This window comes from Tiliqua scincoides, chromosome 14 (genome assembly GCF_035046505.1).
Source record: "Tiliqua scincoides isolate rTilSci1 chromosome 14, rTilSci1.hap2, whole genome shotgun sequence".
NCBI classification, from domain to species: Eukaryota; Metazoa; Chordata; class Lepidosauria; order Squamata; family Scincidae; genus Tiliqua; species Tiliqua scincoides.
In genome coordinates, this window is record NC_089834.1 from 13,877,040 (window position 1) to 13,995,457 (window position 118,418).

Genomic DNA, 118,418 nt, shown 5'->3' on the forward strand with positions numbered 1-118,418 from the left:
TTTTTTGGGGGGGGGATTCTCTGTTGATAGGGGTCTGGATGCCACCCCCCATACCGTCCACCCCACTCTCAGTGCTTTGTTAGGGGTCTGTTTCACCCCCTCCCTCACATCCATACCCTTTTTGAGCATCTGGTGCTTTTTTTGAGGGGGGGGTTGTATGTTGATGGGGGGGTCCGGATACCAGCCCCCTCACCCCCACCGCCCACCCCACTCCCAGTTTTAAAGGTGGGGTGTTGGAGAGAATAGGCTACCGTGCTTGGATGTGGGGATGGGTGGGGGGGCTCCTTTCTAGACCACTATTGTCTGCTCAGGCAGAGGCTTTTGGCCTCCCCCCCCCCCATTTCCCCACCTATGAACGGCTCTCTTTGTACTTTGTCAAGGAGGAATTATAATTGGGGTGGGAGATTGTGCTGTGTAAGGCCCTTTGTTGGAGATCAGAGGGATTTGGGGGGATCTGTGCACCCCATTTTTCTAGCTGGGGTGTATATATAGTGGGCACTGTTTAGGGGAAGGTGGTCCTTATTTTGCCGCTGGGAAGTTGCATGATTTGTGAGTGCAATATGACAATTTGCTGCTGGGGGGGGGTGTCCTCATCTGCTTTCCTCTTGCACTGTATTTGCTTTGTCAGGATGGGATGAGAAGGACCCAGAACTCTATGTTCCAGGTGACTGTTAAGGCCATCACTGCCTTCAATGGCAGGATTCATTTCCGGGGTGGGGGCCTTCTCACATTTGCTAAGCTTGGCCTGAGAGCACTTTTTTCAGCGGTCATACAAGCATCTTATATCTCAAATAACTTTGGGGATCTCAGATTTTTATATGACCTGGCATGAAATGTTTTAACATGTTTGTGGGGTATCATTCTTTTATCTCTTCTTCAGCCGCATGGGGAGGTGGAGGCTGGAATCTGTGGTTGTCAAGATGATTGGAGGATGAAAGGTGTGGGGAGGGTTGAGCCTCTGATCAGTCAGGGGTGTATGTCTAGCTAGGGTCAGACTGTCTAGTTCTCCAGATCTCATTTGGAATGGCTGTGTTGTGCTCCCACCCTGGGCTAGGGTCACTACTACTGTTTTCTTATGAACAGGGACCGAAGGAATCTGGGGGGGGGGGCTCATGACTGTTAATTTTCCCCTCTCAATCTGCCTCCCTGGGGGGCAGAAGGCGTGTTCTTGAGTTCTTCAGGCATTTGGTAGTGGATTTGGGTATCCTTTCTGTCTTTGCGATATTGCAAGGAACATAAAGGGGTCACCGTGGGGTGGAAGGCAAGTTGGAAAATCCGTCGGCATGTTAATTGAGTTGCACAGACTGCGCCAAGTCATCTGATCTTCTATTGCCTGGGGTGACAGCAGCAGGTTTCACTGGTAACCGGGCACTGATCTTGTGTGCAAGAGAGAGGCGGGCACCCAGTGACTGAGGCCATCCACAAGGCAGCATAAAAAAATGTTTTATCCAGACGGCTGCTGTTACCAACAAAAGTGCTTCTTCATAGGTCGCCTTCCGACACAAAAGCACTTGTGAGCTAAGAGGGAGGCAGCGCCATTTGAACTGGGTGGAGAGACACAGTGATCAACTGGTGTGCAATCTGCTGCATGACATCAGTGGTGAGGTGGGAACACCATTGGTCAAAGTGAACAGAATAAATCGCTACTTCCTGCCACGAGTGTTTTACGAGATTATGAATGTCCTTGCAGAGCTGCTGAGGATCTCTGAGACTTTACAAGGGACAGGCTCTGAATGGTACAGATCTTGACTGCAAGGCGTGGGAAGTCTGAACCGCTAAGGTAGGCTTGTGCATCGGAGGCTTCATTTGTTTGTTGTGAGTGGCTGGCTCAAATTTTCAGTTTTGCGATTCTTTCTCACTGCTTGGGGTGGGAGGTGTGCGTGCAATGGATGGATGGCTGCAGCGGTGGGTGGGCAGCAGAATGAAGAAACCTGTTTGTATCTAGTGCTAGATGGCTTGAAAAATTCTGTAGCTCAGACACATCTCGTGATCAAATCTCATAGCTAAAAATTGGGTGAACAGCGTGTACCTTCTCATTCTCGTGCATGGTTGTGCCTTTGTAAGATAATATCTTTCAGACAGGTGAAGGGTGGTACACATTTTTCAGTCATAAATACCTGAAGTTTTATATTTATACCTTCATAAATAAATGAAGTTTAAGTGCAGGTTGTACTGTGTTTGCGAGTTTCCATACAGATTTAGAATCTTGATGACTTTGGAAAGTATTATATACATCTTGTGAACTAAAATCTTCGCAAACAGTACTTCTAACCTAAATATTTAGTGAATGTTAGAGGCAAAGTAGAGTTAGAGTAGAGAATGTTAGAGGCAAAGTAGAGTATACAGTGTAAAAATGAAGGAAAAAATGTTGTATTCTTCACCTTCCATCTTGTGAATGTATACAAAGGTGGGGTGAGCTACAAAACTAGGAATGTGAGCTTGTGAGAGAACTTGCTTGTGATACCATGAAATTTTTATACTTGTTCCAACTTGAAAAGGAATTGCAGGTTGCATAAACAGAAAGTCATTGATTAGTATCTCTTTGATGTTCCCCTTAATAACATGGTTTCTTAATCTTTGCAATCTGTAAGTATTTAACTTCAGACAGGCTGTGAGAATGTGGCCAGAGATATAGACTGTTGTTGTGGCTTTGGTGGAAAAGTGAATAAGGGGACTTGGAGGCTTTTGTTTCTTCAAAATGACATACTTCTCCTACTGCAATGCATGAAGGGCTTTCCTCTAGAGTGCCTTGGAAAATAATGGCAAAATTGATGCTGTTTTCCAAAACACTATTGAATGTGTAAGAGCTTTCCATTTTAAAAACAAAGAAGATCACTCTGGACTCTAGTGAAGGCGGCCAGATCAGTTACTGAAAACTGAGGTGTGGAAATAAGTGCTGCAGAATAAGAGACATCTGCAAATCATAACCAGCTCTCCTGACCAGATGGTGCTTTTGTTTGCCTGTGCCTGGGTTCAAGGGTTATCTTGCTTATAAATAGCTCATCCAGTTATGTTTGTCCCTTTAGCCCATTTGGATAAGTGATAAATGAACTGGGGAGAAGAAGGAATAGGTTGTATAGTTGGTTTAACTTTCCTAAATTGCCAATTTAGGTTTTTGGAGTTGAAATCCATCCAGATTGAAAGGTTACATGGTTAACTTGCCCTGATGTACAGTTAACCAAAAGTATGCTAGACGCTGCATCTTGCATATTGCAAGTTTAATCGTAGCAATTTCAGATGAGGGAGGCTGGCTAGGGTTCTGTCTACTTTGGGCCCAATCCTATCCAGCTTTCCAGCGCAGGTGCAGCCACAATGCAGCCCCTAGGTAAGAGAACAAATGTTCCCATACCTTGAGGAGGTCTCTGTGAGTGCCTCCCCACCACAGGATGCAGCTATGGCACAGCTGCACTGGCACTGGAAAATTGGATAGGATTGGGCCCTTTGTCCTGTATGTCTTGGAACAGGGAACAATCGTGCTGTAGATTATTGCATAGTTCATTTTAAGTCCTTGATCCTGTCAGTGCCATTTTGCAAACAAGTAGCATGTATGGTTTTCAATCTTGTGTCAGACTTGTGTGAATGTAGTTCCAAATACCTTGAGCAGAAAGTTGGGTCTTTTGTGCACAGAGTTATAGTCCCCACCTCTTTGTCCCCAGGCTTTGAATTTCTCAATAAGTGGTAAAGCTGGTCTTGTATTCTCTGATGATGCCATTATGTTACATGACGGAAGGGTGGGAATCACTGTTCTATTTACATGATTCAAAGCCTTCTCTTTTTATTGCAGTCCTTCCACTAAACCAGACCAATGCCACAAAGAAAAATGGAGACATGATTGCTCTTAGGGGGTCAGAGTCATGAAGGAAACGGACTTTGGTTGCCTACCCATTCTCTGCTGGAATCACTGTGGCCTGCTGATGTGAATTAAACATAAATGAGAGTGTGTGCTCACAATGTATTACAGCATCACTAATCTATGTTACATGAACATGAGTGTGCATTCTTGCTTAAGAACAAAGCAGTGCCTTGTTGGATCACACCTAGTCCTTCCAGCAACCATTAGGTGGCCCACCAAAAACTGATCAGTTGCCCATGATCTACCTTCTGCCTAACCTGCCCTGAGTATTCTTGGAGAAGATTCCTACCCCTCCTGATGCATCTTGCCTAAAAGACTGGGATAAATACTGCATCTTTTTGTTAAGTTTAAGAGGCAAACCCTTCACTCTTTGAGAATTGAAGGGGGGAGGTATGATTGATGAAAGCCACCTTTGTAATACCTTTGGCATTTTTGTGAGGAGTATTTGCTGAGTCCTTGAGAATGATATTGAATGAATATGCTTCTAGACGCCTCAGCTGGAGAAGGGTTGGGTGTTGGATTTTTTTGTAGTTAAATGGTGTTTATAGCACATTTGCGATGATCTCAGCTCTCCTGAAGCATATTTTCAGCTACTGGGGGCGTGAACTGTGAACCACTGCTCCTCTTAACTTTCATGCAGGCAGCCTTGGAGCCTGGCTGGTTCTTCCTGCAAGCTGCACACAGGTTTCAGTTCAAAGGGCTTGGTTGTGCAGCAGAAGGAAATCAGAAAGACAACAGAACACTGGTCCACTGTGTTTTCCCCTCTTCTATTGCTTCACCCTTATTAGCAGTTTCAAGTTCTAATTAACTTGGTTGCTCCTTTTGCATTTTGAGCAGTTCCTGACATGTTCCAAACGCTTCCATTAAATTGCACAGGAATATTAAATTAGAAATAGAAATTACAGATGCAAAGGAGAGCTTGAAGATTGCCCAACTATTAGAGAATTCTGCCTTTTAATCTTCTGAAAGGAGGATTCATTCTGCCCTATAGGAAATTCTCTTGGAAACCTTGAAATCTGGATCTAGGGAGTCAGCAGGTGCCATTTTTTGTCATGTGCAGGATGTTTTGTGGGGACAGGAGCGAAAAATTAAAAATTCACCCTAAATAGTTGCACTTTGCTGTTTTGTTTTCTAATATGTTCTTAAAACTAACTAGGAGCAGCTTTTAGGCTTATCTGGAGATTAGTCTGCAGGGTTACCCTACTGCCCTGCAAGGGGAAATGCATTCTTTCTCTGCAGTCTGGTGGAAGGTTGAAAAAGAGTACTGTACTGTACCTTTCAGTTGGCCAGTCTCATTGGTCTGAAAGGCTCCACCAGAATAAAACATTTCTCCTGAAATTAGCTGCCCTCCTGCTCAGATGTTTTGTTTTCTCTTGCATCATTCTGAAGTCTGGGGAGTTTGATCTCATTTATCTCCATTCCATTCTTATGTGTGCAAACTTGGAGTGTTCTGAGGACTTGATTCTTTCAGCATTAACTATTTTGTTTTTCAAGTGCTTATTAGAGAATCAGGCATGCAATGAAGACCAGGCAGGCCACCCAAAAGCATGGGCTTGGTTATTGTCCTCAGCAAAGACTTGTGTCTCTTTAGCTGACAGTAGCTCTTGGATAAATACCAGTATTATTATTATTATTATTATCTTGTTGTAGTAATTTAAAACTGCGCCCAGAATTACAGTACAGGTGCTACAGGCCGTGAATGAACTTCTTGAAGGAACTCAGAACTTCTTCTAGTTCTGAGAATGAACTACAGGCTGAGAAGGAACTTCTGGTGGGAGGCAGAAAGTTTGGCTGTTGAGTGTTCTGGGAACAGTTATGGCTTCTGGAAGGGGGTTCCTGATTACAATTAGGCCTGGTCTGTACACACAGCCAAATGAAACGATAGAATGGATTTCTCCACTTCAGGCTCCAGGTGAGAGAGACCACTTTTAAATGTCTCAAAGTGCAGAAACATTTTGGAAGAAGCAAACTAGCATGTCGTGATCCAGCTATCTCCCTTGCAATGCTAGTTTTCTGTTTACAGGAAAAGATTTGAGAAATATTAAAAAAGTAGTACCCCTTCCACTTGCAATGTGAAGTGGTATATAATCCACTCTACCCATTCATTCTGCTGCATGTATAGTAAAAACAGCCTGTGTGTATGGGTTCTGCAAGCCTAGTGGCTAGAGTTTTGGACTTGCTTGTAAGAAAGTCTGGATCTTCAAATAGTATCTCAGTTAATAAGATCATTAGATGGTCTTGGGCAAGTTTCTACCTCACAAGATTGCTCTGAGATTAAAATACCCTTCTGAGGTCTTTGGAGGAAGGCAGGATCACAGGTATAACAAAGAAATGGGTCATAGCAACTGCAGACATTGGGAAAGTATATATCGCCTTGACAGACAGTGAGTATACCTTGGTGAATTGAACTGAAGTGGTAACAACACACACTTTTCTTTTGGCAAGTCTTCAACTTCTAAAAATATCTGTTCTTTACCTCATCTGTTAATTAAAGGTGGGAATGTTCTCAATTTGTCAGTTACTGATTTGAAATTGAGTAATTTCTGAGCTATTTCAAAACAGGAATCATACAGACCCATCCTCAACCATCTACAGCAGTTCAAAGCTGCTACTTTGGTGTGCTGTTATTTGGTTGTTAGAACCCACAGACTGAAGCATGTGATGAAACAAAGGAGGTGATACTTGACACAGTGCGTAATTAGTCTGTGGAATTCAGTACCACAAGATATGGCAATGGCCTCTAGCTTGGATGGCTTTGAAAGGGATTGGATGTGTTCATGGAGGGCTGAGGTCTATCAGTGGCTACTAGTCATGATGACTGTATGCTATCTCTGTTGATATGCCTCTGAAAACCAGTTGCAGGGACGCCATGGTGGGAGAGAAGTATGCCTTTTGCACGAGTTCTCCATAGAGGAGATCCTTTGGGATCCGGCCATCATCCATTCTCACGATATGACCGAGCCAACGCAGGCGCCTCTGTTTCAGCAGTGCATACATGCTAGGGATTCCAGCACGTTCCAGGACTGTGTTGTTTGGAACTTTGTCCTGCCAGGTGATGCCGAGAATGCGTCGGAGGCAGCGCATGTGGAAAGCATTCAGTTTCCTCTCCTGTTGTGAGCAAAGAGTCCATGACTCGCTGCAGTACAGAAGTGTATTCAGGACGCAAGCTCTGTAAACCTGGATCTTGGTATGTTCCGTCTCCTCTATGGAGAACTCGTGCAAGGAAAGCGTCCTACAGGTAGACCACAGCTGAGATACAAAGACATCTGCAAGAGGGATCTGAAGGCCTTAGGAGTGGACCTCAGCAGGTGGGAAACCCTGGCCTCTGAGAGGCCCGCTTGGAGGCCGGCTGTGCAGCATGGCCTTTCCCAGTTTGATGAGACACTTGGCCAACAGACAGAGGCAAAGAGGCAAAGAAGGAAGGCCCGTAGCCAGGGAGACAGACCAGGGACAGACTGCACTTGCTCCCGGTGTGGAAGGGATGGTCACTCCCGAATCGGCCTTTTCAGCCACACTAGACACTGTTCCAGAACCACCTTTCAGAGCGCGATACCAGAGTCTTTCGAGACTGAAGTTTGCCAACAAGAACAAGGGGCTTCCAAAGGCAACTGATAGGCTATTGTGGGAAATGGGATGCTGGACTAGATGGCCCCCTTTGGCCTGATCCCAGCAGGCTTTTCTTGTGCTGTATCTTATGCAATACTTGATAGTATTTACATGAGAGATTTTGTTTCTTGTCAATTTAAAGCATGGATCAACTTGACTGGTATTTTTGTATTCTGTCTGCTAATGTGAATGAACCAATGTCTGTTCTGTGACAGTGCTGTCATCGTCCACTTGTCTCTTTTTAAGATCCTCCCGGGGAAGAAAAGTTCTTTAAATATGAGCTATAACTTGCAAATTTGTTCTTTAAGAGCAAGGTTAGATTGTCTTTTTAGAAGTTGGTGAATAAGGTTAAATAACTCAGGTATTTGGGGTGTTTCCGGCGCACATGTGATATATATACACTTTCGTTTTGCTGTTTAAAGCAAGTGCAGTAGTCAGACAGCCTGAAGGGACAACTGTTTTCGTCCTCTTGTTGCTGGGGATGCAGCTGGAATAAATTTACATGCTGCTATGATTAGACAAGGGACTAAAATGGTAACTGTCATCAGATCTGTGACGTTTGTTTTTGTCTTATTCTTTGGATACTTTTTCTGGAATGCCACAACCCTATACCATCTCCAAAGTTTGTAGACCTATAGCTTATTTAAAAACAGACGATGACCAAGAAGTGCTGTGTCTCTGCAGTAAAACTTATCTGTCTCCCTCACCTTCCCCTGCAAAGTAAATATTCGCCTGGACTTCACAAGGTGAAATACTTGGAGTATTGTCCCTGTGGCAAAAAAGGGATGGCCATTGAATGAATGTCTGCATAAATTCAAGTTTGAAAAATTAAGTTGGAATTATCTTTCGTATAAGTGGTGCTTGTCTTTTGAAAACAATTCAGTGTATCCAATCTGTGACCTGTGTCCATAGTAATGTGTCTAAGCTCTAAGATCAACATTAAAGACCTTACTCTCTTGTCCACCTTAACTGAAATTTGCTTGGCATGTACTGAAGACGGGGCCTTTTTAGTACTGGCACCACAGTTCTGGAACTCTCTTCCCAGGGAGATACAGCAGGTTATTTTTACATCTTGCTATGTTTAAATGGCAGTTGCCTGCTTCCCTTTTTTCTGGAAGACCTTCTAATATGTCTGCATTTTTATCTGGTCTCTCAAACTATGTTAACTTACAATGTAGTCCTGCCCAGAATGGTATTGCCAGGATTAATATGGTCGTGAACACTTCTCTTCCCCTAAAAGCAGCTTCCTCTGTTCTGGATTAGACACTCACTAAGTAGCGTCTCCATCTGAACCAAAAAGAATTTGCTCCTGTGGCTCTTTTTTTGTTGCCAAACATATAATGCTGACAGTGTAAACCACTGAAAAGGGGAAAATCTCACCCAAACATGAGCAATGGGTTGAGAAACTTCTGGCCTATGCTAAGAGGGATTGTGTGGACAAATAAGAGAGAATATGGAAAGAATTTTTGGACTTCAGTGCAAATTAGTGGAATTCCACTAGTGCCGCTTAAGTACAGTACAAGCTTTGTGACTTATGAGACACTATTAATTATTATAGGTCACTTCAACCTGTTTATTTACCAATGTGTATATTTATTTGTTGTAAATATACAAGTATATTTACAAATATACAAGTAAAGAAAATATACTTATGCTGGTGCTTAAGTGGATATATTAGGAAACACAACAGGGCAGAAGAGGGAGTTCTGTGTTTGTAAAATGTACGAAATACGAATAGCACAAACAGTAACTTAGTTCATTGCTATACGCTTGCTTGACAAGGAAAGGTAGGATAGAAATCATTAAGTAAGCAAACTTTGGATGCAGTTGTTCTTGTCCAAGAAGGCCTAGGATGAGTCACTGTATGGTGGGTGATTCCGTCCTCCCAATCTTTAGCAGACAGAAGTTGTGCCGCTAGCTGAATTTTATTCTGTGGTTTTGTGTGCTCAGAATTTCCTTTCCAGTGCGCAGTTCTCAGTGCAGGAGAACATGTTTGGGTAGATAAAAGGAGGGCTGTTCTGTGCCATCCAGGCCCCATGTATTATTAGTGCCTTATGTTCTATGTAAAGTCTAAACTTGTGGCTTATGTAACAAGCTGCAGGCTCAGCAAGAGACGAGGAGACTTTCCTATAACAGCAAATGCCATACAATAAATGGAAACCCTAATTTACTAGTGAACATGCTCATTAATTGTGGTAATGTAATCCTATTGTGTCGGGGGGGGGGGGGAGGCGGCCTGATGTTGTAGCCTGTTGCTCTGTCAGCTGTTGAGTTTTAAAAACGATGAAGTCGGGTTTTCTCTCCTGGCTCATTTTTATCTTATGCTCAGTGTAAACAAAAATATTTTTGCTTCGTGTGCAGGTTCATTCCCCCACATGTTTAAAAAGATCTCAGTAGCAGAGTTAGGAAAGAACCGGCTCTGCCTGAGAGCTTGGGGAGCTCCTGCACTTAGAGTGGACAGACCAGTAATCTGAGTAATGGCAGCTGCATGTATTCCTATGTTGAGACTAGCACGAGACTTTAAGAAACATGGGTGTTGCCAAGCTCCCTGTACCAGTTTCATTCCTGGAGCTATTAATGTGTAATCTGTGCCCCCACTTCGTATATTCAGAAATGAAAGGAGCAGGAGAAAAAGCACTTCCTTAATAGTATAGTGGTAAGTATCCCTGCCTGTCCTGTGAGAGACCAAGGACTGGCTTCCTGAAAGGGAGGCTGAAATATCAAGGAGGGTCCAGAAGCACGTGCCTCTTAAATGCAGGTGTTCCCAGTTCAGTCTCTGACTAAAAGCATTGGGTACCAGGGCTTGAGAGAAACCCTGGTCTGAACAGCAGCTGCAAGTCAGAGGAGGTAGATGGACCAGGGAATAAAGGCAACTTCTGTGCTGTTGGCTGGTAGACCTCATGAGGTCATCCTTTTATTCCCCCCCCCCCCGAAAACTGCTGTAATTTTAAAACAGAGTTTTGAATGCCATGAGTATCAGCAGCAATAGCTTTTCGCATTGTGCCTACTTGTTGGGTGAAGTTGTGCTGGGTTACTTTTTTTAAACATTTTGAATAGGTGTGCTGAGTTGTGCTAGTTATGGTTTTCGTATGTCCCCTGCTTAAAACTGTAATAAATAAGATGGTGGGTGGGAGGCAGTGGTGTCACTAGGGGGTGAGGACCACGCCAGGGGGGTGACACCCGTACTGCCAAAAATTATAAAAATCTTGGTGTTTTTGAATAATACCATCATGTTCTATATCATTTGATGTGCAATTTAATGCAGAATGCATTGAAACAAACCACGTTGAAATATATGTATTCTGTCAAAAGTTTGGCTATAACAACTAGAAAAATTATTTGGCTATAATAACTAGAAAAGGAAATCGTAAGTGCCGTATGTAAGAAAAAGTGGATTTCTTTAACTTAAAACTGACCAATAAGACTGATTGTTCCGAGAGCCAATGAGGTGGTGTTATGACACAGCAGAGATCCAATAAGGTGTTAGTATGAGTCAGCTCTCATTTCCATGTATCAGAGCTAATATTAGAAGTCTTATTAAGTTGTGTGTCATCAAGTTGGCCACTGGGGTTGGTTATTGAATTTTTGGGTGACTGTTATAGATCTGAATAAATGAAGTTAATGGGGTTACATGAGCCCTAGTGATGCCACTGCATCTAGTTTGTGTGATATTGTAATTTATTGTGTATGGTCTGGTACAGGAGGAGGTCCATCATGGGTGTGGTGCAATGAGCTCTCACACCAAGTGATGTAAACCCAAGTGGTGGGAGGGGCAGACTTTCAAAGGGAACAGTTTTCCTTTCACAGTCTAGGGCAGGGGTGCCCAAACCCCGGCCCTGGGGCCACTTGTGGCCCTCCAGGACCCTCAATGCGGCCCTCAGGGAGCCCCCAGTCTCCAGTGAGCCTCTGGCCCTCTGGAGATTTGTTGGAGCCTGGACTGGCCTGACGCAACTGCTCTCAGCATGAGGCCGACTGTTTGACCTCTCGCATGAGCTTTGGGATGAGGGCTCCCTCCACTGCTTGCTGTTTCACGTCTGTGATGCAGTAGAGGCAGCAAAGGAAAGGCTGGCCTTGCTTTGTGCAAGGCCTTTTATAGGTCTTGTGCTATTGCAAGCCCTTCATTCGTTCATATAAGTTCATCTTTAATATATTCATTTATGTAAACTTAGGTAAATTTATTCAAATTTTAAATGTAAATTAATTCTTTTTTCCCCCTGGCCCCCAACACAGTGTCAGAGAGATGATGTGGCCCTCCTGCCAAAAACTTTGGACACCCCTAGTCTAGGGGGAAGCTCCAAGTTCCTGCTTGGTGACAAAGTTTATTCTGTACTGAACAGAGAGGCAGAAGTTGCAAGGGAGGGAAGTGGGCTGCTGTTACATCCTTATAAAGTACCACAAGATCAGACTGGGGAAGCTACTTGGACCCAAAAGGGAAATGCTGAAACGTTAAGTCGCCTTCATAAACTTTCTTAAACTTTCTCTAAAGAGCAAAGTCTGTCAAAACGGGGCATGTGGGTGGCTCTTCTGGAGGATCAGAACTGAGCTTCACTTTTGAAGAGTCCTGTCTAGTCAATGGTTTGCTGAATGTTTCTGCCTTGATGGTATAGTTTGAATGGAGCTGCGGTGAAAGCTTTAGGATATGAGGGGAGTGAGTCTGTGGCATTGCTGGAGGCCTCTGGTGCAGAAGAAAACAAATGACACAGCAGATATATAACCCCTGACTGCAGAGAACAGGATTAAAATATGAATGAGCTCCCTGAGCCAAGAAATACAATAGTGGAGCTTCTTGTCTGCTGGAGGGTTGTCAAACTCTCAGCAGACGGGTTGCACAGGCCACTGGTACAGAAGCGAATGTAACCATATACGGGTCATGAGAAGAGAAATTGGGCCACTTTGGACAAGAAAGGAGGCAACGGCCGAGCAGGTTGGTGAGGCCATGCTATTTGGTTGCAGTGCTCCAAAGCCTGGGTCCATCTAGTGCTTATCCTGTGTTTTCTGACCCACAGAGTGTAACTTTACCCTCTAAGTGAAAACTGCTCCTGTCAATCGCTCAATGTCATTCTGCTTTGCTGTAACTGGTGGGAAAGTAGAGTGGTCAACAAAGAGAGGCATACTTGGATTTTTCTTTTCTTAAAAAGGAGCAAAATAGATCTATTCCCTGCAACTCAAGAGTAATGCGTAGCCTTGAATAACCTTTTCCCATTTGTCACTTTCATCTGCATTGCATGAGATAAAGCCAGGAGCTCCATTCTGCTAGTGTACCCCACTTGAATTCTTCCTTTTCTCCATCCCAGTGAGGCAGGGTGTTCTTGCCCCATTTTAGAGCTGGGGAACAAAGGCCAGCTAGTAAATCCTCGCCTGCCTCGTTATTTTGTCATAGACCTTTCCATGTTCATCATAGTTTCCTAGAGTCCACAGTGGCTTTAGTCATTTTCGCAGATCAGATCAGCCATGGCTTTTCTCAGTGCCAATTGGAGTCTTGAAGGGGGAGGGCCAGAAAGATCAGATCTGTCCAGTGGGGTGTGTGTGTGTGTGTGTGTGTGTGTGTGTGTGTGTGTGTGAGAGAGAGAGAGAGAGATTTCTCTTCTTTTGTGCAGCAAAAAGGTGGGGTACAAAGAGTTGGAGTAGTTTGTGCTTCCATAATAGGGTGACTTTGCTGCCCCCTTTGTCCCTTTGTGTTCATCTGTCATTTCCCTGCCAATGACCTTTGCTCTTCTGTGTCAAGCATGCTGGCATCTGGAGGTCTCTGACTCCTTTAAACAATCCCAGTTATCCACTGCTGGGCCTTATGCCTGGAACATTTATAAATTGCCACTTTCCCTTTTAATCGCTCCCTAAAATCCAGCTCTCCTGTCCAACCTTGTTCCCTGCTGACCCCACACATCGGCTGGGGTAACTGCTTTTGTGCCTGTCCTTTCCCTGTGACCCTTTCCCCCCCACCCCGTCATCTTCTTTTTCCTCCCCTGCTGCTGAAACCTTGATTGCAATCTCTTCAGAACAGGGACCTGATTTGTTGCTAGTGTATAGGTAACCAGAACATGGGGTGTAGCAACTCCTTTTCTTCTGAGAAAGGCAGTGACAAAGCAAGTGTTGTTAGCCTGTGTTTTCAGATCAGCAGGAGCTGGGGAAACTCTCTCCTCCCTTCCTTCCACCTCCAGCTTGTCTTGCAGTGGCATTCCAAATGGCATTCTTCTTGCAGACATTCTTGAATGCCTGGCTGTGAGGTCAGAGCCAGTGAAGTCATAAAGCAGAAGGGGAGGAGGAAGGGAGAGAGCCCCCGCCCTTGTAGACTTACTGTGTGTTCCAGTACAGCTAATTAAGGAGCACAAGCTGAGAGAATTTCAGGCTACACCACTTGAAGCTTTCCCAAGCCACTCAAGGATCTGATCCCCTGGAAGCTGCTCTTGATATTAGTGTTGCGATTAACCATTGTTGGAAAGACAGAGACTGTATCTCCAGTTTGGGTAGGTAACTTTGAGAGATGCCAGATAATCCACATATGAATAGACATTTTGTCATGTTCAGATCTATGCATCCAGGCCAATTTTTGCTTCCACAAAACATTGGCTGTATTCAGGCGTCGCACAAACTTGTGCTTTGTGCTAACCATAGCTTAGAAAGTTACGCTGTGGTTTTAACCAGGCAAGCCATTGTTTACAGCTGCTTCTCTGCATTTGTTTCCCATGTGCTCAGGATTCAGCTTGTTAAGGTCACTCTTGTCTTTGCAGTGCAGCAACCTCTTGAGAGAGAGCAACAACCTTAAGTTTGTGTTATTAATGGCCTATTGTCAACCCCAGAGATGAGTTTTTTTGCCCTTTCCAGGCATGATTTGGAAAAGAGGTGCTTGGAAATTGGGGGATGAAATGGGATCTGTATGCTGTATACAGCATACATACAGATACATACTGTACATGTATCTGAATACCCAACCCAAAGTAGTGTTGGGTTTCCTGTAAGAGCTAATAGAATGTGGATGTGAACCTCTTGGGATATCTTTGAAGTGTGTGAGTATGCAGGAGGTAGCCATGATGGTCTGGAGCGAGTAAAATTACTGTATCTTAAGACCACATGACAGAGTCACTCCTGAGAACAGCTAGGGAGTGAAGCATACTCCCCTCATGTGATCAAGGACAGAAGTTTGGTGCTGAAATTAGAAGATCTTCTGGACACCTGCAAAGAATGACAGGATGATGGGTGGTGGGGAATAGCATGATTCAGCAGATTTTGGATTGGTCTGAACCAGTGTAGGATTTTAGGGTAAAAGTAAGCAAGATAAGCCCAGTGCTGTATGTCTTTTGACCCAAGAGCTACCTTTTAACCCAAAGCATATTTGTACTTTTCTGATACATCTGGGTTGACCCTTCAGTCCTCTTTTAACCTGTTAAATCTGTTTCTTTGTTTTTGGCGAATGGTTTAAATGGATTCCCTGCAATTATTAAAAACTTAGGAGGTGTTGCATAATCTGAGCTACCCGACAAGTTATGGAGTTGGCACTCCCTTTGAGAAGGCAGCACAGTGTAGTGAGCTGCTTCAGCTCTTGAGCTAGTTGCTGAATAAGCTGAAGTGTTTAGATGAAGGAAGGGTGGGTAAAGAGAAAGGGAAATCCTTTACACCCAGCCTTCATGGGAGGAAATTCCTTCAGAATTTAAGGCGACAAGGGCAGTGTGTTTTGGTGCGTGTGTCTTAATGTGTCTTGTCGCTGTAAACAAACCAACTTGTTGCTGAATCTCTACAGCAGCAGATTTCCTATGGCCATGATTGTGGAGTGCACTTGTCAGTGTTCAAGAGCTAAAAATAGAAGGCTTGAGGAGCCAGATTCTGTTCAAGCTACCTGCGTCAAACTGTTTTCCATCCCCAGTTTGGTGCAGAATGATCTTGTTGGTTTTGGTCCCCAGGACCGAGACGTCCAGTTCTAGAGTTCAGGGAAGCTGAGGAGCAAGCATTGATTTGTAGTAAGTAGTCTTCACCCCAGCATGGCGTCTCGTACAGTGGTGTCGCTGGAGTCTCGTGCATTTTTAAAAATTGTGAGCCCTTTGGGGACAGGGAATCGTTTATTGATTTATTTTGATAGGTAAACCATTTTGTGAACTACTGTTTGTTGCAAGGCCAGGTATATACATATTCTTATTAATAATAATAATAATAATGTTGTCTTATCTCTGAGAAGGGGCTGTGTTTCCTTTTAAAAAGTATTTTGCAGGCTGTGTAAGGGCTGAATTCTGCGTTCAGCAGAAAACAGTAGTGGCATCCTGCTTGGATGCTGTTGTTTCAGACTCCAAGTAGAGGGCCGCATTTTTGTTTTTTTGAATACTCTCCCATGATTTTGTGTTTGAAAAAACAGCTCTCTGAACATAGAAAACGAACAGATCTGAGAGTGGAAATTGTGTTGTGCTGAACTGGGTTTAAGTGAAATAGTGGGGAAAGAGAGAAGTGAAGCAAGGAAGGAGTAAGTGGCCAGTTTGGGTAGTGATCCCGGAGCATTTTGCTGTGAGTGTCCTTATTTTGGATGGCTGAGTAAACTAGTCCTTGCATCATTCAGTCATCTCTGTTTTGGAGCATGTCAACTTTTGTCTGCTTGTGATTCGCTCTGATCGTACTGATGCGGGTTAATCTGTAAGTGGGTTGTGGTGGTGAACACACAGAAAATGTGGGACAGTGCTTGGAGCTTCATGCTCAGCCTCAGGATCTTCTTTCTTTGGACTCTATACTGCACTGATGTGAGCATTCAGGGTGTTAGCATGTCCCCAAACCTAAACTAGGTTTCCAAAAGCTGTGAGGAAAGGCAATGCACACAGCTGAAATTCTCCACTCTATATGTTAGTTTGTGTGTGGAGCTAGCCTTTGCAATGTTGACGGGCAGAAGATGGACCTTTGGCTCAAGCAAGCCAGGTTGCTGCCATGTTCTTAGAATTAACTTGCTGGTAAGGACAAATGGCATCTGTTTCATTTATAATAAAGACTGACCTCAGTTTAAAATAATGTTGAAAGCAGGCTGAAGTGCAAGGCAGCTGAAGTTTGGAGAAGAAGCCAACAGAGAAATGCTCACTCCTGCAAGGGATTTTGAGAGAGATCCTGAGCCTCCAAACATACGTTTCCTTCTTAGTCCATGTCGTTTCCTCAGTGACCATATTCTACCATCTGCATCTGTTGCCAGATCTAGTGCCGCTTACGTTCTTCGGTTGACCTCAAGTACTGGAGCTCTGGTTTGTTTTTACTACTAACTCCAGAGACATGTGGCTGCCTTGTCCTTCTGGTTGGTCTGGGGATATGTTTTTTAAATGCTTTCTAATTGATAATTGTTGCTCTTTGTTGATTTGCTAACAGGCAGACTTCTAGGGCTGTGCCACGGTCAATTTCCTCCCCCATAACCACTTCTTGTGTTTAATCTGCTGGAATAATCGTCTGAACGGCTTCAGGGGGTGTTTCAGCTCAAGGGATTTACACCAGTGGCATTAGGCTAAATGAATTGTGGCTTTTAAGTGTCTGTGAAATACCAGGGAATAGATCGGTCGAGGAGGAGAAGAGCTTCCCTGTAGTCCCACATGGGAAGAGAGAGCGCAGAGAGGCTATCCATAAAGCTTGGCACATTTTGAATGTTTTTTTTCATCTGTGGCCCATTTTGAACCATGGCCAGCGCCTCCTTTGTTGCAATGTTTCTGTCCCCTCACTTGCCCTCAATGTGCAACCTGCTTTATCAATGATCTCACATGCCTCTTTATTTCTGTCTGCAAATCTGCACCAGTTAAACTCAGACTGCCTCTAGGGTGGGTGGGCGGGTATTCCCACGGTGCCCACGTGCACAAGGAGGAAGATGGCTGGGTCTCGTCCCCTTTTAAAGGTCCACCGTAGCTGCCAGACCCAGCCCCCTTTCGCCTCCCCCTTGGGGAGGGACTGGACTCTCGTGTCCTGGCCAGGCAAAACAAACTCCGACCACCTCTTTAATTGATCGGGATTCTGTCTGCAAATCTGCACCAGGCCTCAATGGGCAATGAAAGGTGGGTTTTAAGGAGGGACAAAGGAGTAGAATGAGAGAGAGAGAGAGCGCGCGAGTGCATATGTTCACAACCTGTAACAGTTTGAGGACAGAGTTCCAGGCATAGGGCACAGCAAGAGGATAAGTGGAGTCATTTAAGTGTAAGTCACTGGGGCAGTGGGGTTGAAGGAGCAAGGGTCATGAGCATCATGGGAAATGGTGGGGGGAGAGAAGCCACAGGTGGGGCATCTTTTATCCGGAATTCTGAAATCCAGAGTATTCTGAAAATCACAACTTTTTTGGGTACTGACATGATGCCACAAGTGGAAAATGTCACACCTGACACCATGGGGTTGGTTGCGCAAAATGCACAAAACTATTAAAAACATTTGTATAAAATTACTTTCAGGCTATGTGTATATGAAACATAACTAAATTTCATGTTTAGACTTGGACCCCATCCCCAAGATCTCTCATTAGGTATGTGCAAGTATTCTGAAATACAGAAAAATCTGATATTCAAAATCGTTTTGGTCCCAAGCACTTTAAATAAGGGATGACCGACCTGTGCTGAACATTTATATAGCGCTAGGTGCAACAGCTTTGCACAGCATGAGGAAGGAGGCTGCTGAATTTTGTTTTCCCTGGAAGATATAAACAAAAGTGAGTGTACATCAAGCATAAAACAGCAGTGTCACCATGGAACAAAAGGAGGGGAAGAAGCACCCTGAACTCCCTTCTCTGCTCCTGCCCTTCTGTAACACTTCAGAGATCAGCTTCTGCTCACATCAGGGTGTTGCTAGCAGTCATATCTGAATTGCTGCCTGTTTCTCAGCTGTGCCAGTGCCAGGACCCTCTGTAAACAACAGGCCCAGAATGTTCTGTGTTCTGTAACTTGTGTGTGAGGTTCTGAGAGAGCCCCTGAGCCAGCAGATTAAAAACTTCTCCCCGGAGGAGTTGTTGTTGGTGTCTGAATTCTCCTCCCCCAACCCTCAGTAACCGCAGAGGTGCAAATGCTTCACAACGACCTCTTGGCTTAACTTTGTGCAATATCTTTCTTAACTTTGTTTTGCAAATATCCAAAAGTGCATTAGAAAGCACTGATCTGCAATAAAGAATAACCCATTTCTTTCTTGTTGCAATTAAAGCCAGAAAGTCCTGATCACCAAGTGAGGAGTAGTTGATTAAAATTGCTTCATGAGAAAGAATCCTGCGGTATAGCTCTTTCCGAAAAGCCTATAAAGGGCCTCTAAATCAACGCTGTTCTCTTTTCCTAGCAACCAAGGAGGAGGGACTCTTTCTAGTTCCAAAGCAAAGGAGCTGGGGCACTGTATGGGGGACTGTATAATGGGCTAAAGAGTCTCGTGATCTTCCTCAAGGAATTCCAGTTAAGCAGAGGTGGGCGTTTGTTCGTTAGCTGTCAAGGGATAATGCTTTGCTGAGCCATCTTCAGGTTTGGTGTGTGTGCGTTTTTGTTTTTGATCAGTTCTTAAAAGCTTTGATTCTCATGGCGTTGTGCTGATTTTGTGTTGCTTTTCCATTTGTGATGTTTTTGCCTCCCTTGCCAGACTACTCTGTGTTTGGCTCTGGAATGTCACAACACTTTGCAAATTGTCTGAATACTTGAAATAGCTGAACCTGTTTCTGTGACGATGTTGGTAAATGCCATAAAGGGCTTTGTCTTTCCGTTCTTGAAAATAACCTTTAAGTGACATCCCAGTATGGAAACAGCTGCCTGTTTTTAACACTGCAAACACTCTAGGCAGTGTTTCAAGAAGTCAGGATTATTATTATTTTATTAGGAGAGAGGCTTCCAGTATGTGGGAATTACCAGTTTCACCCTTGGAGTGTTCCTTTGTGGTTGCGCAGGGTGAAGAATTTGTATCAAGAAGTTTCTACGTGAGCCCTTTGGAAGCGATGAGCATGTTTATCTTTCTCTTTGTTAATATATTTGTGTGTGCAGGTTTAACCCAAAGGCAGACTGCGTAGAAGCCCCTACTGCATCCATGTTTGGGAAAAGATAGCTACTGCAGACAGAGGGGGTCAGCACCAACAGCGGAAGAAAAGATGAGCATGTTGAAACCGAGTGGGCTTAAGGCTCCCACCAAGATCAGCAAGCCTGGAGGTGTGCTAGCAAAATCAGCTGCTGCTGTTGCTGCTGGTAAGGAAGTCAAATGTTTTGCAACCAAAGCCCCTGCGTGCACTTCCAGAGCTGTGTGTCATCTCCAGTGTGGACTTAATTTTTGACAGATATGTTGGCGGTGGGGTGGAGTAAAGCGCACTTAAATAAGTCTTCATCAGTCAATCGCATTTGCTCTAATTGATTAAATTCTGCATGACTGTGCAGGTGACTGAAAGGAGCGTTTTGACCAAAGAAGCATACTGTTGGCTTTAACAGTGCGGCTGTGTGTGTTGAAGTAGGGGCCAGCTTGGAAGAAGCGTTCCTATCTGGGGAGAATGCTTCTTGCAAGATGATGCCTTCCCACCTGTGGTTTTAGAAGTATATGAAAAACCATCACAGCATGTAGCATGATTTGTTTCCTTCATTTTGGTGGTGGGGGGGGGGAGGATTAAAAATGTAAGCATTGGCTGTTTTCTTGGATGTACACATTACTGCAGAATAAACATAGCTTTCTCTCCGGTGTTTGGTTTTAGCTGCGGCAGAAAAGGCAGCGGTGAGTGAGAAGGCACCCCCTGCGCCCACCTCAGAAGCACAGGATGAGTTTGTGGATGACTTCAGAATTGGGGAGCGCGTTTGGGTCAATGGGAATAAGCCGGGCTTTATACAGTTCCTGGGAGAGACCCAGTTTGCTCCGGGACAATGGGCAGGGATTGTTTTGGACGAGTCCATTGGTAAGAATGATGGTTCTGTGGCCGGAGTGAGGTACTTCCAGTGTGAACCCCTCAGGGGAATCTTCACGAGACCCTCCAAGCTAACGAGAAAAGTGGTGACCGAAGATGAGGCCAACGGTACGCAGGCATCTCATGCTTCTCGGGCAACTTCGCCAACCTCCGTGTCGGCTGCCAGCCTTGTGTCTTCACCCTCTGCAGCAGCCCGCCCGACCCCCACAGGTATTCCCCACAAGACTTCTCCTCCTACTGCGAAGGAGCACCCTGTTTCTCAAATCAGCAATCTTTCCAAAACGGCCAGCGAATCCATTTCGAACCTTTCTGAAGCCGGCTCAGTAAAGAAAGGAGAAAGAGAACTCAAAATGGGGGACAGAGTTTTGGTAAGTTCTTATTTTTTCTGATCCACAAATTATGCCTGTAAAGTACTAGATTCAACAGGCCTTGTTTCAGGAGAATTTGCTACACCTTAGCTTGTAAAAGTATAAAATACCTATCCTTGGAGGACAGGGGAAGGGGTCTCTCTTATCAAGACCACTATAATCTTCATTCCAACCTGTTTGTCAGATATCTGTCGCTATGTAAACTACTTTGAAAAATGATATCTATGTGAAAATATTAATATATCCATAAATTAGAAAAAGATCGACTCAGACCTGCAACTCCTGCAGAGGTGCAACAGCTGGCCTCCCCGGAGGCAGATAATTTTGCTACATTTTGTCACCGAAGAGCTGAAGTGGTCTAGTCACACCTGATGCAGAGGTGTCAAAGTTGCCTAGTTGCCAGCAGAGGCTGACTGAAAGGATTGTGCAGCATTTTAAATAAAAATATACGAATTTGAAACATTTAAAGCTGTTTAAAAATACAGGGTTGAACAATATGGATAAAAATACAAAAACGGCGACAGCATAGAAAACAGTGGCATTATGCAGAGTCGTGGCTTCCTCCTCTGTGGCGGGGCTGTGGGCTTTCAGGGGTATCGGAGTGGCTTTGCAGCAGCACATGGTTGGCAGACTGCTGTCGTCATCCCAGTCTGGCACCTTCCGCTCCAGATATGGCTTTTCTCTTTTGGCCACTTCTCTTTGTGCAGTTTAAAAAGTCAGGCTATGAATTATTCAGGATTTGAGAGTTCTTTAATCCTGAACCCGCACAAGCTGAGATGGGAGGACCAGAAGTCTACAAAAGGGGCCAAGTAGTTCAAACCCTCGGCAAGGCCGGGCAGTTTGTCCACAGGGTCAACCTCTTTGGATCATCCTCTCCCTTGTTTCATATCCAGGCCTACTGAAAACACTGTTATTGCTCAGGCATGCAAGGACTCATTGAGGCTGATAGGCCTTAGCAGTTGCCAGGGAGGACCAGTCCATCGCCTGCTGTTACGTGCCCAAATATTCTTCTTCCGAAGGGCAGCATGGATGCCGCCATACATGTCCGACTGAAAGAGAGGCACTCGTTATCTTATGCCTGCTGACAGCAGGAGCGTTACAGGAACGTTATTTTCTCTTTTTTCAGTATTTACTGTTACTTATTTGGACACGTTAAGTGAGTCTGTTTGCCCACTTGTCACAGCTGTCCAGGCCTGGCCGTTTTCCTCCTCTTGGGCATAGCTTAACCTCAGAGAACTCTTGACATGACAAACTCCTTGTTTGACTGGGCTGTGAACAGCAGGAACCAGGCTGGAAAGCACTGCAGGGCTTGTCATTTGCAAGTCGCTTTTGTAAACATTTTCATAATGACATTGCCCTGCCAAAGACTCTAAGGAAGCCGTTCTGTCCATGCGTTATTGAAAATATGGCCCTTTTCACTTACAAAGGTGCTTAATTTTGAAATGTGGGTGGATTTGAAATGCAAATTTCTGCAGGTTGGCCCCCAGTACCCAGCTCATTTGAACTGGGCTTAGACCCTTCCAGAGTTCAGGCCTGGCTCGACATGTACAGAACTTGTTTTGAGCTCCCCCCCCCACCCCGCCCCAAGTCCTTGCTACCTCTGCTTCTCCCAAGATAGCGGTAATCGTTTAGTATTTAGAAGGCCCCAAATAAAGGATCGGTAGCAGGTTGTTGGAGATCCCTCTGTCTGAGCCCCTGGGGAGCAGGTTGTGGGAGATCCCCTCCCCTGGGGAGCTGCTGACAGTCACAGTGGACAGCACTGGGCTAGAACTTGTTACAGGATATCTTTGTATATTTACCTTCTTCCCTTAAGGTAAACCTTGGGGGCCCAGTTTTTAGGTCTGCTACTCTCTGAAATGTAGTTGGTGCAACATTCCACAATCGTTGACTGGCTTAGTTCACCAAGTCACAATTGTGGGAGTTTGCTTAATGGAAACTCCTCCCCTCCCCCCATGCTTCCCTTTCCTGTCTGGAGCAGAAGAGGAGACTGTGGGGCAGGCTTGGCTGCACTTGGCAGAGGGGTCCAGGGTGCCTTTGCGGAGAACAGCCAAAGTTCACTCGCCACCTTGTCAGAGGGTGCCATTTCACTCGACATGGCAAGAGTGATGACCAAGTTTATGGAAACCTGGATTGGCAGGTACCAAATACAGAGCCACAAAAAGTTTGGTGGCAACTTACTTTACAGCATCAGGCATCCCCGGGGAGATCTGGTTCCCTCTTTGCCTGCCTTCAGGTGGAGGTTCAAGACATCTTTGTTCCAGAAAGTTTTCCATTCTATGGCTTGCTGCTGTGCTAAATTTTTTGAAACGTTATGTATTTCTATTCTCGTAAGCTGCTTTAAAAGCAGGGTATAAAAGATTTTAAATAAAGGACTTTCCTCCCCACACCAGCACCTGGTGCCTTGAACATGGAGGAAGGAGCCCTGCCGGGGGGGGGGGGGATGATCTGCTTCAGCTTCCATTAAGAGAGGGCAGTGATGACAGATGTGAGCCTAAGCGTTCGTGACTCCCTTTCAGAGTCAGTACTTGTCAAAAGAGGAGGGATGCAGCTGCCTCAGTTGGGTGGATGTAGCTCTCCTCGCGGTCGTCTTGACTACAGAAGCATGGCTCACCTGAGAGGACCTTCGTAGGTCACATTGTATGATAGGAGTAATCTTGAACTATCCAGGTGCACAAGGGGAGCCAAGTTGTTTCACTGACATTGTGCTTGTCGACTTTTAAAAAAAGGTTGGTAGAGGTGGCCATGTCCCTCAAGGCTTTGCATGTAAACAGTCCTGTGAATATTGTAGGAGACAGCATTGCTGCAGGGCAAGTGAAGTTGCAGGCAAGTGGCATTCTCCAAGAAGATAAGGAGTGCAGGAAAGCCAGTGATATATCTGCTGCTCCATCTGGCAGCCATGTGAAACCTCTGCCCTTGAAGTGAATGGGCTTCTGATACTTGATGGATGCATTTCCAAGTGAGGGGGGACATCTAAACCTCTTTGCCTTTCCTGCCATTGTGTCTAAAGAACTTCAGAAGCATCCCTTTTGTCTCTCCCCCCCCCCCCCAATCTTATTTGGATAGACTTGAAGTTTTTGAAATATCTAGGAAGTAATAGTTAGCTGACAACCTTCAGTCTCGAAAGACTATGGTATCGCGCTCTGAAAGGTGGTTCTGGAACAGCGTCTAGTGTGGCTGAAAAGGCCGATTCGGGAGTGACAATCCCTTCCACACCGGGAGCAAGTGCAGTCTGTCCCTGGCCTGTCTCCCTGGCTATGGGCCTTCCTTCTTTGCCTCTTAGCCTCAGACTGTTGGCCAAGTGTCTCTTCAAACTGGGAAAGGCCATGCTGCACAGCCTGCCTCCAAGCGGGACGCTCACAGGCCAGGGTTTCCCACCTGTTGAGGTCCACTCCTAAGGCCTTCAGATCCCTCTTGCAGATGTCCTTGTATCGCAGCTGTGGTCTACCTGTAGGGCGCTTTCCTTGCACGAGTTCTCCATAGAGGAGATCCTTTGGGATCCGGCCATCATCCATTCTCACGACATGACCGAGCCAACGCAGGCGTCTCTGTTTCAGTAGTGCATACATGCTAGGGATTCCAGCACGTTCCAGGACTGTGTTGTTTGGAACTTTGTCCTGCCAGGTGATGCCGAGAATACGTCGGAGGCAGCGCATGTGGAAAGCATTCAGTTTCCTCTCCTGTTGTGAGTGAAGAGTCCATGACTCGCTGCAGTACAGAAGTGTACTCAGGACGCAAACTCTGTAGACCTGGATCTTGGTATGTTCCGTCAGCTATCTAGGAAGTAAAGAAACTGATTTGTGGGTTTGTTTTGTTTGTTTTCAATTGTTGGTGGGACAGAGTAAGAGTTGAAAAAATGAAGCATGGCTCAGTGGATGGCATTGAGGAAGTAAGAGCATAATGCTTCAAAACTGTAGTTTGCTGAAGAACCAGAGGGGGTGGTAAATGGATTGTTTCTTAAGACCAGTTCAGAAGTGCTGGTTATCACTGTTGGTCCAGGATATTTAAAGTACTGCTTCCACCCATGTGATCCTGCTTCCATTTAGGTCTTCATCAAAGGGTCCTGTTTCCATTGGAAATGTGGCTGGTGGGTACATGGAACAGCCTTCTCAGCTGCTGTGCCTAGGTTATAGAACTTCTTGCCTCAGGACAGGGTTGGCCAGAAGAGTCATTGTGCAACTGCCAAGGCTCCAAGGCCACAGCCCTTGTGTGGCAGTGATGGAGTGACTTTCTTAGTGTCCACCAATGGAGAGGGCAATTTACCAAGGGCCTCCTGACACTTGGAGCCAGCCCAGCCTCAGGGGACTCAGTTATCTCCCTCCGTATTGATGTTTCAGCATCTCTGTTTTGTACCTTCTCAGTGATGCTGTTGCTTTGTTTTTGGGCTACAGACTGCAGTGGGACTTAGAAGTGGTACAGAAAGACAGAATATAAATGTTTTAGTAAATAAGGCCATGTTGTCAGTTCTGATTACTCCTGACCATAGTGGGTGCCAGCCCCATAGCCTTAGTGCCCCCATAGCCTTAGTGCAGAGCAGTTCCGTTCCACAACTGTATGTAGCTGGGAGGATAAAATTCCATATTTCTAAAACTTTGCAAAGGTGCTGCATCAGCCAAAGCTTGACCAAATCTCCAGTTTGCACAGGTGAGTTCTGAAGCTGCAACTTCAGTGTTCAGCCAGATGTTCACACAATCATCTGAGTTGGCATCCTTTAGTCCTTGGAAGACTATGGTATCGCGCTCTGAATGGTGGCTCTGGAACAGTGTCCTTTCCAGTACGCGAAGCCTGGGTAAAGTAGGTATGGAGGATAGGCTGTTACCCATGCAGCAAATCCCCCGTCTCCACGTCACTGAAATGGTCCAATGGAAAGGCAGAAGCCAATATGGAACGTGACTGTGTTCAGCCATGAACTGCCTCAGGGACTCCGGCTCCGGATTTTGCCTCGAGGTTGACTCCTGAAGCCTTTTCCGTAACTGGATGTAGCCACAAGGCATTGGAGGTTTGGGATCAGAGTTTTCCTTCTCTCAGATGAGCTGCCTTCCCAGGCTGACGAGCCCCATCTACCCGGTGGCTGTTTAGTCGCCTCTTACGACAAGTACAGCCAAACTGAGGGCCTATTCTTATCCCCAGCCCCCAGGGGTCATGCGCAATCATGCAAAGCAGATTTTCACACTTGTGTGAAGCTTTCAGGGGAGGCCACTCTGTGTTGGTTGTTGTCATCCAAGTATAGGTAGCTTAATCGAAATCCACACTAAATCTTAAAGCCAATTAGCTTCACAACCAAAAAGCCAGTGAAATATATATTAAAATATCTGAAAATAGTAACTAAGCACAAGTGATTCTTGTTGTTGTATCCATCTAAAGTCAGTCAGACACATACGTTTGTAGGTTAGTGATACAGAATTAAAATTTCACTGGCGAGGAAACAATGTAGGAAAGGATTTTTACTGGATGTTATAATAAATTGATGTGTTTTTTTCCCCTCTCTGTGGTCTTAACTCTGGCCACAGCCTGTCTCTGTGTATCCACACAGACAAAGAAATAAGGCTCTTGTATATGATGTGCCATGTCCCAGTTCCTTACAAACTATAGCAAGGTCTTGTATCTCTTTCCCCATAATTCTAGAGTATTTGGTGTAGGTGAATCTGTATCCCATCTGAAGCTGTATTCCAACCAGCTTCATATTGTCTACAGTGGCTGACAGGGTTTCAGGACTGGGAAGTAAAACCCTGCCTACTTGGAGGTGCCAGGGGTTAAACCAATCTTCCATATGCTGTCCATCGAGCTACATTCTCTCCCAAAAGGTGTTACTACCCCTCCCATGGGCAGAGTGAGAAGAAACTTTGAGAGGTCTAGAGGTCATCAGTTTTCTAGGATGCTTGTGAAAATTTTCTTTTCTTCCCAGCCCAGTGAACTCTATGGCAGGTTGTAGTAGCTGGTAGGACAGCCTTGCTATAGGGCAGGCTAGGCTCTGAAATGGGAACCGGCTGATGGACATGAGTGGGGATTTGAGCCCACCTCTCCCTGGTCCAACATTCCATCAAAGTGACAGTGTCACCTGGTGATATTGTTGGGACAGTCAAGTGGAGAATAAAGTATTTAACTGGAGCCATTTTTTAAAAATATGCTGATGCATTTCTGTGTATACAGAAGGTGATGATTTGGGCCACTGTCCCAGGAAGGAAGCTGGTGCTGCATCCCACATCTTCAGTCTTGTGTTCAGCAGAAGTGGGATTTTAAAGATGTCTGTTTACATGGTGGGGCTTGCTCATGCCATCTGCTCTCATCAGGAAGCTTTTTATGTGTCTGCCTGTAAAAAAAGAGAGAGAGAAATAAACATCTCCCTTCACTCCACATTGCGGGAAATGCATTCAGTTTTTGAATTTGACAAACGACATTTAATCACAGCGTTATCCATGCTTGTGATTAAAAACTCAACTGGGTACCAAAGTTGCATTCTCTTCCCACCCCTCCCGAGCTTGCAAAAGTCCCAGTGATTTGCAGATCAGCCTCTCTAGCTCATTACTATTTTATTCCATCTCCACTGAATTATATGGAGTGGTTGTGCCTGGCTAAAAAAAAAACTGGCAGATCTTCTCTTTGCTCTTCAATTTTTCAGCACTCTGCCTCAGTATGAGTGAAGGTCACTAGTGCAGCTATTTTGATCGCGTTGTAATATTGCCTTTGTTCTTGGTAAACAAAACCTTGTCTAGGTTGATGTTTTCAAAAGGGGATGGGAGACGACAACTTTGGGTTCTGATGGTTTTGGAAGCTAAGTTCTCCCATTGGCCACTGCTGTGTCCTAGTGTTCCCTGATTTCTCTTGGCTTAGCTGCCTTTAGCAGCTGCCCTTCCTGCTAGTGTTGTGGGGGAGCTGTGGAGCAGGCAAGGCTTATAGCTCAACAGCACAAAGGAACCTGAGCCTTACTGCCAGAGTTCCTCGCTTAAGACACTCGGCACCTTATATGCGGTTAATGGAAAGTGGTGTCAATGCTTTAAAAGTTAACGCTGACAAGCAAGGCTTACCTAAAGAGCTCTGAGGTGAGTAGAAGGGAATAACCTTGCTGATCCATCAAGTTTTGTATTCATGACGTCCTGAAGATGCATCTCATGTTGAAACAGGCTTTGCCTGAACATCCAGGCTGAGTAAACTGTGAGCCACTCCTGGGATTAGGAGTTGATTTAACCATTCTGATTTTAGCCACCCAATTGCAATTTTAAAATAAATACAGCATACAATCAGTCAGACCTGCAGCCCATTATATATGATATTCTAAAAAACATTTAGTGGAGACGGGTTCTTCTTTTGTGTAAGCACAGGCAAGTAATTTTAAGATTCTTTTATATACATTACCCAAGTCAAATTGTATATATATTTTTAGATTGTGAGCCCTTTGGGGACAGAGAGCCATTAGTCGTTTGTTTGATTTTCTCTGTAAACCGCTTTGTGAACTTTCCTTTGAAAAGCGGTATATAAATACTGTTAATAATAATAATATACAGGGTGACCCGACAGTAGGTGGAATAAATGTTATAATTTACTGTCCACCTACTTTTGGGTCACCCTGCATATAGTTCAGGATTTTGAACGCCTTCTCCCCCCCCCCTGCAGCTACTACATCTGCTGTGTGCAGGAGTGGACAGCTCACCATAGACATTCTTGCAGGCTTCCTCACTGGCTGCCGATGCCTCTCTGCCACTCTGTGTCCTACCTGCCCTCTTTTAAAGGGCAGGGTCCAGGCTGCTACATCCTCTCAGTACGCTACTTCCCCAGCTACCTCCCCTCCCAGTGGGGTTGAGCCTGAGCGAGCATTGCCAATGGGTCCCCATAACAGCAGGGGCATACTGTAGAATAATCCACGTAGGCAAGCACCTCTTGTCATTCTGTGAAGTACCTTCAGCAATACTTGTACCACTGGTTAAAAAACACGGATATAGTTTCTGCAGTCAACACAGAAAGCTCCTAACAGCTGCAGTTAAAATTTCACAGTTTTAAATTCTTGCATAACTTGTATTTATAAATAGGCCAGCCCGAAATTACTTTGGTGTTTGTCGTTCACTATTCAAGCTCCCTGTTGAGGTTAAAGGGTACATTTCTGATCAAATGGGCTTGTTGGCGGTTGCAGCAGGTAACTTCCTCTGCCAAAAGAATAAATTGCCCAAAATAGCTCAACTTATTGCCTGCAAACGACTTCCTGAAGTTACTATTTTGAATTTGGCATATGTGAGGACCAGTTCCTGCCAGCTTGTTGGAGGTATATTCACAGTCACTTCAGACATTTCAATGATGTCAATTTGGACATTGTACCAGAGCATGGTATATGCTGTAGTTTTAAACCCAAGACATGTGTTGAACTTCCAAATGGAGAGCCTTCACTTTAGATTTGCTTGGCTTCATTCATTTTCCATCTCCTCAGCAGTTTTGTTTCTATGCTGCGATGGCCTCTGGTGGCGAAACGCTAGCTGTAAATGTGGCTTCTTAGTTCAAACGTTATACCAGGCTTATAGTTAGCACAAACCATGCTTTGAAAACCCCCTTCAGACCATGGTTTCTGACTCTGGTTTGCCCACAGATCCCAAAACATAGTTTGTCAGTTTGGACAACGCATCAAAATATAGTTAAACTTTCTTTCTCATGGTTTGGTGTGATGTTTAAAATGAGGCAGTGATCTACTTCAGCCATGCTCTTCTTTTATGCTTGCTTTTTGTCTTGTCAAAGTCAGAAAGAGACAGCTCTGAGAAACCACTGGGGAACTGCTAGATGAAGACAAAATTTTCCTTATTCTTTTTAGAAGTTCATCTTGCCAGAAGGCAGAACTTTGACCAGCTCTTTCTTTCAGTAAGCATAGTTAGTAAGCACACCTAACTGTGGGTAAAGCTAGAAATTACAGAGTTGCTAACAAGGTTGCTTTTTAAAAAACTTTAAGAACTGAAGCTTTTTGGATAATGATGAGAATTGCCTGGAAGACTAATTGTTGTCCACACAGCCCTGTATCTTTATCTTTGAACCTAGTACACAATTTCATCAGCACATTTCTTTCACAGCTGCACTGTATGCATTGAATAAACATTAAAGCAAGTAATCATATATGGAAGAGGAAAAGTGGCTAAATTCTATACTGGAGAGCTGAAAAGCAAAACAACTTTGAGTATATAAAGTGAATTTGCATAGATCAATTGTGTCTTTTAAGGTATTGTATAATTTTTTTCTCATTCTGTTTTTCTCCTCAAAATCAGGTTGGTGGTACAAAAGCTGGTGTGGTCCGTTTCCTAGGAGAGACTGACTTTGCCAAGGGAGAGTGGTGCGGCGTTGAATTAGACGAACCACTGGGAAAAAATGATGGAGCGGTGGCTGGGACGAGGTTGGTGTATAATCCAGGTGATCCCTTTCACCCTTGTAGACAGGCTGCTACCCCTGGCTGCATACAGACTAAGACTGCAGATGGTCCAAAAGTAATCCTGTGGATACTTACATGGGAGTTAGTCACATTGATGTCAATTATATGCTTCTAAGTAAATGTGTGCTGGATTGGACTGCACAGAATTCGGAGCACAAAGAGTAGAAACTAATATCTGACCCAGTTTCTTAGCATGTAAGTAGTACTTGGAGCTATGCAATTACCAGGATTTTCATGAGGCTTCTTATCACCCTCCCATGATGCATCTGAACTGTCTGACATGATTCACATTATGACTCTAAATTTTTCCTTTGTTGTTGAAGACATGGAGAACCCCAAACTTTTAGCTGCTTTGATTTTTTTTTATCTGCCCCATCTCCAAAACATGCCTCATTCACACAGTTCAGAAGGCATGCTTGAGTATGTGCTTAAAATAGAACATCCTTGGGGTTATGGGAGGTGAAAGAGCAGTGCAAACCCTTTACTGCATGTCTTGGGAAATGCGAGTAGTGAATAGAGAGTGGCGTCTGTCTGCATGCTAAGTATTGCAGCATGCAGTTAGTAAAATGCACAGGAAGAGAGAATAATTTTTAAAAATCAGCCCACACAAGATGTGAGAGCTGTTCCATGTGGTCTTATACTGGTGTAATCCTGTTGACCAAGCTGATTAGCCTTGTGGAAGGGATCTCTGAATGGTTCCTGCTGCAAAATATTAGCACTGAAATATTAGCACTGAAACCCCTTCCTTGCTCATTAGGCTAGGACAGGGGTGCCCAAACCCCGGCCCGGGGGCCACTTGCGGCCCTCAAGGCCTCTCTATGTGGCCCTCAGGGAGCCCCTAGCCTCCAATGAGCCTCTGGCCCTCCAGAGATTTGTTGGAGCCCACGCTGGCCTGATGCAACTGCTCTCAGCATGAGGGCAACTGTTTGGCCTCTCGAGTGAGCTGTGGGATGAGGGCTCCCTCCGCTGCTTGTTGTTTCACGTCTGTGATGCAGTAGCAGCAGGAAAGGAAAGGCCAGCCTTGCTTTGCGCAAGGCCTTTTACAGGCCTTGAACTACTGCAAGACCTTCATTCATTCATATAAGTTCATCTTTAATATATTCATTTATGTAAATTTATTCAAATTTGAAATGTAAATTAATTTGGCCCCCGACACGTTGTCAGAGAGATGATGTGGCCCTCCTGCCAAAAACTTTGGACACCCCTGGGCTAGGATATCAGTAACTGTGGTACATGTGCTCATTTTTGTATATTCTCTTTCCCCCCTTCCTAAAGGTACTTTCAATGCCAACCCAAGTATGGACTGTTTGCCCCTGTTCATAAAGTTACCAAGATTGGCTTCCCCTCCACGACACCAGCAAAAGCCAAGACGACGGTCAGGAAAGTCATCCCAACTCCCTCGAGCTTGAAACGCAGCCCAAGTGCCTCCTCCCTCAGCTCACTGAGTTCTGTGGCATCATCCGTAAGCAGCAAGCCAAGCCGTACAGGACTAGTAAGCTTCTTTCCTTACTGCATGCTTTACATTCCTCCTCACACCTCCCGAGCAGAAATTGGCACAGCACAGATCTCGCCAAGAGCATAGGCTGTTTTTCTCATTGTCCAATGTCTTCCATTTTATTTTGCTCACTGAAAGCATGCATGAAAGAAACCTTAGCTAGCCCTGGAGAATAAGAGTTAGTTTTACTTTTAAGCTTTGTGTACTTACCATTTGTCAAACTAACAATTGCTGCTTAAATAAGAAAGGGTCAGATAAGGTGAAGGGCTTCTGTGTTATCTGCTTGGGGTCTACACCAGCATTTTCCCCAGGCTGCAGTTTGAATGAAACTGAAGTCGGTGGGACTTGCTTCTGAGTATTTGTGGCAAGGATTCAGTGATGTATTTCGGTCCTGGCCCACGTTAATTTCAACGTAAATTACTTTTTAAAAAATAGTTTGTATTTGCACCTACTTTAATAAAGTCAAAGGAGCAATCCAATGTCCTGAAAGGCAATATATAAATACCTGTTGTTGTTAATATTACTTGCTTGAGAATTAACTATTTTAAAAGTAGTATATTTAGTAGTAGTATATATTTGGTCTTAAGGCCTCTTTCTTTGGCTTCAAGTTAACCATGACTTTATCATAACCATATCATTTTGCAAGACCTAGACTGCAGAATTATAAAGCTGAGAACTCTTAGCAACTTCCTTTTTTGCTGCATGCGATCCCAGATTGGTGGATTTTTTCTGTATTTACTTTGACTGTGCCCTTGTCGAAGAATGCTTAGCAGCTTAACAACCTAGTCAGTTGTTGAGGCTCCCACCTTAGCTTGAAGCCAACCCTTTGTTTCCCTTTATTAAATGTGTGCAGAATTACAGCGGTTCCTGCACTGTATTTCATGAGGCTGGTAGTGATCTGTAGAGCTAAAGTGTATGTAGAGCTAAAGTGCTTTCTATGGTAGCCAAGCTCTTAAAATGCATGTGTCGTCCTTGAAGTTGACAGAAACCTCTTCGCGGTATGCAAGGAAGATTTCAGGCACCACTGCTCTGCAGGAGGCACTGAAGGAAAAACAGCAGCACATTGAGCAGCTCCTGGCTGAGAGGGACATGGAAAGAGCAGAGGTTGCCAAGGCCACCAGTCATGTGGGGGAAATAGAGCAGCAGCTAGCGTTGGCACAAGATGGACACGATCAGGTAGGCCGGGGGTGCTTTGTCTCCTGAGCAAGTGTTGGGATAAAAAAAGAAGCTGTTGCCAAAAACAACAACAACAATAACAACAAGGGGAACAGAACTGGACCATCCATGAAGTTGACTGAGGCGGTCAAGGGGCAGATTGGCAGGGACCTTGCCACCTCTCTGCTGCCTCCATCACTCCTTGGACTCAAAAAGGAAGCAGGGAGTGGAAGAGGAGGTATGGAGGAGAGTGATGGAATCAACCACTCCTCTCTTCTCTATGCTTCTTCTTCTTCTTCTACTCCTCTCTTTCTTTGTGAATTCAGGGAGTGGAGGGAGGCAAGTGCTCCTCATCAAGACGAATCCACCATTCTCCCCTCTGCCACACTTCCTCTTCCACTCTATTTCACTCTTCTTTTTTATAAAACCCAGGGAGTAGCAGGATGAGGAGGAGCAATAGGGGCAGTGGCTGGGCCACCCAGTCAAGGGGGCAGCCTCTGGCACCACAACAGTTTCAGGCATCAGGATGTCCTGGGCCAGCTCTGAAGGGGAAGTTTACCAGGTATCCCAAGGAGGCTCTGGTGTTAGCAGGGATTAAATGACTATTGATTTTTTTTTTTCACGTTCTAAGTGATTCTGTAACCCTTACTATCCAAATACTTCCTGCACTGGACCGAATAAATTCTTAGGATGAAGAATTATTCCAATGAAGAATTATTCTTAGGAATTCATTATTCCAGCCTTATAAAACTTGTTTTAAAATGTGCCACTGCAGGCAAATTCCAGTCCAGGGTGATTGTGATCCTGGTTCCTTTTGGAAAAAGGGAATCAAGCCACCATTTTGGAACCGTCTGCCACATACGTAGATTTTATCCAGAGTTCTGTATCGCCCGTTGTAAATAAATGAGCAACTAATTCAATTATACATCTTTGTTAATCAGCGCATACTGGAAATGGAAGCAAAGATGGACCATTTGCGGGCATTGGTTGAAGCTGCTGATAGAGAGAAAGTAGAACTCCTCAACCAGCTGGAAGAGGAGAGAAGGTAAACTGAGCTTGCACAAAAAACTCTTGGAAAGGTGTGTGTGGATCTTTTGGGACAAACTGTAATTCCCGACATTCACTGGGTGGTTTTGAACAATAATATGTAAGTGATGCTGAAGAAGAGCAAAGAAGAACTAGAAGTGCTTGGTACGAATCCTGGTGACGATGCTGCGGACAAACCTTGACTGCTAGCTTCCGTGCCGCGTCTGCCCTTTGATTCAGTGTGTGTTCTTGAGAAACCTCTCTTTGTTTTGTCCGTAGGACAAACTCACCACGGTTTGTGCTCTTTCAAGCTGTCATGGCTGTTCTCGAAGAATCTTGGGGATTTGGTGACGTTGAGATATTTAGCCCCTCCCCCCCAAAGTTCCAGGAATTCCATAGGTGGTGGGTGTGCCCTTGGTCTTGATTTCTGTTAAATGGGAATATTAGTGTGACCTGTTTTGCAGGGCTGTGAGGAGGAACCAGATGAACACGGGAAATAATGTTGCACACCTAAAACTGTTCCATAAACTTAGTAGTAATGTTTGCAAACTCTGTGAGCAGACTCTTTACTTTAGGACAGGGGTGCCCAAACCCCGGCCTGGGGGCCACTTGCGGTCCTTGGGGGCTCCCAATCCAACCTGCGGGGAGCCCCTAGTCTCCAATGAGCCTCTGGCCCTCTGGTTACTTGCTGGAGCCCGTGCTGGCCCGACGCAACTGCTCCCAGCCTGAGGACAGTTGTTCGACCTCTCACCTGAACCGTGGGGCTAGGGCTCCCTCCACTGCTTGCTGTTTCATGTCTGTGATGCAGCAGTGGCAGCAAAGGAAAGGCCGACCTTGCTTTGTGCAAGGCTTTTTATAGGCCTTGAGCTACTTTAAGACCTTCATTCGTTCATGTAAGTTCCATTTCTAATAAATTCATTTATGTAAATTTATTCAAATTTTAAATGTAAATTAATTCTCTTTTTCCCTGGCTCCCCACACAGTGTCAGAGAGATGATGTGGCCCTCCTGCCAAAATGTTTGGACACCCCTGCCTTAGGATGATGGGGTAGCAATAAAACATCAGTACTGCAAGGCATGGAAATTCCAGTTCAGGGACTGCTTTAACTTTGTCCCTGGTCGGCTGTGAGCTCACCTTGAGCAGGTTGCTAAGCAACCTAACAGTTTGGTTGTATTTGGCAAGTGTGTATTAGCTGAACTGGCATTTTACAGCTTTGGCCACCTAGGATTTCTCCCACTTCCCTTGTTAATTGCAATTGAACCGCCTGTAGCTTTTCATCCACAGAAAGATTGCAGACTCAACAGATTACAACTGAGAAATGCAGATTTAAAACTGACTCTCTCCCTCCCCACCTGCAGTACCTTGTTTTCTGTTCTGACAAGGGACTTTTTCACACATCATGCTTGCTGTACAATTCTGCTTAACTTCACACAGATGTTGTCATGTTTTGTCTGTCATCCTCAGGTGTGGTCCACAATGCAGCACATAGGATTGGCACTTGTAGGCAGGCAGGACTTCCTCTTTTTGGCTGTGGAAAAGGAGGAAGTGCTCTGTGCTGTTCTGTATGTTTGGATTTTGGGTTGGCAAATCCTATTGATTTTTCTGGAAAGATTAGGAGAATGCGTACCATAAGAAACAGCTGTCAAGATTGCAAAAAAAAAAAAAAATCACTCTCATTCCCCTTTTTAACGTTAAGACAAATAGCTTAGAACAATATTCAGGTGCTTCCTCCCCAAACCCATCACTCCACTTGAAGGAAAATAAAACCCAAAAGGGGAAAAAACAAGAGAGCAAGAAAGCAAAGCGAAGTGGGTAGTGTAATGCAGAGGGAGCGTCTTTTATCTTCCTCAGTGGCAACTGGTGCTGAACAATGGTAGTAGCTTTTATATCAGGTGGACCTTCCTATTTCACCTGACTCTTTGGATTATGGACTCTTTGTGCTAACGGCCTGATCTGGAACAACTGCAGTTCCTGTGATGGCAGCAGGGAATTGATGCCTCATCTGTAGAAATCCCAGTTTGATCCTGTGAGTTTTGACATCTCGTACCTTTCCTAAGTAATTGAAATTCTGTTGCTGTGGTGCTTGACCATCTTTGTCTCTGCTTTTTTACTCACAGAAAGGTTGAAGACCTCCAATTCCGTGTAGAAGAAGAATCCATTACCAAAGGAGACTTAGAGGTAAAATGCCCCCAGCTGTGTTAAAACTGGCTATTTGGTAGGATGTTGAAAGCCAAGCCTAGCCACTGCCAGTCTTAAGCAAATAAGATAGGATCTCTGTTATTGGTTGACAGCCTGGGAATTCGCCTAACAAGTGTTGATACCATTATCTTATTTTCCAGAATATGTTCTGAAGCTCTGTGACTTATAGGATTTGTAACTCTGTTTTCCCCCCTAATTTTTTGTCATGGCTTCTATATCTGAACAAGTAACTCAACGTCATTCTCGTGTTTTTAATTCCGCCCTTCTTGCTTTTTTATGCAATGCCTTCTCGATGCTTTTCCAAGTTATTCAGTGCAATTGCCGACTGTGAAACTTGCAGTGTTTGAAACAGAGGCGAGTAAACAATGCTAATTAACCTGGATAATTATTTATGCTAAATTCCTTTCTGCATTTCTCAGCCAAGAAGTAAATTCCAAGAGTGTATTCTCATTGAACTTGTTCAGTGCCACTGTTAAAGATGAGCAGGGCCATCTTCTTATTTCAGTACTAAGGCACATATCATTCCAAACTGTGTAGGTACATGTTGGTTTGAAGGGCAAGAGTAGAAGGAGACATTGAAGACACTGCCAGTTTTGTAAACTTAATTAATAATGTTGGCTATATTAAAGCTACTTCTAATGTGCTTTAAAAAAAAAAAAGGCAGCAGTCTGCTTAGATGCTTTCATCCTAGTGTCCTAGGCAATGCTAATTTCCAAGCTGACTGCAGAGCTGCAAACCATTTGGGGCTGAAAGTGCCAGCCTTGTGTTGAGTTGTCCATTTCACATTAACATCCTTTCGTTCTATTTTACGTTAATCTTTCATCCATTTTTATCCAGACTCTCCGTGGACCGCTCATTAACCTTCTCAGCCTGTGATCTTGTGTGTGCGCGTGTGTGTTCTTCTTTTTGTTTTTTCGTTTATCAATAACTAGGAGAAAAATGAACTTTATTTTTAAATTTCACAGATTGTATTGAAGGCTTCAAGCACATCCATTCAGTCTTTGAGAAAATCCCAGAAATTTAGCCTTATTGAATGTATGTTGGCTTCGTACCAAACAGGCTTCTCCGACTTTTCACATTGTGACTCACTTTGAGCATAGGAAGTAGCCTTTTGCTGAGTCAGCCTTGTCAGTTTTGTCTACGCTGGCTGGCATGGCGTCCCTCAGGACCTCAGAGGGGAGGGTTTCTTAGTCCTGCCTGGAGCTGCCAGAGTCTGAAATTGCAGCCTTCTGTGTTCCTAGCTTTTGCTCTACCACACAGCTATGACCTCTTCACTCTATTTAAAGTGACCTTTGTCACTGAGACATCACCCAGCCCAAACCCCATTGCACACTTACACGTCCGCTCTTTTCCACTTACATGAGCAACAGAGTGGTGTGGAAGTTGCTTCCTTGTAGTGTATGATCTCTTGCCACAGAAGAGTATTTGTGAATGCCATACGGGTGTGGCAGATCACGTGGGCCTTTCCCATCCTACACAGCAGCTTCCTAGAAGGAAAGACTCTGCCCACATGGTTGCAGCATTTGTACCTGCTCCCAGTGGTATAGGAACATACCATAGGAGCTGGTTTCTGTACTTCTAGGTATACGTGCACATGTGTGTGGCCACCCCCTGTTGCAAACTTAGGGGGTTTGGGGTGCTCAGAGTTCTTGGTTCTTGAACCCTAAAGCCCTCAAGGCCCCCCTATTTAGTAGTACTGCCACCACCCTGTATATGCCAGTGCCTCAGTCCAGGGACACTGAGACTCTCTAGGCTTAACTCTATCCCTTGCAGGCACTGAGCGCTTTCTCCAATTAAAGCTTCAGTCCTCAAGTTACTAGACCTCAATGAGTACTTGGTAGCTTGCTGAACGGCTAGGCAGGATTCTGAACCTTTGTCCCCAGCAGACAATGAAACAACTTAGTAAAAGAGATTTTAGTTTATTAAATACATCAGGTTACATAAGGCAGCAAATGCTAGAGGCATAAACAACTAGGAAACATATTAGCAATAAAATAATAAAGCTAGCTGACTTTCTCTATTAATCCCTATCTCTCACCTGGGTCAGCTTCTCTTGTAGATCTTTTAGCGCCAGGCTACCTGTGAGGCCAGATGCCCATGGTGGACAATTGGAGCTCATAGGCGTGCAGGATGTTGCACCCAAAAACTCTGCCCAAGAACAGCTGGACACACCCCTTGGGGCACTCATTATTATACTTCTTTTGCTAATAGTGCTGAGGTGACTTCATACTTATTTAGACTGTCCCATCAGAAACTTTTGAGGACAGAACCTTCTCGGAGTGGGTCTGGTTGCCAGCCCTCCTAGTTCTTACCCCTCCCAACTAGAGATCCACAGCTGCATTCCATTCCGCTTGATCAGGCGCCCCTCAGCCTACTGAGGTGCTAAACATTCCAATGGGTTGTAATTCTTGTCTGTCCTTTCTGGCCAGCAAAGGAGAGGCAACAATCTTTTTTGTTTGTTTACTCACATTCTTGCAGCTAGGAACTGCGAGCCACTTCTCCGTTACTGACTTAGTTTGGTTCAGGCTTCACTTCCCACCTAGGACTATCATGTACATATTCATGACACCCCCCTCTCCAAATTTCATGTAATTCTCATCAGATCTTGTCACTGGGAAAGTGGAAAAATAATCTCCCTCTGCAAGAAGCAACTGTGTAAATCCACCCCTAGTTTGAAGCACTAAATATTTTTGTCTCCTCTTGTTTTGTATCTTGTCCTTAGTATTGAGCACTTAGGCAATCTCTCTTTGTTTAATTTTTGCTGATAGCGAAAGAGGCAGATTTCTGAAGATCCTGAGAATGTAAGAGGACATCTGAAAATCCACCTTAACATGGGTTATTTGCCAATAGAACATCCACTGATGACCAACTTAAACCACTAATGACCTAATCTGCAGCTGGGGGCTAGCTTCCCTGTTTGTGTGCATGTAACTTTGATATCCATTGCAGTGCTTTAAAGTCAGTAATGTGTGTAGTAGGGTGGAAGGGGGGGGAACCCTGAAAATCGCCTACTCCCATACAGTCCGGCTCATCCTAGATCATCTGGCAGTGTCCTACTTAGAGTTCTACCTCTGTCCCAGGTAAAGGGGATGGCAACGAGAAACAACCTTCTTGTTGTGGCACAGCACCCCTGGAACTTGCTTCCAAAGGATCTGTGATCAGCCCCCCTCTACTCTGTGACCAGGGCAGTTCCAACAAGGCTTAAAAACATTTCTATTTCAGCTGACTTTTGCGGGAGGAGGGGAGGAGCTTAATACTCTGTTGTGTGTGTATTTTATATATTTAAGCATTTTATAATTCATATTTTTAAAGTAGTAGACTGCCTTGGGTTCCTTTTGGAGAGAAAGGCAGGATATAAAACAAACAATAAATAATATCCTTTTAGTTCAAGGAAGAAACTCTGTAATTGGGTACTATCTTTGTTAGTATTTTATCCCAGTCCTCAAGTTTTAATACATAGTTCTTGAAAAGTTTTTTTTATAGAAATATACTAATCTTGGGTCCATTTTTTAAAACAAGAAATTCCACCACTTTCAACTACTGCCAAAATTCTGCTGGCTACCCAAGAGCTCCCACTAGTGTTCAATGAATGACACTTCAGGAGGCTGAAATGGATCTCCCAAAGGGGTCTCCCTTTCACAAAATGTTAAGAGGAAGGTCCCAAGGGGGAGAGACTTGTAAAACAAGCCAGTCACCTACCTATCTCCTATCAGTCCATTTTCAGTGGGTTAGTGGGACATCTTTGTTCTTTAGATAAATCCTTTTGGAGGGGGGCAGTGAGGCAGCTGTTGGGAAGACTTTTCCTTTCACTTGTAAGGACACAGTCGCTCACTTCCTCCATGCACAAAGGTCGATTGAATTTTCAAGAAGATCCATGGAATGGCGCTGGCTGCCTCCTCCCACCTGCTCCAAAGCGAAATAGAATTCTGAAGCTCCTTTTCTGCTGTGCATTCTTTTGTGTTCCATTCGCACAGCTTATTCGGCAATCTGGGTTTCCGTTATTCTCCCAAATCAGGCTCACGGTGTATTCGACTGAAATCTGCATGCAATCTGTCCCCTTTTTTGTATTTTGTGCTCTCCTTGCTCGCCCGTATTTTTTCTGTGTTGGGTCCCCCTCTTACCTTTTTCCATAGCAGATGTCTTCCCCTGTGGAAGACCTTTTTTCCTTCTCAGAGATGGTTGTTAAGTGTTTTTTTAGTGCTTCTGGTTTTTGTTTGAGCGTTTCCTGCATTGAGTTTGCAGTACCCCAGCACGGAAGACTTGGAATGATCACCTGTCCTACTTAATACTGCTTATGCCCGTCAGCAGATGCTGATGCAGAAATAGGTTGCCAGCTGACCAAGAAATTGACCTGGCCTGCTCCTTTGCCTCTAGTGGCAACCCAACTACTGAAATGGGATGGAGCTTTCCATGGCTTGGGGGGGGGGGATAATATGTGTACCATTTAACTGAGAGCCCAAAGGACCAGTGGGCATGTTACAAATATTACTGAAAACTTTTATGCACAAGGTGAAGTAGGGGTAGGATTAAACTCATTTTGCATAACCTTCCTCAGGCCTTCTTAATTGCCGTAAGAAGGCAACGTCAAAATTCTTTCCTCTGAATTCCCCACATTATATGAAGCCTTTTTTTTTGGGAGGCAATTAACCCATTACTTCCCAGCCCACAGGTGTATACATTTGATCCCTGTTGCACATATGCAACGTTGGGCAGAAATGGCTTAAGCTATGAGAACCAGCTGCCTTGCTTCTACCAGTCTTTTTGGTTTCTTTTGCTGGCTGAATCAGGAAAACGGGAACCACTGAGGTTAAACAGTCAGGATGGTGGGGAGACAAGAAAGAGCTCCACACTTGAGAAGCAGCACTCGGAGCAAGTATCACGCTCTCACTTTCAGGACTTGTGTGCCTGTGAAATCTTTAGTCCAGGTTCTTTTTTTCATCGTGAATAAGCACACAAACTCTTCCTGAGATTGGCTTAACTGGCAATTTCGTTTCTGTGCTTTCGGTGACACAAAGCCTCTTTTAGATTTAACAGCAGAATCTAGTGACCATAACAAGAATGAGAATGTTGTTAAGTCTCTAGAGAAACATCAAGGCCTAGTGAACTGGTCCATAAGCAGGGATGGGGTGGACATTTTTTCTACTGCTGCAAACCTTTTTTTGTCAAAGCCACTAAGTAACTCCCAGTAAACCCTTAAAGACAGATATGGACAGAGAGCGTTTGCTCCAAGGAGGCGAAGGACAGAATAGGCCCTTGGAACATATTAACTTCTCTAATTTGTGCTGATAATTGTTACAGACTGATACATAACTTGGCTGCATGACTTGCCATTCTTGTTTTTGTCCACACCTTCCTTGTCTGTCTGTGTGCGCATCTCTCGTCTCTCATCACGTCAGCCATGCGTCACACTTCCAAGTCGGCCTCTCTCATCTGCAGCGTGTCTGTGATCATTTTGTCTCCCCCCTTCATGTTTTATTACCCGCTTGCATCTTTGCTACTCATCACTAGTAAAAGACAACTGGTGACACGGCCTGCATGTAGCTCCTCATTTTCCCTCCTCTTGTGCTGGCATGTGATGGTGGCACTGTTGTGCTCTCTTCCTTTCCCTTTTTACTAACAGACGCAGACCAAACTGGAGCATGCCCGCATTAAGGAACTTGAGCAGAGCCTCCTCTTTGAAAAGACCAAAGCTGACAAACTCCAGAGGGAGTTAGAAGACACTAGGGTAATGGACTTCGCTATTTAAATGGGCAAGACCTGTGGTTGTGTGTGTGTGGATTTTTCTTTTCCTTTTTGGTGATGGGGAGTGTTTCAGATGCTGGGAAAAGACTCCATAATCTTGTCTTTCAAAGCCTTTGCACAGTGATGCCAGCCCCAAGTCAATGTGCATTTCTTAAAACTAGCTTTCTTTCCGCAGTGAAATCCAGGTAAGATTCTTTCAAAGAAGAATAATCTTGAAAGTATTCAAAGAAACCCAGAACATCACACACCTATGGGATTCAGCAGGCCATTAAACTTTTGTTGTGTTTTTAAAAATTAGATCTTATTCTTGATTCAATGATAAAGGAATGTGCCTCCGAAAATCAGTTGCAGGGGACCATCGGCCAAGAATTGATCTGCCCACCTCCCACTTGTTGGCTACCCAGAGACAATTGCTAGACCACTGTGAACTAGATGGGATCCCATTGGCCTGATCCAGCATCCAAGCTTTTCTTATGTTCTTAGTATCTTGTAGAAGGCCACCTTAGTGTTCCTTTTCAGAGAGGTGGTGATCGGGGTGCTTCCAGAGGTCATCTGTTACTTGGATAGCTCTGTGCCATTTTTTTTATTGTTTGTGAGATTTTAAGACAACATAGCCTTCAATGAGCAAGCCGAAGTTGTACTGGATATATATATTTTTTTTCTCCTTGAGGCACAGATTTGCCCTCCCATCTAAGGCTGCAACTTGCCAGGCTCTGCTCCTGCTATACTCCCATCAGCTTTGCTCAGTTGTTGGCAACCTTCAGTCTCGAGAGACTATGGTATCGCGCTCTGAATGGTGGTTCTGGAACAGCGTCTAGTGTGGCTGAAAAGGCCGATTCGGGAGAGTGACAATCCCTTCCACACAGGGAGCAAGTGCAGTCTGTCCCTGGTCTGTCTCCCTGGCTATGGGCCTTCCCTCTTTGCCTCAGACTGTTGGTCAAGTGTCTCTTCAAACTGGGAAAGGCCATGCTGCACAGCCTGCCTCCAAGTGGGCCGCTCGGAGGCCAGGGTTTCTCACCTGTTGAGGTCCATCCCTAAGGCCTTCAGATCCCTCTTGCAGATGTCCTTGTATCGCAGCTGTGGTCTACCTGTAGGGCGCTTTCCTTGCACGAGTTCTCCATAGAAGAGATCCTTTGGGATCTGGCCATCATCCATTCTCACGACATGACCGAGTCAACGCAGGCGTCTCTGTTTCAGCAGTGCATACATGCTAAGGATTCCAGCTCGTTCCAGGGCTGTGTTGTTTGGAACTTTGTCCTGCCAGGTGATGCCGAGGATGCGTTGGAGGCAGCGCATGTGGAAAGCGTTCAGTTTCCTCTCCTTTTGTGAGCGAAGAGTCCATGACTCACTGCAGTACAGAAGTGTACTCAGGACGCAAGCTCTGTAGACCTGGATCTTGGTATGTTCCGTCAGCTTCTTGTTGGACCAGACTCTCTTTGTGAGTCTGGAAAACGTGGTAGCTGCTTTACCGATCTGAGCTTTACTGTGCTTTGCTCAGTAGCAGAACAGGAACATATGCAAATGCCTTATAGGAAATTATGCTGCTGGTCCATCTGGTTCAGTATTGTCTACACTGGCTGCCAACTCCTCTCCAAGGTTTCAGATATGAGTCTCTCCCACTCCTACCTGCAGATGCTGCCAGGGATTAAACCTGGTACCTTCTGCATGCAAAGCAGGTGCTCTGCCCCTGAGCAATGGCCCATCTTATGCTTAATGGCAGCAACCATTGTCCTTGGCTCCATTGAGACCTTGTCCTGCTATAGGTACATGCAGAAGAGCCATTAGCTCTACAACACCACAACTGAATCTAGCTGATTTCAGGTATCTAGTCCCCTTCCATGCAGATGCCTGATCTTGTCTCATCTCAGAAGCTAAGCAGGGTCAGGCCTGGTTAATACTTGGATGGGAGACCGCCTGGGAATACCGGGTGCTGTAGGCTTATACTATAGTCTTTCGAGACTGAAGGTTGCCAACCAAAAAAGGTTTGCAGAATTTTGCCTCCCCCACCCACCCACACTTCTCTTTTGTAACCTTCAGTAGACCTAGCACAACCTTTATTTTCATATCTTGCTTTGTGGTTACAACTAGAAGCCCTCCTCATTTTGAACCTGTGTCAATTAGATATCCTACTTGAGATCTAGACAGCGAGCCCTGGTTCTTGGCATCCAGGGACTCAGATTGACACCTGCTTTGAAATGTGCTTACAGATAATCCCGTCAGCTTCCTTCTGAGCAGTACCAGACTTGTTATGAAATGAACCTTTAGTGCTATTCTTTGGAAAAGGGTCAAGACCCGAGTATCGGCACGTGTTGCTCATTTGCACTCTCATGTAAAAGAAGCACTTTGCAAGAAAGAAGAGAATGTGTGAATGGATGAAGTGAGACATTTTGTTAGTTTACAGGGACTGGACAGAAGGAAATCTTGCCCATGTGCTACACCTAGGATTTTGAGGAGCTCATGTTTTCAGTCTGCATTTTAAATTTTGCTGCTTGCAGGGACAGCATCTGAACTCGTCTCTAACAGAGAATGCATTTTAGTTATCTTTTCATCTGGTTTACGGAAACAGAATGAAATATTGACTGTGATTCAAAGACATTCAGTAATTAAATTGAGAATGGAGTGAAATTCTTTGGAGATCTTGAAGCGAAGCAGCCAGATTCCACTGCTGAATTGGAACAAAGGATTCACACAATTGTCATCTTAATGTATTTTGCCTTGAACTGGTGCAGTTGATTATTTATTTTGAAAAAAAGGACTGATTAACATCTGTGGCACTCCTTTAGTAAATAGTTGCCAGTCAGTGGGCACAATGAGAGACTATTATCTTGAAAAGTCTTAGGTTCTGCTTGGCTAGAGATTTTCCTGCTGGTAGCAATTTTCATTTATTCAAACCCTTGCTGTTCACATATAAACATTTTTTTCCTGGACCCCACAACTGTACAGAGTGAAATGCCTGCATTCTACCTTGAGTTCACATACCAAATGCATGAAGTGCTACACAGGTACATGTGGGGTCAGGTCAAACCCTCTGGGTGCCTGAGGTGGAGCACCGCTTGACGCCTTCCTCCTTACCCAGTAGCACACCAGCCCATCTCATCATCCTTCTCCTTCTGGATTTGAAAGTAAGTGGGGATAGAACAGAGTTCTGGAGGAGAGGCAAGTGATGGGCTAAAGAGCCGGAGATGCTGTAGCCTGCTACTCTTCTCTCCTCCTTTTCTGCTTTGTTCCCCTTTTTCCAAATCCAAGGAGGAGAAATGGGGAGAACAGTAGAGGCAGATACACCTTCCCACTCACCAGTCTGCTGCCAGAGGCAAGTACTTGAGTCCTATAAGCAGGCCAACCCCAAGGGATAAGGGTTTCATAAGTCTTCTCTGAGAGGGCCACTTTACCTAAAAAAAAAAAGTGAACACATGCTCTGTTTTACACATACATCTGAAAAAGGAAATTCTTAAGTATGAAGTGTCCAAGGCCATCCTTCCAGTATAGTCAGAGAGGGCAGGTCTATACTTTGGGTCCAGTCAAAACAAACAATGTCCTATGCATTGAAAACTCCAAAGAAGACGTAATAGTGTGTGATGATTGTACCTGTTCAGCCCCTCAGTTCTAATCTCTTATAAGACAGAATTCAACATCTGTTTAAAATAAGAACCTTCCACTGTTTTGAGTCAGCATTCCCTCACCCTTCCACTACAAAAAAAAATTATAAAATTGATTGTTAGAGATGTTCTACTAAACTTCAATAACACCTGCAAGCTGCAGTTTGTAAGCTTATTACTTAATCTGTTTTATCATTAACTTCAGTCAGATAACTCACACTTCTGGTGGAGCTAAAACTTAATTTCAAATGCATGAGGGCTTTTGTTTTTGGTTTAAAGAGAGGCAGAGACTTTAATTAAATGAAGGCTTTTAAGTAGTTATGAGTGAAAGTTCAGTAGCTTTTAATTTAGCCTTTACAAGGTTCTACTGGCAGTATAATCAAGAGTAGAAATTTAGACTAGATACCAATTTCTAGTTGACCTTCCAGAATCTTCTGAGACTCTAGTAGGAAGTGAATTGCTACATTAAGATGGTATCCCTCTGTACTCTTTAGTGCAATCTCGTGTAATTTCTCTCTCTTTTAAAAATGTTGTTGATCCTAGGTGGCCACTGTTTCAGAAAAATCTCGAATCATGGAACTCGAAAGAGACCTAGCTCTGCGGGCAAAAGAAGTAAATGAGCTACGAACGAGACTAGAGGCCAGTAAGCCAGTCACCAACGTTGATACCTCTCTCTCACTTTTACAAGAGATCAGTGTCCTTCAAGAAAGGATGGATTTGCTAAGCAAGGAACATCAGGATGAGATGAAGTCTCTGAAAGAGAAGCTTGGGATCAGTGAAGAATCCTATCAGAAAGAAATCAAAACTTTGTTGGCATCCAATAAGAAAATCACTAGTGAGAACGAGTCCCTGAAAACGAAACTGGATGCCGCCAGCAAGGAGAATGTGGAGATGACAGAGCTGTGGAAATCCAAGCTAGAGTCTGCTACAGCTTCACATCAGCAAGCAGTGGAAGAACTGAAGACCTCACTCAGCAAAGGGCTTGGGGCTCAGGGGGCTGAATTTGCTGATCTGAAGACCCAGCTTGAAAAGCTGAGAGTGGACCATCAGAACGAAATGTCGAGCTTGAAACTCAAACAAGAAAGTGAGCGGTCGCATCAGCAAAAGGAGGTTGAGGCTCTGCAGGAGAAGCTTCTGGCCATCACGGAAGAGAGGGAGCGAGACTTGGAAGCCCTGAAGACCAAGCTGGAAAACGCGGAGGACCAGCATCTGGTGGAAATGGAGGACACCTTGAACAAGCTGCAGGAAGCAGAGATCAAGGTAAAGGAGCTCCAGGAAATCCAGGCCAAGTTCAATGAACAGTCCAAGGTTCTTGATAATTTCAAGGCAGAGGTAAAAACCGCTGAAGTGAAGCTCTTGGAAATTGATGCCCTTCAGAAAGCTGGTTCTGAAAGCAAACTAGAACTGGAGAAACTTAGCAAGGAGCTGGAGGCAGCTGAAAAAAAGATTCAGGATTTAGAGAATGAGAGCAGCCAGGTTTGTACCATCATCCATCCTTTTGTTTGTTTTACTCTTTTATTTTTGATTAACTTTAATACGTTTTCAGTTAATTTTCCCTACAGAATTGGTGTTATGGAATAGCCTTTTGCATCATCGGACGCGGTGTTGGGTGTATGTATGCAAAATGTACACATCACCATGTACGGAGCCTCTGAAGGGCAGTTTAAATGCGTTGACTGCGCTGGTAGAATATTTTATGTAAATCGTTGCACGTGCTGAAAGTTTCCAGGCTCTTAGTACAATCTTTAATCTACTTATTTGTACTGTAACGCTCCAGAGTTCCTTTCTCTGGAGTACAGAGTCTGTTGAATTGTTTCTTAGGTCCTGAGTGAGCTAATGAGTGGGCATTACAAGACAATACAAGATGAGAAACCTTTATTGGCATATTTAAAATACAAACAGTGTAAAACAAAAGATTGGCTGGAGTGGGCATTAAGCTCCCATGCTTCCCCTGTCATTCACCAAGCATGAACAGGTGCCCTGGGAAAACCCCAAATTTATCTGAACACAAGATGTCCTTGACCTTGTTAGAGACAGCCTGCTTTTTTTGTTTGGGAATAAAATTCCATGTAAATAATTTACATATTTCCTTTCTTCTGCAGTTGTAAGAGGGAGTGCTTTTTATCCCCCAAATCTCCTTCTATGGTGCTTGGATACTAGATTTTTTTTTTAGTTACTGTCAGACCCTGCAATTCTGTGCAGACCCTGATAGTTTGTAAATTCTGTTGAATTGCAGATTTTCCCCAAGTTGAACTTGCTTAGATCTTTTATCATTAAAAGGCTGTTCCTCATTGGTGCAATTTATCACTATTTCAGTTGCAGGAGTATATGCCCTCTTGTAGTTAATGTTTTCAGTATGATCAGAAGAGCTATCTGCTCAGCAATAAACTCAGAAATTTAATTCTATTGAGCTTAGTGGGACTTTTTCCTAGTAAGAGTGTTTTAGGATCAGAGCCTAAAACTAACTTTCAAATTTAAGCAACTATAAACGTCTGCCTAAAGCATCAGCATTGCTATAAATGATACTTCTGATCACAGTTCAGATTAAATAAGCATATAATTTTCCCTTCAGTTTATGTTCATGGCTTTTGTTTTGTGCATCTCATGTTTTAGTATATACATTTTTTTATTTGCCACTTCATCAAAGTCCTTTGTTTTGAGTTGTTCCTTCTGTAACTTTATTTTATGCCACTTGACCATCCTTGCTTAGGCTGCTAACCTTGTCAAGGAGCTGCAAGGGAAAGAGCAAAAGCTTCTTGATCTTGAGAATAACTTGGGTGCAGTAAATCAGCTTAAAGATGCTTTGGAAAAGGAACTTCTTGATTTGGTGAGTAGCAACTGGAAGTCATAACTCTACCCTCTGGAGTGTTACTTTTTGTTTTTGTTTTTTTGGAAAAAGAACTTTCAAAGACTTGTCCATGTAAAGATGACTTGATGCATGAGTTTCTCGCTTGGTTTTGTCAGTATAATTGAACCATTTCAGTGGTGAAGAAAGAAGGGATATAAATAAGCATTTGTTGCAGAAACTTTTGCTTGTGGGAGTGCTGGCACAGTGTGTGGTCTGGCCCTACATAACCACTGACCAAGGGAATTACTGTTGCATTAATCTGTACAGGATTGCTTTACTTGTGGTAGGATATTCTGTATGCCTGACAGCCATATCGGACAAATGTAACAACATTTAGGCAGACCAACATAGTTTGCCCAAACATCTAACAGAGCACAAAACAGGGAATATCTCTATTTCCCAAACTTACTCCCAAATACAACACAGGCTCCTCTCCAAAACAGAGGTTTTCTCCACTGATTTTATGATGTCTTAGCAGTGTGTGTATATGTATCAGATTTTCATGTGCGTGAAGAGGAGTTGGATGCTATCATGAATTTGAAAAGGGGCAGTTTATTATCCCAAAAAATTGTTAAACTGTGCCTTTTTAATTATTTGTTTTCTTCTAGAAAGGAAAATTTTCTAAAGCAGCTGATGAGGCAGAAAGCGCACAAAAATCTATGCAAGGTAAGCTTCCTTCAACTTTGGACAGTTATTCACAATGCACACCTTTATAAATCTTTGTGATACCAGATCATTAAAGATCCATCTGAAATGTTGTGGTTCTTGAAAGACAGAACCTTCTTCAATTGTAAAAATCCCTATTGGGATTTAGTATAGCCTGCCTATGTAAACCGCCTTGAATTAAAGTCTGAGGAGAAATCTGACGACCAAGAAAGGCATAAGAACATAAGAACAGCCCCACTGGATCAGGCCATAGGCCCATCTAGTCCAGCTTCCTGAACCTCACAGCAGCCCACCAAATGCCCCAGGGAGCACACCAGATAACAGGAGACCTCATCCTGGTGCCCTCCCTTGCATCTGGCCTTCTGACATAGCCCATTTCTAAAATCAGGAGGTTGCGCATACACATCATGGCTTGTAACCCGTAATGGATTTTTCCTCCAGAAACTTGTCCAATCCCCTTTTAAAGGCATCCAGGCCAGATGCCGTCACCACATCCTGTGGCAAGGAGTTCGGTATAGGCGGTATATAAACACCTGTATTATTATTATTGTTATTGTTGTTATTGTTGTTATTATAATAAATAGAATGAAAGTTCTTTTTAAAAAGTGGAGCCAACCTCTGACTATCATAGCAATTTTTTATTTCCTTAGAAACTGTTGAAAAACTAAACCAAAAAGAACAACAATTTGCACTCATGTTGTTGCAACTCGACGAGCTCAAATCTAACTTGACAGGTAAGTGGAAGACGATGTTTATATTGAAAGATCTCTCTTATGATGTTTCTACCACTACAAAATGGGGCAAGACTGTATTTGTGAATTCATCATGAAAGCATAAAGATTGCATGCAACTTCTGGACAGTTCGCTGTGCATCTTGGGTTTTGAAAGGGGCAGATAGACCACAAAGGCAACCCTCTTTGTTCTGTATAATCCCATCCAGCCTCTGACCTAGATTACAATGCCAGACCCTTCTTGTAAGGGAAGACCTGTTAATTTGCAACAGACATCCTGCTCACTGCTTCACCCTCTTGGCTGGATATACTGGGACTGAATTGGGGAGAGGTAGTCTTTGCTATTGTCACACAAAGCTAGAAAGCCCAGACAGGAGGCTGCCTTGGGAAAGCCTCCCTTCAAGTTAAAAGAGCACCCCAAGATCTAGGGGGGTTCCTTGGTTTTGGTGGAATGTTGACAGTCTGATACACAGGGCAGACTGCAGTAAAAGCGGTGGCAATATAACAGAAGGAAAGCAACAGTTTCCACCACCCTCCTGCACAATATCTTCACACAACCTCCTGGATGCTTCTGGCTCAGTACAAGGCAACACTTGATGTGTCAGCTCCTTCCACCCACCCTGAGGCAGACCTGTGCAAAATGCTCTCCCTTGTGAGGAGCCTCACCCATATTTTATCCTGCCCTCACTGACAGAGTGGGGCCTTCTCTGACATTTTGGTTTGCATCTCTGTGCCCTGGAACTGCATAGCACAAGAGGCACACTTGCTCTTCCTGTTTGGTTCTGTTAATGGACCTGCCTTGCATTTTCCTTTGTATCATCGCCCACAACTTCAAATTTGAATCCTCGTATGAATCTGTGGACTTCCAATGGGAAGAGTGTGCTCTTTCTGTTTCGCTCTTTGATGCTTATTTACTTTGAGGCTTATGGTTTAGCTGTTTTCAAGGCATGTGGTATCTTTCTTTGAATGTACTTGGCTGAACCTCTTCCTTTTCTCATTCAGCCATGGAGAAGAAATTGAAAGAGAGAGAAGAGAGAGAACAGCAACTGATTGAGGCTAAAGGCAAACTTGAAAATGATATAGATGAAATAATGAAATCCTCGGGAGACAGCTCTTCACAGCTTAAGAAGATGAATGATGAACTGCGGTTCAAAGAGAAGTAATTCCCTTCTCCTGCCCTTGTCCTTTGCCCTTTTCCAAGTAACGGAGTTAATTGCTGAAAACTCTTATTTCTCTTGGGTCTGTAAAAAGAGTCATTGCCATCAGTTCTTCAGTTGGACTTCTGGCACTTGTGATATATTCTTAAAATATCCCATCATGCAGTTAAATTCAGCCCAAGGAGTATGAAGTCCTTTGGCCACACTTGTTGGGGAGAGAGCTTGTATTGTATGTAATTTTGACGATGCTGATATAGACAGGGAAAAGACAAAGGGCAAATGAACTCAAGGGCAATCGTATGCGCTAAGGTTTTGCTTCACTTCAGGGTGAGACTGAGGAGTTGGACTTTAAGGAGGAAAACTGGTGTTTCTCCAAAGCGCAGATGTCCTGATGATTTGTGTTATCATTAATTTAGGCAGCTAGAGGAGATCCAGCTTCAGCTCACCAAAGCGAATGAGAGAGTGACTGAGCTGCAGGAAAGTGTTGACCAGACAGCACGTAAAGCTGACGAGGAGCAACAGGAGTTGCACACGAGGCATCAGGCTGAATTGCAAAAGCTGCAGGACAAGCTGGGTGACCTGGTAAGGTCAGAGGAAAGGCTGGCTGGTTGCTTGGGAAGCCGTCCTTCCAGAGGTGGACTTGCTAGCCGGCCAACAGCCTGCATCTTTGCTCTCCTGAATAGTGGGATGAGTAAAAGTGAGAATGGTACAGAGGGGTGCCGGAGGGGCAGGGCATCGCATTCCTTCTTCCGACTCAATTTACTTCATTTTCTCATGCAATCAGCAGTTGCAGAAAAGGTGCTTTTATGGTGTGCTCTTCGTGTAGCCATCCCAGCTTTCATTCTTGATTATCTTTCCTACAGCTGAGGTATTTACAGTGTGAAAGTATTGCTTACCTCCAACTCTGGAATCCTGTCCCTTAGAAATTGCCAGCTCAGTCTCTCTTGCCTCTTCCTCAGCCCACCCTACTCCCACTGTAACTGTACTGGTCTTCATAAACCACCCAGCTGCTGCAATGGTCCTGCTTACTTAAGTCCCTGATTTGGCACAGGGCTGCTCTTTCAGGTCTGTAATACAGGGAAAAAAATGAGGTGACGTGGAAGGAGCGTGCTTGTAGAATATAAGGGCTGGATGGGTAAGAAAAGAGCAGAGCGCTGTGCTCCAGCAGTGCTCACCCTGGCTCCCTGCGTTCTCACAGGAGGCAAGCATTGCAGCTAACCAAAATCAGTATACGGATCTCCAAGCAACGCACAAGAAAACAGTTTCCGAGATGGCCACTACGCACAAGACAGTCATCAGTGAGCTTGAACAGCAGCTGCAGGAGACAAAAGAGCTATTAACAAACACACAAGCAGCAAACAGAGACTTGGAAAAACAAGCTGAGGAACTCAAAAAGGAAGCCGAACATGCAAAGGTTTGTAACTCTCAGACGCGGGCAGCCCAAATAGAGGGACTCTTTCTTTGTGTAGATTCATCGCTCACCCCCAAATCTAAGGTGTTTACTTGATGAACATTTAAGTCAGGCTCTGTTGTCTGATGAGGGAAAGGCAAAAGTTTCTATGCCCTATGAAATTTTTTTAGGCTATGACTTCCCTCTCCCAAAGGAGTAAGCAGCCCTTCATTGGTGACAGCCATGTTAAGTGAGTTGGAACTTCCAGGAGTCTCATCTTAGACTGCCACTGGGTTCCAGGTTGCTTTATGCTCAAGTTGGATAACCTAAACCCAAAAGACTGCATGTGAAGACATGCAAGCGCATATGTGCTACTAGGGCAACATAAAGTGCCATTCTCCACTCTTTGATTTTGTAATAAAAGTTAAGATGCAAGAAAGGAATTTAATCCCTAGGGATGCTGAGATGTCCAGCCTTGTGACTTGCAAAATGCAAGAAGCACAAACATTTTCCAGGAACGGTTTTACATGCAGGCAGTCTTGCCTCCGTGCGCAAAGATGGGCAGTAATGTTTTGCAGGTGCTTCCCAGCCCTTTACGACTTCAGATTCTGCCATTCTGTAACTAGCTGACATTTTGCAGTTTTACTCCTTGTGGGTGCTTAAAAATCCCTTTTCTCCTCCAGCAGTGGCAAAGGCTTTAGAGGTGGTGGGTTTCCCTCCTTCAGTTGAGGGGTTTTTTTTTTCTTTTTGCATTTCCTTGACATAGTTCCTTGCATTCATCTCCTGCCCATTTCCAATATGCTTTTAAGCTTTATGTTTTGTTTACTCTGTAGCTGAATATTTGGTATATACATTGACACACGGGCCAAAGTTCAACAATTTGAATTTCTTGAGTGTAAGAGAATATAGATATAATGAAGGCAAAAAACTGGAAGCAAGTTGCCTGATGTCAGGGGGCAAATTTGCATTGTCACTGACACTGATAAGGATGAAATTTGTTTTCCTCCTCTGCTATTTCACTTTTGTGGGATGTCTCAATTGAAAATGCAAAATACCAGCTACAGTGTCCTCTTTACGCACCTGCTTAATACTTTGGAATGTGATTGTGTGCGAGAGCCCATAAGTCTCAAGAAAACCATAAGATTTATAAGCTTGATCTTCCTGGATCGTGCATTTAGCATCTAAACGACTTGGAAGCTCTTCAGCAGGTCTGTGTGTGTCAGTGTATATATGTTTTGTTTTTTAATAGTAACGCTGTTTGTCTTTAATCCACACCTCGCTCTCGTCTGCTTGACTTCATTTTCCCATTTTTGTTTCCCTTCCCTCCAACCTTTCTTTCTTTAGTCCTTAACCTCTATGTTAGCAACAGCCAAAAAAGAGAATGAACTAATGTCAGACGAGATGAGGGCTTTGATATCAGAGAAAGAGACCTTGGCGCAGGAGGGGAATGCTTTAAAATTAGAAAAAGGTTCCTTGTTATCAAAACTTGTAGAGTTGGAGTCCAAGATTGGGTTGTTAAAGCAAGACCAGGAAAAGCTTTGGACAGTGAATGAGGAGCTTAATCTTGAGAACAAAAAGATTGTCAAGGAGAAGCAAGAAACCGAGAATAAAAACCAAGAGGAAAAAGCCAAGAATGATGCACTGATTTCTGAGAACGCGAAGTTACTCTTGGAAATAGAGGCAGCCCAAGATGATCTTCTTAAGATAACGAGAGAGAACGATGCTCTACGCACTACAAAGGCGACTCTCCTCTGCCAGGTGGATGAGCTCCAGGTCCATAGTGATGCCTTAGTGCAGGAATGTCAGAAGCATGTCAACCAGCGTGAAGAACTGGAGGACTGTCAGAGGAAACTTTCAGAGGAAAATGCAGCCGTCCTCAAAGACAAAGACGATGTCATTCAGAAGCTGAAGAGTTCTTATGAAGACATGGCTAAAGACCAAAAGGAGCTTCTTCAGGAAATAACTTCTCTGGCTGCTGAGAGGGATTTGCTCCTGGGAAAACACTTGAATCTTGAAAACAAGTATGTGGTTTTGGAAACGGAAATGGATAACTTGGTGCAGGGTAGCCAAGATCTACAGCTGGACAAGGAAGGTCTCCTGAAGAGCCAAGAAGAACTGCAGATAAGCTTAGAGCAGGCTCTAGATGACAAACAGAAGTTCAGTGTGAAAGTAGAAGGCCTGCAAGCAGAACTGGAAGAGGTCAGTAAAGAACTTAAGGAAGTCACCAAAGACAAGGCAGAACTGCAGACCGCTCACGCCAGTCTTTCAAAGCTACTGGAAGAGATTAAGGCCAGTCGGGAGTTGACCGACTCAGAGTGTATTCAGCTACTGCAAGAGAAGGAAGCCTGGGCTTCATCTGAGAGGAGACTTTTGCGTGAGAAAGAAGAACTTGTGAATGAGAACAAGGCCATTTCGGAAAAGCTGGCAAAGGTCTCGGAAGATGCTTGTCTCGCCGAGAAGGCTTTGAATGAGAGGCTAAGCCAGCTGAGCGCAGAGAAGGAACTGACTTCTCAGAAGTCCTCAAAGCTTAAGAAGCAGAACGAGAGCCTTATGAAGGAAAAGGCCACTCTGGAGGCAAAGTGTGCAGAGCTCCATGCCGAAAAGCAGTCTGCTGCTAAAGCCCTGTGTGACCTGAAGAGGAAGCATGAGTTGGACATTTCTGCAAAGAGAGTGCTGAGCCAAGAGAAGACCAAGCTCCAGGTCATCGTTGAAACTCTGAAGCTTGAGCTTGACCAGAAAATGGAAGAAAACCAAGAGCTGACCAGCTGCAAATGTGAGCTATCCAAGATCTTGAAAGAAACCCAGAGTGCAAAAACAGTGTTGGAAAATGAGTATTCTGCCCTTCTTCACGCTAAGCAGCTCCTAGCAGCTTCGTTTAAGAGCAGTTCTTCTGAGAAGGAGACGCTGAGCAAAGAGAACATGCAGCTGCAAGAAGAATGTCAGAAGTTAAGCAAAGAGCTCAAGACTGTTGTCAATAACCTGACAACAGAACAGGAAAACAGGAGGCTGGAAAAGGAGTCTTTTGTGGTAGAGAACACTCAACTTCTTAATAACGTCAACCATTTTGAGAAGGAGAAGGAGCAGCTGAAATCTAAAAACAAAGAGCTGTTGGCTGAGAGAGAGAAATTGAAACAGGAGAAACTAATATCTGAGTCCAAACTAAAGGAGATAATGAAAGAAAAGGAGACCCTGAGCTCCGAAACGGACAAGCTTGCGTCCAATATCGAGAAACTGAAGAGTGAGTTTGCCGCGCTGACCAAGTCCAAAGCAGAGCTCCAGGAATTGCACAGCTGTGTCTCCAAGATCCTAGAAGACCTCCGTAGCAGCCACGACGTCTCTGAAATGGAGCGCGCTAAGCTTCTCCAGGACAACGAGATGCTGCTCTCAGAGCAGAAGCGTTTGATCATGATAAATGACGAGGTCTTGAAAGAGAAGGAGAAGTTCTCCGAAGACTATTGCAAACTATATGACGAGGTAACGCTCCTGGCGCAAGCCAATAATGAGCTGACAGCCAACCTCTTGGCCTCTCAGAACAAAACTATAGTGCTGCAGAAGGAAAAGGAGGAGATGGGCTTGAAACTGAAAGAAATCGAGACTCTTCAGGCACATGCGGTAACACAAAGAATTGAGGTATCGATACACTGATAAATCAGTCCAGTTCAGTTACTAACACCAAACCCTAACATCAGTTGTTTTGGTGCCCACACAATTTTGCATGAATCCTCACTTTGGCTCTGCCTGATCACCCTCCTTAATAATCTTGCTCTCAGCGTAGTCTTCGAACAATCTCTTAACTGCCATAATAATGTGGCAAGGAGGGGTGGAGGGAAGGAGGCTGCAAGTAATGTTAATGGTCTCACAGCTGTTGGGTGTTGCAAGAGAATTTTTTCCATTGTGAATAAAAAGGCAGGCTCCAAGATCTGCAGGAGCTAAAAGGACATCACTGTATATCGGCATCTAGTCTTAGGTGCGGCCTTATTTGACTTGTTTTTTTTAAACATACGTTGAATTGGAATCCAAAAGCAAGGGGTTAAATTTTCGAAGCCTTAAGCAACCCCAGTTAGGCCAAAAGGCAGCACTACAGTGACACAGCAAGGAATTTGCAATCTCTGCTACCTTTTTATTCACAGTAGGATTTGTGTTCACCGCCAACAGAGGACGGAATGGAATTCTGAGGTGTTCTTCCCCAGACTTTGTAAACCGTAAAGCTTTTATTCCAAGTACTATTTTAGATCAACTTACCTCATCCTGAAGCTTTGCTTTTGCTTCCCCCAAAGGAGGCAGCTTCACAGCACTAAAAGATTTCACCCTATCTTTGTTCCAGTCTCTTTCCAACCACAGTGTCCTCTACGCAATCCAGGTGCAGGGCACTGGCCCTCATTTCTGAGCATTTTTAAATCAGAGCACAGAAGTCCAGTTTGTTGGTGGTGAAAAATCTCTTGAACTGCTCCTTTTGAACAAAAGAGATAACTATTTTAATTCCAAAGGATGGTTTAATTAGGGCCACCTATCTCACCACGGAAAAGGAATGACACTAGCATGAGATATTGTAATTTCTGCATGGAAAAAGATTGTTGATTTAGTGGTACTTTATGAAGCTTCAAAATGCAGAAAAGCATCAGTTTTTCTTTGAAGCAGAATGCTTGCTTTCACACAAAGGCAATCAACTTGTGAATAACTGAATGCCATCCACATGCCACGTGTCCAAGAGGAATTGACTATGGAGTAGGTGGTTTGTGGATCTGCAGCCAGAGTCCAGCATGGTTTTCTTACTGGACTTCACATGACTGTTTTTATCTTTTAGGCAGCAAAAGCAGCAGAAGATGCTTTGCAGATAGTCGAGCAAGTGACCAAAGAGAAGGATGCCCTTCAGCAAGAGAAGATGGAAACTCTGGCCTCGCTGGAGGATTCCAGGCAAGCCAATCAGAAGTTGCAGAAGGAGGTAACCAAACTTAAATCTTAGCTGTATTGGAAAAGGAAGTTCCACCCAAACCTAGGCAGCCTGATTCTCAGTTTTGTACTGCACTGCCCCTTTTCTGTGGGTTTGATGGTTATAAATGGGCCAAATGTACATCTAGCAGGCATGTGATGGCAAATGACATATGGCCGGTGCTTCAATGCTGACCAGTTAGGAACATAGAAAGTTGCCTTCTGCTGAGTCAGGCTTGTGGCCTATCTTGTGGACAATACTCATCACTGACTGGCAGTAGCTCTCCAGAGTCTGAGGCAGGAATCTTTCTCTGGCCTAACTGGAGATAACAACGGTCAATCCTGACATCTTGTGCACCTTCCTCATCCCAGCCTTCTGTGGGGTCAGTTGTTGGTCCTGGTATGACCTACTCTTGAGTAGCAGCTGCTCTCTCAAGTCTCAGGCTAAAGTCTTTCCCACTCCTGCCTACTGGATATCCTTCTAATAGGAGATGCCAAAGATTGAACCTGGGACTTTTGGAGTGTGCTCTACAGAATGGGCATCTTTTTAAAGAAGGTTTAAACAACACAGTTGTCTGTCACAGCTTAAGCCCTCAGAATTTCTGGAGTTCCTAGAGAATTAAGGGACTTGATGTCAGTTAATGCCAGCGGTCAGTTTCTAGATAGCTGGAAATTAAAATCCTGTAATTCTGCCAGCGTGTCCAGAGATTATCCGTTGCATAATAAAATACATCCCTGAGTGCCTGTCAACAGAGGAGGCTTACAAGCTGGAGGCCGGCTCTTGCAGTTTAGAGGGAAACATGATAAATAAAGGCACTGCAGCCATTTTGGGTCCGAACCAGCAGACCCGTTGAAAGGATGGTATTCCCAGCACTGCAAACTCAGTATTCATCTATCTGCTTTCCACAGATCAAGGTACAGTAACATCTCAGCTGTTAGAAGGTTTTCTTTTTTTGTGAAAACTCCATCCATGTCTTTCCACTGAATACACTGCAGTGGGGTGAACTTGATTTTGTGAAAGGGGTAATAGAGGGAGGAAGCTTTCTGTGACTCTCTGACATTCATGTTTACTGCCACTTGGCCTTCGGTTAGTGTGTTTGTGATCTGGTGGATCTTGTAGTTTTATGATTTTGATATCTTTACGATCTTGATCTTCAGAAAGCACCAGAGGGTGATGCTGCCACTAAAATGTTTCCAAAGGCCAGGACAGCAGTCCTGTGCACAGTTATCTTGCCTCTGCCTTGAACTTGGTTTGTGGCCTTAGACAAGCCATTCCCTCTTGGCTTCAAACCTATCACCTGCAGCCTTACAAGGTTGTTGTGAGGATAACATCAAGATAATACAATGAAGGGCTTTGCACACTCAGAAAGGGTTATACCAACTACAATGATTTGGCTTTAATTTAAGCACCAACAGTTGTTGTTGAAGTGGGTACCACTCTTTTCCTCTAGGGCCACAGTTCTGGATCCCACTCAGGGACCTGTACAGCAGAGTATAAAAGAGACCAGAGATCCTGTCACAAATCTCCAGCGTCTCTCCTAGCCCAATCCTTTATAATCCCAGAGAATCTTAAGTTCAGGCTGTTGTTCTTTCCTTTTTCTCTTGCAAGTTGCAAATCCTTAAGCAAAACAACCTGAAGAACAAAGAGGAGCTCAACAAGTCCAAGGAGCTCCTGAACATGGAGAACAAGGAAATGGAGGAGATTAGGAAAGAACTGTAAGTATTTAATTCAGTTGCTCTGTGAGCCCTTCATGGACATGGGATTCTGTTTCTGTTTGTGAACGTGAATAAGATTGATTGACTGTGGTAACTTTTCGGTCTAGGGGAAGAACAAACAAACGAGAGTGTTTTGTATTGGAAGCAAACATTCTGCCTTCTGAAATGTATAAAGGGAATGCATTTATGGGCCACTGAAGGTTATTGGATTTTCTGTATGTGGTAGTCAGTGTAATCATGGCATTTCAACTGCAGTGTGTGTGTGTGTGTGTGTGTGTGTGTGGCTTTATTTTGAAGGCACATGTGGTTCTGCCATCTGAGGGCACCAGTATTTTTTAAATAGGCGATGCTCTCTACCCCCAGGGCAAGCATGCTATTTTAGTTTTGCTTATTGCAATGCCTCCTTTTGTCTGTCCCAAGTCTCCCATCAATCAGATTCATTGGGTGATCTTTGGTTCTTATATCGACAGGAAGGGAGTTCACTTCCAAAGCAAGCTCTTTGCTCTTTGGCAACGTCAAAGGAATGCCTTTTTTTCTTGGTTAGTGTTCTGTCCTGAAACAAGCAACAGTGCATCGCGCTCTGGGAAGAATAGAAATTGCCATGTGGGCCTTATTGCAAGAAGCTGAAGGAGGACCGATCACTTTACCTCTCATTTTCCCCCACATTATTGATGGTAGACAAAAAAAAAAAAATTGGAAGGAGCTGGCACTAAACCAACCTGGTGATTTTTTGGTTTCAAATTTGTAACTATGCTCTTGAACCTCACTCCTTGTCATTTCTGTTTGACTCCATTCCTCAGGCTTCCTCTCCGCAAAGTCAGTTCAGTCATGGGTATCTGCCCTGTGTCTTTTGCAGTGAAGACAGTTGCAGAGTATTTATTCAGCTTCTCTGGAATTCCCATAACCTCTTTATAATCTCCTCTTATTCCCTTTAACCTCCCTGGCAGATTTCCTGTGTCTGGCATCTTTGAAGTGATTTTGATTGTTTGCATTGCTCTTTTTAGCCACACAGTCCTCATATTCTTTCTATGCACCCTTTATTGTCAGCTTACACTTCTTTTGCTGGAGGCTGTGGTCCTTTTCAGTGAGGATGGCTTCCAGAGACTTTGTGTATATAAAACAGTAGAATATTGCTCAGTGCAGTGGAGAATTCCCACCTTTGAGATCACTACTTCCCAATGAAAATGTTTTTTTTCAGACTTCCTGTGCTACTTTTACACTGTAATTGGGGCACCCTCAGTTCTCAGGTGTGTGTGGATGTTTTGTTCAAGAGCAGCTTTTTCTGCAGGCATATTACTGCCATACAATTTTTTTTTTAATGAGCAGCGACAAGCATTCTTTCAAAAACAGATTGCTCATAAAAGGGGCATAAGAGTTTGCTACTGAGTAACACGTTAAATGGCTCTCCGGTATTGAGTGTCCAAGACTGTCAAGATGGGCTGAGGTTGGTCATAGGGGACTGCTGATCTGGTTCAAACTAATGCATTTCCCAGTATACTTACTCCCAGTAAGTATACTATAACTGTATTAGTATTACCCAGCACCCCCCAATAAAGACACAGGCAAGGGCATATGGTACAAAGGGCCACTTTATTAACTATTTAAATATACTTCAGATTGGAACAGGGCCTAACAAATAAGTCATGCGGGTTCTACATGGGGGAAACGGAGCTGCCCGTCTACTTCCCCCTATATTGATTTGGGCGACCACACCAGACTCTGGGCAGCGTCAGTACAAGCCTGCCGCCCCCTTCATTGTCACCCCGAAGGGGCAGGGTGGCAGGCTAGCTCAGGCCACCCGAGCGAACCCGCGGTGCGCCTTTACCACCAGGCCGAGGTTCATCCAGCCTGCGTCACCCAGCCGGGAATGCCAGCATGACCAAGCGTGGAGTCCACCCGGCCCTTGCCACCCTGCGGTGTACACCGATATGACCTTACCTACCCAAAACCCGCACGACACCTGCCTAAAGTGACCAAGAAGACCTATGGAAAACCCCCATTCCGCCCCTAACTCCACAGTCCGGGGTAGGCAAAAAACCACCAACCGATGTGCCAATTAGGCTGATGGCAAAAATTCCTACCCGGCCCCAGAAGGCGACCAGCTAGTCTCGGACTGCCAGAGGGTGGGCGGGTGGGTGACTGCTGCCTGGTCCCGACTGCGCGGGCTTCTCCGAGCAGCCTGCACGTGGCCCCAGACCAATTAGCCCCCAGCCAATCGGCTGCGAGGCTGACCCGTCCTGTGTCTCGTGAGGGGGCAGGGTAAACGCCGGTGGCGCGCTAATACACGTGCCACCAGAATTATATAACTACTTGAAACTTCATCTTACTATCCAGAAATCCAAGAATCATCCAAGGCTGCTTACTGAGGCTCAAAACTGCTCTTATTGTTGAGCTCATAACACACATTATCTCAAGGCTTTTTAGTGATGTAAGTAAGGATTGTTCACCAGGAAAACCATCTGATTTTGAGTGGGCTGGCTGAGGGCTTGTTATGAGTACCAGATGCCATCTGTCAGTTAGTTATAACTCTTGCGTAACTTACAGTGGGATGGATGGAAGTTTCCTTTAAGAACCTCAAAAGAGCCCTTATCAGTTCACTCCAAAGTCCCTCAAGCATCCTCTTTTCCACAGTGGCCCATAGCGGAAAGCCGGCTGTGCTTGAACGGAAGTTCCCATCTTGCACCCCCCCAGCAACTAGCACTCAGTGGTGACTGCTTCAGAACATGGAGGCTGAAAAAACCATTCCCTGAAAAAACCATCCCATCTGCTCAAGCCATGACAATAAAACAGTTGCTACTTTGTGGGTCATCTTATATAACTTAATCCTTCTTGGGTTCTTTGGTTCTGCATTTGCTCCTGAGTTAGTTTTGGGGGGGATTTTTAATCTTTAGAAACTGTTTGATAAGGCATCCTGAAAACTGGTTAGTTGTGCATTTGTACTCCGGTGCCTCTTCCCTCATCTCTCAACTTGTTCCATTCATGGGAGAAAAACCGAACGAAGCACAGCTATATTTAACCCTGTCTTCTTACAGCTCCTGATGTGTGTATTTGATGGATTTCTATTGGTTTGTCTCAAGGGGTGTAGGGTAGCAAAACCCAGAGTTATCCCACGCTGACGCCCACTGTTCTGCTTTCGAGGATTGACGCTATTTGAGGGAGGGGGTGAGTGTACATTTGGGTTGTGGGTTGCCACCTTATTAAAGATCTCATTAAGCACATTACTTGCTGCTTTTCTTTTTTTGCAAGCTGCAAAGCCGATTCTTTCCCACTGTTTTTTCCCCCTCTTGCCCTTCTTGTTCCTATGGTAACCATGCGCTCTGTGTCCTCGCAGAGAAGCGCTAAAGCTGGCAGAGGCTGAGAAGTCCCAGCAGCTTGCAGCCTTGCAAGAAGAGAACGTTAAACTTGGCAAGGAGCTCGGCAAAGGAGAAGTCACAAGTCATCAGAAGGTAGGTCATTTCGTTTGGGGTTTCCAGAGGTGGAGTCTGCTTCAGGGAGGTTTGCACAAAGAGAGAGAGAGAGAGAGAGAGATGTTGGAATGCATGTATATCATTGGAGGGATTTACCTTTCCAGGAGAACAGCAAGACAGCTGAGCCACCCGAGGGGTGAATTGGTTTTCTTGTGGTGTGAACTCTTGTCAGCAATTGTCACTGATGAAAGCTCATGGGCCCCATGCAAAACCAGTTCATCCCCAGTGCACCACAGTTGTCACTCTCCTCTTCGTTATCCGAGTATTTGAACATCACCTGCAGAAGATTGTGAGGCAGTGGGGAGGAGTTGCATAACCCGTAATGAATCCTTTGCAGGAGAAAATTTCATAGGGAGAAGTGCTAGTTAGTCTCAGTGTAAGGCTTGCGTGCGTGCGTGCGTGTGTGTGTGTGTGTGTGTATCTTCAGAGGATGGACATCCTTGCTCTCAGTGTTTTAATTTCCAGAATGATTGATTTACCTTGCAGCAGCACCTCTATAATGAGAATCGGCTGCAACTTGTTAAAAATGAGCACACGCTAATTTGTACAAGGGTTGTTGTTTGAATGTGAAGAGTGAGAGAGTGTGTATATTTCCTGGTACTGGAAAAGTGTGCATGAGCCTTTGGTGAATGAATTTTGCACTGAGATACATGTCAGTGCATCTCTTTGCAGTTGCAGTGATAAAGGTGGAGACTTTCTGGGTCTGCATGGCAATTAGAGCTTTTCTTGGCTTGCAAGGGTCTCTGCAGGATATTTCAGAATATACAGGCACAATTCAGCAGGGAATCTCTCCTGCCCAAGCTCCTCTTAAGTGAATGGGAGTTGCCCATGAACATTTGGTGCCATAGGGTCCCATTTTAAACACACAATGAGTAAGTCCCATTGGACATGCTTCTGAGTATACCTGTTTAGGTTTGGGCTATAATCTGGTAAAAAGCTCTAGCCACACCTCGAGTGTCTCACAGATAAGAATAAAAGGAAAATGGTACAGTCAGCCTGAGCGTCTGGCGGTGGGGTTGTTGGTGCAAGAGTGGATGGAGAAGGTGTGGAAGCCGTTTGCACTGCAGCTGGCAACACGGGGTCCACAACAGCAGGCTCAGGTGTCGGTTGTAAAGGAGGCTGTGCTCTTACTGTGGAGTACAGTGCTGGCTTTTGCACGGCAGGCCACTCGTCCCTTTGTCCTTCTACAACAGTTCCTTGCCATAAGCCTACGCTTGACCTCGGCAACATCAAAGGGTCTTCATCACTTTCTGCATCACTTTCATCCATCCAACTCTTGTTGAAATCTGAGAGCAGACCTGCTGGCAGCCAAATTTGGCATGTTGTGCCTCTGCCGATATCTCTGATCCTTGGCACTTCATGACTCATGTGCTTTGAACCTCTGTCTGTCTTCCTCCGTAAGTTGAGCTCGGCGCACCCCTGAGTATCCTCTCGGGGGCCTCTCATCCTCCATGGTCACAGGTGGTACACTCAGATCTGTAAGCCTCTTCTACTGGGCTTGGGGTTTGGGAATCCAGTATGTTGACTGGCATCGATTCCACAGATCCCTCCACCTCCTCAAAATCTAAAGGCAACTGATCTCCGAACATCATGTTGCTATCTTCTACCTTATGCTAGTTCTGCTTAATGTTGTTGAGGCAGAACAGCCCTTACTGCCAAAATAACGAACCACTGAAGTCTTTGTAGAGGTTTGCCTCTGCCTTAAGTGTAACCACAAAGTTCAGTCGAAATCCCAGCGCTAAGCCACCATGTCATACACTTAGGGGGATTTGGGGTGCTCAGAGTTCTTGGTTCTCGAACCCTAAAGCCCTCAAGGTCCCCCCCACCCAGTAGTACTGCCACCACCCTGTATGTGCCAGTGCCTCAGTCCAGGGACACTGAGACCCTCTAGGCTTAATTCTATCCCTTGCAGGCACTGAGCGCTTTCTTCAATTAAAGCTTCAATCCTCAGGTTACTAGACCTCAGTGAGCACTTGGTAGCTTGCTGAATGGCTAGGCAGGATTCTGAACCTTTGTCCCCAACAGACAACGAAACAGCTCAGTAAAAGATATTTTAGTTTATTAAGTACATCAGGTTACATAAGGTTACAGTAAGGCAGCAAATGCTAGCAAACATCTAGGAAACATATCAGCAATAAAATAATAAAGCTAGCTGGCTATCTCTATTAATCCCTATCTCTCAGGGATCAGCTTCTCTTGTAGATCTTTTAGCTCCAGGCTACCTGTGAGGCCAGGTGCCCATGGTGGACAATTGGAGCTCACAAGTGTGCAGGATGTTGCACCCAAAAACTCTGCCCAAGAAGAAGCGGACACACCCCTTGGGGCACACATTAGTATACTTCTTACGCTAATAGTACTGAGGTGACTTCATATTTAGGCTGTCCAATCAAACCCTAGAGCAGGGGTGTCAAACATAAGGCCCTGGAGCTGGATGTGTCCCAAGGAAGCTTTTTATCCGGCCCTCAGGCTCTCAGCTGCTGAGCAGTGCTGAGGTGTTACTGCTAAAAGGGCAGCCCCACAAAAATTGGGCTCTCCCATACCTTGAAATAGGATAAAGATTTGCATGTTTTCTCTTCTGTCATTTGTAGTTAATGAATTCCTAAGTGAGAAAAAGTGCTTATTTTTGGTTATGAATTGTTTAATGACATCACTTCCTGCCTAACGGCATAATTTCTGGTCCTCAGCAGGCATCATGAATGCCATTCGCCCTCGGTATGAAACGAGTTTGACACCCCTGCCCTAGAGAAACAGAACCTTCCTGAAGTTGGCCTGGTTGCTAACTCCTCCTAGTTCTTACCCCTCCCAACTGGAGATCCACGGCTACACTCCATCATGCTTGATCAGGCGCCTCTCTGTCTACTAAGGTGCTAAACATTCCAAGGGGTTGTAATTCTTGTTGTCTGTCCTTTCTGGCCAGCAAAGGAGAGACAACAATCCTTTTGTTTATTTACTCACCTGCTTGCAGCTTTATTTACCCACATTCTTGCAGCTAAGAACTGCTAGCAACTTCTCCGTTACTGAATTAGTTTGGTTCAGGCTTCACATGCTAACCTAGGCCTAACATACACTTAGTCGTGACACGTCATAAAACCTGTCCAACTCCTCCAGAACAATTTATATTCACACAACCTCATTTATTGTCCTCCTTGCTTGTTGTGCAAAGATAACAAAAGAATCCAAATTCTGCAGTCAGAACAATCCAAGGTATTTGCATATCCTTGCTTAGTATCTTTTTTATAATGCATGAGTCTGGGTTTAGAAATAGTTTGGCATTATTGTTTGTGCGACGAAGTGTCTGAGGGTTGAGCATGGAGTCCTCTCCAAGCTTTTCTGTACAAACATGAGGAGTAGGAATATGATTTTTCTCTTTAAAAAACGATATCCTCAGGACTACAGGTTTCACACTGTGTTGCAGCTTGTTGACAATCCTTGTAGAGCAACTTGCGGATAGCAGAATTCCCGAAGCTCTGCCTTGAGTATTGCTTGGGTGCAAAAGTTATACCAACTGCCATTGTGAAGTAGGGAAGAAACTGGGACAGTGACATGAGGCGCCCAAGAACTGCTTCAGCCTCTTACAGCTATTTTTATCTCTTTGGAGAGCCAGCCAGAGTCCCCAGACTAATTAACTTAACATAGCAGAGTTTATTGTATGTTCATGCTCCAGGCCTGGACTTGTTCCAAGAAAGCACTTTATGAATATGGTTTGTAGGACTGCTTGTTTCTTAATAGATGGAATGCTAAATTTGGTTTGTAAGAGGCTTATTATGGTTAGAGAAGGAAAGGCAACCAAATTATGAGTGTCGAAACATGACATGGTAGTCCTGGAGCTCAACATTTGTTGGTCTGTGGTGGCTTATTGGTCACCTCCGCCAGAGCAAGCCCCAGGCTTTGCCTTTCAAGAGAGTTTACAAAGCCCCCAAGTGGAAGGGCTTAGCATAGAAAGCAAGCATGGGTTTAGTTATTTACCAAACAATAAATCATCCTGTTTTTCTTAAATTTCCACCAAAGCAACTAACAACCAAACATAAAGCAACCACACCTAAGCAAGAGTAGAAGCAAAAAATTATGGTGACCATTCAGTTTACAGAAAAAGATTTCAGGCAGTGGAGCCAAAAAAAATAACTCCACAGGAGACTGATGGAGAAGCCCATTGAAATCAGGCAGGTCCAAAGGCTGTTTTTGAAGAGCCAGGAAAAGACTTTGCTCCTGGGAGGCTCAGCCATTCATAGATGGACCAGCATCTTGCAAGAGGTGAGGTTCAACATCACATCATAATCTACAGTTGGTCAGTCTTTGCCCCTGCCTGTACATTGCTATACATGTCTATTCAGGAGTAAGTCCCATTGAGTCACTCCCACATACATAAATAGGGTTGCAGCCCAAGTCCCCTTTAGTGGAGTGAAGCTGTGTGGCTGCTCCTTGCGCACCTTCTAATCATTTTTAAATTCCAAGGGGCATCGTGTCAACTGCGTGAGTCTCTGTTCTCAGTGGTACTAGTAGTTGCAGTATTTAGATATCGCTTTTGAGTGTGCAGAGTGATTTGAGCATATCATTAAGCAGCAGAGAAAGGGGTAGAAGCCATGTGAGGTTGAGGGAAGGAAGCAGAAGCGTGTACTACTATAATGTAATTGCTAAGCTGATCAAGTCCCACCTTTGCCAGAGCTCCCCAAGCAGCCTTAGGTGAACCAGTATTCCTCAGCCCCACTTGCAATATGGGGATAATTATACTGACCTACTTTACAAGGACAGATGACTGAGTAGGTCAGTATTATCCCCAGAGTGCAGAGGGGGGAGGATGGAACCTGAGAAAGCTCTCTTGCCCAAGGTCATTTGTGCAGGGCCCAACCTCTGCTGCCATTGCTGCGTCCTCTTTTTCTTACAGTGACCACCAACATCCCAACTCCTGCAAGTGTCACAAGGAAACCTGGCAGCTGGTACTGGGGTGTTGGCACAAGCAGAGCATCCCCTTCCAAGACAAGATGCCAAGGATTGTGATTAGCCGTACTTGTTTATTGACAAGGCAGTCATTTTCAGACTGGGTTCTAGACAAACCTGAGGTTTCCTCAGATCTTAGCAGAGGTTCCGCAATAATATAATCAGTACAGCAGTATTTTTTTTTAATAATGAAATAGAAACACATGTCATTTTTGTAAACAAAAAACCCCAAATCTGCAAAAAAAATAATGGGCTGGACAGGGGGGTGCGTGGGTAATGACTGTGGCTTTATCTGCTGATGCTATACCACCAATGTCATCTACCTAGTACACTTTTTATAATTATAATTAATAAAAATGAACCCTTGGAATAAAAACACATAACACTGCCTTCTGCACTTTCCCTCCTTGAGGAACAAAAAAAATGTGCAAAAAATAAAAACATTTAAGAACTCCTCTAATAATCAGAAACGGCAGACAAGACAATCTGTTTATTATTGACGATAGATCCATGCAAGGCACAGCTGAATAGAATAGGGTGTGGTCTGGGATTCACGGTTGGTTCTCACAGCGCAGTGAGGAGACCTCATTGGCATGGTCAACATTTGTGTAAGGAATCAAGGAGCAGGATTCTCCAGAGCTAGACACTTTGAAACCATCTGCATAAAGGTGTGCATTGGACAAGGACTTGCATAGATTCCTGTGGTCAGGAGAAAGTTAAGAAACGATCAGCAAAAAGCCCCCCAGAATGTCCTTATCTTTCAGTCTGCAAATTAGAGAAGTGTGATTGGGTTTTTAACATATGTTGTAGGTATTTTTGAGCAGTCACTATGGTAACAATATAAATTTCTGGCCAGGGTCTGTTAGCAAATCTGTATATGCATGACACGCTTTGCAAATTTAAGGACTCTATAGTTTCATGAATGATTTATGCTGACATCGAAAGGTTAAAGCGGTTTTTGCTTTGTGTGCTTGAGAAAAGGGGTAGCTATAGGTATTGCTATATAAATAATTAGCAGTTTTGTAATTAAAGAATTTCCAGTCAGATAATACACTTGGCTTGGGGAGATGTTTCTGGAATGCCAGATTTCAGATTGACACATTGCAGCTTTCAAGCAGTTTGAAATTAGCTGTTATGTATTGGAAGTCTTAGGAAACCAGTCACCGGTTTCCTTAAGGACTTGGAGTTGTTTTCCTTCCAATTCTCCTTTCTTGCCACTTCCTGGAGGTTTTAGTTTCTCTCACTTGCACTGCAAGCTTTGAAATTGAGTGAAAGAGCATGTATGGCTTTCCTTTGTGGGGGAGGCAGGCAAGCTCCTCTCTGAAGCTGGGGGTGTGCTTTGTGCTGCGACCAAAACAGCTGTTTGAGACTTCAAGCACATTCTCAGCACAGAACGATGTCTGTTCTGTATGAGACCTCTTGTGGATATTTTTAAGGAAGAAGTGATGAGCCATTGGAACCTCCTCAAGGCCAGAGCTCATTGAGCTGCATGGAGGGTAATAGCTAGAGAGAGTCCTCCAAGGCTGCCGTTGGCTGACAGCTGGGTCTATGGGTTTGGAAGGGATTAAGCACCATTGCCAGACAGAACATGTGAGGAGGACCACTTGTGAGTAAAGAATGTGTGCCTGCTAGGAATGGCTGCTATTCATAAACAAGGCTAAGGTGGAAACAGCCCCAGCATGTTTCGCCTTTCCACGGAGCCCCTACCAATTGGGAAAGGGCACCAAATGTTGAAGCACGACGGTAGTCATTTTGATCTTGAATGTGCTGAAAAAGTCACTTTGTTCTGTTTTTGTCTTTCAGCTGGACGAAGAGAGATCAGTCCTCAATAACCAGTTATTAGAGATGAAAAAGAGGTAAGGGAGAGAGAGAGAGAGTATGTGTGTGTATGTGTGTGTGTGTGTACAGACATTTAAAAAATGGGATGCAATAAAACCATGACAGAACTGTTTGATTCCTGCTTCCCTTTTGTAACCAAAATAACTCTGAACGGCTCCTTTCAGCTGTTTTGAAATGTCTTTGCATGTGAAATGCTAAATACATGGCAAACAGCTACATCCTTCTCATTACTAAAAGTTGCGTGAAAGCACTTGATCTTTCAGGAAGCATTTAACATCATGTAGCCTAGCACCTGCCATCCTGTTACTCAGTTAGATGTTTCCCCTCTGGTTCTCTGCATTTCAGCACCCAGACCAGAGCCATTTTTAGCGCTTTGTGGAATAGTGTGTTTCTTGCAGATGGGAAGGATAACACGAAGCCTTCCCGCTGAGCAGCCTCAATGTTCTCCATAGAGTGTTTTTTGCCAGACTTCTGCTAAGCCTGAGAACAAAGCAGCTTCCAAATTAACATTTTAACACCACCCAGGGACACAGTTCAGAAAGGGGGCACCCGGGAAGATGTCCAATTATGTTAGGTTATGCTGCTTCCCTCCTTCAGTCTACGCTGCCCAATTAATACTCTCACAATCCAGCACTTAACACTGTTACTGCTTAACATCATGATGGAAAAAAGCAAGCTTGCTTGCAGAGAAACATGAATGTGTTGCATTTCCATAGTGTGCTGGCAGGTTGGCTGCAGAAAATGTCTCTGCTATTTAGTGCTGCAATAGCACATCCAAGAGTTAAACTAACCAGGACCCCCTGATTCAGTAAAATAAAGCCTATTTCTGTACAGTGCAGTTTTATGAATTGCAGGAGGGTTTCTTTCTAACTTCTGTAATGTAAATTAGTTTGTGCCCTGCTTTTTAGACAGGATAACCTCCCAAGGCAACTTACAACTAAAATTCACATAGTTACAGTTGCGGCAAGAGATATTAGGGTTAGGGAGTATATGGGTAAATTGCAGCGGTTCCTGGTTCCTGGCACATAATCCAGGCCCCTTCAGAGGGAAAAGGAGGCCAAAGAAGCTTTAGAGGCACCAGGGAGGGAGGGAGGGCTGGCTGTTACCCCACAGAAACAGCCCATCCCTTGAACTGTGTAAGATGAGACATCTCAGGCAGGATAGGGGTGGCCAGAACTCCAGCTCTGAACTTTGCCCCCCCCCCAAACCTTTCCATCACAGGGATTACTCTTTTTTCCCCCTACCAAAAAAGTGTTCCTTTTGAAAGAGGGCAGTTGGTGTTGTTAGTCTGAACTATACAGAACTCTCCAGCTCAAGAGGGGCTGGAGTGTTACTTCAGCTCATTAAGACCCATTGTGGATTTGCTGACTGTCTGACTGTCTCTGAGCCTGCGCTGTTTTCTCAATACTCATTTCACTCCTCTCTCTTCCCTTTCCTACCCTTGCTTCCCTTGCTATATCTGTGTGTCTTTAATGGTAAGACTAAAGAAAGTCTATCCGCGTTACAATAAATAACTTCTTTTCTCCAATAAAGTTGTTGTACATATTTTGGCTGCCTTCTGTTCCCTCAGTGTCTTGCTTTTTTATGTTTTTGTTTTGTTTCGTAAAAAACTCAGCAGTATTAAATTTTTTTTACAACAACAACAGAATCCACTTCAGTGCAAATTTAGTTCTTCCTTTACTGTATTTTGCATTTCTCCTCCATGTTTCTAACATGTGGTTCTTGTTATCTTGCATTTTTAAAGCTTGCCCAGTATCACTTTAAGGTACTTGCTTCATTATTGGAATTTCCTGGTTTTTTGTGGCAAGGGAAGAATCTGGGGGGGGAGGTCACCCTAACAGGGGGATTATTGATTGCAATTCATGTGATTTGGATGGATTTTTCAGCCCTGGGCATAATCCACTAGGAATGTCTCCTGAACAGGAGCACAAATCTACTCAATTAAATGGAGCAAATTCCATTCCTTTGAACAGGACTTGCTCAGGAAGTGGCCCTTGTGAACTGAGCCCCTTGTGGCTTTAAACAGCACTTGGAATGTATTGTAAACAGAACTTGGATTTCCTATACAAAACTGCTTCTCTGATCTGGTCTGAAACTGTGTCTAAATGGACCTTCTGATCCATGAAATTACACTTTTCAAGTGACTGCACTCCTGTCTTGCAAGAAAGCTGATGAGTTTTCTTGGCATGACTGATCTTGCAAATTGTTGGGATACATAAACAAAAGTGTATGAAACTTTCCTGTCCTTCCCTCCCCAAAAGTTGCTTCTGACAGTTGGTGGACCCTCGGGAATGGATCAGTTCTCCCCTTTGCATTCCCCCATGCCATAGCTTGCACTGTTTCTGCCTTTTTCTCCTAAAAGAGATCCAAGGCAGAGAACAGAATTAAACGTCAAAGTCAGTACAGAATTAATGAAACCATAAAAGCTAGAGCAGGAAAAATCAAGAATACCAGCATTTCAGGTGATTTGATCCCAAGGCCCTCCTAAAAAGTCAGGATCTCAACATATGGCGGGAGCAATACAGTGACGGGGGAGAGCATTGCGCAGGAAGAGTGTCACAACCAAGAAGGTTCCGTCTCTTTCATGTCTACCCACTGAACTTCAGGTGTCAGGGGGGACATGGAGCAAGATGCCTGGTTGATCTGAGCAAGTGGTGTGGCAAGTGTAGATGTGTGAGAACTCCATCCTCAGCTATTGTGGTCTTGGGTTGTTCAGGGTATAATGGTAAGAATCGGACCTTTTGAACGAAATCTGGCAACATCTGGGATTGTTGTCTGGCAAAGTCTGGGGGTCCCGGTTTCATTGCCTGAGGCAGCAAATCTCCATGCATTTTATTTATTTAACTCAACAAGCAGCTGAGCTATTATACTCCCATAGTACTAACTAAAGGAAAATAATTTGCTGCCTTTTAACGGTGCCTAGCAGTCAGGCCTCTGAGGAGGGACTGTAGTTCAGTCAGGGGTAAGAGCCCCTGCTTTACGTGCTGAAAGTCCCAGGTTCAGTCCCCTGCAGCATCTCCAAGTCAGGCAGGGAAAAACGTCTGCTGTGAAATCCAGAAAAGTAGCTGCCAGTCGGTGCAGACCAGCATTTTTTTTAACATTTGTCCTCTGCTATACCATTTTGCGTGGTCTACCTATTGGAAGTACCACCGGAAGCAACTGGCAGTGATGTTATCGCCAGTTACTTCTGGGCTGGTAAGCCAGACATGACACGACTAACATCAGGAAGAGGCTCAGGGCAGACAGGAGAGCTTTTTAAAGTGAGAAGTGCACGCTGGAGGTCTTCCCACCAAAGTAGGAACTGAGCCTTCTGCTGCTGCTTGTCATATTGCGTTGCTGGTCTTGCTGTCAGGCGACAGGGGTCTGGGGACCCCTTGAGTACCACCAGACACCATCTCAAATACCACTGTTGAGAAACACCGATAAAACAGGTGAGAGGGACCAGTAATCTGACTCTGTATAAGGTACAGAGCTCTTCAGAAAAAGGTCCCCTGAAATGAGAATTTCTGGATTGTAGAAGACCTACGCATGATTTTAAGGGAGAGCTGACATGATGCACTGCAAACGTCCCAAGAGCTGCGTGTATTCCACACCTGTGGGGTTGTCACAGAAGAAGCACAACATTTTCTGTGTGATGTAAAAACTGGTGCTCTGAGCATCTCAGCTTTTTAAAAACAAAACAAAACAAAAAACACCACCACCAACATAGCAAGATCTTACCCAGGTGGACTCAGTTCTCACGCCCAGCACATTGATGCTTAATTTAATCATCTGAGGCTCAACCCTTAAAATCAAGGTGCTTTCACTCCTGCCAGTTTTAAATGCCATCTCCCTTTTCTGAAATGAAAACAAGCGAGACATTTGTAGTACTTAGGAAAGGCACCCTGAACAGCAGGTCCAGGTCTTCAGCATTTGCACTGTTTTTAAAATAAAAACCAAAATTTGACTCCACTGCTGTACTACATGCTGCTGTGTTTGCACACCCCCAGATTCTCTACTTGCTGCTTCCATTACAAGAACAAACATCTGCATAACTTCAGAAAGATTTCTGTGGCGTGTCACCACTGTCGCTTGTTCTGAAATTTTATTCCTGGGCTATTTTGCAAGGATTGTGCTGTATCTCATATGCTGGTTCTCGTGGTTCTCACTAACTGTAAAATATTGTGGACATTTTAACAATCTTCACTTTGGGGCCTGTTGACTGTCTCTTCCTTAATTTTTTATTGTGATGTGCACGGTCACCTCTACTAGCTTCTACTTTACTTTGGAAACAGACTACATCCCTGATCAAGGGCACAAGTCCACTGGGAATATTTCCTGTGCAGGCCTCATTGAAGCAAAGAGAAATTGCATTGTAGGATCCCATCCTTTTTATGGGGTTTTTAGAGGAGGAGCTCTCTGTGGATTTTGTTTGTCCCCCCCCCCCCTTAAAAACCTTTGGTAAGCCAAACATTTTGAAAGGCCAAGGCAGAATTTTTTTTTTTTTAATGCTTGTATCCCAACTGGTTGATGGAAGTCTGGTGGAAACTTGTTCAATTCCTCCCCATTTGCCTTTTCAGTGTCACCTTGAAAATTAGGCTGATTTCAGTATCTACATGTGGATTTTAGCATTTCCCATTTTCAGGACTCTAGGCCGAGTGAGCTAACCTTTATTGTTTTATTTTAATTTTAATCTAAACATCTTATATCAAAATGGATATTATGATTTTAACCTGCAGTTCCTCCGTGGATCTCAGGGCAACGTCCATACTCTCTTCCCACTAACTGTCCTCACAATAACCCTGTAAGGTCGGTTAATCTGGGGGCATATAACTGGCACAAGATTACTTTGTGAGTAGTGTGATTCACAAAAGATTTAAACTTAGGTCTCCCTGGTCCTAGTCTACACACACTGGCTCAGTGTAAGAACATGTTATCAAGAACATCTTGATAACACGTGTGTGTGACAGATGTCAAGTTAAACTGCTCTTCTACTCTGTAGTACCTGCATTATTGCTGGAAATGCAGTTCCTGTGATTCTTGTGGGGTGCGTGTGTGTGTGTTTAGTATCTTCTTATATGATGAATAATATAAGTTTTACTAATTTACAGTCTTAAGGCTTTCACTTTTTGTTTCAGCGTATTTTCCAGCCCCACACTAAATGGCTCTCTAAAATTATCTCAGTTGCTAAGGTCTGATAGAGAGAGAAAATGGGCTTCAGTGGAGATCCTAACATTACAGACATTAGTGAGGACCATCTAATATTTCCAGCTTCATCCATGCTTTGCATGACAAATGTGTAATTCAGCTTTGCATGTATGTTTCTTTGGTTGCTTGTTCATGGCTACTCGAAGAAGTAACAAAATTCGGAAGTTTAGGCTTGCTCTGTGCTACTCTTCCCCTTTCTCCCTTTTTTGATTCTTTGCCTCCTGATCCTAGTAACATTTTTTTAAAAATTCAAATGGATACGATGCTATGCAGATTCTGGCATGAATCTATGTAGGTAAAACTTTTCGCTTTTATTTCCACTCTTGTAAAATCCCCTATAATTTTAGTCAAACGTCTCGGTCAGCTAAGCTTGAACTGAAACTACTGCAAAAACTCTTTCTTATTAATATAGCCTTCTCTCAGAAAATCTGCTCTCCCCCACCTTCCCACCTTTTGGGGTTTTAAGCAAAGTTAATGGGATCATCTGCACCTAATTTCTGAAACTGTTTGACTCTCTCTTTTAGAGAATCCGACTTTAAAAAAGAAATTGACGAAGAGAGAGCTTCTTTACAGAAATCCATCAGTATTACTAGTGCCTTGATCACAGAAAGAGATGAAGAACTGCAAAAACTCAGAGATGAGGTACCATATTTTAGAAGTGTACAACTCACACCATCTGCTGATTTTATTTTATTTTTTTAAACTGGTTCACAATTACCCCCATTTTGCCTCTTTAATATTTATTTTACACAAGTAATCCTAGGGATGGCTCCCCAAGTGAGGTGGTTGCCTCAGGGCAGCAGGTGGTAATCTGCCCGCGTCCATCAATACACTTACCCCTGCTCCTCCCACTTCCTAGATTGGAAAAGAAAGGGGGACATAGCAGAAGAGGTTGTGTTGAGGAGAGTGGTGGGCTAGAGCGGTTCTCTAGCCCACTGCTGCCCTTCCCTCCACACATCCTCTTCTGCTCTGTCCTCTTCTTTCTTTTCTAATCCAGGGAGTGGGAGGTCTAGAGACTGGCACATCACCAGGTAAGGAGAGAAGCATTTGGCACACCATCGTAGGCATCAGGAGGTCTTGAGCCAGCCCTGATCCCACCCTTCCTCAGCTCCATATGGACAAAGGGAATCCATGAATCAGGTAGTTGCAGATCTGGTATTTATGGTGTGAGGATGTCCCATGCAAAACTAGTTGGATGTGCGGATACCAGATCTTGCCACAAGAGGGCACATTCAAATGAAAAGTTCATCAGTTACATTGACAGAGTTGCTTGCACACTAGTCCTTTTCTCTGGAGCTGCTGTCCCTTGTTCACTAGCTGCTTTTTTTTTAAGAATTCAGACATCATTATTAAATCATTGGGTTCCAGTGTGTTGTCCACCTGGGTTTTTGCAGATCTGAGTAGAGGCCACCTTTTCAATAAAACGCAGTTGCTGTGCTGGTCTTTGCAAGCAAAGTTCTGCCTCCAGTCCCTCTGCCCTTCATCTGCTGTCTCCCTTGTGTGCACAGGGGCAGGGATATGTCTCTTCACCTTTATATAAAGCGAAGATGACGCTACTGTATATGAAAACAATATATATTGAGGCCTTTAAGGGCAATTGTTTCTTTAATTAAAAGCTTTCTGTGTGCTGGTTCTGCCCTTTTTATTGCTTTCTAAGTGCAGCATGGGATTAGTGATGAATTGTCCCTCCCCTTTTCTTTTACAGCAAAATGTTTCTGACTATTGAGTATATTATTATTATTATTATTAACAGTATTTATATACCACTTTTCAACTAAAAGTTCACAAGTATACAGTATATCCTTTATTTATCTCAGGAGTGGACAAACTTTCAACTTTAGGGATCCTGGACCTTTACCAATTGTGTAGGAGAAAGAATGTCAGCTGGTGCAGCATGTCATCTGTGAGCTGACAAGCTGCACCTGCTGAAATTCCCTCTTCTATACAATTGTTGAAGGTTCAGGATCCCTAAAGTTAAATGTTTGCCCACCCCTGATTTATCTGAAGAATTTATTCTTCCAACTTTCAACCAAACAGTCCTCAAGGCAGCTTTCGGTGAATTGCAGAATTTGTTTAAAAAAAACAACTCACACTGACACAGGAGTGTCGTAAACTTAGGGGGGTTTGGGGTGCTCAGAGTTCTTGGTTCTCAAACCCTAAAGCCCTCAAGGCCCCCGCCCAGTAGTACTGCCACCACCCTGTATGTGCCAGTGCCTCGGTCCAGGGACACTGAGACCCTCTAGGCTTAACTCTATCCCTTGCAGGCACTGAGCTCTTTCTCCAATTAAAGCTTCAGTCCTCAAGTTACTAGACCTCAATGAGCACTTGGTAGCTTGCTGAATGACTAGGCAGGATTCTGAACCTTTGTCCCCAACAGACAATGAAACAACTTGGTAAAAGAGATTTTAGTTTGAGTACATCAGGTTACATAAGGCAGAAAATGCTAGAGGCATAAACATCTAGGAAACATATCAGCAATAAAATAACAAAGCTAGCTGGCTATCTCTATTAATCCCGATCTCTCACCTGGGTCAGTTACTCTTGTAGATCTCTTAGCTCCAGGCTACCTGTGAGGCCAGGTGCCCATGGTGGACAATGGAGCTCACAGCGTGCAGGATGTTGCACCCAAAAACTCTGCCCAAGAAGAAGAGGACACACCCCTTGGGGCACTCATTAGTATGCTTCTTATGCTAATAGTACTGAGGTGACTTCACTTATTTAGACTGTCCCATCAGAAACTTTTGAGGACAGAACCTTCTTGGAGTGGGTCTGGTTGCTAGTCCTCCTGGTTCTTACCCCTCCCAACTAGAGATCCACAGCTGCATTCCATTCCGCTTGATCAGGCGCCCCTCAGTCTACTGAGGTGCTAAACATTCCAATGGGTTGTAATTCTTGTTGTCTGTTCTTTCTGGCCAGCAAAGGAGAGACAACAATCTTTTTATTTGTTTACTCACATTCTTGCAGCTAGGAACTGCGAGCCACTTCTCCGTTACTGACTTAGTTTGGTTCAGGCTTCACGTGCTAACCCAGGCCTAAAATGTACATATTCATAAGGAGCACAACTCAGTCTTTTGGCTGATGCCAGAGGGGAGAGGGTCCCTCTTTGTTTCTGTAGTGCCTGGGCACATGCAATTGGAGTGGAGCAGAGTGTTCTTTTTTGACAGGGAATGACAACTGGTATATGTTTATTCCAGTATCTGCTTACTAGATTTATTTTCCTCCAGTCTGCCTATGTTCTCTCTCCCACTTTAACTTTTGTAGGTCACAGTGCTTCGTGGAGAAAACGCCACTGCAAGGAATTTACATTCAGTAGTTCAGTCACTGGAGTCTGATAAGCTGAAACTTGAGCTGAAAGTAAAGAATCTGGAGCAGAAGCTCAGAGAGAGCCAGAAAGCACCTGCCAACTCCTCAGGTAAAACCAGCTCTGATCAGTTTACCGCCTTGTTCATTACTGTTGCAGCTGAGTGTGGGCTGACCACATAACTTGCTGCATGCTGGAAACCATTCGGGGGGCACAGTTTATGGCCTGTCTGGCATTGGTGGGGGTCTTCCTGAAGTGGTAAAGACAGCATTGTCTCAAATCCATCCTCTCAAAGAAGGACCTGACCTGACATTGGTAGCTCAGATGGGATGAGATCTCTTGTTGCAGTACACTGTTGAAGTGTTATCACTTGATGTGTGGAATTGCCTTCATTGGTTATTTACGATCAGTGCCTCTTATTGTGTGAGGGAGTTAGCCAGTGGCAGTATCCAGCTGAAAGGGGAGAGAGGCTCCTGTCCATGGCGTTCAGTTCTGGCCCAGAACCAGGCTGGCTGCTAGGGCCCAGCAATCTCTTGTCGCTGCTCTGAAACAATGGTTTGTGCAGTTTCCCTCTTTCCTGATAATCTCTCAGTGCCATGCCAAATAGCAGTCTCTGTTGACAGAGCGAAATGGTTTGTTGGTTCACGGTTTGCTTAGACCAGTCTGGCTTGCAAATCTGCTTCAAATCACAGTTTTAGATCCTGGGTTTGCAGCTGCTCACAGACCATGGTTTTTTTGGATGGAATCAGTTCAGAAATCAGCACAAGGCATGGTCCCTCTGAAGCCCCCCTCTGACTTGCCCCCAACTCCAGACCCTGACTACGGGGGAGAGGAAAGTGGAGAGGAAGAAGAAAAAGAAAAGGTCCTTGGCATTGCTGGTTTTGAAATCGGCAAAACCAAAGAAAACTCTGAAGATTGTCTGGGAGGAAGCCTCTCCTCTTGGGATAGGTGCAGCGCTGTCTGTCTGCCAGCCAAGAGGAGAAAGTTCCCATCACTTGAAACTGCCCCAACCCAGAACTATAGGGAAGGGAAATTCACAGGTACGATCAAAATCCCCCCCTTTGCTATCTTCATGCCTCTGTTTTTCCTTTTCCAAGATGACACAGGTGACGGCACCACCCAGGAGGACAGCAGCGAAGAAAGCAAGGTATGGCCTCTGTCCTGCTGGGCTCTGTGTGGCCATTGGCCAACTAGCTGTCAAGTAGCACTTGACAAGTTGATTACATGCGGCTTATGTGGTTCATTCCTCCCCTCTTTGTTCCTGATGGGAAGGAGAGAAAAGTGACAAAATTGTAGAAACAAGCCAGTTGTTGCAGAAATTCTGTCTAGTTGCACAAAACAACTGATAGCTCATGATTGGCTGGATAAGGAGGAGCAACTGAAAAGGTGTAGCTGGATGCAGGAAGGGATGCATTGCAGTTCAAAAGCTTAGCCCAATTGTTTTGTGGAGGACTGCTGATCATTTAGTTAATGAGTTCAAGTACTTTAGTCCAACTTTCCTGGTTGAAAGCTTCTCAAGGCAGCATCCAGCAGTAGACTAAAAGAATAACAGCAATTAAAAAGAGCGAGCAACAGGGGAGGCCTTGTCACCTGGTACCTGCCAACCCATCATGAGTTAGTGCCAGGGCCTGAAAGCCTGATACTAAGACTTGGGCAGGCTCTTGTTTGATGTATGCTGTTTCCAACCCAGTGGATTCATAACTGGGAGTCCGGCCCTTTCAGTCCAGTGCGGCTTGATTTTGGAGTCCAAAAGAAATGGGGGTGCTCCTCACGCAAGCGTAGTGGGCAAAAAGGATTCTCAAGGCAGCTAAGGGGCACTAAGGCTCCAGTATCTGCCTGGGTGTGCCTGAAATGGAGCAGACCCTCCCCTGGTTTGTGGACAGGCTCAGGTCTTATGGGAGAAGGTTGAACATATACCTTGATACTTTTCCACTACCAGTTCATAAGTGGTCACGGCTGCCTTCAGCTCAGTTCAGCTGGTTTTGCAGAATGGGGCTGCTTAAAAATGCAGCTGTGCTGCAGAGACGTCTCTGTGGTGTGGGATAAGAGGTGTTATCCACCAGGGCTACGCCATGTTAGCGCACTGCATATAAGCTTAAGTTGCATAATTAACTCAGACTAATGCTTGGTTTCTTTTCCTCCCTGCTTCTGCTTTTTGCTCTCCGCTGCTGCTGCTGCTTCGAACATTTTCCTCAAATCAGCATATGGTTCGTTTCCACTTTCTCTGCTTTGCTTTTTTGTTTTCTTTCCCTAATTGGCTTTGTCTGTTCTAATCAACCTGGTATAATCCAGCAGGACAAATCTTCTATTCTTCTCTCGGGTGAGGCTGTCCTCTGCTATGCCTCCTGGAAAGGGAAAAGCAGCTCTCTTTGTAGTGAACAGGGGCAGCTGTGTGAAGGGTGGGACAAGTATATGACCCTTAAAGGACATGAATAAATGTTCAGGTGGGGGGCAACTAGATTTGCTTCAAGCCTTGCTTGTGAGCTTCCTGAAGGCATTTAGTTAGCTACTTGGGAGACAGACAGGTGGACTAGATGGCCCACTGGTTTAACAGGGCTCTTCTAGTATTCTTACGGTTTGTCTAGTATTGGCCATCTGAGGTGAGGCCTTCAACACCTGGTGACTGGTCCAGCCTCGTAAACTACTCAAAACAGCTGCTGCAAATCAAAATGTGCTTATCATTGCCCTGCAAGATAAGTCTTCCTGGTGTGAAAATTCACACATCCAAATAATTCTGACTAGGGAGTGTGTTTATTTTTAGGCTCCAATATAAACCCAATATATAAATCCAGGTGGTTTAGCTTTGATGCCCAGTTTCTGACCTGCATGCTGCTTCTGTCATAATCTACGTCTTTTAGCTAATGTGTCTTGCAAAAGTTTTACCTTAAGTGTTCTGAGTTTTTAATCCTGCCTTCTCATATCTCCTTCCCACCGTAACCCATTCAGATTGACTTCCTAAATTCTGTCATAGTGGATCTTCAGAGGAAAAATGAAGAGCTGAAACTGAAAGTGCAAATGATGTCTGAGGCAGCGCTTAATGGCAATGAGGAAGATATTAATTACGACAGGTTGGTCATTTCAGCTGCCATTTGGCAATCTGGGCGTGCTCAGTAGTCAGGCCTCTCGAATTGGCATCCAGAACCCCTTAGGACAGAATGTGAAGCAAAGATGCCGGTTTCTAGGATGGTGCCTTACAAATGTCATTCCTTCAAGGAACACTTTCTGTGATAATTAGTCTGCCAAGGGACCATGTCTGTTACAGAACCCCAGAGCATAGCAGAGAATCTTAGGATGCACACCTATTTCGTGGCACTGTGACTCAACCCAATGAATTGGATACCCACCTACACATGGGAGGGGGCTACTCAATGCAAGACCAGATGGGACTTTGACCCACAGCCCTCAAACAGGGCTCCGAGGCTGTGGCCCTCAATTATGTTTTTCTCAAGTTTACCAAATGGCACCCTTCCACTGTTTGTTCAACATTTTCAATACCGCAGGGCTGCGGATCAAAGTCCCATTTGGTCTCGCACTGTATTTATACCACATAGAAAGCATGTTTCCTCTAACCTGTGGTGCTGGCATCTAGCCTAGACGCCTTTAAAAGGGGATTGGACAAGTTTCTGGAGGAAAAATCCATTACGGCGTACAAGTCATGATGTGTATGCGCAACCTCCTGATTTTAGAAATGGGTTATGTCAGAATGCCAGATGCAAGGGAGAGCACCAGGATGAGGTCTCTTGTTATCTGGTGTGCTCCCTGGGGCATTTGGTGGGCCGCTGTGAGATACAGGAAGCTGGACTAGATGGGCCTATGGCCTGATCCAGTGGGGCTGTTCTTATGTTCTTAACCTTACAGAAGCTTTTTAATATTAGGAATAACTGAAATGCCTGACACCTGTCCCCAAGTACAGCACCTTGCGTACTTGTATTTAGGGGTTGCCCACCCCTAAATACATTCTTGTTCTCTGGATTTCCTCCCATCTTCCCGTACGGCCTTGCCTCTCCCTTTTAGAATCACAATTCCTAGTGAAAACATGATGATGATGACATTCCACTGAGCAAAGGGGAGCATCCAGCCTTATTTGCCAACTTTTCTTTTTCTTGACAGCGACGAAGAGAACCAAGCCAAGAAGAAACCCCGCCTCTTCTGCGACATCTGTGACTGCTTTGATCTCCATGACACTGAAGATTGTCCAACTCAAGCACAGGCATCAGACGAACCTCCACATTCGACTTACCACGGAAGCCGAAATGAGGAGCGCCCCTATTGCGAAATCTGTGAGGTGTTTGGGCACTGGGCTACGAATTGCAATGATGACGAGACCTTCTGATGCAGTAGAGACCAGGGAACACAAACTTTGCTCTGCACTAGGCTGGACGACGTCCACTAACAGCATTCAGACGTGCCGCCATCAGGAAAAAAGAACAGCTCTTTTTACTCTTGCCCTCCCCAACCTCTTCACCGCTGACCGACTTAGCGAGTTAGCTTGCTCTTCCACAGCAAAATTCATTATTCTGGCCTTTCCTAAACTAAAATCAAAATGTCAAATAAATAATCTACTAGGCAGACTTCTGCCACTTTCTTTTCCAACTTCTGGGTTTGCATCATCTCTAAAGACTAAACGTCCCTTTATGTCACGACAGTTACCTATAGGAAATTAAAAGAAAAAAACACTCTAGTTACCTTTTAGCTTATTTAAAGACCTTTAAAAATTATGCTGTTAATTTTCATATTTGCACTAAGCTCTTAAAGCTGCGTTTGTATGTTTTTAGATTTTTGTAAAGTTTCGACACTGGAATGAGTTTAAGAGACGAGCTCTTCTTTGTATGACGTCCATCTGCTCGGTTATCTCTTGATCAAAGAAACAGACGAGCTCTGGTGCGCTACCTGGAGATCAGTAGTGCCTTTATTTCAGCAAGATTTCTTAATGGTATGAAATTTTGTTTAGAAAATATATCATGAAGCAGGTAAGCCAACAAGCTACTGTGGAGAAATCTTTTTATAAAGAAGCCTCTTATGCTGTGCACGTTTTGGACGACGTCCCTTTCAACGTTCTTTCGGCTTCTGTAGAGTTGTACATAAGTACATATACAAAGATATAAATATATATATATAAAAGAAAAGGTTTATATTTTGGAAAAAGATTATCTTATTGTTTTCAGTGCTTCTATTCATCTGAACTCCTCAGAGGACCCTTCTTGTGCACAGCACAGTAACTTAATGACTTTAAATAACCTCAATCTTGGGAGATTTCTTTTTCCCCCCCTATATGTGTTTTGCGTTTGTGTCGTTATAAATCTTCTGGCAATTCTGTATCCTGTAACAGGGTGTTTTTTTTGTTTTATTTTTAAATTAAAAATCAATTCAAGCCTTATTTGATGAGTAAGTTATTTATCCCCAGTCTGAATTTTGTTCCAGATGAATGTAAAACAGAAAATTCAATATTTAATTAATTGTGGATTTTCTAAGAAGTGAAAACCTTACAAAAAAAAATGAAGAAAGCTTTACAACGGAGGGAACCCACTGTTAGAGTGAAACTGTGCCATGCTGATTTTAATGCACGTGTCATTCCTGATGACATTACTCTGTCACGGAGTTGATGGTGTGTACTACTTAGCCCGAGTAAAGGTGATGACCACATAAGCTGGTTTAAATCTCTCTTCTTTTGAATGTCTCAAACGTTAAAGAGAATTGCATCTTCCCTGCTGTCTGTACATTATAGAGGAATTTAATTCTTTGTATGACTTGTGTGTCAGGGTGTGCGTGCGTGTACACACGTGTGTGTTTGTGTGTGTATAAAACATATATATATACACACACATACACACACATATGCATGCATGCCTCCGGTGTATTTTCCTCCAGATTGCTGACAATATTTGCCATTATTCAGCAATCTAATGTAATTGTTTGACATTTGGAGTAATGAATGTATTATAGTGATAGAAACAAAAGCAGGGAAATCAGTATTGAACTAAACGGAGTGTACTGTAACTTTTAATAAAGCGGTTATTATCTTGTCACACACGTTGCATTGTTCCTTTGCCTTGGTGTTGTTCAAACTTACGGATTGATGAAAAGTTCTGTGTAACAGAGGGGAAACTTTAGTGAGCTCCACGTTGTCTCTCATCCTTTTTCATGGCTATAAATTCATTATCTCTTCATGACCCTAAGGATTTATGGCTCCAAAAGTTTAGTTGGGCTCAGTTAGGGATGCCAAGCCTGACACATCCCAAACCCTGAGATTTCTGAAGTGGAGCTTGGTGACAAGATTGTGAACCAATTGTAAAAAATTGTGGGGGTCTGGTATTGAGACAGAGCCCTATAGCAGTCCAAAAATGGCCTGAAAATTAACCTTGACCCATCTGCTTCAGAAAGAAACAGGAAGACTATGGTTATTCTGGGGCCAACTTAGAAACCATCAGTGGGTCCCTAATAAGCAGAGCTGAAGTCTGGTTTATACATGTGGCCACATGAGATGGACATATGGTAGAGTGGACTAGGTGGAGAGATCATATTTTGAAATTGTCCCTTACGTAAAGAAGAAAAATTCCATGCAAGTAGAAAACTAGCACAATGAAGAACAGACTGAACCAGTAGTTCTGTTCCTTGTTGTGCAAGTTTTCTATCTGCAGGGAATTTTCATGTAGAAGACTATTTTAAAATGTTGCCAGCTGTCTGCCATCTGAAGCGAGTGACACTATACAATATACCATTCTGCTTCATGTGTAGGCCAGGCCCGGGTGTGAGAAGCAAGCATCATGGTTTCCCTTCCAAACAAACCTGAAAGTTGTAAGGTTGTGGGAGGGGTAAGGGAGCTAGAAAGCTGGCCTCCACTATATGTGGGAAGCCCACCAGCAAGAGATGATGCTTCTCTCCCATCATTCCCCTGCAAGGTATTCAGGTAAGTGCTCTAAAATCAAGCATGCAGCCTTTGGGAGACCCGACCTCCATGACTATGCAGTCCCCTTTTAAAGACACTCATTGCCACATCTTGTGGCAATGAATTCCACAGACTAATGCGCTGGGTAAAGAAGCACCTCCTCTTGACCATCCTAAATCTCTTGCCCATCAGTTTCACTGGATGATCCAACCTGCCCTTCGAGCATTGTGAGCAAGGGAAAAATCTTGCTTGCAACGCACAAGTTTATAAGTCTCTGTCATGCACCCATTAATTGCCTTTTTCCAACCTAAAAAGCCCCAAAGGTTTGAGCCTTTCCTCATGAGTTGGAGGTGTTTCTGGTGAGTAAGAGAGGCTTGCTAAGTCTTACTGAACACAGTGGGCTTTCATCTGCGTAAAATAACCGTTTTCAAACACCCCTCCTCAAAAGGAAGGTGCATCTGAGGGTAAATCCCATTGTGTTCTATGTGGTCCACATCCTCGTAAGTATTTTGGGGATAAGGACGTAAGAGCATGAGAAGAGCCCCTCTGGATCTGGCCTGAGGCCCTTCCAGTCCACCTTCCTGTATCTCACAGTGGCCCACCAGGAAGCACACAAGGACAACAAGGGACCCGCATCCTGCTGTGCTCCCTCGCGCCTGGCGCTCTGAGCCAGCCCACTTCTAGAACCAGGAGGTTGCACAGAACCCCCACGGCTTGTCACCTGAGATGGACTTTCCCTCCATCAATCTCTCAAATCCCCTCTGAAAGGCATGCAGGCCAGGCACCAGGAACATCCTGTGGCAGCGAGTTCCACAGGTCACTCACATGCTGCCTGAAGAAGTCTTTGTCCTAACTCTCCCAAAGCTCCACCTGAGGGGCTCCCCTGGCTGCGGTGCTGTGTGAGAGGAAGAAGAGCACCCCTCCACCCAGCACCCCATCCAGTGGCAGGGAGTTGCATAGACACATCACCTGAGGGGCTCCCCTGGCTGCGGTGCTGTGTGAGAGGGAGAAGAGCACCCCACCACCCAGCACCCCATCCAGTGGCAGGGAGTTGCACAGACACACCACCTGAGGGGCTCCCCTGTGAGAGGGAGAAGAGCACCCCTCCACCCAGCACCCCATCCAGTGGCAGGGAGTTGCACAGACACACCACCTGAGGGCCTCCCCTGGCTGCGGTGCTGTGTGAGAGGGAGAAGAGCACCCCACCACCCAGCACCCCACCCAGTGGCAGGGAGTTCCACAGACACACAGCCCTCCACGCAGCGTCCTGTCCTGCGGCAGGGAGTCCCACAGGGGCTGCCCCCGGTGCTGGGGCGGCGGAGAGGCGGCGCCCCCGCTTCCCGTGGCAGGGCGTTCCGCAGGCCGGCGGAGGCCGCCCCCGCGCGCGCGCGCCTGCCTCCCCGCGAGCAGAGCCTGCGCGGGCCGCTGGGCGGCTTCCTGCTTGCTCGGAGGCGGCTCACATGACCGCGCTGCCCGCCTTCCCTCCCTCCCTCCCGGCCGGGCCTGCTGCTGCTGCTGCGGCTGCGATGGCGGCGACGGCGCACCTGAGCTCGGGCCGCGTGAACCTGACGGCGCTGCGCGAGGCCGGCCGCAGGGAGCTGCGCGAGTTCCTGGACAAGTGCGCGGGCCCCAAGGTCAGCGGGGGGCCGGGACCCACGCGCGACCCTCTCCCTCGCGCACGCACACAACCCTTGTGTGTCCCTCTCTCCCTCACACACCCCTTGACTTCACAGACACTCCTGCCTTCCTCTCACACACACAACCCTTGTCACTCTCACACACCCCTGCCTCAAGCACACAACCCTTGTCTCTCTCTCTCTCACACACACACCCCTTGACCCACACACAACACTCTCCCTCACACACAGCCAGCCAACCAACCCTTGACACACACACACACACACACACCCCTGCCTCAAGCACACAACCCTTGTCTCTCTCTCTCTCTCACACACACACAGCCAGCCAACCAGCCCTTGTCACTCTTACACACCCCTTGACTCACACAGACACTCCTGTCTTCCTCTCACACACACAACCCCACACACACACACACACAACCGTTGTCTCTCACTCACTCACACACCCCTTGACACACAGACACACACCCCTGCCTCACGCACACAACCCTTGTCTCTCTCTCACACACACACACACCCCTTGACCCACACACAACACTCTCCCTCACACACAGCCAGCCAACCAACCCTTGACACACACACACACACACCCCTGCCTCAAGCACACAACCCTTGTCTCTCTCTCTCACACACACACACAGCCAGCCAACCAGCCCTTGTCACTCTTACACACCCCTTGACTCACACAGACACTCCTGTCTTCTTCTCACACACACAACCCCACACACACACACACAACCGTTGTCTCTCACTCACTCACACACCCCTTGACACACAGACACACACCCCTGCCTCACGCACACAACCCTTGTCTCTCTCTCACACACACACACACCCCTTGACCCACACACAACACTCTCCCTCACACACACACACACAGCCAGCCAACCAACCCTTGACACACACACGCCCCTGCCTCAAGCACACAACCCTTGTCTCTCTCTCTCACACACACACACCCCTTGACCCACACACAACACTCTCCCTCACACACAACCAGCCAACCAACCCTTGACACACACACACACACACACCCCTGCCTCAAGCACACAACCCTTGTCTCTCTCTCTCACACACACACAGCCAGCCAACCAGCCCTTGTCACTCTTACACACCCCTTGACTCACACAGACATTCCTGTCTTCCTCTCACACACACAACCCTACACACACACACACAACCGTTGTCTCTCACTCACTCACACACCCCTGCCTCATGCACACAACCCTTGTCTCTCTCTCTCACATACACACACACACCCCTTGACCCACACACAACACTCTCCCTCACACACACACACACACACACACACACACACACACACACACACAGCCAGCCAACCAACCCTTGACACACACACACCCCTGCCTCAAGCACACAACCCTTGTCTCTCTCTCTCACACACACACACACAGCCAGCCAACCAGCCCTTGTCACTCTCACACACCCCTTGACTCACACAGACACTCCTGCCTTCCTCTCACACACACAACCCCTCACACACACACGCACACACCCCTTGTCTCTCACTCAGTCACACACAACCCTTGTGTGTCCCTCACACACACACACACAAACACCCTTGTCTTTCCCTCAAACACACACACACCCCTTGTCTCTCAGTCACGCACAACCTTTGTGTGTCCCTCTCACACACACACAAACACCCCATGTGTGTGTGTGTGTCTCTCTCACACACACACACACAGCCAACCCTTGTCACTCTCACACACCCCTTGACTCAGACACTCCTGTCTTTCTCTTATACACAAAACACCCCTTGTCTTACACACACACAAACACCCTTGTCTTTCCCCATTCACGCACACACACCCCTTGTGTGTGTGTATGTCTCTCTCTCCCTCCCTCTCGCACACGCACAAACACCCCTTGTTTCCCTCTCTTACACACACATACTCTGATGCACATGGTGGGTCAGCATTGACCCCCCATGGGCACCCCTGTGTATGTGTACACACACAAGCATGCACACATAGATGTGTGTGTATATATGCACTATAAACATGCATACACGCAAATGCAGACCTGAAACTGATGGGAGGGAAATTTGGGGTGGACCGAAGGAGGGGGCCCTTCACAGCTGTTCTTTTGCCTGTGGGACTCACTTCCACCTGTCAGAGGTGCTGCAGCCGTCACCTGCATTGAACAAGGACTGGGCTAGTTGATCTCCTTCTGGGGTGACACGGTGATGGCCGCTAGCTGGGACAAATCAGTGGAGAACTGGGGGTCTGCCTGTAGCTCCTAGTCATGCTGACCATGCGCTACCCATGGGTTTGGCTGCAGCCTGCCTCTGAGCACCTGTTGCAAGGAGAGGGGTGGCAGGAGAGCCTTTTAATCTGCCTTTTCATCTCCTGCTTGTGCTCTTTCCTTCGAGAGCAGCTGGGGGGCACTGTGGGAAATGGGATGCGGGGTGAGATGGACCTGATCCAGCAGTCAGGCTTATGACAGGGAGGCTCTCCTCAGGGTCCCCGGGTGAGGGGGATAGTCAAGTTTTCCACAGAGAGCTGAGAATCTGCTCCCTTGTGACCCCCACCCTCCTGCCTTGTTCCCGTTTCTCAGGCTTTGCCAACACAGATTCTCTTTCTTCCCCTTTGTAGGCCATTGTGTGGGACGAGTATCTTACAGGGCCCTTTGGACTGATTGCACAATACTCACTTTTGAAGGTAAGGCACATGCAAGTCTTTGTTTTTTGGGGAGCCTGATATGATGCTCCCTTTTTTGGCCCCTGTGCAACTAGTACGAAGATAGACCTCTAGGATAGTTGTGTGTAAAGGAGTTTGTCACCTAAGAAGATGTCCTTTTATCCTCTTTTTGCCCTTGGGGGCATGATTGTCATTGATGTTTGGTAAACCACTTTAGTTTTATTTTAAGAAGAGCAGCTTTTAAATCTCAAAACCCAAGAATAGCTATATATCCAGACCTATATGCCAGATTGATCAGAAAGCCTAGTGGCTTCCAATGACAAAAGTAAGACTGCAAACAGTATTGTCTTCACCAAACCTTTTTTTTTCCCTGTCCCCTCCTAGGAACATGAGGTGGAAAAAATGTTCACCCTCAAACCAGGCCGCCTCCCCCTTGCAGATGTCAAGAATATTATTTTCTTTGTCCGACCAAGGCTAGAACTCATGGATATAATTGCTGAAAATGTGCTCAGGTACAAGAGCTTTCAGTGTGACTGTGCTTTCTGCTGTATCCAGGTTTGCAGCAAGGAAAGCAACACTGGGTGGGAAGTCCTCTTCTGCCTTTTCTCCAGCAGCAGACAGAATCCCTTGTGCTCAGGTCCAGACCTATATGTGATAGTGGAATGACCCAGCTCTGGTTATGGTGAATTCCTATGGGGTGGAGTAGCAGTGTAAAATGCAGTTGGGGTAGGTGGGAAGGGGGCACAGAACTGGAATTCAGAGTTGGATTTCAAGGTTCAGTGCTGCTCAGATGCTTTTGTGTTATTCCTTTGAAGATCTAACCCTGAACTGATTTACTCATGAGCAGCATTACCTTTTAAATGAGCCAGCCATTTTCTAATTTAGAACCAGACTGATTTTGCAGAGTGCCTGTAGATTTTGTATGTTTTTAAATGAAACGGCCATGAGCAAAAACAACACACTTCATCTAAACTTTTAGGAATTTGGGTCAGAATATCAAAAGCCAGTTGGTTAGATTACTTTGGCAGTTTCTGTGTCTCTGACGCTGTCCTCTTGACCCTTTCCAGCGAAGACAGAATCCGTTCTCCACTGAGAGATTTCCACATCTTGTTTGTGCCGCGCCGCAGCTTGTTGTGTGAGCAGCGACTGAAAGACCAGGGTGTCCTGGGCTCCTTCATTCACCGAGAGGAGTACAACCTGGACCTCATTCCATTTGATGGAGACCTGTTATCCATGGAGTCTGAAAGTGCCTTTAAAGTCAGTGTGTCTTTCTTTGTATTAATACTGCACAGTGAGGTGTTTTTCCAATCTGAGCAACTAGTAGGGACTGTGAAGGCCATCACTTCCACCCCAGTGCTAGTGGCTAGCACTGACTGCCTCCCCGTTGATCTGAGACCCAGACTAGAATCAGTTTTCCTTTCCCTTCATATTCCTCCTTCTCTCAAGCTCGCTAAGGAAGATAAAGAGCAGCTACACTGTCGGACAATGGGTGTGAATTATTTTAAGAAACCAGACCTAGGTTAGATAGTAGGAGGATCGCGTCCTGCCACATAAACCTGCCTATGCCAAGAGATGTGTCTGAGTCTTTTCCCTGTGTGCTACCAGCAGAGGTTCGGGGTGGTGATCAGAGTTAGGGCCTTGTCTGTCTTGGCACACAATTACAGAATGTTCTCTCCCCTGCGTTGATTGCTTGGGGCCCAGTTTTAGGTGCAAGGCTGAGACTTGCAGGCCTTCCAATGAGTGATTTTTTTTTAAATTTATTTTTAATTATCGCATACAAACATATAACATACATTTAGGAGTGCTAAATACCATATACCATTACTCATTAATCATACTATATCTCCTAATCTACTACTCATCTACTTCTGCCTCTTATTAGTTTATCCATTTATTTATATAATACATACTAAATTTTCCCTAATGCCCTGTACTGTATTTTCTAAATTTTCACTTTCTATCAAACATAAACTTACTTCAATTACTCATCAACATTAAAACAAAATAATCTAATTACCAAAGTATAACAACATATAAAACAATTCTTCCATCTACTTCGAACTCTTCTACTCATTTATATATTTTTTATATCAAATATAATTGATTTTTCCTAATTCCCTATAATATCTTTCCTAAATATTCACTTTTTATCATCTCAACTAGTTCAATTACTCATTAATATCAAATAATAACCATTGAGTGATTTTTAGGGCCCAATCCTATTCAACTTTCTAGCACCAATGCAGCCATGCCAGTGGAGTGTGTGTGCGTGTGTGCTGCATCCTGCAGGGGGGGAAGCAGTGACCTTCTCAAGGTAAGGGTACATTTGTTCCCTTACTTTGGGGCTGCATTGTGGCTGCATTGCAGCTGCGTTGGCACTGGAAAGTTGGACAGGATTGGACCCTTAGTGCTATTGTCTTGGGGTATTCTTATCACTTATGAATTTGTCCTACTCAGTTAGTTTTGATATGTATGTTATTGTTGTTTTTCCGCTGTGTTTTACAAGCCACTTTGAAAATAATGGTTTTCAGAAATACACATTTGTAAATAAGAAATTATGGAAAACCTCTTTGCTGGTGATAACAGTTAGCTGGTGGAGCAGGTTGCGCTTCCCTTGCAGGCTTTTGAGAGGAGGCTGGCTAAATATTTGGTAATCATCTTCACTTTCAGCAAATTCTGCCTCACTGGAGGATAGGTCAGGAGGCCCCTTCCAGTGCTGCTGTCATCGCACATCAAGAGCTAAAGATATTGGCTGCATCCTAAATTCTGGTGTGGTTTTGTTTTTCTTTGTAGGAGTGTTACTTGGAAAATGACCAGACCAGCCTCTACCATGCGGCAAAGGGACTCATGACCCTCCAGGCACTTTATGGAACCATCCCACAGATCTTTGGGAAGGGAGAATGTGCACGGGTAATGACGAACGGAGTCTGCTGCCTCTGTAGTAGTGAACTCAGTTGAGCCTCTTTCCTGTCCTCGTGCAGTGTGCCTGCCCCTTTGTGCGGGCTGAGTAAAAATGACAGCAGTCTATGTGAAATAGCTGGTGTCAGAGGCTGTTTGCACTTTCAAGAAATCCACTCTCTGTATCACTTTTTATATCCTGAAAAATGAGGAATGGTGAAGCTGGGGATTTTGGCTAATCTGCCCCTTTAATCATATACTGAGAAACAACTACACTGTGCCCTTCTCTTACTGTCTCAGCCCCATTCTGCCACAACAGGGAGTGAGAGGCGCATATTTGGGAGTGTCTAAAGCATTTGGTGTGGTCGTCACAGCTTGTAACCGTAGCCATAACCTCCTGAATGCTTTTATTTGCAGCATGTGGCAAATATGATGATTAGGATGAAGAGAGAGTTCTCTGGGAGCCAGAATCCCATATATCCTGTCTTTGATACCCTCTTGCTGCTTGACCGCAACGTAGACCTGATGTCGCCCCTGGCCACGCAGCTGACATACGAGGGCCTTATTGATGAAATCTATGGAATACAGAACAGTAAGTAGGTGGGAGTAGCTAGAATGTAATGAAATGGCTTTGTCTTTTTGGATGACTATCTCTTTATCACTTGTCCTGTCTGTGATTTAAAGATTTAAAACTGCAACCCCATGAGGTTCAGGAAGTGTGCTTAACACTTCCTGGTGGAAGTTGGTCCTAAAGTGCTTGATGTGGGGATTTTATTTCTTTTTTGCAATGTTCATACCCCCTCAGAGTGCCTCTCTTTCTTTTGCCTTGTGCTTTGACAGCTTACGTAAAGCTCCCACCAGAAAAATTTGTTCCCAAGAAGCAGGGGGAAAGTGGCAAGGATCTCCCCACAGAGCCCAAGAAGCTGCAGCTGAATTCTGCTGAGGAGTTGTACGCAGAAATCCGAGACAAGAACTTCAATGCTGTGGGCTGCGTCCTGAGCAAGAGAGCCAAAATAATCTCCGCAGCATTTGAGGTAACAGGAAGTAGCTCTAAGCATGGGGCTTGCCTCTTGCTTTTTCAGCAGGGGGATCTGTCAGAGTTGTCCATCTCTAGTACCTCAGTGGGATTCTTCTTTTTAAAGAAATTGTAATTTAAAATGCCTGTCAGCCTGACTTTGTAAAAGAAACACACATTTAAAAATGTTTTTGCGTTTCCTGCGGCCACTCAGAAAGGCCAGACAGACACATTGCCCGTTGAACAAGAGCACGCTTAAAGTTTGAGTTCTGTAATTGGCATTTACAGGGACATTAATGCCTTGCATGGGGAAGAAGAAAGAACCAAGTGAGGCAAGTTGTCGGATGTAATAGGTGATAATGAAACAGCAGCCTGTGGTAGCGGAGGGCCTATTAGTGGCAGACTTCATTATTGTCTTCCAGCCTGGGCTTGCCATCCAGATCGTTTACACTTCAGCCGAGTTCCACTTTTAAACAGATGTGTTCAGAGTTCTGTGTGTGTGTATGGGGGGGGGGGTTTCTTTTGACTCTGATTTAGGCTGAGCATAGAATACAAACTGCTGAATTATCATTTATTAATAAGGTGTTGCGCTCCTCTTGACAATCAAGTAGAATTTAAGCTCTATGTTTTTCATCATAAGTGAGATAACAAGATTTCCCTATTCAGGAAACATTCTTATGGGTGGTTAGTGGATAATTGCCCATATCGCTTCCCGGGACCAACTTATTTATTTTAAAAAATTTTTGACACAGTTACCCTGCACATGCCCAATCTCGTCTGATCTTGGAAGTTAAGCAGGGTCAGGCCTGGTTAGTACTTGGATGGGAGACCGCCTGGGAATACTGGGTGCTGTAGGCTTATACCATAGTCTTTTGAGACTGAAGGTTGCCAACCATTTCAATCAAGATCCTCCAAGTGTGTAGCAGAATTTAAAAAGAAAATGCAAGATAAAGTCAGTACAGATGCAAACAAAGGGACAAATAAGAACTACAAGAGCAAACACTTAATCATAAAAGAAAGAATTGTATTCCAGTATTTAGGGTGGGTATTGTTGGCCAGTTTCTTCCATTTGTATAACATGTCCTTTCCATCCTCTTCCGGGGCCCAGTGTGAGTTGTAACATATCCTTCTGATTTTATCCTTCCTATAATATTATGAAGTGCATTACACACTTGCCTTCGCTGGCACTTCACACTCTTGTGTCCCCACTCAGCACATAATCCCCCCTTATTTTTTTGGGGGGGGGCATTAGAAAAGTGAGACATGTAAAATTGAACACACATGGAAAGGCACCTGCAAACATGTGACTGCTTTCTTCTGAATCAGGCAATTGGTCCAGCTAGGTCAGTGCTATCTACTCTGACTACTCCAGAATTTCAGGCAGGGTTCTTTTGCAGGGGTTGCTGTGAATTGAACCACGGACTGCCAGAATGCTCCACTGCTGAGCTGCAACCCCATCCCTTAAGCCACCAATCAGGAGTAGGATAAGGAAGTTGTCCATACCACCAGATCGGCATGTTGCCCTTCATTTGACAATCTTATGCAGCGCAAAATTGTGGGAATTCCAAATCTTGGGTCAGGTATTTGTGATATTTTCCTAGTAAGCAAATGTAGTGATTAGTGCAGAAGCACGCTTTGGTTTTAGTGAACTTGGCAACGCAGGCAGACACATCTGCTTTGGCCAGAACACATTCTGAGCCACGACCTTGTTCACTGCCTGGTACCTAGAAAACAAGATGAGTCTTAGTGTTTTAGAGACACGTCCTTATCTCAGGAATGCGTTGTGGTCAGCTAGAGCCAGCTAGTGCTATCTCTGACCGACAGTAAACTCAGCTTGCTCTGTACTGCTTGAGAGTCAATAAAAAGGCTTGGAGGAGGCTGGTCAAAGAGCTTCCAGCTTCCCCCCTGCATCCACATTTGAAACCTGTCTGCCGTCTCTTCTTTGCTTTTGCTTCTGCGCCTGCACTGCATCCAGCAACTGGACTCCTGAGAGTCCAGGTTGCTCCCAAAAGTCATTGCAACAAGCAAGGAGTTGGGGTACCAGATGGGGTAGCGGGATCTCTTCCCATCAGCCTAAACAAAGCTGTTTTTCTTAGCTGAAGTGGAGAGGGTAGCACAGAACATGTAATACGACTTACCTGTGTACCAACAGCAATGAACACTAAACTGTGCCTGCCTTGATCTTTCTTCAGGAAAGGCACCACGCAAAAACCGTTGGAGAGATCAAGCAGTTTGTCTCGCAGCTGCCACACATGCAAGCAGCAAGAAGCTCCCTCGCTAACCACACTTCCATTGCAGAGCTCATCAAAGACATCACTAGTGAGTATTTCAGCTGCAGCTCTTGGTTCTTCGCTAACCACGTGAGGGGAATCAGCTTTGGCAAACCCTCTTTAAACAAGGTGCCAGCAGCCAGATCCTGGCATTGTTTAGGCCCTTTAGTACTGTTTAGGCAGTACTTCTAGGTATACGTAACATAATTTTCAAATACAACATGTTCATTTACTATCTTCTGTGTGTGTTTTTAAAGCATCAGAAGACTTCTTTGATAACTTAACAGTGGAACAAGAGTTTATGTCAGGGATAGACACGGATAAGGTAGGTGAAAATGCAATGGTTTATTTAAACCATGGTTTACAATGGTTTATTTGGTTGATCATGTCACTTGGAACAGTGGTGGGTTTGCTTCTTACAGAGAGGACCCTATAGGGGAACGTCTCCTCCTTCCACAGTAATCCCTGAAAGCCAAACTTGTTTGGGCCTACTGGCCTCCACACCAGCTGCAGACCACTAGTTGTTCGAGATGATATTCAGGTGACTGGTGAGCATCCGTTTGGCAATTACAGTTCTCCACCAGGGGAGTGTCCTCCATCGGGTTGTGCCTCCCATTCACTCCATAGGACAGGGCCGTGTGAAATACAGTCTTTCCCAGCCCTTTGGGGGAAGGTAGCCACAATTCACGCATTTGAGTGAAGCTTCTTAGCGTCCTTCTATGTTGTGTGTATTGGTTGGTAACTTGTAGTTTTTTCTGTAGGTCAACACTTACATTGAAGATTGTATCGCACAAAAATATCCTCTGATTAAGATATTAAGACTTGTTTGCCTGCAGTCTGTGTGCAACAGTGGGCTGAAGCAGAAGGTCCTGGATTACTACAAGAGAGAGATTCTTCAGGTTAGATGTATGAAAAGTCAGCTGTGGAGAATTCTGCATACGCAGTACATGGGGGGAGTAGCAGGAGTGGATAATGTTGAACTTGGCATGTAACTTCTGCAGGATTGGGCTGGACTTAGATAGTGGAAGAAAAACTTGGTCGACAAGTCCTAAGAAATGGCCTTCTATTGTCTGTCTGCCTTACATAAGAACAGCCCCACTGGATCAGGCCATAGGCCCATCTAGTCCAGCTTCCTGTATCTCACAGTGGCCCACCAAATGCCCCAGGGAGCACACCAGATAACAAGAGACCTGCAAGGCCTCCTGGGAATTGTAGTTTAAGAACATAAGAACAGCCCCACTGGATCAGGCCAGAGGCCCATCTAGTCCAGCTTCCTGTATCTCACAGCGGCCCACCAGATGCCCCAGGGAGCTCACCAGATAACAAGAGACCTCATCCTGGTGCCCTCCCTTGCATCTGGCATTCTGACATAGCCCATTTCTAAAATCAGGAGCCTGCACATACACATCATGGCTTGTACCCCGTAATGGATTTTTCCTCCAGAAACTTGTCCAATCCCCTTTTAAAGGCGTCCAGGCCAGTCGCCATCACCACATCCTGTGGCAAGGAGTTCCACAGACCAACCACACACTGAGTAAAGAAATATGTTCTCTTGTCTGTTCTAACTCTCCCAACACTCAATTTGAGTGGATGTCCCCTGGTTCTGGTGTTATGTGAGAGTGTAAAGAGCATCTCCCTATCCACTCTGTCCATCCCCTGCATAATTTTGTATGTCTCAATCATGTCCCCCTTCAGGCGTCTCTTTTCTAGGCTGAAGAGGCCCAAACGCCGTAGCCTTTCCTCATAAGGAAGGTGCCCCAGCCCCGTAATCATTGCTGGTGTGCAGCATTTCTGCACACTTCCCTCTTTACTGTTTAACTTTCCACACTCCTCTTAGCTCCAGTCCTCAAACTTACGCAGCAGACAGTTCACAGACTGAAGTCTTAAGCTGAGCTATAAATTTGTTTAGCCTGCCTTCCTTGCAGATAGTGTGTGCAGCTCCATATGTGATGTGTAAAGTACAACGCTAAAAGTGAGGTGTTCTTGTTACAGACTTACGGGTATGAGCACATACTGACCTTAAATAACCTAGAAAAGGCCGGACTCTTGAAGCTGCAGTCAAGTGGTAGAAACAACTACCCGACAATTCGGAAAACAATGCGCCTGTGGATGGATGATATCAACGAACAAGTGAGCAGAGTGTTTTGTCTCTCAGTTGTGCTGTTGTGCAAGCATCTCAGTCCTCTGGTGGAGAAGGGGGCTGGATTGTATTCAAAGTGGTGATCAGCTCGTATTTTACTCCTCATTGACTTCTTTTTTCCTTCTACAGAATCCCAATGACATTTCCTACGTGTACAGTGGCTATGCTCCTTTAAGTGTCCGCCTTGCGCAGCTGCTTGCTCGACCAGGGTGGCGGAGCATAGAAGAGGTCTTAAAGATTCTCCCAGGCCCCCACTTTGAAGAGAGGCAACAGTTACCTCCAGGGCTGCAGAAAAAGCGTAGGTATCCTTGGACCCGCTGTTGGTATTATAATGCGATTCTGGCAAGTTCTGCTCTGAAGTGCTTGAAGGACTGATAATGAAGGCCACACCAGCCCCCAGAACCAGGAATTTCTTGCAGATGCCGGTGCCCCTGCATACCGCTTAAGGTTTTTTCTTGTTCCTGAGTGTTGCAGTTCTGGCTTTATGAGCTCACCCAGAGCTCTCCTGCAGGTGGGTAGGCACAATCTAGGAAAAGGCACGCAGGGTTTCAGTTTCTGTGCTTGAAGCTCCATTGCTTTCAGCGCAAGTTAGGGACACTTAGCCACTGAGTTGTACCTGGAATCACAGTGATGCATGTTGTGTATATTTAATGTCAGTTTCATCAACCTGTCCATGTTGGTGTTTCCATTTTTTCACATTTCAGCTAAGCAGCCTTTCTTGGTGTTAATAGTCTGAAACCGAGCCTTAGAAGGGGATGATTTTGGATTGGTGTGTGGGAAGTGGCAGTGCACAAAATATTGTGTTGAAGCCTGTTGGCAATTCTTTATCTTCCCGTGAACACTGCAGGTCAGCATGGAGAAAACAGAGTCACTCTGGTATTTTTCCTGGGTGGTGTGACCTATGCTGAGATCGCAGCCCTTCGGTTTCTGTCCCAGATGGAAGATGGGGGCACGGAATATGTCATTGCAACAACTAAACTGATCAATGGAACAAGCTGGATCAAAACTCTGATGGAGAAGTTGGAGCCCCCACCATTTTAGAGTGAGAACGTGGTAGGAGAAACATCCACTGAGTCATGCAGCATCTTCGTAAGGAGCAGAGAAAAATGCTGGCTGTGAAGAAAGACCTCTGTGTGCGAACCAGTTGCATTCTTTGTTCTGTGCAGTCGTCTTCCTTGATGTTCCTCAGAACTTTGCATTGAGCTAATGTTTCTGAAAGAGGGAGGCTGTCAAGAAATGAATTGTCACAGCCAAAGGTTGTTCTGATGCTAGTTTCTGAAACAGAGGTGGGAGGATACTTAAACCATGTGATCTGTCTCTGGCTGGGCCTTGTGATATATATGCTAGTATCCTTCCCAGCTTGTTCATGCCCTCTATTTATTGCAGGTATCCTAATTCCCGCCTGCCTCTCAGAAAGTGTTTTCTGCTTCTTCCTTTCTCCTCCACCATGTACTATTTTTACCTTACCGTTCTGTCCCTTGCCACGTTTCTTGAGTTTTCACCCCAGGTGTCATATTTGTGGAGCCATGTTTCCTCTCGATGCCTTCATTTTAAAACCACATGTAAAGCTCTGAATCTTGTTAAAGTCGAGCCCCACTAACTTTATTATATTTCTGAGTTTACAAAGACTTCAGCATCCGGATCTCTGCCATCTATTCCCTCAGTCTGTTCATCCTCCCTGCATGCTGACTGCTGGTTTCCTCCATATGTAAATTCAGGAGAAAAGTGTTGATTGCAAAAATACAATTCATACAATTGTCCAGTATGTTTGAGAATTGGAAGCAAGTCTTGTTCACACACACCCCACCCCCTGAACTTACTCGAAAGGACCAGTAAAGATAATTCACCTTTGCTCTCTGGCACTCTGTATGTTCTGTTACACTCCTAGGCTCTTGTTTGCCCTTAAGTATGACTGTGTGTTGCATTTTGAGTTCTGTCATGTCTGTTTGGAATATTTCACATAGGGGAAAAGGGGAAAGTGACCCTGTTCAAGTCAGTTTTCTGTATGGATTGAAAACGTCCCTGAAACTAAGTGAATAAGCTTGTCTTTCACCTCAAGGCAGGATTTTGCCTACAGAAGGTTGTGGTGGTTGGGAAATAAGGAAAATATATACCCAAATTTATAATCCAAGGAAAAATTAAGCGTGTTAATTTACACAAACCATAGGATACCAACAATGGGTAAATGGTTTTGGTTTCTGAATGGATAAATGGTTTTGGTTTCTCCCTCTAAGCTTTACTAATCACAGCAATGACAGCACTCTGGTTATTGTGTGTATGTGTTTCCAGAACTTTAATACAGATTCCTAAACTAGGGGAAGCTTACATGTTTCTGGGAAAAAGCTGGCAGGCTTGACCAAATCTCTAGAGGAGTAATTATAACCTAACAGGCTTCCTGAGCAGCTTGATTGCGATCTGCTCTTTGGAGAAGGCCTTGTTGATCACAAGGCTAATAATTTGATAACAAGAGTGCCTGATTCAATTCAGAGTCCATTTGCCAAGCTATAATGCATCTAAGGAAAAAAAATTATTTGCAGTAGGGACGTTTTCATCTGAAATAGGTGGAAGAAGGAGAGCAGTGTTGAGAGCTGAAAATCACATTTGTAAAAGAGCAAGTGGACATTGTCAGATAAAGTATCCGCACAAACATAATTTCAGCAGCGATCCTGCAGCTGAGGCAGGGTCGCTGCATTCTGTTTTAGACGTATAAATCTTCTCTGTTTGGATTAGCTCAGGCCTGTGCTTGAATAGAGTAAAGACTAAGGCTGCAGTCCTAACCACACTTTCCTGAGAGTAAGCCCCATTGAACAAAATAGGACTTACTTCTGAGTAGACCTGGTTAGGATTGTGCCCTAAGTTGCCAGCAAAAAAAAAAAAGCGCCATTTTGGATGGATTTGTTGTGGCTAATTTTGACTATATCATAACCGGTATAGCAACCTGCCAACACAGGTCAGCCATCCCCCATTTCTTTTACTGATACAAGAGTGAAGGGATTTGTGCTTTTGTTATGCATCTGCTAAATGTTTTTCTAGCAATAGTTGATCAGTATGGAAAGCCACCAAGTTGGCCAAAAAATACATGTTCTAATGTGCTTGAGGAACTTATACATGATGTGGAACAGGGGGAAGGGCATGTTTGGCACCCCTGCTTTTGGAAAATTACAATTTTGACCCATCCTTCTAAATCCCTCAAAATACAAATACTGGAGTTGCATCGCAATAACAGTAGGAATGTTTGGTTTCCATAACGCATCCTTTTCTTACTGGTTCCTGTTCTCTTCTTAAGCAACTGCTATACTCAAAGAAAATTATATACAGTGATGTTTCTGCAGAAACAGAAATAACTCAGTGCATTTATTTTTACGACGAAGGATGACAGCTTATGAAAATGGAGTAATTAGAGGTCCCAATTAGGGAAAGGCAGGTTATCTTGGCTGCATGTGTTTCACTGAAAAAAAAAAAACCCCAACAACTTGGGAGTATTTTTATGCGTTGAAGGAAGGGAGAGCAAAGGAGATACGTAGATCCTCTCCTGGAACTGGTCTCTGACCACACCTAGTCTGTGAGGGCAGAGAAGCCCTGTAAATACAGCCTCATTACGCCTGGCTCTTCCAAGCAGCAAACCAGAAAAGGACCCAGCCACTAGCCTTTCTGCTAGCAAGACGTTCGGGAGAGAAACTTGGAGCAAATGCCGTTGTCTGCCCAGGGTAAGCTGCTTCTCTCCCTGAATTACAATTTTGTTATATGTATTAAGTATTTAAGAACTCTTGTATTTTAATCTGTTGTTTTTTTTTAATGGTAGTTAATACATATATTTGGTCTTGCAGGAGATCTGTGCATGTTGATATTGAAAATAAGTAAATTTGATTAATGGATAAGGACTTTGAACATTTCTCCCTTAGTTGCTTTCTCCAATTATTAAATTAAGTCCTTCGTAGGCTGGAAAGGAAACTGAACTCTTTTCTAACAGCTTTCATACTGTTTGGAAGACAAATAATCCTCCTAGATTAGCTCCAGGCTGATACTAGCTTTATTTTTCTGTTGCTTAGACAAAGGTGGGATTATGATCTGACCTGGAATATTTTGTTGCTGTTTGTGAAACTTCAGAAAATGTAATACCCTGAAAAAGGAGTGGAATTTTTTACCTTTATGTGGGTGTACCTCTTCAAAACACAGTAAAAGCCAAATCTTGCAGACTTTAATACGGCAACAAAGGATATTTTCCCAAAGATCAGAGGCTGAAAGACCATATTCCTTTTACTTTCTCAAAAGTTTAGGAACTACTGCAGTGGATTGTGTTTCAAAAGTGATGTGTATCAATTTGACTACAAATGAATTTTTAATATTTCCCTCCTTTAACATGGGTTACTTTTGATATAGATGACATAAAGATGCAAGCCAAACAATTTGTACTTAACCGCCAAATCATAAATAGAAGACTTTACTTCTGCCAGCCTGTCCATTAGGTGCAATTATGACATTAAATATTAAAGTAGGATCCCTTCAGAGGAATCTGCTCCTCTTGATTAGTGCATTTAGTTGGTACTAATGCACTATCAGCCATTTTAGAGGTTTTCTTCGCTGACCACACACAATCCATTCAAGAGGGACAGTAGCTTACAGGCCTTGATTCCTCACTTTTGGACGAACCCTTCCACTGGCAGGTCTTCATCATCTATGCATTTGGCAGCTTGCCTGATGTCTTAAATTCATGCTTAGATTTGATTGGGTACTCTTTTTCTCTGCCTCCCTTTCCCTCTCTCTGTCATTTCACCCTTGTAGAATTACAGCAGTAAGGTCCTTGGGTCAAGTACCTGTCCTCGTGCATGTCCCTGGCACTTATAAAATAAATACATAATAAAAATAATACATTTTGCAGGATGACGTTCCATCCTCTCCAGGGCTCAGTGACTTGAACACAGATCAACCAGCCTTGAACAAACTTAGAAAACAAGTGTACGGTCTCCTTTGTGGAAGTGTAGCCATAGCTCCAGATGCTTCACAAGGTCCGTTTCCACTGCATAACCTCTTTAACTCTGTCCCTGCCTCTCTTTGTCAATCTCTTGCAGATCAAGCTATTCTCATGCATTTATCACCACCAGCCTGCAAAGCTGGAATCATGCAGGAGTCCTTCACTGTCCATTTCTTGAAGGTGCTGAAGGAACTCTTGGCTTTTGTGCTGTTCAGTTACACGGTGCTTCTGGGCGCTCTGCTGCTGGCCGGCTGGACCACTTATTTTCTGGTGCTTAAGTGACAGGCTCCTCCTGGTTTTCACCTGCAGCTACAGATTCTGCTTTAGGATTCTCTCTGCGTCCCACGCCCAGTAAACTCAGTGCCAGAGACTTCGCAAGCTTCCTATTTGGTTATCTGCTAAATTAGACCCTCTGTTTTTCTTATTTAGGATAAGTCAACTGATTAATCAGTTAAGATCTACAGAACAGTATATGCTTTCACATATTCTCTCAAGAGTTAACTTCTTAATTAGAAGATTAATGGAAAGTTGATCCTCTTGCAGCCATCTTCTCTCTTGCTGAGAGTACCAGTATAAAAGCTGGAGCTGGTCAGCCTGCAGGCTCAGGTGTTGACATGAGAGTTTTGCCTTGCACACTGCGGTGCCTTCCAAGCACCAGCTCTACTTCTCACCTCTTTTGTTGTTTGTTTTTTGATGTGAGGCATCATGATGTTGCTGAAACCAGGCTGTCTGGAGAAGGATGAAAGCCCTTTGCAGTTGTTTTCCTTTGGGAAAGATGAATAAAGCTACTTGCAGGTCTTGTATATTTTTGTGTTCAGTCTGGAATTATTTGCATTAAATCCTTGCTAACTGAATGTCTTCAGAAAAACTGTAAAAACTGTTATTTAAGAAGGTTCTATTTTACATTGTATTGTATTGGCAACCTTCAGTCTCGAAAGACTATGGTATCGCGCTCTGAAAGGTGGTTCTGGCACAGCGTCTAGTGTGGCTGAAAAGGCCAATCCGGGAGTGATAATCCCTTCCACACCGGGAGCAAGTGCAGTCTGTCCCTGGTCTGTCTCCCTGGCTATGGGCCTTCCTTCTTTGCCTCTTAGCCTCAGACTGTTGGCAAAGTGTCTCTTCAAACTGGGAAAGGCCATGCTGCACAGCCGGCCTCCAAGCGGGCCGCTCAGAGGCCAGGGTTTCCCACTTGTTGAGGTCCATCCCTAAGGCCTTCAGATCCCTCTTGCAGATGTCCTTGTATCGCAGCTGTGGTCTACCTGTAGGGCGCTTTCCTTGCACGAGTTCTCCATAGAGGAGATCCTTTGGGATCCGGCCATCATCCATTCTCACGACATGACCAAGCCAACGCAGGCGTCTCTGTTTCAGCAGTGAATACATGCTAGGGATTCCAGCATGAACTGAGCATGAACTGGAGGTTGTCCATGACTTTGTGTACCTTGGCTCAACGATCTCCGACACTCATTCTCTCGATACCGAGCTAAACAAGCGCATCGGTAAAGCAGCTACCACGTTTTCCAGACTCACAAAGAGAGTCTGGTCCAACAAGAAGCTGACGGAACATACCAAGATCCAGGTCTACAGAGCTTGCGTCCTGAGTACACTTCTGTACTGCAGCGAGTCATGGACTCTTCGCTCACAACAGGAGAGGAAACTGAGCGCTTTCCACATGCGCTGCCTCCGACGCATCCTTGGCATCACCTGGCAGGACAAAGTTCCAAACAACACAGTCCTGGAACGTGCTGGAATCCCTAGCATGTATTCTATTTTACAAGAACCACAACATTCAGATGTTTCTTTCTGATCTGGTTTCACATTCTGGCCTCCATCCTCCCACGCTCAGAGCAGATGGAATAACTTGGCTCAGCTTGTCAGCTGCTTCAAGGTCGCACCGTGCAGGTGGCCTCGAACTGTCTGCATTCCTAAAAGTCCTAAAATGCTGTCTGCAGGGTGTTCATTCAAAAGTACGTTCCACCATAATCAGTAGGGTTTACTTCCACAGAAGTAGATTGCAAACTTCAAGCTGCACTCATTGAATTAATCACATGGATTAACTCAACATTCAACACAGCCCCATTCAACACAGTGGAAGAAACTTAGGTGCAAGCATGTGCTGGCTGCCCTGCAGTTCTACTCAAGGCAACCAGAGGGCAGCCATTCCCCTCTGCCTGCAGTACCGCTCGGGGCCACCATAGGGCAGCATTTCCCCCATGCCTTCAGTATCTCTCGGGACCACCAGAGGGCAGCATATCCGCTTTGCCTGCAGTACCTGTCGGGGCCACCAGAGGACAGCATTTCCCCCTTGCCTGCAGTACCCTCCGGCCCACCAGAGGGCGGCCTTTCCGCCAAAACCTTAGGCGTCGGGCAGAAACGGTCACGTGTTCCTGCCCGGAACGGTCTCGCGCGGCGCCTGGAGAGACGCTGACGCATGCGCAGACGCTGCAGCCCGTCTTGTGAGAGGCCTGTTGTGCGGGCGAAGCGGTGTCGGCGGAGGGGCCGCGGCCTGAGTCGGGGCGCGAGGGGAAGGCGGTGCGCGGGCCCCGGGCTCCTGCTGTGGCGAGGCGCTCGTCAGGCAGCACCGCGGGCAGGCCGGCTTCCCTCACCGAGGGGTCCTCTCGTGGCCCGGCGCGGCGGTGACGTCATCTGCGGCGCGCAGCGAAGGGCTCCGCAAGATGGCGGCGGCCGCTGCTGCTGGTTCCCGCTGGCTGCGGAGCTGCTGCGCGCTGCTCAGGTGCGGCTGCCCCGCGCCCGCTCCGGACCCCTCGGCCCCTGAGGGCAGGGCAGGCGAGCAGGCCCCGGCGCCCCCGGCTGTGGCCGGCGGGGGGGGGAAGGGTGTGGGGCTCCCCCAGTAGGCGCCGCAGGGGGGAGCCGCGTCGTCTGGGGTGGAGTCTGGGCCGTTGGCCTGCGGAACTCCTTGCCACTGGGCCCGGCCTGGGTGCTTTCAAGGAGTTCGCACAGCTTTCTAGAGGAAAGCCCAGCCCCCCCCCCCGGCGCTGAGGCTGCAGCCCTGGGCAGGCTTCTGGGGGAGCCCTGCGGGGCCTGCTCTGGGGAAGCCTGCAGGGGGCTCCTTCGCGCGCCGTTCCTGCTGGTTGGAGGCGTTCAGTTCAGTCAAGTCCTTCACTTAAAAGGACTCTTCACAGGTCCTCTTCGCCCCACGGGGGCCACGCCCAGTTTACTGCACTAACTGAACACCTCAAACAAGCAGGAAAGTGAAGCTTTTGCGTGAAGAAGACTCGGCTTCAGCAGCAGGCAACCTGGAGGGGCTTGGAATCCACTCCGACTCCCAGCAGTCCTCCTGGGCCTGTCTGTGGGGGCGTCCTGTCAGGCTCCTGAAGCCTGCCGTAGCCTTGCTGCCCATCCCACACGCAGTCCCACCAGCTGCCCCAGTGCACAGGCTCCTGCACGGGAGGGTCAGGCCTGCTCCTCTCCTGCCTTCGCTCCCCGTTCTTGAATATTTACACACCTTGTTCGGGAAAGGAAGCGTCTAAACCAGGGGTGCCCAAACCTCACCCCTGGGGCCACATGCAGCCCTCGAGGCCTCTCAGTGTGGCCCTCAGGGAGCCCCCAGTCTCCAATGAGCCTCTGGCCCACCAGAAATTTGTTGCAGCCCGCACTGGCCTGACACAACTGCTCTCAGCCTGAAGGCAACTGTTTGCGTGAGCTGTGGGATGAGGGCTTCCTCCACTGCTTGCTGTTTCATGTCTGTGATGCAGTAGTGGCAGCAAAGGAAAGGCCAGCCTTGCTTTGTGCAAGACCTTTTATTGGCCTTAAGCTATTGCAAGACCTTCATTCATTCATATAAGCTCATCTTTAATATATTCATTTATGTAAACTTATGTAAATGTATTCAAATTTTAAATGTAAATTAAGTCTTTCCCCAGCCCTCTCTGAAGCAGTGTCAGAGAGCTGATGTGGCCCTCCTGTCAAAAACTTTGGACACCCCTGGTCTGAACCCTTGAAACAAGTGGCAACCCAAACAGAGTCTTAGTTTTCAGTTTATTATCTGGCAACAGGTCCCTTGTGGAAATGTGCTGCCTTATAACCCCGCACCCCTTCCAGTTTTATTATTCATATTGTTAGAATGCAAACCGTGCCAGTGTTGGCCTTGAATTGTGTGCCATTCTTGGCCAATTCCCTTTTGAAATATGCCTGGGGAGCATGTCAGGCCCCTGCTTGTCTGATTTGTCAAAGCAATAACTGACTTTAAATCACGTGTGCAAATGGTGCCAATATGATACTAAACTTCACGTCCTCCTCAGCTTTGAGAGCTTAAGGTTTGGGGCATTTTCCCTGTTACTCTTAATACAGAAGCTTTTGGTTCAGTTGTGCTCTTCCAGCAAATTGTGTGTTGTTGGTCACAAATGATTGTGCAATCTGCATGTATTGTTTAGGCAGTGGCATTCAAACTGGGGCATCATGACACCCCAGCCTGCGGGGCCTGGCCTTTGCCCCCTTAAGGGGTGGGGATATACAGGAGACAGGGGGAAGGCAGCAGCACGATCCGCAGGAGCACACTGCTCAGGGGGGCTGCAGGGGCTTGGGTGCATTTGCCCAAGCCTCCTGCAGCCTCCGGGGGGGTGTGGGGAGCCCTGCACAACCTTCGGCAGGGCTCCCCAGGTCAGGGAAAGGGAGAGCGGGGCGATCTGCTCTGCCTCTACAAAAGCGGAAGCGGAGCATAATCACCCCACTCTCCCTTTCCCTGACCTGGGGAGCCCTGCAGGGGCTCGCACAGGGCTCCCTGCACACAGGGACGGCTGCTGCAGGGACTGGAGGGTGCATCCCAGTCCCTGCAGCCCCATCAGGTCGCTGCCTCCCCCCTGCCGCCTCCCCCTCCCCACCCCCGCAGAGACTTAATGCGGGTTTCAAACTCCTGGAGAGTTTGAAAACCGCAGGTTTTAGGGTTAAGGTTATATATCATATTGTATATTTTTGAACTGAGCCTGTACAGAAGTAATGTTCTTTTTGCTCTGTGGGATAGCATTTAATAACTCGCATATGTACTAAGATTTATTTTGTGCAGTCAGTTTTAAGTTGGGTGCGGAAGCAGAAGTATCAGTGTCAGGGAAATGTACAGTAGCTACAAACACTAGTTCACTCTGCTTTTTCAAAGTTTTTAGAATCTGCAGGCACAGAGCTGGGCCTTACTGGGTGTTTGGCAGTGTCAGAGTGAAGATAAACCTGCTCTTTACCTCTTGAAACGAGGGGACTGTAAGCAGGGATTTCCTGGCAGCTCTCTGTAGATGCTGGTTGTAGTTATGTAAGACCCAGGCTGCTTCCGCTTAGTAAATACATTTGTGTTCCTTCTGAGGCAACCTGTCTTATACCTAATGCCAATATCTTTTCTAGGCAGAGTTTACCAGTCCTGGCAAGTGGGAGAACCCGCTGTGTGGCAAGACTGAGAGGACCATGGAGCAAAGTGGCAGTACTGGGTTTTGGCATTTCCCTGTCTGCAATTCCTATTGCACAGGTAACCTTCTGGAAAATACAATTTATAAGATGAATATGAGAGTTTTGGTTGAGAATCTGGAAGCAATTACTTCATGGCATTGATACATGTATTTAGGAATGTTGTGGTTAAGAGACTGAGCTGCAGTGCCAAAGGGCAGTGGGTGAGCTGCAGCCAAGCAGGGGGTGGGGCTAGGATGCCGGATCCTAACCCTGGTCCCAGGTGACCCAGAGCAATCACTGTTGGCAACCTTCAGTCTTGAAAGACTATGGTATCGCGCTCTGAAAGGTGGTTCTGGAACAGCGTCTAGTGTGGCTGAAAAGGCCAATTCGGGAGTGACAATCCCTTCCACACCGGGAGCAAGTGCAGTCTGTCCCTGGTCTGTCTCCCTGGCTATGGGCCTTCCTTCTTTGCCTCTTATCCTCAGACTGTTGGCCAAGTGTCTCTTCAAACTGGGAAAGACCATGCTGCACAGCCTGCCTCCAAGCGGGCCGCTCAGAGGCCAGGGTTTCCCACCTGTTGAGGTCCACTCCTAAGGCCTTCAGATCCCTCTTGCAGATGACCTTGTATCGCAGCTGTGGTCTACCTGTAGGGCGCTTTAACATAAGTAACGTGGCGCCACGTAAAGGGCGCCACATAAGTAACGTGGTCTTTATTCTTATATGTTTTGGGGCACTGATATGGGCTGATAAAAGATTGTGGGAGGCAGGGGGAGACTTTGGCCCAATGAATTGTTCCCAGTGCTTGTCAAAATATTTGATACTTTCTGTGTTGTTAACTGCATATTTTGTGCTAGCTGTTACATTTAATTTTAGGTAGCTGCAAGCCTATCCATAGCAGTCAGTGGCAGAGCAATCACAGGCTGCACAGATCTGCACCATCTTCTGAGATGGCGCAGATCTACGTAGTCCCATTGAGGGTGATGCAGCGTTCGTTAACCATGGTAAGTGGAATGCATTCACCTTGCCCTGGGCTGAGCCGCAGGCAGCCCCAACCCCACACTGGATACAGGGCTGGCCGGCCAGCCTCCCCCTTCCAGCTTGGGTTAGTATTGGGCTGTAAATGAAGCTCCTTGTTTTCTTCCAATCTCCTGAAAACTGGTTTTGGAAAAGAGGAAAAAAATAGTCTAACTATTAAAAATAGTTTAATAGTCTAAACAGAATTATTCTTAAGAGGAAACTTATCGTTCAACATGCTTTTAGCTCTATCAAGACTTCATTGGGGCAAATAATATGGGCCACATGGAGCTATTGTATTTTGCACCTGCATTTCCTTCTCTCATTCCCTGAAAGGCTTCCTCCTTTTCACATACAAAACCTGGGAGTTGGCTTCTCTCTCTCTCTCTCCCCTTTTATTCAAGCTACAGCAAAACTTTGAAATACTGCTAATGTTCCTTTACGTTGTGTTGTCTTTTGCTGCAAAGAGTCTAGCCTGTTCTTGTTTGTTCACAGTCTGCCAACTGGCATTCGCTTCCTCTCTCTCTTTCAGGGTTATTTTAAGTACCGTATTTTTCGCTCCATAAGACGCACCTGACCATAAGACGCACCTATTTTTTAGAGGAGGAAAACAGGAAAAAAAATATTCTGAACCAAATAGTGTAATAAAATATTTAATAAACTATAACAGAATAACATTTGAACCGTCCCCCCCTTCTTAGGGTGAATGGGATCATAAACTGGCATGAAGATCCCTCCCTTTATTAGGGTGAATGGGATCATAAACTGGCATGAAGATCCCCCCTTCATTAAGGTCCCCAGCGTGCACTCTTTTTTGCAGTATTCGCTCCATAAGACGCACACACTTCCCCCCCCCACTTTTTTTTGGGGGGAAGTGCGTCTTATGGAGCAAAAAATACGGTATAAAGTGAGGATTGTGGTGTACGTTTAGTGTGTGCTCTGAAAAGTGCCAAAGGAATAACTGTTCTTAGAAGCTCTGCTACTCAGTGCTGCTGCAGATCTTTGCATTATGTGGTGCTTTCTTGTTCCCAGATTCCAAAGAGCCCTGGACTTTGGAGAGCAACCTGACTAAGGCATGGTTTTTACCTTTCAGAAACATGAGCCAGGCTCTCTTAGCAATGAGGCCTTGATCCGAAGAGCCGTCTCGTTAGTAACCGACAGCACTGGCACCCTCCTCTCTCAAACCACTTACGCATTAATTGATGCACTAACAGAATATACGACGGTAAGAGCTTTGGAAGATGAGAATTTTGTGGTCTACTGTGCAAGCCTCTGTAAATGAAATCTCTAGTCAAGTGGCTGCCGCTTGACTATCTCTGGGATCATCTCCTCCCAGCAGTTGGCATCTGCAGGTGAGATCCAGCTTTGATTTCCCATCTATGGTGCAGGCCAGATGGGAAATGGGGTTCCCCACTGTGACTCCAGCGCTTTGAAATGCCCTTTGAGGAGAGGTTTTTATGCCCCCCGCCTCATCCAGTTCTTTTAAAAGGCAGCTGAAGACTTTCTTTTCCCAGACAAAGCTTTGCAGAGGGGCTCACTGGACTGCTTTTAGTCTCTTTTGTAGCGATTTTATGTGTAGCGAACGTTTTACCTTTGTTCAACACTTTTCCATGCTGCTTTTTATAAACCATTAAATACTAGAGGCTTCTCTCCTTCTGCAGGCTGTCTACACACTAGTGTCACTGTACCAGAACTACAAACAACTCCTTGGAAAAATGAATACGAAGGAGGAAGATGCAGTGTGGCAGGTCATCATTGGTGCCCGCGTTGAGGTGAGTAACCTGCTTCTCGAGCCATCCTGCCTTTCTCCAGATGTACTCACAGTATTCTGGTCCCTAATGGTTCCAACAATGAAGCTGAGGAACCTGGATTTACCTTCCCAATTCCATCTGGTCAGGTAACTAGTTTCAGTTCTCAAGTCTGCACACCTAGAAATGACACTCAAGCAGGACAATGACTCAATCCCTCTTGAAGCAGTCTAAAGAAAAGGGTGCGTTGAATCTGTATGCCATTTATTTGTGGGTGAATGAGCAGGCTCAACTGGAGCATTTAATGTGGTGTTTGTCTCCCATTAGATGGCTGCCAAAAAACAGGAGTACCTGAAGTTGGAGTCCCGGTGGATGAGTGCCTTGCGTCTCTCAGAGATGGCAGCTGAAGCAGCCTATCAATCAGGTACTGTCAACCAATTAAATGAAAGCAAGTATTTCACTTAGCAAATAAAGTGGCATTGTTTTAAAACAGTTTCTCAAGGCTAAGACCTTGATCCAAAGGGCTGTCTGCAAATGGCCCATGTGAACATCTAAAAAACTCTTTTAAAAATATTCTAGTGTTTTCCCATAGGGAAATACAACTTAGTGCGTGGATAGACTTAATTTAAACCAGTAGTCTTCAACCTTTTTCTTGCCATGACCTCAATAAATACATAGGGGATGAGGCTGGAGATGCACTGTTGATCCACCCCCCCCCTCCTGGGACCTTATCCTCGCTCCCCACTCTCTGCCCCAAGATGCCCTCCCTGTGGTGGTCACTGTAACCAAAAATTCTTATTAGAGAGAGCAGAAAAGGTGACCATGAAGCCTGGCGTCAGTGAAAGCTATTCTAGCACAAGTACTAAGAACCTGAGCAGGTACCTAAGGGGAATACCAGGTGCCTCTCCCTTTACCTGGTGGTAAAATAGTCTTCAGCCTTTTTAATTCCCATAAGTTGCCGTGACCCCACAACTGAGACTTCATGACCCCATTGGGGTCCCGACTTCACAGCTGAAGAACACTGATTTAAACCATCTGAGATTACTGTTGCTTTGAGGATGTGAAAAAAGTGAATGGGGGCAAGCACTGGGTTCCGCTGAGTAACTGTGCAGCTTGCTGTTGCACGACTGCCACGTTTGCCACAGTGTTAATGGCAAGATGCACATCCTTGAGGTGGGGAGCCCCAGGCAAGAGATTAGCTGCAGCGTAAAAGTTTGCCCCATGAGGCTGCTCTGACTTGCTCTTATCTTTTTCAGGAGCTGACCAGGCCTCTGTATCAACACACAACCACATTCAGCTGGTAAAGACCCAAGTGCAAGAGGTGCGGCAGCTGTCCCAAAAGGCCGAGACAAAGCTGGCTGAAGCTCAGACAGAGGAGCTCCTGCACTTGAAGGAAGAGGAACCCCCACTGCTAGCCGAGCAGCAGGAAGGCAGCACAGAGGAGACACATGAAGCTTACCTGCGTGAAGACTGAAGTGCTGACAGCCTGGGGTTTGACCACCACTGCACATCTTGGTGGGAAAGCTGGAGGTGCCCCAGCAGAGCACTGAGCAACACCATTTTGCTTTACCAAATGTTCAGGGCCTGTAGCCAGGGTTGCGTTTTTAATCTGTCAGAGAGCTTATTTAAATAGGCAACTATGCAAATGTGAAAGCAGCCGGCAGAGATGTGTTTTTGCTAGCTGTTCAGATCTGTTATTGGAAGGGCTAATTGAGATGATCCAATAACAGATCCTTAAACTCCCCAAAGTTGGGAGATAATTGTAGGTTTCAATACAAGAGGGACAGGTCCCTTGCCATTAAAAAGGAAATGAAGTGGTGTCCTATACAATTTGCACCTGACATTCAAGAATTGAGTTCTGTTGCTTTGCCAGAAAGCTGTGTGGAGAATAAATATCAGTTGGGGTATTTTCTAATTATGTAAGCTCTTGATAACTTGCGTTGAATCCTGTTTTAGAATAAAAGCCAAACTGTTGGAATTCCACCTTTTCTTATTAGTAAAAGTACTTGATAGTGTACACAGAAGCTGTGATCCAGCAAGAAAGAACTCTTTAAGAATTGGCTGTAGCTGAAGGGACAAGTGAGTTTTACCTGTAGAGCGACCTGCTCAGAAGCCTGAAAGGGCAGAAGGTGGTGGCACGTCTCCTCCTTGGCGCAAGGAGATTAGTTCCCCTCCCCCAAAACCTCAGTCATATCAATTTTAGGGCAGGTGCTGCATTTTAGACACTGATCATTAAATCATTTTAGAATCTTGAGTTTTCTGACACAGAGGAAAAAGCAAGACCTTGGTTAAGCTTTTGCATTGCTCTGTTGGCCGTTTAGCTCTAAGCTTTTCCCTTTTTGAAGACTGTCTACAGTGGTCCCAACTAAACTACTTAACCATTCTACAAATCAGTGAATGAACAACCAGTATGTACATCACATTATATTACTAGCACACATTTTCTGCATAATGTTTTGGGTCCTCGTTTACATTCCTGGAGGGCCTTGGCCAAATAAGGGAATCTCTAGTCAAAGTATTTTATGTATTTTTCCTCTTATAGACCTTTCCTCAACAAGAAGCAGAGCTCACTGTCTCCTATATTGGTCCCTGCTATGTCAATCATCTTTTCATCATCAAGTGAAAGGTTCTTTCTACAGAAGGTCTAATAACTGAATCCTAAGTAGTTCTTTGACAGAGCCCTGCATAGCTAAGGGCGAAATGTCAGGAAAAGCTGGACTTGGTGAATGTAGCCTTGAAACCCATAGACGGAACCTTTCACTCGATGATAGTTCTGGCCACAAAAGCCACAGTTCCCATCTCATCTGTACATGTTTTTCTGAATTCCGAGAACCTTTATTGGCATACAATATATGTTTTTGAACCTGCTGTGGGAGTTAGAGAAGCACATATCTGCCTGTCGAGTATAGCTTACCTTACCTCAAAGTTTCAATAACTTTTTTCATAGTAGCGGTGCTGGAGTGTTGACCGCAGACCTTGCCATCGTCCTCCTCGTCCATGGAATAGAGAAGCCCCGGCTCAGGAAGTTGCCATCACTCCATTTGGCTCTGCTGTAGGACTTTCCTCTGCCCATCCTGGAGCTTGAATTGCAGCTACTGCTGCCTTACAGATACAAGCCAAAGCCCTCTGCATGATTTGCCTGTGCACAGCAGCTGTTATTTGAGCACCCTAAATACAATCCTACACTTAAGGCAGCTTTTTTTTACCTTCTTGTAGGGAGTTCTTTCTAAGAGCTTTTAAAAGAAACAACAGATATAAAATGAGAGGAAGCCATCCTAGCCCCAAATGGTTTATTGCATTCCCATCTGACAACACTTTAAACAGGGCTCAGGTATGTTGCACGGGTTCTAATACAATGCCAATTCTCTGCATATACACAAGAGTTTTCACTATTCCATCAGCTAGCTGGACAGATCAGCCTTCCCAGAGTACAACCATCCTCTTCCCTCGCTAACCACCAAGGTTCACTCATCACAGGTTTTATCTGCAGCAGGGCAGAAACAAGGTACTGAATTGCCTGCCAGTCAGTTTCACTGGATGACGTCTAGGCCTTGTATTTTGAGAGGGAGAGAAGAACTTCTCACTTTCATCTTTTTCCACATCATGTATATTCAAAAGCCTCCATCATACCTCCCTTAGCTATCCTTTTCTATGCCACAAAGGCCCTGAATGCAGTAGCCTCTCCTCAGAAGAAAGGTGCTCTTCTGAACGTTTTGGTCTGCTTTTTCCAGCTCTAGATGCAGCAGCTGAGTTGTATCTAATCTGTCCTGCCACTCCAAAAGGGGTAGACTTAACTCAGTAAAAAACACTGCACTTAATGCATTTCTTTACCTTTCACCAGCTGCAGGTTGGGTTTTATCTTACACAAACACCAAACAGAGATAAGTTCTTTAGAAACACAATTCAGATCAGTGAAACATTCACAGAGGTAGCCTTTACCTGGAAATCTAGCAAGCAGCTTTCAGTGATCGAATTTATTAACCCCTCTTTGTCTGGTCACCTGGAGGATTAGTCATAATCACCACAGGTGACCCTGCTAGTGGCTTATTATCTTATCCACCTTCAAGAAGCTGAACTCTCACCACCCTCCGCATACTATTTTCTTCTTTGTCGCATTTATCAACAGAGAAGGTGTTCAGCACCTACATTTTGCAAATGATTTACTCACATCCACCGTGGAGGAAAAAAAGAAAGAGGCCATTGTTATTGCTGAACTCCATCAACTCCTCCCCTTCCCTGGGGGCCAAGTGCTTTTCCTGCACAAATGCCAGTGGAAAACATGATTAATGAAAAAGTTATTACAAAATCCAAACACAACACCGAGTCCCAGAACAGCTTCAAAACTACATATTAGTCTTTTATGGTGCCACAAGACCCTCCATAGTTTTGCTGCCATCACAGCTTTTCTGGAAATGCTACAAAAAGCCAACATGTTACATTACTGGCATCTTAACCCAGCAAACAGATATGCTGGGCAGCCTTCAGTGTAACAGGGCTTAATGCACATTACCAGCTAAGAGTAGGCATCACGTTCTATCTTTAGGGCCCAGGGAACGCGTCAGCTCACATCAAGAGCTGTGGAACAACAATTATGCTGAGCCACTGAACCAAAAGCAAAGCCCTTCCTTCAGAGCCCAGCTGGAGGAGACCAAGGACTCATTTAGGCCAGTCTCCAACATCAGCACATTGGATGCCAGCCCCAAGCAGGGCAGGAGGCAATAGATCTCTCTGGCAGGGGTAGTCATCCTCCTCCAGCAACAGCCCCCTCCATTATCTGTCCCCAGCCTGAATCTTCCAATGTGGAGGCTCCTTGTAGTTCTCATGAATAGGAACCGAACCACTGAAAGTCTTTGGCCATTTTGAAGACTTCTGTAAACCATTATCTGGGGGGGGGAATCAGTGCAAAAGTTATCCTATTGTAAACAAACGTTTAAAAGAGTTATATGTTAATATCGGCTTAACCAACTCCTATCAAAGCCTGCCCCGTGGCCCACTGGGCCAGACACGTGCGAATCGGTTCTATAGAGTGAGAGCTCCTGACTTGGCACATCGAAGGCGCTCCCCTTTCAGGAGTGTCCACATGACCCAAAGCTCTGTCGGATTTAGTTTGTGTACGATCATCAGTTCTTTGTACAGGCAGGGATCAAACGGATTAAAGGGCCTCTGGATTCCAAAGGTCTTAAAGCCAGGGTGGAATGTGGGAGCCACCCCCAGTTTCGCCAAACACATCCCAACAAAGACATCGTCTATTGGGAACAGCTCCGTGTCCTCAACTGTCACCTGCAGCCGTCGCACCATCTGCCGGGACATGACGTAGCCTCCGCCACCCGCGTAGGGGGGGTAGTAAGGTGCTCGGTACATCAACTCCGGGATGAAATACTTGGTGTTGGTGTTTCTGATTGGTCGGGCTCTGCTGATGACATCCCCAGCAAAGAGATTCTTCTCAGGGTCCAAGTCCTTAAGGAACTCGACGATATTATAAGTGTTAACAAAGACATCGTCATCCCCCTTCAGTACAAAGCTGGCATAAGGACAGTCCTCCACAAACCAGCGGAGGAAGTGCAGTTCCTTCAGTGTCAGGTTGAAGAAGTTGTCGACAAAATCCCACTGGATGATGTCATCGAATTCCAGGCTTTCGTAGGCCAAAAGCGGGTGGAGAGAGTGAGCCTGAACTTTGACCTCTGAGCGGCCCAACAAGAACACCAGCCGGACCAGTTTGCCACCAACGACTGTCTCCTTTCCCCAGGTGTTCCTGATGGTCACCCGCCGGTCTATGTTGACCGGGGCCGATTTGATGGCCAGCAGAAGGAACGTCTCTGTGTCACACCCAGACGGCTTCAGCAGAGTGGAGAAGTTCCGGCAGTGCTTATACGTTAAGAAAACACGGTGAACTTCGGGGAGGGAAGCGGATGTGTTGGCAACACTAAGGTCTGGCAAGCATTGACTAGGCTCTGCCAGTTCAGGACCTCTGAAAGTACGCTTCTGATTGGACCTCTCTGGCTTTCTGGTTGCTGAGGTCACAACTGACTTGGTGTCTCTCCTTATGTACACCAGGCACACAAGTACCGATACAGAAACAAAGTACACTGCAAATCTTCTTATCCTGAGCTGCATCTCCAATGCTGCAGAAGGACTGAGCACCTGTATGGTTAGAAGACACATTGCTATTAAACAGTCAATTCCCATGCAGTATATAACTTCAGCAAGCAAAATCTAAGCACAGGCTAGGAGGGAAATTGAATGAAAGGTGTGTTTGCTGTATTCCGTTTGAAGGAAAAAAAATGAATATGTAGGTTCTGGGATTCCTTGTGGCTTGGTCCATTCACACAACCCCCCTCACTTTATGAATATAATTGCCACTGTTAACCAAACAGCCCCAATCTACAAACACCTCCCTGACCAGCAGAAGCCCCACTATTATTTTTGACAGTATACAATCCCTCAGCATTGCTATAAACAGGGGCTGTTTTTCTTCGGCAAGGTAAGTGGCTCCACCTAGGTTTAGATGCTGGGAACTGCAGCTTTGAATCTCAATCACTCCCCCAGATACTGTACACAAAAAGCAGGTAACTAGTCCTCATGGCTGAAAACCATGCATTTGAAAACATACACAGGAGACTTTATATGGGTTGGAGTGATATGGCACACATTGTAGTCTTACGACTCCAAGGCTTCATGAGGACCAATTCAGGGAGAAGCTCAGTGGATGCACCCTCCCTGGATGTGTAGAGCTGTGACCAGCAAACAACCACCTTGGGAAAGCAAAAGTGCACAAGAGTTCCTTGGGTACACTTGGATCCAGATCTCCCCCCCCCCCCCAAAAAAAAGTTCCATTTATGCTCTTATGTTCAAATCCACTTAGTCTGCTAGCAAGGAACATTATTGTGGCAATTCTGAACAACTCAAACATCCCCTACCAAGTGTCCAAACAAAGAACCACCACTGCCCAGGAATCTAAGAGGTTTGCTGATTTTGATGGAGATCTTCAGTCTTGAATGTCCCATTGCAAACTGCCAAGTGCCAGTAAGTGGTCAAGGATTTGCATGAGTCGATGGAGGGGTAGAATTTTGAGCTGCCTGGTGCAGGGAAGCAACAGCTCCAAGCACAAGGGGATGCCCCATCAGCTGCCATAGTGCGGAGGCAGAGACCACCTGCTTCAGTGGCAGAGTCTGCCTGCTGTGGGGTGCCCACAAGACACTCATTGTGAAACTACAGCCAGGCAGTGAACCTGCTCCCCGCAGCCGAGTGAAGCTGCTATTAGCATTGCTTACCAGCAGCCGTCAATTAGAAACTCCAGGCATAGGGGGCTTGCCACACCGCAGCAGGGAGCTCCAAAGAGATTGCCTGAGCAGCTGGGAAAGACATTCGCTGGCAGAAGGCGCGAAGGCCCAGTTAATTAAGCAGCTGGGATAAAGACAGGGCCTTGTGCCAGCTCAACTCCCTGCCCAGGCACTCACTTGCAGGAACACACAACAACAAATCCAGAGGAAGGACACTGAAAACCACACCAAGCTGCAAGCACACTACTGCCAAAAACACGTGTGGATATTGTTTCATGCATCCCTTTCTCCCAAGTGGTGAGAAGTTCCAGGGGCAGCACTGCAGTTTCACTTCCCGCAGATGAGAAGCTACTGGAGGAGTTGGAATGTCTCCGTGAAAACGTCTCCATGAAAATGTTCGTATTCATTTTGACGCCACGCCACAGGCAGAGCATTGCACAGCCGCCAATCCCATATCAAGATCACAAAGACAACGGCACCCCAAAGGCGCTCCAGCCAGACCACAGCACCCTGTGCCTTTTGCAGCCCCTCCACATCCAAATGGTTTCTCTCCTGCCACCACCAGTACCCAAGCTGGAGGATGTTGCCTCCCAAACTCAGGTGGGTATTGTAATAAAACACTGAAGAGAGACCCCAGTTATCAGGAGTATCACCATTAACTCCCATGGGAGAAGGACATCAGCCAAGTCATCTTTCTACCAAAGGACCGTCTACCAGGCTCTGAAGACCACATTACAGAAGACAAAGGTTTCTACACAAGTAGGCAACAATCACTTCTTTTATCACTGTCCAGGTCTTACAGAATGTGTGTTTGTCTCCCTCATCTATGGGTCTTTGCAGTTTTATCTACGCAACACATAAAGATGCGTCTGGCTAATAGCATAAAAAATCTCACCCAGTTCAGAGTTGGCCCCACAGCTTTTCACAAACTACCACTGGCTCAAGACAAAGACATGTGAATTAGGAAGTTCAAATCCAACCAAGTCACTCCTGCAATATAGGAACAGCACTGATGTTCCGCACAGTTTTTACAAGGACTACAGTATGCCACTTCTAAAATGTCATTTAT

At 45.2% G+C, this 118,418-nt stretch overlaps 5 protein-coding genes and 1 pseudogene across 8 annotated transcripts; 5 read left to right on the plus strand and 1 right to left on the minus strand.

The window, feature by feature from the left end:
* Nucleotides 1-15,321: 15,321 nt before the first annotated feature.
* CLIP1 (CAP-Gly domain containing linker protein 1) lies at nucleotides 15,322-83,461 on the plus strand. 4 transcript variants are annotated; one of them, XM_066609545.1, is made up of 26 exons: nucleotides 15,322-15,411; nucleotides 19,396-19,593; nucleotides 20,088-20,662; nucleotides 29,896-30,020; nucleotides 31,332-31,548; nucleotides 32,530-32,727; nucleotides 33,648-33,751; nucleotides 35,850-35,910; nucleotides 38,700-38,732; nucleotides 45,813-46,745; nucleotides 47,980-48,096; nucleotides 48,726-48,783; nucleotides 49,434-49,517; nucleotides 50,517-50,673; nucleotides 51,088-51,253; nucleotides 51,870-52,085; nucleotides 53,406-55,691; nucleotides 56,866-57,003; nucleotides 58,600-58,706; nucleotides 62,038-62,152; nucleotides 68,912-68,964; nucleotides 74,659-74,776; nucleotides 77,396-77,546; nucleotides 78,533-78,582; nucleotides 80,382-80,503; nucleotides 81,546-83,461. In XM_066609545.1, exons 2-26 carry the CDS (start codon nucleotides 19,500-19,502, stop codon nucleotides 81,766-81,768), a joined length of 6,501 nt encoding a protein of 2,166 aa, XP_066465642.1. In that variant the 5' UTR covers nucleotides 15,322-15,411; nucleotides 19,396-19,499; the 3' UTR covers nucleotides 81,769-83,461. The 4 variants fall into 4 exon arrangements, with proteins under 4 accessions (XP_066465642.1, XP_066465645.1, XP_066465643.1 ...); XM_066609548.1 differs by lacking the exon at nucleotides 53,406-55,691; XM_066609546.1 differs by lacking the exon at nucleotides 38,700-38,732.
* A 2,369-nt stretch (nucleotides 83,462-85,830) lies between these two features.
* On the plus strand, nucleotides 85,831-98,798 carry VPS33A (VPS33A core subunit of CORVET and HOPS complexes). Its single transcript, XM_066609655.1, has 13 exons — nucleotides 85,831-85,955; nucleotides 88,580-88,645; nucleotides 89,009-89,136; nucleotides 89,692-89,881; nucleotides 91,418-91,534; nucleotides 91,940-92,114; nucleotides 92,363-92,556; nucleotides 94,730-94,856; nucleotides 95,065-95,132; nucleotides 95,569-95,706; nucleotides 96,800-96,937; nucleotides 97,077-97,245; nucleotides 97,795-98,798. Exons 1-13 carry the CDS (start codon nucleotides 85,848-85,850, stop codon nucleotides 97,986-97,988), a joined length of 1,812 nt encoding a protein of 603 aa, XP_066465752.1. The 5' UTR covers nucleotides 85,831-85,847; the 3' UTR covers nucleotides 97,989-98,798.
* On the plus strand, nucleotides 93,277-93,395 carry LOC136634592 (5S ribosomal RNA; annotated as a pseudogene).
* A 79-nt stretch (nucleotides 98,799-98,877) lies between the features above and the next one.
* LOC136634249 (uncharacterized) lies at nucleotides 98,878-102,722 on the plus strand. The gene is made up of 2 exons (XM_066609657.1): nucleotides 98,878-100,654; nucleotides 102,017-102,722. Exons 1-2 carry the CDS (start codon nucleotides 100,636-100,638, stop codon nucleotides 102,199-102,201), a joined length of 204 nt encoding a protein of 67 aa, XP_066465754.1. The 5' UTR covers nucleotides 98,878-100,635; the 3' UTR covers nucleotides 102,202-102,722.
* Nucleotides 102,723-104,559: 1,837 nt separating this feature from the next.
* DIABLO (diablo IAP-binding mitochondrial protein) lies at nucleotides 104,560-112,047 on the plus strand. Its single transcript, XM_066609844.1, has 6 exons — nucleotides 104,560-104,650; nucleotides 107,266-107,386; nucleotides 109,415-109,546; nucleotides 109,983-110,093; nucleotides 110,397-110,493; nucleotides 111,326-112,047. Exons 1-6 carry the CDS (start codon nucleotides 104,592-104,594, stop codon nucleotides 111,541-111,543), a joined length of 738 nt encoding a protein of 245 aa, XP_066465941.1. The 5' UTR covers nucleotides 104,560-104,591; the 3' UTR covers nucleotides 111,544-112,047.
* A 3,041-nt stretch (nucleotides 112,048-115,088) lies between these two features.
* B3GNT4 (UDP-GlcNAc:betaGal beta-1,3-N-acetylglucosaminyltransferase 4) lies at nucleotides 115,089-116,183 on the minus strand. The gene has a single exon (XM_066609934.1). The coding sequence runs from the start codon at nucleotides 116,181-116,183 to the stop codon at nucleotides 115,089-115,091; it is 1,095 nt and encodes a 364-aa protein (XP_066466031.1).
* Between the last annotated feature and the right edge of the window lie 2,235 nt (nucleotides 116,184-118,418).

Bases quoted from the DNA above. Each gene is read 5' to 3' on its own strand.
- CLIP1 (XM_066609545.1), top strand. From the start codon at position 19,500: ATGAGCATGTTGAAACCGAGTGGGCTTAAGGCTCCCACCAAGATCAGC. The intron at 77,547-78,532 runs GTAAAACCAGCT...TCCTTTTCCAAG, and splicing joins AGCACCTGCCAACTCCTCAG to ATGACACAGGTGACGGCACC. The intron at 78,583-80,381 runs GTATGGCCTCTG...TAACCCATTCAG, and splicing joins ACAGCAGCGAAGAAAGCAAG to ATTGACTTCCTAAATTCTGT.
- VPS33A (XM_066609655.1), top strand. From the start codon at position 85,848: ATGGCGGCGACGGCGCACCTGAGCTCGGGCCGCGTGAACCTGACGGCG. The intron at 91,535-91,939 runs GTAATGACGAAC...TTTTATTTGCAG, and splicing joins GGAAGGGAGAATGTGCACGG to CATGTGGCAAATATGATGAT. The intron at 95,707-96,799 runs GTTAGATGTATG...TTCTTGTTACAG, and splicing joins ACAAGAGAGAGATTCTTCAG to ACTTACGGGTATGAGCACAT.
- DIABLO (XM_066609844.1), top strand. From the start codon at position 104,592: ATGGCGGCGGCCGCTGCTGCTGGTTCCCGCTGGCTGCGGAGCTGCTGC. The intron at 104,651-107,265 runs GTGCGGCTGCCC...TATCTTTTCTAG, and splicing joins AGCTGCTGCGCGCTGCTCAG to GCAGAGTTTACCAGTCCTGG. The intron at 109,547-109,982 runs GTAAGAGCTTTG...CTCCTTCTGCAG, and splicing joins CACTAACAGAATATACGACG to GCTGTCTACACACTAGTGTC.
- B3GNT4 (XM_066609934.1), bottom strand. From the start codon at position 116,183: ATGCAGCTCAGGATAAGAAGATTTGCAGTGTACTTTGTTTCTGTATCG.